Genomic DNA, 144179 nt, shown 5'->3' on the forward strand with positions numbered 1-144179 from the left:
CTTACGAGGGAATATCACCTATATGACTGGTGGAGGACCAAACACCCTCCCCACAAACAATATTCTTTATTCTCCGGGGGTCATCGGGTCCACTCTGGACTGGATTGATTTGTCTCAGCTCCATGGATAAAGAATATCGTCTACTCTGAAATCATTTCCTTGGTCTGATCACACGGCCACATCATTGGATTTTCTGGTTCCCGATATGTCTAGCCCAGTGGTCGGCAAGCCGCGGCTCGCGAGCCACATGCGGCTCTTTACACGCTTTAATGCGGCCCTTGTGTGCCGGGCGCCCGCTCCCCTCCCTCCTCTCGGGCGGCAGGGACTCTGCAGCGTGATCCAAAAAAAAAACAGCCAGGGCAGCGCGCTCAAATGCAATGATTGGCCAGTCTCGCTGCCACACACATCCTGATAGCCAGTGATTGGCTGTCAGGATGTGTGTAGGCGGGGCAGCGTGACGAACGTGAGGGGAGGGGAGCTAGGCTCCTCTCACAGTCCGCCCTGAAGACCGGAACGGCGCGGGAACACGGCGAGAGGAACGCGCGGAGCAAAGGTAAGTGAATTGACACAGGGAGGACTTGGCTTACTACTTGCTACTTACTTACTACTACTATATGAGGGATGAATTACTATAGGGGGGATGAATTACTATAGGGGGGATGAATTACTATATGGGGGATGAATTACTATATGGGGGATGAATTACTATATGGGGGATGAATTACTATATGGGGGTGAATTACTATATGGGGGATGAATTACTATGGGGGATGAATTACTATATGGGGGATGAATTACTATGGGGGATGAATTACTATGGGGGATGAATTACTATATGGGGGATGAATTACTATATGGGGGATGAATTACTATGGGGGATGAATTACTATATGGGGGATGAATTACTATGGGGGATGAATTACTATATGGGGGATGTATTACTATGGGGGATGAATTACTATGGGGGATGAATTACTATATGGGGGATGAATTACTATATGGGGGATGAATTACTATGGGGGATGAATTACTATAAAAACTTATTGAAACTAAAAACAGTGTACCATCCTATGTATTTTCAGTTTTAAAAATGTGGCGCTCAAAATAAATTTAAATCGTGGTTTTGGCGAGATTTGGCTCAGTTGAAAAAAAAGGTTGCCCACCACTGCTCTAGTAGAACATGTTATTGTCGGCTTATCGACATTTTACTTCAACACCCGGAAATCCAATATGACTTGTAGGCTTCTTTGGAGGAATGGTGTAGACTGAACACTGGTACTGTGGACAGGGTGGACACGCTGTGGGGGGCACATAAGATGTTCTTTAGGGGTCCATGTATTTCTGTTGGAGCCCATCTTAAATGGGATAATAACCATCAGAAGTTTACTCTCCAGCGTGAACTTTCTAAAGCAGAAACTCATTTATTCTGCCAGAATTTCTATGAGAGAAATGATATTTTATCTTCTCTCCAACTAGAATTGTATTACACTGAAGAGGCCCAAAAATCCAAAGTGACTTCCAGGTGTCAGTTCCAGCCGGATACAATCTACTTCCCAATAGTCAGTTACATTGTTTTTTTTTTTTTTTTTTGCAAACAAAGCTATTTTATGGAGCTCATCTAGAACAATGGATCTCCCCCCACATGAAGTCTAGGAGATTGTCCTCTGATTGTCATGTATATAGTATCTATTTCACAAGTACAGAATTGAGGAAAGCGAGGACACCTCAGTGCAGGAACAATGGGATTCTGTCCTATCTCCTGCACCCGGGGCAAATGAACAACATGTACCAGCCTTCCCAGCCCCATCAATGTACACTGTGGAGGCATCTTGTATGTAGACTCTGGATTCAACAAACCAGCAGCCTGGCCATTCAGGAACGTACCATTGTTCAGCTCTGGGGGGGGAACAAACATCTCTCATGGAAAGGAGCTCTGGGGAGTCAACAGACCAATCTTTCATCTATACATATGTTTCCATCTATCCACATCACTCCATTCTTTTTCTGGACAAAACCATTATAAATATCAGCCACAGATTTACAAATCTAGGATTTTACAATGAGAACACAATGTCACAAGGGATCTATAAAAGATTTTATCCGGACACAAGATCCCATTGTAAGAAAGGAATTCTGAATATGAACAGCGACTGTTATGTGGGATCCCATTATATTCAGTGCGGGGAAATGTATCTGACTGTAGAAATAGTGTGTGTGATGTCATATCTCCAACCAATCAGGAGTGATAGAAATAGTGTACGTGTGATGTCATATCTCCCACCAATCAGGAGTGATAGAAATAGTGTACGTGTGATGTCATATCTCCCACCAATCAGGAGTGATAGAAATAGTGTGCATGTGATGTCATATCTCCACCAATCAGGAGTGATAGAAATAGTGTGTGTGTGATGTCATATCTCCCACCAATCAGGAGTGATAGAAATAGTGTGCGTGTGATGTCATATCTCCTGCCAATCAGGAGTGATAGAAATAGTGCGTGTGATGTCATATCTCCCACCAATCAGGAGTGATAGAAATAGTGTGCGTGTGATGTCATATCTCCACCAATCAGGAGTGATAGAAATAGTGTGTGTGTGATGTCATATCTCCCACCAATCAGGAGTGATAGAAATAGTGTGCGTGTGATGTCATATCTCCTGCCAATCAGGAGTGATAGAAATAGTGCGTGTGATGTCATATCTCCTGCCAATCAGGAGTGATAGAAATAGTGTGTGTGTGATGTCATATCTCCCACCAATCAGGAGGGATAGAAATAGTGTGTGTGTGATGTCATATCTCCCACCAATCAGGAGTGATAGAAATAGTGTGTGTGTGATGTCCTATCTCCCACCAATCAGGAGGGATAGAAATAGTGTGCATGTGATGTCATATCTCCAACCAATAAGGAGTGATAGAAATAGTGTGCGTGTGATGTCATATCTCCTGCCAATCAGGAGTGATAGAAATAGTGCGTGTGATGTCATATCTCCTGCCAATCAGGAGTGATAGAAATAGTGTGCGTGTGATGTCATATCTCCCACCAATCGGGAGTGATAGAAATAGTGTGCGTGTGATGTCATATCTCCCACCAATCAGGAGCGATAGAAATAGTTTGCGTGTGATGTCATATCTCCACCAATCAGGAGCGATAGAAATAGTGTGTGTGTGATGTCATATCTCCCACCAATCAGCAGTGATAGAAATAGCGTGCGTGTGTGATGTCATATCTCCCACCAATCAGGAGTGATAGAAATTTTGTGTGTGTGATGTCATATCTCCCGCCAATCAGGAGTGATAGAAATAGTGTGTGTGTGTGTGTGATGTCATCTCTCCCGCCAATCAGGAGTGATAGAAATAGTGTGTGTGGCTGTCAATCACCGGATCCTGGCCAGTAATTACCCGCCGGCACCCAGTGATTACCGAGTATCTCCGATGGGGAGGAGGACTGTTTTGTTTACTAACAATCCTCCTCCCTGTCAGCTCGGGCACACTGCACAGCACAGCCATCCAGAACAGTGCGCTTACAATGATGCACCCCCCTACCCCCTAGTAAAACATTCCCGGCACACAGTTAACCCTTTGATCGCCCTTCATGTTAACCCCTTCCTGCCCAGTGCCATTAGTACAGGGTCAGTGCTTTTAACTGTATTGGTGTCACTGGTGATGTCAGTGACACCAAGTCAGCCCCCCCAGTGTCAGAATGTCTGCCACAGTCTCGCAGTCCCTTATTGTAAATAAATAATAATATATTTCATAACCCGTAGTCCATATGTCCACTGATCTAATCTGTGTTTTTAAAGGATTTTGGTTGGCTCTAAATTACTCAGAATTATTAAGTCAGATAAATTATTTTATAAATTATTATTATATTTGCTAGCACCTTTAGCTGACTTTATTTGCCCAGGCATTACCTGGCAAAACATATTATTTTTAGAGGCACTGCTGGATGAATTATTAATAATTCTTCAAAAGCACAACAACCCCCATGGTTCCTCTCTTAGTGACACCACATTGCCCCCCATGGTTCCTCTCTCCTCCTCTCTTAGTGACACCACATTGCCCCCCATGGTTCCTCTCTCCTCCCTGTTTAGTGACACCACATTGCCCCCATAGATCATGTCTCCTCACCTCTGAGTGATTCCACATTGCCCCACATGGTTCCCGTTTCCTCACCTCTGAGTGACTCCACATTGCCCCACATGGTTCCCGTCTCCTCACCTCTGAGTGACTCCACATTGCCCCCCATGGTTCCCGTCTCCTCACCTCTGAGTGACTCCACATTGCCTCACATGGTTCCTGTCTCCTCACCTCTGAGTGACTCCACATTCCCCACATGGTTCCCGTCTCCTCACCTCTGAGTGACTCCACATTGCCTCACAAGGTTCCTGTCTCCTCACCTCTGAGTGACACCACATTGCCCCCCATGGTTCCCGTCTCCTCACCTCTGAGTGACTCCACATTGCCCCCCATGGTTCCTGTTTCCTCACCTCTGAGTGATTCCACATTGCCCCACATGGTTCCTGTCTCCTCACCTCTGAGTGACTCCACATTGCCCCCCATGGTTCCTGTCTCCTCACCTCTGAGTGATTCCACATTGCCCCCATGGTTCTTGTCTCCTCACCTCTGAGTGACACCACATTGCCCCCATGGTTCCTCTCTCCTCACCTCTGAGTGACTCCACATTGCCCCCATGGTTCTTGTCTCCTCACCTCTGAGTGACTCCACATTGCCCCCATGGTTCTTGTCTCCTCACCTCTGAGTGACTCCACATTGCCCCACATGGTTCTTGTCTCTTCACCTCTGACTCCACATTGCCCCCCATGGTTCCTGTGTCCTCACCTCTGAGTGACTCCACATTGCCCCCATGGTTCCTGTGTCCTCACCTCTGAGTGACTCCACATTGCCCCACATGGTTCCTGTGTCCTCACCTCTGAGTGACTCCACATTGCCCCCCATGGTTCCTGTCTCCTCACCTCTGAGTGACTCCACATTGCCCCCCATGGTTCCTCTCTCCTCACCTCTGAGTGACTCCACATTGCCCCACATGGTTCCTCTCTCCTCATCTCTGAGTGACACCACATTGCCCCACATGGTTCCTGTCTCCTCACCTCTGAGTGACTCCACATTGCCCCCCATGGTTCCTCTCTCCTCACCTCTGAGTGACTCCACATTGCCCCCCATGGTTCTCCTCTCTCCCTTCAATAGCTGCTGTCACCCCAGTAGTCTCCCTCTATGGCTCCTCACATCCTGACCTGGCCAGACATTTCTCCTTTAGCTTCTTATCTTTCTCTGGCTGCAGCTCCATGTAAGGGGGGGGAGGGGGATCCTCAGTTCAGGAAAGGAGAGGGAGGGGGTGATATCAGTGGAAAGAGGGTCTTGAGTGGGGGAGGGGTGTCGACACTAGGGGATAGGAGTGTACTCAGAAGGGGAGGGGGAGGGGTGTACTCAGAAGGGGAGGAGGAGGGGTGTCTTCACAGGAGGAAAAGAGGGGAAGGGGTGTCTTTAGTGGGGGAGGGGTGTCCTCTGTGGAGGGGGTGTTCTTAGTGGAGGAGGGGAATGTTTTTTTGGGTAAATAACACCAAATCTAAATCCTCCTGAGAAGTTCCTAAAAAAACAATGGTCATTGGGGTGACATGGCAGAACTTTAGCTGAATCTTAGAAAGCACAGCCTATTCCAAGGGGCTAGGAGGTAAACTGACCCCAGCTTTGTTTGCCTACAGGGAGGGGTCCAGTGGTCTGTTTACACAAGTCCTAAACAAAAGCTCCATTGTTCTCCAGTTTCCTTTCTCCAGAAGGAAGAAGCTGCTCTGGCTGTACAGATCACACAGGTGGAGTCTACACTGCAGTCTGCATTGTCAGCCGAGCAGCTGAAGGAGTCCAACATCTAACCATCTACTAATCAGGCGTACTCTTGGAGCACCACCTACACAAGACTCACCTCGTCCATCTAGACTGCTCACTAGAGCTTCTTCTACAGCCTCTGACCCATCACTTCCCTCCTCTGCTGGAGGCACTTTATTAGGATCTATAGAGGGACAACACCGGCCTCGTATTGTCCATCAGAATCAAGGAAACAGCAGAGATCCGGCCACAGGGGAGGTAGGAAACATCAACGCTGCAACAAGGGATCTCCCACTCATCCAACCATCCCAACAGACGATTCATCATCAACAGAAATAGACGGAATTGTCACCTTCTCCTCAGCTGGACTGACATTGGGTAAGATGGACCTTCTGGGGAAAGGTTTGGGCTTTAGCCCTAAAGGTATCATGAAGAAGTTTTTGTTGGCACAGGACTTGTATAGATGTCTCAGGAATATTAGATTGAAGGGACATTATTCTTGGAGAGGTGATATTGAGGGATCATCTGTAGTCACACCACTGAGTAGGTCTGTCTGAGGTTGACAGACAAAATGGAAGTTTCCACCACCCACTACATATGCAGCAGCAGAAATGTTCCTTCATTTGGATGATAAAGATGGTAAAGTATGACAGTCTATAATCAGGAACTCTGGGGTCATATCCTAATAATGGGACCATTGAGGAGAAAGGTGCATTGCCATCATTAGCAGCAAGGGGAGATATAACATTGAAGCCAGCTGATAAGGGGGGATGGGTGATCATTATGGACACAGCATATGATGACAATGAGACACTGGAGAGTGCAAAGTCTGGTGCAGCTCTGCATGGGAACCAATCAGCTTCCAGGTTTATGGTCAAAGCTTAATTGAACAAGCTGAAGTCAGAACCTGATTGGCTCCCATGCACAGCTGCCCCAGATTTTGCACACTCCAGTTTTAGTAAATCAGCCCCATTGTGTCCATCTGAGATGGTCTGTGCCAGATCCCGGGTTGTGAGTTCCATTCAGTACAATGTCTTTGGGTTCTCTTGCTAGTTGACTGCCCCCTTGTTAGTTGAGGTGTTTGTAGTCATAGAGGTGTTGGGTCATGATGGAATGATGTTGTGTCAGGTGAATGGTAGGCTCTGACCTGGTTTTATCTGCCAGCTCTGTGTTGATTCGCTGAGTTTTCTATTGTTTGTTATGTCCATCCTTGGAATTAGGGAGGACAGTATGATGTTGGAGTGAGGACATTTTTGTTGTGCGGTCTCTGTTAGTTGTAATAGTTTATTCTCAGAGGCTTCCTTTTGTCCCTGGAGAATGTTTGGGTCGGTGTGTATGATGATATGTTTGGGTCTGTGTGTATGATGATATGTTTGGGTCGGTGTGTATGATGATATGTTTGGGTCGGTGTGTATGATGATATGTTTGGGTCGGTGTGTATGATGATATGTTTGGGTCGGTGTGTATGATGATACGTTTGGGTCGGTGTGTATGATGATATGTTTGGGTCGGTGTGTATGATGATACGTTTGGGTCGGTGTGTATGATGATATGTTTGGGTCTGTGTGTATGATGATACGTTTGGGTCTGTGTGTATGATGATATGTTCGGGTCGGTGTGTATGATGATATGTTGGGGTCGGTGTGTATGATGATATGTTTGGGTCGGTGTGTATGATGATATGTTTGGGTCGGTGTGTATGATGATATGTTTGGGTCGGTGTGTATGATGATATGTTTGGGTCGGTGTGTATGATGATATGTTTGGGTCGGTGTGTATGATGATATGTTTGGGTCGGTGTGTATGATGATATGTTTGGGTCGGTGTGTATGATGATATGTTTGGGTCGGTGTGTATGATGATATGTTTGGGTCGGTGTGTATGATGATACGTTTGGGTCGGTGTGTATGATGATACGTTTGGGTCGGTGTGTATGATGATATGTTTGGGTCGGTGTGTATGATGATACGTTTGGGTCGGTGTGTATGATGATACGTTTGGGTCGGTGTGTATGATGATACGTTTGGGTCGGTGTGTATGATGATATGTTTGGGTCGGTGTGTATGATGATATGTTTGGGTCGGTGTGTATGATGATATGTTTGGGTCGGTGTGTATGATGATATGTTTGGGTCGGTGTGTATGATGATATGTTTGGGTCGGTGTGTATGATGATATGTTTGGGTCGGTGTGTATGATGATACGTTTGGGTCTGTGTGTATGATGATATGTTTGGGTCGGTGTGTATGATGATATGTTTGGGTCGGTGTGTATGATGATACGTTTGGGTCGGTGTGTATGATGATATGTTTGGGTCGGTGTGTATGATGATATGTTTGGGTCGGTGTGTATGATGATATGTTTGGGTCGGTGTGTATGATGATACGTTTGGGTCGGTGTGTATGATGATATGTTTGGGTCGGTGTGTATGATGATACGTTTGGGTCGGTGTGTATGATGATATGTTTGGGTCGGTGTGTATGATGATATCTTTGGGGTTGGTGAAATACGGATCATTGATGACTCCTGTCGTTTGTTCAGTTGTTGGACTTGAATTTTGTTGTCTCTTGTTCCTGGGAAGAGCCGTTTGGTGTTTAGATATTTCCCATTTGAGTCTATTAATAACAAAAAGAATCCGGAGATTGTTGGCTGTTCTTGTGGTTTGATGATTGTTTGTAGGGATGGGCTTCATGTTCCAGTAACACCTAATTTGACTTGAACATGGGCCATTTGTGTGTTCGGTGAACACGCGAATAGTACAGGCATTCGGTGGGTTGTTTGCCAGCTGCGTCCCACAATGCACTGTGTCCTAACATTGCATTGTGATTGGTCAAAGCAATGCATCTAACCACAGGTCAGGTGCAATGCTTTGACCATTCACTGCACATGATGATGTCACAAGGGGGTGGGGTGATCTCTCACTCCCTTGTGACATCAGGACAGTATATAAGAACTGTCATCATGGGCGCAGCTGTCAGACAGCCGTGAGCCAGCTTCACAAGTGGAGTATTTTTTTCCCCCTTTTTTGGCAGTGGGCATCATGATTGATGTTGGATCTACTTCAGGGGACATTTTTTTAAATTTTCATTTTTAATAAAGGACTTGTCAAAGACTGTCTCCTGTCATTTATTAACTACACCTTTTTTTGTGAATGGGTAGCAGTACCATATACCGCCTACTCATTCACACAGTCAGGGGGGCCGGGATTTTGGGGCCCCCTTGTTAAAGCATGCTTCCAGATTCTGATAAGCCCCCCAGGCTTCAGACCTCCACAACCACAGGCCACGGTTGTGGGGAAGAGGCCCTTGTCCCTATAAATATCTGAACAAGGTGCTTTGGGGGCTCCTGGCCCAAAGCACCCCCCCTTGTTGAAGGCATGGTATGGATCAGGAGGGGGGCGCTCATCCCCCCTAATTGACCTGCCAGGCTGCATGCTCTGATAAGAGTCTGGTATGGAGGGTCCCCATCAAAATCCATACCAGTCTGAAGGGCTTGGTATGGATGGGAGGGGGGACCCCAAGCTGTTTTATTTTTAATTGTTGGGCAATGCTGACAATTCTTTTGACATTCAGCTGTCAGCAGGGAAGCCCACTGACACCAGGAACATGAATGAATGTCTCACTACTAAAATACACCGTGATTTCATCATAGAACTCATTTTAGTAACTGAGCGGGATCTTCATACTCAGATGCGGTAAGACACCTCTCAGTCCTTCGTGTTCGACATTCACTGTAGAACATTCTGTAGGTTCAGATGTTTGACCGCGACCTGAACAGGGGGGTGTTCGGCCATCACTATTTGTGGTCTCAGGATTAGTAGAGTTGTCTTGGCTATTGCTGGTCTTTGTCTTGTTACATTTCGGAAGCTGATTGGTCTCACCGGTCTGTTGTTCCTTGATGGGTACTTTGTATAAATCATCCTCTTTGATTCTCTTTCCTGATTGTTGAGCTCCATTTGTATCTTTGGTGTCATTATCTCTTCCCTCAGTTGAGGGTTTTCTTGGTGTAATTGTTACATTTTAGACTGAATTTCTAGGATAGATCTGGGGGGGTGTTTGTGTTTTTAGCTCTTCTCTCAGCTTCTCATTTACATTTTCTCACCTGTTTTTGAAGTTTTTCTTTTAATTGAACAAAGTCTCTCCCTAGCTGAGATTAAGCTTGTAATTTTTGGATCCTTAGATGTACTTTCTGAACGAACCTGCAAATCGAATCCAAGCATTCTGGTTATCAACTCATACTCCCACCAGGCATGGATTGAGCAGGTGAACCCCATAATAATACATGAAAACCTAACTTCTCCTAGGAGACTTATGGCTCTCTGGCAGAACTGGCTGGATACTCCGGTACTCACTCCCCATACTTCATTTGTCATAGCTTTTTATAGGTTTAACTTTTTTAGGTCCCTAAAAATGGACCCAGCCAATTGTACCCTACTAAATGGTGACTACATTGGAGGCCGATACTTGGTGTATGATCCTGTAGACACAGGCCTACTTGAACGGAGTCAGCTATCTATGTATGTACTGGAGAGAGTTACTTGCCATGTACAGGTGAATTGTTCTACGTTGCTTCTTATTTCTCTTTTCATTTGTTTATAGAAAGTAAAAGTGACACCAGAGACAAAGCAAGTTATTGTTCTGTATGATCTGTAACATTGCCACAACTGCTTATACATGAGAATGTATGACTCCATTGTCTGGGCTGAATGTTGGATATACTGTGTGCACTTAAAAACTTAAATAATACAATTTTGTTTAATTAAAAAAAATATTATATATATATATATATATATTGTGTTGCGCTCCCAGTGAAAATATCTGTGATATGAATAACTCTATTTACCCTTGGTAAACAAATATATAATCCGGTAATTGTGCAAGAAATATATGCAAAAAATAAAAAATATATATATTATTAAAAAATCATATATATTTTCCACTAATATATGTGGAAATAATATCCCCAGAAACAATAAGTGATAAAATAATGTGTACTATAACATATCTATAAATAAATCAATATGCATCATGATTGGTAAATATTCAAAAAAATATATAAATAACTTAAATCATATATATATATGATCTGCAAATTAATTAGTGATATAAATGTCCTTTAAATTCAGTGACTTTTGTGCTTGATTAAATCTTGATTTGGTGACTTATTGTGAATCCATGACTCTCTTTGAATCCTTAATTAGTGAAGATGTATGCTCACCTCCTTCTTAGCCTGCAATTAGGCTATACACACTTGTGGTTCACCTCCTATGGAACCTGCTTAGATGGAATTCCTCCTTTACAGATTGTGAAAACGTGGATATCCGTTATCCTCAATTAGCCCATATGCGTTTTTCCATATGTGGGGAAAAATTGGCAGACATAGTGTTTTATCCTTGTAAAAAGGTTTCTGCTTTATTGCTTTCCAACAGGTACACTCACATGAACAATATGCGGTATAGGATGAATTGCTCAGCTCAAGTAATCCGCCAGCCGTCTAGCCATGCACCCGCCGTCTGTCAAACACTCCGGCTCTCTCCGAGTGACACCGCAGCCCCACCCCTACGCGTTACGCCACTGGTCACGTGGCTTCATCAGGGGGTTGTGATAGGTAGTGTTTGCTATCACAACCCCCGATGAAGCCACGTGACCAGTGGCGTAACGCGTAGGGGTGGGGCTGCGGTGTCACTCGGAGAGAGCCGGAGTGTTTGACAGACGGCGGGTGCATGGCTAGACGGCTGGCGGATTACTTGAGCTGAGCAATTCATCCTATACCGCATATTGTTCATGTGAGTGTACCTGTTGGAAAGCAATAAAGCAGAAACCTTTTTACAAGGATAAAACACTATGTCTGCCAATTTTTCCCCACATATGGAAAAACGCATATGGGCTAATTGAGGATAACGGATATCCACGTTTTCACAATCTGTAAAGGAGGAATTCCATCTAAGCAGGTTCCATAGGAGGTGAACCACAAGTGTGTATAGCCTAATTGCAGGCTAAGAAGGAGGTGAGCATACATCTTCACTAATTAAGGATTCAAAGAGAGTCATGGATTCACAATAAGTCACCAAATCAAGATTTAATCAAGCACAAAAGTCACTGAATTTAAAGGACATTTATATCACTAATTAATTTGCAGATCATATATATATATGATTTAAGTTATTTATATATTTTTTTGAATATTTACCAATCATGATGCATATTGATTTATTTATAGATATGTTATAGTACACATTATTTTATCACTTATTGTTTCTGGGGATATTATTTCCACATATATTAGTGGAAAATATATATGATTTTTTAATAATATATATATTTTTTATTTTTTGCATATATTTCTTGCACAATTACCGGATTATATATTTGTTTACCAAGGGTAAATAGAGTTATTTATATCACAGATATTTTCACTGGGAGCGCAACACAATATGAATTATTAACTTTAGGGACACAGAGGTAGTAGTGTGTTAAGTGTTTGAGATCCTATCAACATTTGGGACAGTATGGCCCTGATTCACTATTGGGCGTGGGCGCATATTTATGGGCTTAAGCCCAATTTTCATGGGCGTCCGTCATTTTTTACCCTGCAACCTAATTCACTATTGAGCAGAGCCCATAAGCAGATGCCCAATCTAATTCACAAAGAGACACACGCCCGAAATCAGACTCACAAAACAGACTTGCTAAGAAGCAAGTCTAAAACCATGAAAAATCACTGCAGAGACATGTTCACTTAGAAATTTGCTTTGCCAAATATCAGGACTTCACTTTAAACAATATCTGCTATTTCCAAAAAAATTAAAAATGTGTTAAAAATCGTTTTTTTCAAGGAAATCGACACATTAAAAATCTAGAAGCCCGTGCAGTGTCTTTGGCAGATACAACTGAGCATGTGCAGAACACATTTTAGACTTCTGCCATGGGCGTTTGCTTTTTAGCCACTGACTAATAGTGAATCTGATTGTGGATTCCTCTGAGAGCCGGCACTCGCTCGCGACTATTGTGTTTAATAAACAGCACTCGGCATATCTTCATGTAATCTAACTAGATTTCCTTAGTTCTAGTGATTCTATTTTTGTTTCTTATCCTTTATAATTATTTCTGTAATGATTTTACTTATTTCAAAGGTCTAGATAATATATATTTTGACAGCTGAATGTAAAAATAAAGGTCCACAATAAAAAAAAAAAACAAAAAAACAGCGTGGGTCCCCCCTCTCATCCATACCAAGCCCTTCAGGTCTGGTATGGATATTAAGGGGGAACTCCACGCTGAAATTTAAAAAAAAAAACAGCGTGGGTCCCCCTCAATATCCATACCAGACCCTTATCCGAGCATGCAGCCCGGCAGGTCAGGAAAGGGGGGGGACGAGCGAGCGCCCCCCCCCTCCTGAACCATACCAGGCCACATGCCCTCAACATGGGGGGGTGCTTTGAGGCAGGGGGGCTCCCCCCCCAAAGCACCTTGTCCCCATGTTGATGAGGACAAGGGCCTCTTCCCCACAACCCTGGCCGGTGGTTGTGGGGGTCTGCGGGCGGGGGGCTTATCAGAATCTGGAAGCCCCCTTTAACAAGGGGGCCCCCAGATCCCGGCCCCCCCCCTACGTGAACGAGTCTGCGGTAGATGCTCCCGCAGACTCCTTCACAAAAAAAAAAAGTGTGGTGTAAAAAAAACACAGTACAGGGTCTTTGACAAGTCCTTTATTAAAACAATGTCCCCCGAAGTAGATCCAACGTCAATCACGGCGGCGGCAGGGACCCGAAAAAAGAAAAAAAAAAAAAGGTTCCGCTCCCGTCGGAGGCTCCCAGCCTTGTGAAGAAGAGGCTAGCTGACAGTTCTTATATAGGTATGGGGCGGGGCCAGCCGGGCACATCATCCCCGCCCCTTACCTATTTGAGAAATGTCACCCTGTCTCTCCGCTGAGGCTAACTAGCTGAATGCAGGAGACACTCTGACATTTCTTATATAGCTATGGGGCGGGGCCAGCCGGGAACATCATCCGAGTGACCCGCCCCATGTCACATGCTTGCTGTTCCCGGCTGGCCCCGCCCCATAGCTATATAAGAAATGTCAGACTGTCTCCTGCATTCAGCTAGTTAGCCTCAGCGGAGAGACAGGGTGACATTTCTCAAATAGGTAAGGGGCGGGGATGATGTGCCCGGCTGGCCCCGCCCCATACCTATATAAGAACTGTCAGCTAGCCTCTTCTTCACAAGGCTGGGAGCCTCCGACGGGAGCGGAACCTTTTTTTTTTTCTTTTTTCGGGTCCCTGCCGCCGCCGCCGCCGTGATTGACGTTGGATCTACTTCGGGGGACATTGTTTTAATAAAGGACTTGTCAAAGACCCTGTACTGTGTTTTTTTTACACCACACTTAGTTTTTTTGTGAAGGAGTCTGCGGGACCATGTACCGCAGACTCGTTCACGTAGGGGGGGGGGCCGGGATCTGGGGGCCCCCTTGTTAAAGGGGGCTTCCAGATTCTGATAAGCCCCCCGCCCGCAGACCCCCACAACCACCGGCCAGGGTTGTGGGGAAGAGGCCCTTGTCCTCATCAACATGGGGACAAGGTGCTTTGGGGGGGGAGCCCCCCCTGCCCCAAAGCACCCCCCCATGTTGAGGGCATGTGGCCTGGTATGGTTCAGGAGGGGGGGGGGGCGCTCGCTCGTCCCCCCCCTTTCCTGACCTGCCGGGCTGCATGCTCGGATAAGGGTCTGGTATGGATATTGAGGGGGACCCACGCTGTTTTTTTTTTAAATTTCAGCGTGGAGTTCCCCCTTAATATCCATACCAGACCTGAAGGGCTTGGTAAGGATGAGAGGGGGGACCCACGCTGTTTTTTTTATTATTTATTTAATTCACGGAAATAATTTAAAATTCAGCTGTCAGTGGGAAACCCCGATGACAGCTGAAACATTCCTTCTGTCCCTGCAGAGAGCTCCGCTATTATATTTGACATTAAAAAGTATAGAGACTGCAACATTGTATCCATTTGTATCCATTCCGGATATAGATGGTTTTATTCGGATACAAATAGATACAATATTGCAACCTTTATACTTTTTAATGTCAAATATAATAGCGCAGCTCTCTGCAGGGACAGAAGTAATTACTTCGCTATTATATTTGCAGGCCGTAGATGGGGCGAAAATCGAACAATTTTTTTGCCATTGGTGGTAACGTCGGCCCATTGAACAACCGATTTTTTTTTTTTAACACGGTCAGTTTTCGCCCCATCTAAGGCCTGCATTTTTCTTTTTCTTATTCTTTTTTTTTATTCTTTTTCTTGCAGGCCATGGCTCATGTGCAGATTATTTATCTGTTAAAAGATCAGCCAATTTGCCGATCATTGCAGCTAAAATCGGCCGATCTGCAAAATCGGCCAATTTTTTTCCAAATTTACCAATTAAAAAAAGTTGCAAAATCCCCAAAAATGGCTGACCAATTAACCCACTAATGGGCTGAAAATCAGCCGATTTTTTTTGCGGACGATTTTAGACCCATGTAAAGCAGGCCATAGATGGGTCTAAAATCGGCCGATTTTTCTGCCGAAAAGAAAATCGAACGATTTTCGGGCCGTTAGTGGGTTAATTGGTCAGCTGTTTTTCGGGATTTTGGCACATTTTTTTTATCAGTAAATTTGGAACAAAAAATTTTCAACTTTACTGGTAAACAAAATATGCTAAAATCCCAAAAAATGGCTGACCAATTATCCCAATAACGGAAGAGGCCCTTGTCCCCATTAACATGGGGACAAGGTGCTTTGGGGGGGAGCCCCCCTTCCCCAAAGCACCCCCCCATGTTGAGGGCAGGTGGCCTGGTATAGTTCAGGAGGGGGGGCGCTCGCTCGCCCCCCCCTTTCCTGACCTGCCGGGCTGCATGCTCGGATAAGGGTCTGGTATGGATTTTGGGGGGATCCCCAAGCTGTTTTTTTTTATTTCAGCGTGGAGTTCCCCCTTAATATCCATACCAGATCCGAAGGGCTTGGTATGGATGGGAGGGGGGACCCCACGCTTTTTTTTTTTTTTTTTACATTCAGCTGTCAGTGGGGAACCCCGCTGACAGTTGAAACATTAACACATGGCTGTCGCTCCTACAATCCCGCATGAGTTATGTTATCAACTCATGCAGCATTTTAGTAATGAAAACCAATGCAGCGCTCATGTTTCAGCTGTCGGCGGATTTCCCCACTGACAGTTGAATGTCAAAGTATTGCAGTGATTTATAAACAGTTCTTTAAATAACTGGCGTGGGGTCCCCCCTCCCATCCATACTAAGCCCTTCGGGTCTCGTATGGATGTTAAGGGGTAACTCCACGCTGAAATTAAATAAAAAACAGCATGGGGTACCCCCCAAAATCCATAACAGATACTTATCCGAGCATGCAGCCCGGCAGGTCAGGAAAGGGGGGGACGACGACGAGCGAGTGCCCCCCCCCTCCTGAACCATACCAGGCCACATGCCCATACCAAATTATTCAAACATTTGTAAACAGACCAATTAACTGAAATGGTTTGACATTTGTACCCCAAATATGACGTTCCCTGAGGCATTGGTAAACCGAGGTACGCCTGTATTAGTATTGCAATCCTTTGTATTGGGATACATAGAACCAACATACATCTGAATTGGCAACATAGCACAACATTTGTGTCACATTGGAGATATCTGGCTAGTTATACTGACCATGCCCAGGGACCTAGGATTGATTCACAGCACAGAAATACAGGCTGGGTTAGCAATGTAGCTCCGTGGATTAGTGGTTAGCACTGCTGCCTCACAACTCTAGGGTTGTCGGTTTGAATCCCAACCACGGCAAGGAAGTAGCATGATCTCCGTGTGTGGCTGTCTTCACATACATGTTCTGGCAACATCTTTGCTTTCTGTCTAAATGATCCCTAAAATGTGAATTAGAATGAGGCCTTGTCTGTTGAAACATCTTCAAAGCTGCACCTAATGTGAATGTCATACAATGGGGTAAGATAAGAGCCTGGAGCACTAATAGATTTGATAATGATGGTTTACACTCCACCCACTTTTGTGAAGGATTTGGCAAGCAAAGAGCTGACAGAGAGAGAGAAGAGCGAGCCAGTGAGACGAAGAAGAGTGAGCGAGAAAAACATACTGAAGAGTGATAAAGAGAGACATTCAGAAGAGTGAGCGAGAGAGAAAAGACTTGGTTGGTGAATCCACACATCAAACTTGTCACAAATACTGGTATGGATTTTTCCCCCAAATGCATAGCAGACCCTTATCCCAGCAGGCAGGTACCGCACGCCTTCAAAGATTTATTTCCTTTGTTGATTTTCCTGCTTCGCTCACACTATATGCAATTGAAAATTACTCTTTAAGTTGCCAATTTTACTGTGTTTTCTAGAGAATTACTAACTAGTTGTGTTTTCAATTGTGTGTAGCATTGCGATTTCTATTTGAGTCTAGATGTTAAATTGCTAATAAATGGCCACAATTCTCAAATACCTTTGAACTCTCGCTGCAACAAATGGCGTACGTTAATACACTCACATTCACAGTCATTATATCCAATATCAGGTACGATGTCAATGCACAAATCACACCTGAAATTGCACACCCTGGATACGACTTGTCATGTGATTGGCATGGCCAGCAGCTTGCTCTTTGCATGGCAAATTGCACCCAATGTTACTGGGGGCCAACACCACTGTCACATCTAATCCGATGCGGCAATTGTCCAACTTACAGTGAAGTTGCACGAGTTCACAATCCAATTGGATGTGAACAGAGCCTACAGTGGCCAATAGGATGCGACTTGGTCTATGATTTGCAAGTCGCCTGTCATGCCAATTGCATGGCAATCGCAAACAATGTTACTGGGGGCTACCCGGTCACATTAAAGCAGATTTCTAAGTGGTGTTATTGACACCACAGTCACATCATGTGACTTGCATAGAAGTTGCATGATTTCAAAGTCGGGGTACATGGTGATTTCAAGTGCAATTTGCAAGACATTCGACATCGATCTCTCAGCAAATTGCATGAAAAGTAGTGTATTCATTACTCTATTATTACTTGCGGCTCCGACCAAGTTTGAACCACAACAATATGAATGCTCCAATAGCGTGCTCATTGAGTGGGACTTGGCATGTGATTTGCACAACATGCAAGCTGTAAATCGTCTGCAAAGTCGCACCCTATTGTCTGCTATTAGAGTGACCACATGGGTGCGTTTCAAACACTGATTTCTATAGTAGTACATGTACTACTTTAGTGGCAATTTGCATAGAGATCTGTGTCAGATGTCTTGAAAATTGCATTGAAATGGTCAACTTTACTGTAAGTTGCATGATTTGTAAATCAGCTTTGCCCAGAGTGTAATGTTTGGTGATGTTTGATTTCTGGAGTGTTTTACCAATTGATGGGAAATTCACCATACTAGTCAAATTGATTTGTCATTTTCAGTATTGCATACAAGATGTGGTCATGTGACTGTCTTAACTCATGCGAGAATCTGGAGGGAATTGTGACCATAGTAGCAATAAAGGTTCCAATTGGGGTTCCCTTTCACATCCCTGCTCAATGTTCTGTTGTATGCTGCACACGTACATTTCACTGTATATATCTTTCTGATTTGTGGGGCCTGTATACCAAGGGTTAATGCAGGTAGGAAGGGGATTCATCAGGTGAAAACACTTTCACTGACAGTGGTGGGTGTGGCCTTCATTGGGGGTGGGGCCTGTATACCAAGGGTTAATGCAGGTAGGAAGCGGATTCATCAGGTGAAAACACTTTCACTGACCAAACTAAGGTCAGTGGTGGGTGTGGCTTCATTGGGTGTGGGGCCTTGTTTGGCACGCTCCAAATACAACCTAGTTTATATAAAGATGTGCAGTAGGGAGTGATTTGGCCTGTTACTAGGCCGGGTGGTTTGTGACTAAGTCCTTGCTTGTAGTGGTTTGGGGGAGGAAGAGATTTTGTGCTGAATTGCCCCAGACACCACTCAGGCTGTGTTTGGGGGGGGGGGGGGGAGATTTTGTGCTGAATTGCCCCAGACACCACCCAGGCTGTGTTTGGAAGTGGGCTGGAAATGTTTGCATATTTTTGGCCTTGTAAAGTGTGTTTGTGTGTTATTGCACAATGATTGTGTTTTTTCTCTTTGCATTGAAAGCCTCACACATGTCAATCGTTTTGTTTAAAATCTGCTCTTGTTTTAATTTTGTTTGCTTATTTAGACTCAAATGCATTTTTCTTACAAACCTGCTGACAAATGTATGTGTAGGGGATTTGTAGAGGTGGGAGGGGATTTGTAGAGGTGGGAGGGGTTTTTCACATATGTCTTGTTTTCTTTATATTTTGATGTGTAGACTTTTTTTGTGAATGGATCTTTATACTAAATGATTGTGTAAGTAAACCTTATGTGCACGAAAATGTTACTTGATTCATCTTCCCCTTTGTTTCCTGCTATAACCTGAGCACACACAGTTCACTAGAAGTATCTTTAGATTGTAAGCTCTTATGAGCAGGAGTGTTTTATTTTTGCCACATCAATGCTATTCTTTTTGTGACTCACCAAGATATTGACTGTACCTACTTGTTCCTGCTGACCAAATAAATTAAGATATATTTGATCAATAAATGTTTGACCGATGTTTTTGTGTTTATTTTATGTTCAATATATGAACAACCTTAATAGTTACTTTGTATACTTATATAATCTGCTCAAATGTAGCTTGTAAGAGCGTGAATATGCAAGTGGGTGCAAACTGGCTTTTTCCAAACCAAACAAAAAAATAAAAAACCTGCTTGCACCACAATATTATGTACTAATGAATATGTCACATTCACTGTGCAGCCAGCTCCAGGTTTTCTACAATTTGATTTACAGTAATAAAATAGTCCCCACTGTATGTTGATTTTTGGCCTTTGGCAACAAAGATATATTAGCCAAGGTTTAAAAAGAAAAAAAAATCACTAAAACACACATTCGCGAAAGCTATCATAGCCGTGCATAGAAATGAGCGATCGTGCATAGATATGCGCGATCGTGCACAAATAAACGCCAAACAGGTGTCCCCCATGGCGCACGAGCAGCTATCCTCCTGGAAGTCCGTCATCTGGTGCGCGCGCACCCGGAAGTGGTTGTGGGGAGTGTAAGTGGATGACAAGTGGTTGGAGGTTTTGTGTTGGTTGAAAATTTTGATAACTTTATTGGCATTTGGACATGGCGAGAGCACAGTTCTCAACTGAGGAGATGATCCTTATATGTAAAGTAACTGTGGCCATTGCAAATATGTTTATAACATGTGAGGGACAAGTAATTGTAATTTTGGGGGTGGGGCCTAGCAGAATCTCACTTGGTGCACATGCTACTTATCTGTACATTAGCTCCTGGGTATTGATGGGTCAATTATATTAACCACTTGCCTACTGGGTACTCCTACCCCCTTCCTGTCCTGGCCAATTTTCATCTTTCTGCACTGTTACCCTTTGAATGACAATTGTGCGGTCATGCCACATTGTACCCATCTTAAATTTGTATCAGTTTTTTCAGACAAATAGAGCTTTCTTTGGGTGGTATTGACTTGCTGCTGTGAGTTTTACTTTTTGCTCGATAAACCACAAAATAGCTCATAATGAATAAAAGTCTGTTTATATTATAACATTTGGTAAACTGGTAATTTAGCAACACTGATGTGCGTTGATGAGGCGGCACTGCTGGCCACAGGTGGGCGGAACTGTTGGGTGGCACTGGTGGGCACTGATCATCGGGGCCGACCCCTGCTTTGATAACTGCTGGTTCTCGGCAGTACTTTCCACACATTCTGACAGCGTGATGAAAGTGCAGCCAAGACCCGGCAAATGCATTTCCCAGTGATCAGCGTGTCATTGGACATGGCTGATCACACGGTAAAAAGCCGCTGTGATTGGTCTTTACCACATCACGTGATCAGCTGTGTCCTTAGGACACAGCAATCACGGAGAGCGCGTTCTGCCAGGATGTCATATGACGCCCTCCCAGAGCTGCCTGGATGCAGTGTAGCGTTATTCGGCTATCTGCGGTCGCCAAATAGGTAACCAGCTAGGCCTTCATGGCTAATCTTTGAATATCTGGACATGTATACTGCGTATAATGCATTACATTCTACAATGTGTTGGTGTACATGGTATTACAGTGTGCAATGCGTTGCTGGATTCTGCATGACAGTGGACAGCGTATCACAGTGTGCAATGCGTAGCTCCAGCCTGCATGACAGTGTACAGTGCATTACAGTCTACAATGTGTGGGTGTACACGGTATCACAGTGTGCAATGCGTTGCTCCATCCTGCATGACAGAGTACAGTGCATTACAGTCTACAATGTGTGGGTGTACACGGTATCACAGTGTGCAATGCGTAGCTCCAGCCTGCATGACAGTGTACAGTGCATTACAGTCTACAATGTGTGGGTGTACACGGTATCACAGTGTGCAATGCGTTGCTCCATCCTGCATGACAGAGTACAGTGCATTACAGTCTACAATGTGTGGGTGTACACGGTATTACTTTGTACAGAGTATTACAGTGTGCACTAAAGCATTTTACACGCATGCACTGTACACACTAACGCATTTGACATTTCTAGTGTGCAATGCGTTCGTGTGCAATGCCTTGGACAGTACAATGCATTTGCAGTATTGGTGTATGTTTATTAAGCACAGATAATTCCTCTGATTTTAGTTACAAGGAGAAGTCTTCTCTGTCCCCCTGTTTATGAGGTGGAGGACAATTGTTTTCCGAAGAGGAGAGGAGACATTTTTTCAAGGAGATCTGTATAGATTTCCAGAGATATGTGTAGATGGTTGAGGGGCTGCATGTGATCTCCGGAGATAATTGTGATTAACGATCACCTGAGTTAAACCAGTGAATGAAAAGTGTAAAAAAACATGGATTGAAAATAATCTGCACTGACCACTGTGCTTTGTCAAGCCACATATTGGCACATTCTGGTGTCACACAGATGCGATGTGAAATTTGCAGTGTTTTCTGTGCAAGCGCTGCACCGCATCACAACCGCAACCCCTTCATGCTACCTGCTGCGGCTTTCTAGGTGAAGTTACCAACACACCAATATTGGTACACAAAGCGTATTGCGATTTGCCAAATTGGATGGCATGCCTATTCACACCCATGTGCATACCCTGAAAAAGGGTCCTGCACATTTTTGGCCCGGATGCGGTGCAATTTGAGGTGTGCAAAATGTTTGTCTCTAATTGCAACGCACACAAATTGCATGTGATTTGCCCAGGAGTGCGGTGTTAGACCACAATGCATGTATGTGAAGCCAGAATAAAAGGATGTGGATTTTGTCTATTTTTACTTGCGCATGTTAACATTATGGAAGTGCGTTATTCTTTTGTTTAACATGCTATAGAAATGCAACATGCATTTGGATGGAGTGTTTTTGTATGTGCATTTTGGAAGTATTCTAAACACACATTGACCCTAGGGCCACACCATATCTTATGCAGGCCATAGATGGGTCGAAAATCGGCCGATTTTTCGGCCGAAAATAAAATCGGCCGATTTTCGGATCGTTAGTGGGCTATTTGTTCGGCCGTTTTTCGGTATTTTGGCAGATTTTTTTTTTTGGTAAAGTTGGAAAAAAACAGCCGAATTTGCCGATCGGCCGATTTTCGCGGCAATGATGGGCAAATCGGCCGATTTTTTTACTGATAAAAAATCTGCACATGAGCAGTGACCTGCAAGAGGAAGACAAAAAGAAGAAAAAGAAGAAGAGGATGATGATGATGAAGAAGAAGAAGAAGATGATGAAGAGGAAGAAGAGGATGATGATGAAGAAGAAGAGGAAGAAGAAGAGGAAGAAGAAGGATGAAAAATGAGAGGAATTCCAGTATGGCAAAAAGTGTCCCTGCAGAGAGCTCCGCTATTTCTTTGACAGTTCTTTGACATTTACAGCGGTTGCAACATTGTATCTATTTGTTTCCGAATAAAAATATCTGTATCCGAAATGGATACAAATACATTGTTGCAACCGCTATAAATGTCAAAGAACTGTCAAAGAAATAGCGGAGCTCTCTGCAGGGACACTTTTTGCCGGCTGTAGACGGGATGAAAATCGGCCGATTTTTTTTTTACGATTGCTGGTAACGTCGGCCGCTTGAACAACCGATTTTTCATTTTTTAAAAGAAAAATCGGCCGTTTTTCTCCCCGTCTATGGCCTGCATAAGCATTAGTGTGCCTGGGGGAGGGGGGGACCTTTGGCCTTTCCAAACACAGTAGATGCTCCAAGAATGTTTCCTTGAACTCTTGAAATGGTTAAAAAGGAAAGACACTCTAGATAGCCTGCACTGAGAATTGACTGTCATGATGACGTGTCAATGATTATTTGCTCTCATTTTTCAGGAGTGGTACTGCTTGCGGTTGAAGCTGGTAGAAATCCACCTTCACGTCCTCCACTCACCTTCACTCGTGGCCAGTGGATATTTTGTGGCCGCAGGCAAGAACTGGCATCGAGGACCTGCATAATGACCCTGGCATGCCAGAGGTGGTTTGGAAGCAGCACAGCAATTTGACCATCCCTTTCCTCTATGTTGGTTTTAGGGTGCAGAATTGCTTCTCGTTGGTGAACGGACTGTCGCCGGATATCAGAGTCCCCATATTTTCAAGATATGTTTTAGCCATGTTGGCTTATTTTTATGTTATTTTCCAAGTGTGTCGCACCTAACCGCACAATAGTGTGGTGCCATGCGTATTTGTGGCTGTGAATGGGGCTGTTTTTAATAGACGTGTGTAGGTGCAACAACGTTTTCATCATGGTACCTGCGCACATCTACATAGGGCATTGCATTTCTTTGCTGTGCTGGAAAATCTGTGTTCTTGCATGCGTTTCTGCACCACCAATGGTGTGAACAAGTCCTAAGGGCCAGTTCACACTATAGAAACAGTCTAGATGTGTTCCTGATGGGTTTTTTCATGCCCTTTTGGCATGCATGTTTAGTGTGTTCCAGTGCATTTTGGATGCGTTTTGGACATGTTTACATTGCATTTTTGTATCCCTTCCACCTATTTTTTTCTATTTTCTTTGTATTCAATGTAGTTAGGGACATGTGCGTTTTAGTACATTCAAGGACGTTTCAATGTGTTCCAGTACAGTTCTGTGCAGAAACAATGCAGCGCTGATGTGAACTATGACATTGACAACCATATAACCTTCTTTCTGTGCGTTTGTGATGCTGAAAAAGCAACTGAAACACATGTAGTGTGAACTGGCCCTAAAGGTTATTAGAGGTCAGGGAACAGGACTGACCAGGAATTGTGAATTCAATCAGACTAGTGGTGAGATACAATCAGCAATTGTATAATAATGTGAGATCTGAGCTGTAGCTGATAGAAAATGAGACACATTCACTTGATCAGTAAATAGATAGTTAAAGAGTGGGGCGGTGATCCATAGATTTGCATATGGGACAGGTGATGATGGGGTGGGGGAGGGGGTCAAGTTGTATAAGGAGACAGATTTAAAAGAGAAAAAAGTTACAATGAAATATACACGGCATGAAACTTGCACATGACCTAATTGGCAGAAGAACAGTACGCAAGTAACATTCATCCACTTTCTAGTCACTAGGCAAAATCATAATTGATTGATCAATATTCCTGCCACAACCCAGAAAATTGATCTCCATTTTTTTGGGATGTTGCCAAGACTGGGATTAGAACCCATGACCCAAGTGCTGTAAGTTCTGAGCTCTAACCACTAAACCACTGTGGGAAACACAGTTTGAGCTATAATGTAGAATAGTTACATTGTTTAAAAATGATAAAGCGAGCGCTGGTCAAATGATATAGACTAGTAAAATGGTATTACACAAGATAAATATAACCACGGACAGTAGTGCATGAACTCGTGAAAGGTCATCCACCCCTGTGACAGTGTACTACACTATTGAGCACCTTTCTGGCTCCTGTGGCTGAGCTAATTCCTCCCCAGGACCATTTGGGCACCCACCCTGATGGATGGATGGATGGAGCTGGATGACTAACCCATAGCTGCCAGCATACCGCTGCACCCCCAGATGTGTGATGTGTATAACCCATGCACATTAATACTTTTGTTCTGGTGAGTGTAGACCAGTCCCAAGGGTGGATTACCTTTCACGAGTTCATGCACTACTGTCCGTCACGGAGAGAACACACGTGCCATTCATAGGCACTCTCTGAGTTGGTACTCTCACACCAAGGACATTCCATTATTCAGGAATAATTATATGAACTTATTTTAGCACCATTTACCATTTTACATCATTATTGCAATTCTTTGCACTTTTTGGTTTTTACATGCGTTTATTATTGATCACATGCATTTATAGCGCTGCACTTGTCTTTAACATAGAATAGTTATGTGATTAAAGAGAATGAAGATATATAACTAAATTGGGAAATTAGAAGTATATAAATTATTTGAGATATAAGTGTGAAAATGTTTAACATTTGAAAATAAAATGTATGACATTCATTAGTAAATGCAATACTTTCCTGATCATTTTGGAGAAACAGCAAAAAAAAAAAAATAGCAAAAGAGAATTTTCAGAATGTAATAGTACAGCTGTATTAGAATTTTCTATCAGAAAAACGCCAATGTTAATAAAGCCCGTGCTTGTGCGCCATCTAGTGAATACATCCGGTATTGCACCTAAAAATGTGCCAGACGGGATACCACATTCACTAATGGCAAAGTAGTCAGTAGACGCTCGTTAATGAGCTTGCTAGACACTGGTCAGACGACTGATTGATTGACCGGAGTCTGCCTGAATGGTCAGTCTCTGCTAATACACTCACATCTTAGTGAATCAAGGCCTTGCAGTCACTGAAAAGAAAAAAAAGAGACAAAGTGGGAGGCTGCAAAGAACAGAGCAGCTGCCCCGTGTCCATCCCTGTGGTAAGGGAAACCCCAAGAGTCTCCAGGAAGTACTTTAGCTATAACCAAGAACATACTAGAGATGAGAAAAGGTTCTTTCAGGACTTTGAACACCAGTGCAAGCTGCTGGAAGTACCTCCCATGGACTGGACCTGTCATGTGGTAGGGCTGCTAGATGAAGGGGACATTAAGGCCCATCACATGATGGATCCCCTAAAGAAATGCAGCTATGAGTACATAAAAAGGGCAGGGATGGAAGCGGTATCACAGTCTTATTGGGCCCAGTTTCAGACTACCCCTCACCTCCCAGAGACCCCTTTCAAAATATTCTCGCATAAACTGTCTTTAGCGTTTCACTGATCACTGACAGGGGAGAAAGGGACCTCCCCTGAGGAAATTATTCACATGATCCAGAAGGAGAAGTTCTTGTTCATGTCCCCCTGAGCTCCAACAGTGGGTGTGTGAAAGGAAACCCATCACCCTAGAGGAAGCAACAGCCTTAGCAGATGAGGCCCTCATGATTAATCCTCAATGGAAGAAGACAGCTGCTGAGGTACTCCAAGTTGCCAGGATTCCCAGCCCCACATTTGTGCCCTCTATGCCTCCCCACTGCTGGATGACAATCCAGTTCCCCGTCAGCAGGCCCCCAGGCCTACTATATAGAGACTCTGCTTTGGCTGCCCTGCTAAGAAACCTCTCCCCAGTTGGTGCACTATGTGGATATGTACCAAGCTTCTGAGGAAATGCCACTCCTACCCCAGCCCTCTGGGTCACCCTTGGACCGCACACACTACAGATGTGAACAACCCAGGCATCTCCAGGCTAGATTCCCAAGGAACTTTCACCCTCCCCAGACTCAAAACACTTGCCCTGATCCCAGTGTAGCATTGGTGCCAGGAGGAGAGAGCCTTTCACCATCTCAAAGTGAATGGATGCCTCCAACAACAACCAGCACCCTTCTAGGAGTCTACGGAGTCCAGCCACTTACCCCAAGCTACCCTGAGATAAGACAGCAGCAGTTACAGGAGGTCTGCATAGATGGACGAAAAGTCATTGGTTTCCGTGATACAGGCACCTTACTGACCATCGTGGATCGCTGTCTGGTGAATCTGATTGGATGGATTTTTTATTGAACTAGTGGGGGAGGGTGCCATGAGACATCACCCAAAGGCCTTTTTTCTTCTGGATTATGAACTTTGTTCTGCTGGGGTTATGGCAGGACTTCCTGCCTACATTCTCCTAGGGAATGACCTGAGAGAACTTAATTGTCAGTTTCTAGGGAGTGTGACCCAGAGCCATTCTCTGGGAGTAGAGCAAAAATCTAAGACAGGCTTGATGCAAATTCATCAAGGATCTACCCCATTAACTATGTAAAGACTTGGGTCAATCCCACCAATGCCCCAAGGTTTAGAGGAGGATCTCTTGGTTTGCAAAACAGGTGGAGACATAAAGGAAGAGCACCCCATCCCAGATGCTGTAAATGGAGACAGCGGGGTCACAAACTAACTGTCCCAAGAGTTGTAGAGAGATTTCTGACTCCACAGCTGCAGTTTGGTGGAGTGGTAATGTAAGTAGATCAAACTATCCTCCCAGCACTTCAAATGTGTCCCTAAGCCAACCACTTCTATACCCCAATGTGATGTCCTGCTAGAATGAGTTTTAACAACCATGTGGCCCTCAGTTTAAAAGCTTAACTCCTTGTCTACCTGGATCCCTGCCCTGTGCTTGACTCAACCCACTTGTCTGCCCAGTTCCCTGTCCTGTGCTGGACTCAACCACTGGTCTGCCCGGATTCTGGCCCTGTCTGCTGGAGTTGACCCTTGCTACATCCTACCCTGGTCTGCCTGGATCCCTGCCTTATGTGCTGGACTTACACGCTGCTATGTTGTACTTTGGTCTGTCTGGATCCCTGCCGTGTGGGTTGGGTACATTCCCCTTGCCATACCATCTGGTGTAGTGGTTCTCCATTTTGCTTGGCTATCCTACTTGGACTATCTGTTTGGTATTACATTGTTACCAGGTAGACTATTTTTGGACAAGGGTGTGTGGCCCTATGCACCAATCATTAAAAATATAATATGTCACCTTTATTAGGATTTTTACAAAAAATGTATATACTGAACTATATTTCATTCAAAACCTTATAAACTGGAATGCACTGCGCTACAATCTAATAACTGAATTCATTACAATTATTAGCCAGTAGACCCATCCCTTGCATCCAAATGGGTGTCAGCACCAAGCCAAGTTAGATTACATAGTATTTTTGGATGACACTGTTGTGGCTAAAACAATTGTGGTTTGATGATATACCTATCAGGTAGAATGCATATACTCTCCAATAAAGAAATGATGTTCCCCCAGGAAAGAACTCAATAGGTTAGATGATCTATCTCGCTACAGATATGTAATACGGATACACTCCCATGTACCTCTCAATACCAGCCTCTAATGGACAAACCCCATACATCACCATATCCAGTCAAAAATACCTCAGTATCTTGAGGAATGCAAAGAATGCACAAACATGCACACTGCAGACCACTCCAAAAAAGGGGAGTAAGTACCATGTGCATTCAGAAAGTTCTCCCAAATGACCCACCAAAAAAGAAAGAATTCTGTTTCGCTCCAACTACAGAGCTTCGTCAGGAGTATGGAGAATTAAAATCAGATCAGGTAGTGGTAAGAAGCTGTGCTCAATATCACAGCAAGAAATGGCACCTATTGTTTGTTTTATCCCTATATATAGAAGTATTGGCCATCAAAATGGCTGCCACGTGCGTGACGTTATGACATCACAGCGTACATTTGTCATCACGCATGCGCGTTGTCACGGCTTCAAAACTTCCGTACATGCCCAGTTCTTCATAGGTCACCATCTTGAGGATGAAAAGCAACATTACAATAATCTGGGAGGCAATGTATTCTGCTGTTCCACTCCACAAATGTCCCATGGACACAGCATTAATACCTCACTATTTGAGAACGTTGTTTATAGTTCATACCATATATAGCATTTTATGGGGTCAATGCAAACAAAACACCAGAGTCCCTCATCAGTCCTAATAAAGGTTCCATTTTCTATGTATTATTGGCTGATTGGTGTGTAGGGACACGTACCCTCGCCCAGTATAGAGCTGTTGGTTGCCAAATATGATGATTTATAATTAAGGCTTAGTAAAATAACTGAACCCGGTGGACTATTTTGTTGTGCCGTGTCCTGTCCCCCGTACTGTGCCCTCACGTTCCCCAGTAATCCCCCGTATGTCGGGTTTTGTGTCCCCGCCTCCGTGTGCTCTCTCTGCACTCCTAGTTTATCACATATATGAATGATTATTTGTTGATCATTTATCATTGAGCTCTATATGGGGTTTCCCATTATGTGTGACTCAGGTCTGGTGTCTTAGATATATTTAGACTTTTCATTTATTTGCTGTTCTGCACAATTGAATGAATTGATTATTTGTTAAAGGGACAGCGCACCTAATCACGTAAAACATTTGCTGTTTGTGTATTTGAACCCTTCTTGGTGTGCAGCTTCTCATGTGATAGGATTCATATTTACCTTCTTCTTTATACACGAAGCGTGAGGTACAGACCTGTATTTGTGATGCCAAGGAAAGCAGATTCCTCCATAATCACACTGGAATAGGAGGATAGGGGCCCCTAGAGGTAGCAGTGATACCCTATAGGTGATCAGAGCCAGAGATCCAAAAAGAGACATTGACCCCACCTCTCTGCCCTCTAGTAAGCATAAGGCCTGTGGCCCCATATAGTGGGACTGATGACAGAGTGACCCTGGTCAGCTGAGGGGGCCCTGTGCACTGGTTACCCCAGGTGATCACCCACCCAGCCTGTCAGTGGTCACCTCTGCCCCCATCAGGAAGGAGTATGCATGTGTTGCCCCCAGGTACCTCTTGTGGCCAGCCATTGTGTCTACCAGTAGGAGCCATCCAGGCTGCAACCATGTACATCTGGGGTGTCTGTGAGGGAGAACACTGCCAGCTGCTTACAGCACTGAGACTCTCCATGAATACTCTGCATGTATTGCTGAGCCACCTGACATGGACACAGGCAGTGCCTCACTCCTGACGTCCACCCGCCACACTGCACATGCACAGACGAGGCTCAACACTTAGAGTGGGGGGGAGAGAAAGAACACTGACTCCTCCCAGTTGGTGCGAAAAGTCCCCTGGGCCACCCTGAGCACCACTTCCACTATATAGACCTCCAGCAGTCCAGGAGGCACCGAACAATGCAAGAGTGTAGCTCCATCTGCTGGCCATAATGTAGTAATAGTACCGCAGTGCCTCATTATTGCCACTAGATGGAGCTGATGATCATAGGAAATCACTGTATGAAATGAAATACGGCCAATATTCATCATGCCTATGTGTCATATTCATTTTACAATTACAAAAATAGACCTCCAATGATTGTGAAATCTCCCACCACAAAATGTACTCAGCCAATCACAGGGCAGGACTCCATTTTTATTCTACTGCTGCTATCAATTGCCAACCCGATCCCACACTTCATCCATGTCTTTGGGGACCTCTGATCTCCTTATGAACTGTTTCTTCTATGATGAAGATCAGCCATGGAGTATATCTGAGGTGTATATCAGGGTGTGCTTCTTCCCCACATGAGAGCTGGGATGTCCAGCAACATTCATCTAGAAGACATTTCCCACACTCAAGGCACTAATACACCTCCAGGGTTGTGTGGGACCCCTGATGTACAGGAAGACAGGACTTCAGTGAGGAACATTTCTCTCACTCAGGACAGGAACGTGGCTTCTCCCTCATGTGCAATCTCTGATGTTTGGAAAGGCTGCATTTCACTGAGAAACATTTCCCACACACAGAACAGGAATATGGCTTCTCCCCAGTGTGAGATCTCTGATGTTTGTCAAGACTGGACTTCTCCGAAAAACATTTCCCGCACTCAGGACAGGAATATGGTTTTTCCCCCGTGTGAGATCTCTGATGTGTGTAAAGATGAGACTTCTGTGAAAAACATTTCCCGCACTCAGGGCAGCAATAAGGCTTCTCCCCCGTGTGAGACCTCTGATGATTGACAATATCTGTTTTTGTTGCAAAACATTTTCCACACTCAGAACAGGAAAGTGGCTTCTCTCCCGTGTGAGATCTCTGATGCCTGTACAAACTAGACAACTGTGAAAAACATTTCCCACACTCAAGACAGGAAAGTGGCTTCTCCCCCATGTGTGATCTCTGATGTCTGTAAAAATTGGATGTCTGTGAAAAACATTTCCCGCACTCAGGACAGGAATATGGTTTTTCTCCCGTGTGAGATCTTTTATGCCTAGTTAGGTGGGATTTAAAATGGAAACGCTTCCCGCACTCAGTACAGGAAAAGATCTTCCTTGTTGGAAAGCAGACCCGGTCCCACACAGTCTGAGGTTCCTCAGGATACGAGGAATCTGATGGTCCATCTACACTGGGTGGTGCCGGATGGACATTGGAGGGAGCCGGGTTTTCTCCTGGACTATACTGTGTGATGTCCTCATCTTCTACTTTCCAGTCTGGAGACAAAGTGAGACAATCCTCGGAGGTTTTCCTCATCTCCCAGCCATGGACTAAAATACAAAGACAAAGAGGATTACTAGACAGGAGCTGATTGGTTCCCCCAAACCAGGACTCCGCCCTCATCAGGCAGCTTGGTCTCTGAGGAGCTTACAATTCCACCCTCAAGGGAACTAGGAAATGGCTCCTCTGATCTCCTACCAGGTCATTTCTTTATTCATGGACCTTAGTCAGAGAGTGAGGAAACAACCAGAACTGTCTTTTATAGGAGGGACAGTGATGAGGGGATTATAGGACGAGGGTCCCCACCCCCTCTATCACTCATTGCCATCTTCCCAACAGAAGAAGTACTGCACTTCCTTATTTAGTCCATGATTTAGTCATGAAGAACAGCGGGGCTGAGCCCCACCAGAGGTCAGAGAGTGAGGATGGGGGGAGAACAACCAAGATGAAGACTGGACTGATCCTGAAGTCAGGAGTATGTAATGTACAACATAGAGTATATAGTGCAGGGGTCAGGAGTATATAATGTACAATATAAATTATACAATGAAAGGGTCAGGACTCATAATATTGGTATTCAGTAATCAGTGGAAGCGTAAATGTTTGCTGTAGACAAGTTGCAGAGATCCCACACCACTGCCTCCCATCTCCTGAGACTGCACTCAGTGACTTGGGTCTGAGACACTACAGACATATCCCTCCACCCAGCACAGCCAGCAGACAACAGAGCAAGGAACCCTGGGAGAAATGTTCTGTCAGAGATCTTACTAGACCCGTACATGGGGAAGAATACCCAACTCACATGTCCCATGGGCCTAGGTAGAGCTACACCTATGGTGAAAATGAACATTTTTCTGCCAGTTGAACCCCAGAACCTCCATAAATCCAGTCTAGAGACATAAATTGTGTCTGCAGCACAGAGAAGGAAGATTATCCGAGAGAAATCCAGGAATACAGGACGGGGAACACAGCTCAGGAAAGTGACCAGGGGATTACAGGCTGATATCACCCAGTCCCCGCCCTACTCTGGACCAATCAGTGAGCAGTATGGGTGGAGGAATGGATTTAGTGTTCATGACCCACCTGTGCTGATCTCTGTAGGAGTGTCCTCCTCTATAAATGTCCCCGTTATTCCATCCTCCTCCATAGACTGCTGATCATCCCTCACATACGCCTCTTCTTCTTCTGCTTTCACCTCAAATTCTATATCGATTGGATCTCCACTCTAAATCAAGAAAATGAGAAATTTCACCAAAAATATATAAATATAAGCTCACATGAAAAATCCACATATTTTCTCCTCAAATTCATGTTCTAGATGCTCAGTCCAACCAACCTTGTAACATTGAGGGATGGTGTGAGCTTCCTGTGTGGAATCCCGGGAATACAGAGGACGGGGACATCTCTCTGGTGGGTTCCCATGACTGGATCCATCTGTAGGAAACACACACACTGACTGAATCCATTGTTTCTATGTGTTTATCAGATGATGGGGGATCTAGGTGGATCCTCCGTACTGCTCTCTCCTTTACAATAAAGTCTCCTCTTACCCGGTGATGTGAGGGGCGGCTGATTGTCCATCATGACGTCCTTGTAGAGATCCTTGTGTCCTTCTAAATACTCCCACTCCTCCATGGAGAAATAGACAGTGACACCCTGACACCTTATAGGAACCTGACACACACAATGATACAGTCACCATCCAGACACATCCCTTGTCTGTTACTGGAGAATGTCCCAGAATTCCCGGCACCGCTCACCTCTCCTGTCAGCAGCTCCATCATCTTCTTGGTGACTTCTAGAATCTTCTGCATGTTGTGTCTCTCAGGGTTTAGGGAGTCACATGGAGGCACTGTGATGGTCATATGATCACCTGACTTCAGAAGAGGAAATCTCTGTATTGAGGAACCAATAGGAATATCATGTTAGACTCCCAGAATCCTCCTCACCTCTCCGGTCAGGTCTGTGTGATGTCATGTGACCTCCCAGAATCCTCCTCACCTCTCCGGTCAGGTCTGTGTTTTATTAATAGAGATAAGAGTGATGTCATGTGACCTCCCAGAATCCTCCTCACCTCTCCGGTCAGGTCTGTGTTTTATTAATAGAGATAAGAGCGATGACATGTGACCTCCCAGAATCCTCCTCACCTCTCCTGTCAGGTCTGTGTTTTATTAATAGAGATAACAGCGATGTCATGTGACCTCCCAGATTCCTCCTCACCTCTCCGGTCAGGTCTGTGTTTTATTAATAGAGATAAGAGCGATGTCATGTGACCTCCCAGAATCCTCCTCACCTCTCTGGTCAGGTCTGTGTATTATTAATAGAGATAAGAGTGATGTCATGTGACCTCCCAGAATCCTCCTCACCTCTCCGGTCAGGTCTGCATTTTATTAATAGAGATAAAAGTGATGTCATGTGACCTCCCAGAATCCTCCTCACCTCTCCGGTCAGCAGGTAGATGATCTCCAGGGTGAGGTTTAGTATCTTCTCAGTCATGTGACTCCGGTCCTCCTCCATCCTCATTGGTGCCATCATGTGATCTATACAGGTCTCCTTGTAGACGGATAACTTTGGGAAATGAAAGTAAGAATGATTTGGATGGTATTGGTCACACAATAATAGGATGTGGATGTGAGGGGGGAATAGGAGGGTTGATGGACATTGAAGAATTACTCCCCCCATGGGAAGACATTTAGTCTGGACTGTTTAGGGTTTACAAAATCTTCAAGGTCCCGGGACCCTCTTGACCTGCTGCATCAGAAATCCCCTTTTCTCTGTTGGGTTTGTTTGGTCTCTGAACTGGTTTTGATGAGTATTAGATCTGCAGACAAGGAATGATAAATCTGATCCTTCCTATGACTTGTTTGCTCTGAGGCAGTGCTGTGAGGTCAATGTCGGCTCATCATGAGGTCCAGGAAGTGGAACCTGCTGGCCGGAATTGCTTTATAATCAGGATAATTGGCAGAACTCCAGCTGAAAGGCTCCAATCTCCAGCAGCCTGTTGACTGACAGGAGTGATGTCACTGTCACTCTCTGCAGTAAGAGAAGAGATTGGGTAGCAGGAGGATGGTGCTGGTGGAGTAGAGAGCTGTGGGGGAGGAGTCTGTTTTCATCTCTTCTATGTGTGGGTAGGAGGAGGACAGCAGGGGGAAGGGTTTGATCTCTTAGTTGCTAAGTATTCTGAAATTTCCAGGACATTGTACAGAGTGGCAGTGGCTTCTTCTGGCTCTGAATTCCAGCACCGGGAACTGCCAGATTCTGTGGTATGGGAAGGTATTGGACTGTCCGCCCATTAAGCATTAATACTATGCAAACAGACCTCCCCAAGGACCAAGTGTCCTTCTTTGTTCTTTTTTGTGTCTTGCAATTCTTGACCAGTGAGATGGTGAGGTGAAGACTCCCTACACGTGCTGGCAGGAGATCTTTAAGGAGGTCAGAAAAGTAAGTGAAGGTGGGGTGGGAGGACCATCAGAGACCCAGAGTTCCTATGAGCCCTAAAGCCCCCTCTTACCTCAGAGCCTTGCAGCCTGAATACCCCTCAGAGGCCCCACAACCTTTCAGCCCCACTAACCTCTCAGAGTTGTTCAGCCCTATTACTTCCTAACAGGATCCCAAAGTTCTTCAGCTACTCCTCCTCCTCAGAGGTCCCAGAGTCCTTCAGATGTAGGAAACCCTCAGAGGATCCAGAGTTCTTTAGTCCCACTACTTCCTCAGAGACCCCTCAGCTCCTCTACTTCCCTCAGACCCCTCAGTATTTCCCTCCCTCTGACACCAATGATGGAACATATTCTTCATGGCCGGCTGGGGAATGTTTTCTTCCTCCTGAGCAGCAATGTAAGGGGCTCTATGCTCCATACTCCTGACCCCGGCACTCCATCATTGTGTTGGCTGCATAGTGTAATGATTGCCCATTGGCTGCCTGTGTAGTGTCATCATTGCCCTTTGTAGGCCATGTATGGTCAGGATGGTCCTTGTCTTGTCTATTTATTGTCAGTGCTGTTTGTTTAGAGGACCATATTACTAGAATTTATCTCCACAATGAGGAGAATGTTCCGGCCCCGGAAGTGGGGGAATGTTCTGCCCCTGAAGGGGTTCATCTGGGTTCCCACATTATATATGTGTGTATCATCATCTGCTGGAGATAAAAGACGTCACAGTGACTATGGAGGAAGAGGACGGACATGACTATGGAAGAAGAGGACGGACGTGACTATGGAGGAAGAGGGCGGACGTGACTATGGAGGAAGAGGACGGACGTGACTATGGAGGAAGAGGACGGACGTGACTATTGAGGAAGAGGACGGACGTGACTATGGAGGAAGAGGACGGACGTGACTATGGAGGAAGAGGACGAACGTGATTATGGAGGAAGAGGACGGACGTGACTATGGAGGAAGAGGACGGACGTGACTATGGAGGCAGAGGACAGACATTACAGAGGGGTTACTGGGTGTAAATAGGAAATAATATCTTATTACCTCCTCTGCTGTCACTTCTGGTAACGTCTCTTCTCTACTTCAAAGCCACTTTGAACTTCCTGCCTGACATCACTTCCTGTCTGTACCTGACTACACTGCCTGTCTGTCTTCCATAGAGACTTCCTGTCTGGACAGAAGTGAGATCCCCACCTTGAGGAGCTCAGAGGAACTGCAGCCCAAGAAACATCTGTAAGGCTCTGTTCACACCTTGGCGGTTTTCTTTTTGTTCTTTTCGCAGTTCATTTTGCGTTTTTGTTGTGTTTTTGATATGTTTGTAAGGGAGAATGTCACCAGCACACCGAGGATCACCAATATGGGGCCAAAAGTTTTAATGAACAATCACATAGTTACGGCAAGGCAATGTTTTGGAGTCTCGCAGGACCCCTTCATCAGGCATGTGACAAAGGGTCCTGCGAGTCTCAAAAAACATTGCCTTGCTGTAACTATGTGATCCTTCAGTAAAACTTTTGGCCCCATATTGGTGATCCTCGGTGTGCTGGTGACATTCTCCCTCGCTGATTCTGTTCTGTTCCAGCCGACGGTCGCTGCAGCACCCACTTATACACACCGCCATTTGTAACGCAGGAACGTGTGCGTTTGGATTGTGCACTTGCATGTTGATACGTTTGTGATGCGTATTTACTGTGTTTTGCGTTTTGTTCAGCTCTTTTTTTTTTTCTTTTTCAAAGTGGAATTTTTTTTTGCTGGGCAGAAGAAAAATGCAAAAACACACTACCATACATTTCAGCCATTGAACTCTATTTTAGCAATAATGCTGCATTTTGCTTTTTAAAAAGTCCTGGGCCCTTTCCAAAAACACATCAGTTCAAAAAAGCCTAGATGTAAACGTGTCCCATAGGAAACCATGTTAAGTGGACTGTTGTGCGTTTCTGAAAACAGAAAGTACTAACATACACATTGGTGTGAATGGAGCCTGAATAATCATTCCTGTAAAATATCTGCCTTACACGGCTACCAGGGAAATTCATATATAACACAAGATAAGGAAGAACAAATCATTCTAGTTCTTATGGAACCAACACTTTAACAAAGATATTTTATTACATATAGAAAACAAATTAAAACAGATTCCCTCTGAAATCAAATCTTTTTGGTGAAGAAAATGTAAAAATATTCTTTAATGCATAAAAATAAATATCAATCCACTGATAATGAAGATGTTAGACATAAATGACAAGGATGTAATGGTCACAGAGGAATGGTGGTGGAGATCTCTCACAGTAAGAACACTTCCTTGAATGGTTCTATAAATAAAGAATGAATCCTGGAGGGAATAAAGCTGTAAAGCAATAAATAATATATAAACTGGGCCATCCACTTCATCCATAACGACATTGTGATTGAAGATCTTCTAGATCACATAGAAGGAGGACTCATCCATGATTTCATACATTTGTTTGGAAGGATAGAACAATCCTCAGAAGGGAACATGTAGGATGACAGGAAAGGCTCCTGACTGGTGAGATCCTCCAAACATAATGATGACATCCATGAACTGGAGCGAGCTCGTTGGGGTGATAAAGCCAATCTGGAAACACTGTGTAGACGTTCTCCAAGAACTCAGCACACTCCAGGTGTGGAGAAAGTCTCCAGGTGGGTTTAGCCTGTCATTTATCATAGATACAAACACACTGTAACCGGGATGGATCACTCTGCCATTTGCTCTCTTTTTTAGTCTGCTGGCATAGCTGTGTCCAAATTCGATAGATCTGTACCTATGATCCGCTGTGCTTTATTTCTCCTCCCGAGACCGACACTTCCTATTCTCCACCCTACAGCCATCATACTACACTGCAGTGTGGATGGGAAGAATACTCTCCATGGTGCAATGATAGAAACTGACCAGAATTCCTGGACACCAAAACACCAATCATATGAATGTGGAACTCTTTGTGCAATCCTCTTTGGACATACTGCAAAAAGTTCTGCAATGCCTTCTCTTCTCACCTTGGAACTCCTATCTGAAGATATGCACCTTGTAATGTCTTTTGGGGACTGTTTATTAAGAAAATGATATTATCCCAAAATTGGGAATCCCAGCTGACTGCTAGGGGTTAACATTCTAGAGTGAATTTCAAGAGATATTTCAAGAGGTTACCACACACACACAATGAGTGGAAGAGACTTGTTCAAGACACAATATTACTATTTGAATTTCTACAGGTGATCAAAGTACCAGAAAATGACAATGGTGGGATCTGATTCTGGTTATTCCAAGACCTTGCAGATGTGTGTCATCTAAACAAGCACCATTGTCTATGGGAAGCCGGGAGATACTTTAATTGCAGGAAACGCAATTATAGGGAGTCAAACACCACTATTTGGAGGTCTGTAGGTGAACATATACGAGGTCTGGAAGTGACAATAGGGGAACCAAACCTGATTGTCTGAGGGCTCACACAAAACCTTGGAAAGTGTGATGACAAACAAGACTTCTTGAAATGTGACAATATACTATTATCCACTCAAAATATAACTGGCTGTTTACCCTCATTCCCACACAATAAACAGGTAACCAGAGGGTATTTCCTCCTCATGGGAACGTCATTCCTTAAACAAGAAGGTGAAACTTAGGTCATCTAAAGCTAAAAACTTGATATATCTACCCACAGAGACATTATCAAAAGGCATATTACCAACACTTTTTATCAAGGGAAAATATCTTTGAGAAGGTTAGGTATTGCATCCCACTCAACTAAGTGTGAAATAATGAAAATAAAATGATTTGTGAATCGGGGTAAATTGTACATTTCCAAAAGAAATCAGCTATTCCAATACAGTTTAAACATCAGGAAAATGAGAAACCAAATGTATTTATATCTTTCCATGGTCCTTATCTAAGAGTTAGCAGTGAAATCAACTATACTTGAATAGGACATATATTTGATACATAAAGACATTTTGTTTCTATCAAAGTATGAGTCATCGTTAAGACCACCAATTTTCTTTTGATACCTGACTGTCCCCAGTGGACAGGTGAGGAATATCTCTAGGTACGCACACTTCTCGATCGGCCAATCAACAAGCCTGTTGGGAGGGTCCCTTGAAACAAAAGGTTGTATGGTATAAAAATGCCGTACACCTCAGAGAAAAGAACACTTCTGGACTTCTACACTTCTAAACTGCTACACTTCTTCTATGACACTTCTGATCTAGACTTCTGATTTACACTTCTGATCCAGACTTCTATCAACACGTCTATGACTATACTGAACTACTTCTTCTGATATACTTTACTTATATAATAGCTATACTCTACTCTAAACACTACAATCAAGACTGCTCTAACTTCCAAAATATATATCATCTATCCTATTGCTAACACCTACTGCACTATCCCTCACTTGCTACCTGCGGCCATTTTTCTGAAGGAGTTCCAGCTGCCATTTTGTCTTGAGGACCATTTGAAGGCCCAACTGCATCCCACTGGGGAAGCCTCAAACTCAAGATTCTGGGTGGTGAGACTGCTAGGTTATAATTTTCTTTGATATTTCCAATTTTCTAAAGGCTTATAACATTTATTGTGTGTTTAGGAATATTAAGGTCATACAGATATAATTATCACTAGTATTGTTTGATTTTGGTATCAAGATTGCATATCAACAGATTTGTAGTTTTGTGGTAGTGCAATTTATCAGAGAATACTTTCTTCTATTCCTATGGCCACGGAATATGAGAAATAATTTCTGAGGCACTATAAGACAACTTATACCTAAATTTAGTTTTTCCTATATTTACCGTTATCTGTAAACATCTATTGTTTGATCGTATAGAAGTTAGAATATCATATATTTGATTGTATGTACAAGTATACATTTATCACCAGTATTTTGCATTTGTATTAATATATATATAAATTTTGTACATAAATAAATTTATTTATCAAAAAGGCAATTTTTGTGTATATGGTACGAAATCATACTGGCTAAAAGGACTCAAGGTATATTATTAAGTGGTGATCAAATTATTAAGGTGTCCAAATTATTGGTTCATTAAATATTTGCCGTATTTTAACGGCTGGAGGCACTGCGATCTTTTGTTTAAGGGAAAGGACACCGCCCTACGTATTTAGAATAAATTCTTACATAAACCACCACAACCTGTAAACTTGTACACAAAGGGCATTTACTCTGTCAAAGATCTGCTGAACAACACTTACATAAGAACGTTTCAGGATCCCAGCCTCACTTATTTTCAGGACCAGAAAGACTTCTACAAATTCCTCAGAATTAGACATATGCTACCTCACCTGCACTGGTGTGAGAACACTCAGCCCATGGGCCTCATAACACTCTTCAACAGCTCTACACCTTCCAGCTCCCATCTCTCTACCTTCTACCACCTACTCCAAAAACAAACTCATACAACCAAACTCCCAACCATGGGATTCTGGAAATCAGAACTCTAATTCTCTATCTTTTGAAAAAAAAAAAATGTTCTCATTTCTGTTATAAAAAATATCCAATAAACTCAAATTTCATCATAAATTTAGGCCAACATGTATTTTGCTATAAGTCTTTGGTAAAAAAAAATCCCAATAATTGCATAATAATTGGTTTGTGTGAAAATTATATCATCTACAAACTATGGTATAGATAATGGAATTTACACAGCTTTTACTTTCTGACTGCCATCATATTTCTTGAGGTGCTAAAATACCAGGACAGTACAAACACCCCAATGCTGAGAGGCATGTTGAGTCCATGGAAGATTTTTTTTCTGCAAGTTTTTTTTTTTACACAAAATTGTCACTTAAATGACATATTGCTCACACAAGCCATGGGTATATGTGGAATTACACCCCAAAATACATTCTGCTACTTCTACCGAGTATGGGGGTACCACATGTGAGAGGCTTTTTGGGAGCCTAGCCACATACAGGAGCCTGAAATCCAATGACCACTTTGAAAGCCTGAAGGTGCGTGACTTCCTCATTTCACTTCCTCACTAACTATCACAGTTTTGAAGGCCCTGAAATACCAGAATAGCACCAAACCCCCTCAAATCACAGGTCTGATATATAGGTCTGACCCCATATCTGGCCAGCTTGCTGGAGAGAAATTGTTTGAATGCAAGGTGGCTGGGAAAATTAATGAGGGACTCATCAACACAGAATTTTTGCTGGGGAGTATAGACATCTGCAGATTTTTGCTTAAGGTGATGTACAAGGGGCTGAATTTTGTGGAGCCGGTCAAATTCAGGGTCACCCCGAGGGCAACAGAGTGTGTTGTCATTGAAATGCATAAAACACATTATACTCTCATATCTATGCCAGGCCATGGCAGCAGAGAACACGGCATATGATGAATCGGGTCTGTGGACCAATACAAATGCAATTCATTTTTTTTATTAATGCCCATGTTGAGGGTTAGGTGCAAAAAAACCTTAAATTCAGAAACCATAATAGGTTTCCATGCAAATAGTCTGGAAAGGTTTGAATTTGGGTTGGTGGTGATAAACTGTTGTGCATGTAAATTGCTTTGATCCACAATCAATGCATACAGATCTTCTGTGAAAAACAGCTCCAAAAATCAAGGGGAGGAGTTAAATTTGCTGTTTCCACCTGAATTCCAGGTTGGGCAGTGAATGGGGGAAGTACGGGTGCTGCGGAATTTATGGGCAGCCAATTTGGATTTGCAAGCACATATGAAAGGATACTAGGGACTCTACAGGCCTGTGTGCGAATTCTTGGTGGCTGAGGGACAATACTTGTGGTTGCTGGACAATACTTGTGCTCTCCACCACACTAGCTTGTACTGCACTTCTGGGACTCACCACATCACTAAGTGATACTGCAGTGATGGTATGTGAAAGACCAGGATGTACTAGGCTGCTGGTGGCATCGGGTCACCAGGCATGACAGCGGGCACTGGGTCATCAGGCATGGGATTGTCTGGCTCGACAGCGGGCATCGGGTCACCAGGTATGACAGCGGGCACTGGGTCACCAGGCATCAGGTCATTTGGCTCGCCAGCGGGCACCGCGTCATCTGGCAAGGCAGTGGGCACTGGGTCACCAGGCATCAGGTCATTTGGCTCGCCAGCGGGCACCGCGTCATCTGGCAAGGCAGTGGGCACCGAGTCACCAGGCACGACAGTAGGCTCCGAGTCAACTGGCATGACCGTGGGCACTGGGTCAGACATTGGATCGTCTGGCCCGACAGCAGGCATCGGGTCACCAGGCATGACAGCGGGCACTGGGTCATCAGGCATGGGATTGTCTGGCTCGACAGCGGGCATCGGTTCACCAGGTATGACAGCGGGCACTGGGTCACCAGGCATCAGGTCATTTGGCTCGCCGGCGGGCGAGCGTCATCTGGCAAGGCAGTGGGCACCGAGTCACCTGGCAAGACTGCGGGCACCGAGTCAACTGGCGGAACTGCGGGCACCGAGTCAACTGGCGGGACTGCGGGCACAGAGTCGTCTGGCAAGACTGCGGGCACCAAGTCAACTGGCGGAACAGCGGGCACCGAGTCGTCAGGCATAATAGGATCATCAGGCTGGATCAGTTCATCAGGCTGGGTAGAAACATCATGCTGGGTAGAGACATCAGGCTGGGTGGAGGCATCAGGCTGGGTGGAGGCATCAGGCTGAGTAGAGGCATCAGGCTGGGTAGAGGCATCAAGCTGAATTGTGGGCGCCGAGGCACCAGGCTGCACCACGGAAGGCAGGTTCTCAGATGGGAGGCTGACCGGTTTGGATACTGGCAGGATGGTATTGGTTGGAAAGAACTTTCGCCTTTTCCTGGTTTTAGTTACCGGAGTACTGTAAGTAAGCGCAGGTTTGTAAATGGATGGAGCAGCTGGAGACAGAGAAGAGCTGGAGGATGGAACAGGGGAGGGAGCAGTTGCTACAGAGGACTTCTTTACAGGGTTAAAGGCAGGATAGGTGCAGCGAGTGGGAACAGGGTACTGACATGCGGTAGATAGCAGGGTATACTGGGCTGTAACTGGAGGTGCTGTTGGGAAAGCAGGAATAGAGCTTTGAAGAAATAGATTAGAAGCAGGACTGGGTTTTTGCAAGTTGACTGAGGCTGGGTGCAACAAGTCTGTCCATGTCTGCAGTAGGGGTTGAACAAAGCTCAGCTTACACAAAGCCTGTCTGACCAAAGACTGCACTGCGTTTATACAATCCCTTAATACCTGTGGTGAACATGCAGCATAATGCTCCAAGAAGCAATCCACATCATCCTCTAATAACCATACCAGGGACTCTACCTGGTCTGCACTAAATGGCGGCAAAAATTCATCCCTGCATTCGGGGGTACCAGAAGAAACCAACTCTACACAAACCTGAATCAAAGGTTGCACCTCAGAGAATTCTGTGCCCTGATCTACTAGAACATGAGCGATCCGTATACATTCTAGCAGTTCATCCCGGGTATACTCCTTCAGAGTCTGATAAGCATATTCTCTGTCATCGAACACTAGCAGAGATAAATACGCAACCTCATCAAGATCCATCCTTCCCAGCAACAAGCCAAGATGGCTTCCCTGTGCAGCCACTTCTGGTCAGGATTGGCCTTGGTGTAATGTCAGGGCTCCAGGGTGTGACCAGAGGTATGTGACTGACGCAGGGAAACACAGGCTTCAGATATGTTATAAACAATAAGACAATTTATTAAAGACTAACAATACAAACATAAAAGCAGTGCAATACTAAAACATAACACAGTGCAAACAAACCAAACCACCCACAGATAACAATATATACAATGCAAACGTCGTCAGGCAGGCCGGGTCAATAACAATCGGGCAGGTAGGAACAGGGGGTCAGGCAGAGAATGGTCGGGGTCACAAGCCAGGGATGAAACAGGAGAAGTCAGCAGAGGTCCGGAATCAGGCAGGGTCAGCAACGAATCAGACAGAGACAGGAACAGGAATGCAGGAACAAGATACAGGGCCCAGGAAAAACACACACACCAAGGCCAAGACTGCAGGTCTGGCCATCACTTAAATACACCTGCATAAGCAGTTTCAGGTGTTTGGCTGGCTGCAGGGTTGAGTCTCTGATTGCTGGGAGCACCCGCTGGCCAGCCCTGGTACTGCAGCCCACAAGGCAGGTGAGTCCCACCATTACTGGCCAGTCCATTCCTGACAGGTCTGCTCTGAGGTTAGGAAGGAGAGGAGGAGGACAATCCAAAGGTCTGCTCTGAGGTTAGGAAGGAGAGGAGGAGGAGGACAATACAAAGGTCTGCTCTGAGGTTAGGAAGGAGAGTATAGATCTTTGAAAACCAGAAAAGGGAATTCCAAGAGAAAGAAACCAAAGAAATGAAGCAGTTACTTGTTTGCAACATTTTATAACAGAAACTAAGAAAACATTATTTTAGTTTTATTTTAATGTTTGGTCTTTTATAGCATAAAAATAAAATCCCAGAGAGGAATAAATTCCACCAAAAGAAAGCACAATTTGTGTGAAAAATGATACAAATGTCATATAGTACAATGTTACATTCCTGAGTAATTGTCATTGGAAGTGTGAGAGCACAGAAAGCTGAAAATTGTTCTGGACAGGAAGGGTTAAATGAAAATGACATTATGGCCACTAGATGGAGCCAATGATCATATGAAATAAGAACATGGCCAAAACTTGTCACAGCTGGATGAAGGCTCCTCACATTCCTTCAAATGATGTTTTTTTAAATAGACCTCCAAGTGTTTGTGAAATCTCCCACAACAAAATGTACTCATAGGTCAGGATTCGATTTTTATTCTTCTCCTGCCATCAATGGCCGACCCGATCCCACACTTCATCCATGTCTTTGGGGGCCTCTGATCTCCTTATGAACTGTTTCTTCCATGATGAAGATCAGCCATGGAGAATATCTGAGGTGTATATCAGGGTGTGCTTCTTGCCCACATGAGAGCTGGGATGTCCAGCAACATTCATCTAGAAGACATTTCCCACACTCAAGGCACTAATACACCTCCAGGGTTGTGTGGGATCCCTGATGTACAGGAAGACAGGACTCCAGTGAGGAACAATTCCCTCACTCAGGACAGGAAAGTGGCTTCTCCCCCATGTGAGATCTCTGATGTCTGGAAAGAATGCACTTCCATGAAAAACATTTCCCACACTCAGAACAGGAATACGGCTTCTCCCCTGTGTGAGATCTCTGATGTGTGTGAAGATGGGGCTTATTTGAAAAACATTTACCGCACTCAGGACAGGAAAATGGCTTCTCCCCTGTGTGAGATCTCTGATGTGTGTAAAGATTGGACTTCCGTGAAAAACATTTCCCGCACTCAGGACAGGAATACGGCTTCTCCCCCGTGTGAGATCTCTGATGTGCGTGAAGATGAGACTTATTTGAAAAACATTTCCCACAATCAGGACAGGAATACGGCTTCTCCCCCGTGTGAGTTCTCAGATGTGTGTAAAGATTGGACTTCTGTGAAAAACATTTCCCGCACACAGAACAGGAATTCGGCTTCTTCCCCATGTGAGATTTCTGATGCCTGCAAAGAACGGACTTATATGAAAAACATTTCCCGCACTCAGCACAGGAATACAGCTTCTCCCCTGTGTGAGATCGCTGATGTGTGTACAGACTGGATTTACTTGAAAAACATTTCTCGCACTCAGGACAGGAATATGGCTTCTCCCCCATGTGACATCTCTGATGTCTGTAAAGATTGGACTTCTGTGAAAAACATTTCCCGCACACAGAACAGGAATACGACTTCTTTCCCGTGTGAGCTTTCTGATGTCTGCAAAGAACAGACTTGTATGAAAAACATTTCCCACACTCAGGACAGGAATATGGCTTCTCCCCGGTGTGAGATCTATGATGTGTGAATAGACTGGACAAACTTGAAAAACATTTCCCGCACTCAGAACAGGAATACAGCTTTTTCCCCGTATGATATTTCTGATGTCTGCAAAGACTGGATTTAAGTGAAAAACATTTCCCGCACTCAGAACAGGAATTCAGCTTTTCCCCTGTGTGAGATTTCTGATATCTGCAAAGATCGGACTTCTCTGAAAAACATTTCCCACACTCAGGTTCCTCAGGATACGAGGAATCCGATGGTCCATCTACACTGGGTGGTGCCGGATGGACATTGGAGGGAGCTGGGTTTTCTCCTGGACTATACTGTGTGATGTCCTCATCTTCTACTTTCCAGTCTGGAGACAAAGTGAGACAATCCTCGGAGGTTTTCCTCATCTCCCAGCCATGGACTAAAATACAAAGAAAAAGAGGATTACTAGACAGGAGCTGATTGGTTCCCCCAAACTAAGACTCCGCCCACATCAGGCAGCTTGGTCTCTGAGGAGCTTACAATTCCACCCTCAAGGGAACTAGGAAATGGCTCCTCTGATCTCCTACCAGGTCATTTCTTTATTCATGGACCTTAGTCAGAGAGTGAGGAAACAACCAGAACTGTCTTTTATAGGAGGGACAGTGATGAGGGGATTACAGGACGAGGGTCCCCACCCCCTCTATCACTCATCGCCATCTTCCCAACACAAGAAGTACTGCACTTCCTTATTTAGTCCATGATTTAGTCATGAAGAACAGCGGGGCTGAGCCCCACCAGAGGTCAGAGAGTGAGGATGGGGGGAGAACAACCAAGATGAAGACTGGACTGATCCTGAAGACCACCATCATTGGGGTATTGACTCCTCCCTCATTATCACTTTCTGTTTAAGGGTCCAAAGTTGGAGGATGTTATCACATTATTATCACCATGTAAAAGTCTGTGCTCCAATCACATCATCCGATATAAAATGTCCAGCTGGGAGGAAATGGGTGTAACAAAAGAGAATCCATATTATGTGTATATATAGCAGTGGGGGGAGGGGGAGAGCAGAAGTCAGGACTATGGACTGTACAACATGGAGTATATAGTGCAGGGGTCAGGAGTATGTAATGTACAACATGGAGTATATAGTGCAGGGGTCAGGAGTATGTAATGTACAATATAGTGTATATAGTGCAGGGGTCAGGAGTATGTAATGTACAATATAGTGTATATAGTGCAGGGGTCAGGAGTATGTAATGTACAACATAGAGTATATAGTGCAGGGGTCAGGAGTATGTAATGTACAATATAGAGTATATAGTGCAGGGGTCAGGAGTATGTAATGTACAACATAGAGTATATAGTGCAGGGGTCAGGAGTATGTAATGTACAACAGAGTATATAGTGCAGGGGTCAGGAGTGTGTAATGTACAACATAGAGTATATAGTGCAGGGGTCAGGAGTGTGTAATGTACAACATAGAGTATATAGTGCAGGGGTCAGGAGGATGTAATGTACAGCATAGAGTATATAGTGCAGGGGTCAGGAGTATGGAATGTACAACATAGAGTATATAGTGCAGGGGTCAGGAGTATGTAATGTACAACAGAGTATATAGTGCAGGGGTCAGGAGTATGTAATGTACAACATAGAGTATATAGTGCAGGGGTCAGGAGTATGTAATGTACAACAGAGTATATAGTGCAGGGGTCAGGAGTATGTAATGTACAACATAGAGTATATAGTGCAGGGTTCAGGAGTATGCAATGTACAATGTAGAGTATATAGTGCTGAAGTCAGGAGGATGTAATGTACAACATAGAGTATATAGTGCAGGGGTCAGGAGGATGTAATGTACAACATAGAGTATATAGTGCGGGGGTCAGGAGGATGTAATGTACAACATAGAGTATATAGTGCGGGGGTCAGGAGTATGTAATGTACAACATAGAGTATATAGTGCGGGGGTCAGGAGTATGTAATGTACAACATAGAGTATATAGTGCAGGGGTCAGGAATGTGTAATGTACAACATAGAGTATATAGTGCAGGGGTCAGGTCTCATAATATTGGTGTTCAGTAATCAGTGGAAGCTTAATTGTTTACTGTAGACAAGTTGCAGAGATCCCACACCGCTGCCTCCCATCTCCTGAGACTGCACTCAGTGACTTGGGTCTGAGACACTACAGACATATCCCTCCACCCGGCACAGCCAGCAGATAACAGAGAAGGTCCCCTGGAAGAGTCAGGCACAAGGCAGGAGACCCCAGTCACAGTCCTGGGTGCCTACATTATGCAATGCTTATAGGAAAAATCATCATTTTGCTGCCAGCTGAACCCCAGAACCTCCATAAATCCAGTCTAGAGACATAAATTGTGTCTGCAGCACAGAGAAGGAAGATTATCCGAGAGAAATCCAGGAATACAGGACGGGGAACACAGCTCAGGAAAGTGACCAGGGGATTACAGGCTGATATCACCCAGTCCCCGCCCTACTCTGGACCAATCAGTGAGCAGTATGGGTGGAGGAATGGATTTAGTGTTCATGACCCACCTGTGCTGATCTCTGTAGGAGTGTCCTCCTCTATAAATGTCCCCGTTATTCCATCCTCCTCCATAGACTGCTGATCATCCCTCACATACGCCGCTTCTTCTTCTGCTTTCACCTCAAATTCTATATCGATTGGATCTCCACTCTAAATCAAGGAAATGAGAGAAAATATCATCTGTAAAATGTAAGATTTATGATTGTGACATCACACACAAAATCCACACATTGTCTCCCTTCACAGAAGCAGATCACATGTGATATGTCGGTACATTTCCCCTAAATACCGCATGCCATCCTGAAACTGTCCATTTCCTATCCCGTGTTGCGGTATTGACCACAAACACTGAACACGCTCAGTAAATACCGCATGAACAGGCGTTACATTCACAGAAGGAAATAAAGAATGAAATGCATGCGGTCATTAATTAGTGGTGGAGACATGCGGCATTCAGGAAATGTGTACTGCTTGGGAAAGAGTGGGCGGCCGCTGGCATTATTATTATTATACAGTATTTATAAAGCGCCAATAGTTTGCTCAGCGCTGTACATTACAAAGGGGGACAGAACATGTGACAGAACAATACCAATACAATGCAAAACATGAGGGGATTGAGGGCCCTGCTCTTTCCAGCTTACAATCTAGGAGGGAGGGGATGGTGGCACAGGAGGAGATCGCTGTGGGGGATGGAGTGGTAGGAAGAGTGGAGGAGGTTGGCAAGTTAGCAGGGGGTGGGGTAGGCTTCCCTGAAGAGATGAGTTTTCAGGGTGCACCTAAAGGAGAGGAAAGTAGGTGATATTCTGATGGGTTGGGGCAGGGAGTTCCAGAGGATGGGTGACACCCTGGAGAAGTCCTGGAGGCGGGCATGGGAGGAGGAGACCAGGGAACTAGAGAGAAGGAGGTCTTGTGAGGAACGGAGTGTACGTGTTGGGCGGTACTTGGATATTAGGTCAGTGATGTAGTTCGGGGCAGTATGGTGGACGGCTTTGTACGTCAGTGTTAGGATTTTGAATTTGATCCGTTGCGCAATCGGAAGCCAGTGGAGGGATTGGCAGAGGGGGGTGGAGGACACTGAGTGGAGGCCAGTGGAGGGATTGACAGAGGGGGGTGGCGGACACAGAGCGGTTGGAAAGGTGAATGAGTCTGGCAGCCGTATTCAGGATGGACTGAAGCGGGGATAGCCAGCGGCGAGGCAGGCCAGTGAGGAGGGAGTTGCAGTAGTCGAGTCGTGATATGATGAGGGAGTGGATGAGCTGTTTAGTGGTTTCTGGGGTTAGGAACGTGCAGATTTTGGCGATGTTGCGAAGGTGGAGTCTGCATGTTGCGGAGGCGGAGTCTGCATGTTGCGGAGGTGGAGTCTGCATGTTGCGGAGGTGGAGTCTGCACGAGTTTGTTAAAGATTGGACTTGGGGCTGGAAGGATAGGTTGGAGTCCAGAATGACACCAAGTACTCTGGCCTGCGGGGCGAGTTTGATGGTGGCGTTGTTGGACATGATGGAGAAGTCAATGGGGGGGTGGTGTCTGGGCTGGGAGGAAAACAAGAAATTCGGTTTTGGATAGGTTCAGTTTAAGGAAGTGGAGCGACATCCAGTCTGATATGTCGCTCAGTAGGTGGGTGATTCGGGCGGAGATCGAGGGGGTGAGGTGGGGGGTTGAGATATAGATTTGCGTGTCGTCGGCATAGAGGTGGTAGTTGAAGCCGTGAGAGTGTATGAGTTGGTCAAGGGAGGAGGTGTAGATGGAGAAGAGAAGGGGCCCGAGGACAGAGCCTTGAGGGACCCCAACAGAGAGGGGGAGTGAGGGGGAGGTGGTAGCATTATAGGTAACGCTGAAAGAGCGTTGTGACAGGTAGGATGAGAGCCAGGAGAGAGCAGAATCTCTGAGGCCGAGGGAGTGTAGTTTTTTCAGGAGGAGGGGGTGGTCAACTGTGTCAAAGGCCGCAGAGAGGTCAAGGAGTAGGAGCACTGAGTAGTGGCTATTAGCTTTGGCGGTTAGCAGGTCGTTGGAGAGTTTGAGTAAGGCGGTTTTGGTGGAGTGTAGGGGACGGAAGCCGGACTGTAGCGGATCGAGGAGGCATCCTTAACAACCAGTAAACAACATGGTTGTTAGGGAGCGAGCAGCCGCCGCCACGTCCTAACCAATAAATCTTAAAAAAATAATTACCGGCAATGAAATATTAAGAAAATGGCGTGGAGTCCCCCCCTCGGGTCTGGTATGGATTTTGAGGGGGACCCCATGCCAAAATGAAAGAAATACATATCAGACCCCTATCTGAGCATGTAGCCTGGAAGGTCAGGAAAAGGGGGGATGAGCAAGTGACCCCCCCTCCTGAAACATACCAGGCCACGTGCCCTTAACATGGAGTGGATGTTCTGGGGCAGGGGGGCTTTGCTCCCCCAGAGCACCTTGTCCATGTTGATGGAGACAAGGGACTCTTCCCCACAATCCAGGCTAGTTGCTGTGGGGGTTTGCAGGCAGAGGACTTAAGAAATTTAACAAGGGGGCCCTCAGATCCCTCACCCCATGTGAATGAGTATGGGGTACATGGTACCCCTAATTATTCACCCCAAAAAATATAAGACAGTTTTTGACAAATCCTTTTTTAAAAAAACAAAATAAAGCAAAATGTCCCCCCGGTGTAGATCCATCATCAATCACGATGCTCGCTGTCACCGCTGACTCGGAAAGAAAAGCTCCGCTCCCAATGAAGACTCCCCTCTGTCTGACAGCTCTGCTGCCTCCTGCCACTAAATATACTAAGGGGCGGTGCCACTCGGTGACATCACTGACCGGGGCATGTTGTATTGGTGACGTCACTGACTGGGGCATGTTGTATTGGTGACGTCACAAGAGGGCAAGGCCACCCAGTGATGTCACAGGGTGGTAGAACTCCTCAGTTTTTTCAGAAGTGGGAGGCGACGGAGCTGTCAGACAGCAGGAGGGGAGCTTTGTTTTTTCTTTGAGTCAGCGATGACAGCGAGTATTGTGATTGGATCATCGATGGATCTACATCAGGGGGATATTTTTCTTTATTTTTGTTTTGTCAAAAATTTATTCCAGTGTTTTTTTACCCTTTTTTGGTGAATGAATAGGGGTACTATGTACTCTATACTCATTCACATTGTGGGGGGGAAGGATCTGGGGGCCTCCATGTTAAAGGTGGCTTCCAGATTCCAATAAGCCCACCACCCAGAGCCCCCCACAACCAGTGCCCAGGGATGTGGGGAAGGGACCCTTTTCCCCATCGACATGGAAACAAGGTGCTTTTGAGGGGTGGCAGAGCCCTCCTGACCTGAAGCACCCACCCCATGTTGAGGGTATGTGGCCTGGTATGGTTCAGGAGGAAGGTGGGCACTCACTAAGGGTCTGGTATTGATTTTGAAGGGGAACCCACAACTTTTTTTATTATTTTGGCATCGGGGTTTCATTCAAAACCCATACCAGACCTGTCACAGCTGTCAGCGGGGAACTTGGTGACCGTCCGCTCCTTGTTTACTGGTTGTTGGGGACACTGACGGCTGCCCTCTCCTTAACAAGCTATTTACAAGTGTTGCTATTGACATTAGTGGTAAATTCCCCGCAGGCTTCACTACTAAGAAACAGAATGCAGCATCTTACTACATACTGGGATACGGGAAGATACCGCTTTGTGATTGGAGCCCATAGTCTCTACAAGTCCATGTTCTAGATTCTCCATCCCACCAACCTTGTAATAGTGAGGGATGGTGTGACCTTCCTGTGTGGAATCCCGGGAATACAGAGGACGGGGACAGCTCTCTGGTGGGTTCCTGGTATTAGGTGGCTCCATCATATACTTGTGTCCTTCTGAAAACTCCTCCATCACTCCATACTCCTCATCCTCCTCTTTATACTCTTCTTTAACATCAATATTATCATCCCCGAGGATTCCACTCTGAAAGATATAATAAAACATTCATTGTAACAAACATGCTGTGTATAAATCACAACTACCAATAATTGTCATCATCTACCTGATGATGGTGAGGGATGGTGTGACCTTCCTGTGTGGAATCCCGGGAATACAGAGGACGGGGACATCTCTCTGGTGGGTTCCTGTAGCTGGATGACTCCACCATGGTGTCCTGGTACAGATCTTTGTGTTCTTTTAGAAGCTCTGACTCCTCCATCCCCCCATCCTCATCCTCCTCCTCTTTTATCTCTTCTTTAACCTCAACTTTAGGATCTCTCAGGTTTCCACTCTGAATATATAATAAAAATGCCATCAATGGTAACAATGCAGATAATGTACAGATCCTAATGATACTATCAGTGATTGTTCCTCATCTACCTGATGATGGTGAGGGATGGTGTGACCTTCCTGTGTGGAATCCCGGGAATACAGAGGACGGGGACATCTCTCTGGTGGGTTCCCATGACTGGATCCATCTGTAGGAAACACACACACTGACTGAATCCATTGTTTCTATGTGTTTATCAGATGATGGGGGATCTAGGTGGATCCTCCGTACTGCTCTCTCCTTTACAATAAAGTCTCCTCTTACCCGGTGATGTGAGGGGCGGCTGATTGTCCATCATGACGTCCTTGTAGAGATCCTTGTGTCCTTCTAAATACTCCCACTCCTCCATGGAGAAATAGACAGTGACACCCTGACACCTTATAGGAACCTGACACACACAATGATACAGTCACCATCCAGACACATCCCTTGTCTGTTACTGGAGAATGTCCCAGAATTCCCGGCACCGCTCACCTCTCCTGTCAGCAGCTCAGTGATCTCTCTGGTGACTTCTAGAATCTTCTTCTTCTTTCTCTCTTCTATCAGGGAGGGAGGTGGAGGCAATGTGATGTCATATGATCTCCAGACTTCACAGGAGGAAAACTCTACATCTGAACACAAATAGTCACATCAAATGATATTCCCAGAATCCTCCTCACCTCTCCATTCAGGTCTCCATTTTATTAAAGCCCCACTTCAGGCTGAGGTATAATTCCCCCCCACAGGACCCCCACACTACGCAGGGTATAGGCTTGTTGCAGCATTCTGATGTCATTACATACAACGCAGGACCAACAGTCCCACTTTACATGTGAGGATACCAAGGGGCCCCCACATCCTAAGAGCATCAGAAAAATGCCAGATGGAGGGACATTGGGAGGAGGAGCTGTGAGGTCAGTGTGATGTCATAGGATTCTCTGACTCTGGATGGAGGGACATTGGGGGGAGGAGCTGTGAGGTCAGTGTGATGTCATAGGATTCTCTGACTCTGGATGGAGGGACATTGGGGGAGGAGCTGTGAGGTCAGTGTGATGTCATAGGATTCTCTGACTCTGGATGGAGGGACATTGGGAGGAGGAGCTGTGAGGTCAGTGTGATGTCATAGGATTCTCTGACTCTGGATGGAGGGACATTGGGAGGAGGAGCTGTGAGGTCAGTGTGATGTCATAGGATTCTTTGACTCTGGATGGAGGGACATTGGGAGGAGCTGTGAGGTCAGTGTGATGTCATAGGATTCTCTGACTCTGGATGGAGGGACATTGGGAGGAGGAGCGGTGAGGTCAGTGTGATGTCATAGGATTCTCTGACTCTGGATGGAGGGACATTGGGAGGAGGAGCTGTGAGGTCAGTGTGATGTCATAGGATTCTCTGACTCTGGATGGAGGGACATTGGGAGGAGGAGCTGTGAGGTCAGTGTGATGTCATAGGATTCTCTGACTCTGGATGGAGGGACATTGGGAGGAGGAGCTGTGAGGTCAGTGTGATGTCATAGGATTCTCTGACTCTGGATGGAGGGACATTGGGAGGAGGAGCTGTGAGGTCAGTGTGATGTCATAGGATTCTCTGACTCTGGATGGAGGGACATTGGGAGGAGGAGCTGTGAGGTCAGTGTGATGTCATAGGATTCTTTGACTCTGGATGGAGGGACATTGGGAGGAGCTGTGAGGTCAGTGTGATGTCATAGGATTCTTTGACTCTGGATGGAGGGACATTGGGAGGAGCTGTGAGGTCAGTGTGATGTCATAGGATTCTCTGACTCTGGATGGAGGGACATTGGGGGGAGGAGTTGTCAGGTCAGTGTGATGTTTTCACCCCCCAGGGTCACTGCAGGTGTGGAGAAAAGCTGTGTAAGAGGATATGGAGGAGAGATGAGGAGGAGATCCAGGAATCAGGAGAAAGGTCAGGGCAAGCAACAGACAAGCGCATCCAAGAGACCAAGCCGGGGTCACTACACAGAAAATCAATCCAAGGAAACAACAGGCAGGACGAGGAATAGCAAGAAGGAGCTGAGAGACAAATGAGAATATTGCTCAGCCAATGGGAGATGATCTCAGCATGACTTCCATCATGAAGGAGATGAGGGGGAGGGGAGGAAGTCACTGAAGGTGACCATAGATCCATGGAAATTCAGCTGGTTCAGCAGGGATCGCTCACATTTCCATCCATGTGTGGCCACTGCCGGATAAAAGCCACTCCCCCAGCGGCTGCAGCCAATAGCTTCAGTGCTGATCCGTGTATTCTGAGAGCGGAGGAGTCCCCCCATTGTCAGGATACAAGAGTGCAGCGGGGAGGATTCCCCCATCCACCTCCAATGTGTGGATGGGGGAATCACTTCAGTTTTTATGGTCATCCCGCTGGCTGAACAATAAAACTGAACCATGTAGGCCAGCTTTGGGAGCAAATATATTATCATCAACTCCTCCCCCTGAAGGGGTTCATCTACGTATTACCTCCTCTGCTGCCAGATCCAGGAATGTCTCCTCTCTACTTCCTCATTCATGGAACTTCCTGTCTGTACCTAACATCACTTCCTGCCTGTACCTGACATCACTTCCGGTCTTCCATAGAGACTTCCTGTCTGGGTAGAAGTGAGATCCCCACCTTGTGGAGCTCAGAGGAACTGCAGCCCTGAGAAGTGTCTGGTAGCCCCTTTGATTTTGCAGTAAATGTGATTGCATTAGTCCCGTTGATTTTCGTATTTCCATGTAATAAAAGGTGTCACATGATGTCGGGTTCCCCTTTCTCTCCTCCCTGAGTGTGTATTTAGAGGCGGAGCTCCTGCTGGAATGGCGGTCGAGGCAGAGTCTAGTTACACATAGCGCGGGTTTTATCCATTTATAGTGATGACATCATTGCTCAAATCTGGGGGTCACCAGCCATTTCCACCCTTTACTCCCAGCTGGGGGGCTTTGTATCCATATACCAGATGTTCTACAGGACTAAATCTGCAATCAATGTTACTGCAAAATCAAAGGAGCCAAAATCCCTCCCCCGAGCAGTCATATATTTCTGTCCCCCTTGGTGGGAGTGGAGGTGACCCCTCTATAAGGATCTACAGTCCATACACACCCAGCACAAGGCCGGGGTCACACTACCAGACGCTTCTCGGGGCTGCAGTTCCTCTGAGCTCCACAAGGTGGGGATCTCACTTCTACCCAGACAGGAAGTCTCTATGGAAGACAGGAAGTGATGTCAGGGACAGACAGGAAGTGATGTCAGGTACAGACAAGACTTTCAGTGTGGAAGCGAAGCTGAGAGGAGACGTTCCTGGAAGTGGCAGCAGAGGAGGTAATAAGATGTTATGTTCTATTTACACCCAGTAACCCCCCGTCATGTCCGTCCTCTTCCTCCATAGTCATGTCTGTCCTCTTCCTCCATAGTCACTGTGACGTCTTTTATCTCCAGCAGATGATGATACACACATATATAGTGTGGGAACCCAGATTATCCCCTTCAGGGGGAGGAGTTGATGATAATATATTTGCTCCCAAAGCTGGCCTACATGGTTCAGTTTTATCGTTCAGCCAGCGGGATGACCATAAAAACTGAAGTGATTCCCCCATCCACACATTGGAGGTGGAGGGGGGAATCCTCCCCGCTGCACTCTTGTATTCTGACAATGGGGGGACTCCTCCACTCTCAGAATACACAGATCAGCACTGAAGCTATTGGCTGCAGCCGCTGGGGGAGTGGCTTTTATCCGGCAGTGGCCACACATGGATGGAAATGTGAGCGATCCCTGCTGAACCAGCTGAATTTCCATGGATCTATGGTCACCTTCAGTGACTTCCTCCCCTCCCCCTCATCTCCTTCATGATGGAAGTCATGCTGAGATCATCTCCCATTGGCTGAGCAATATTCTCATTTGTCTCTCAGCTCCTTCTTGCTATTCCTCGTCCTGCCTGTTGTTTCCTTGGATTGATTTTCTGTGTAGTGACCCCGGCTTGGTCTCTTGGATGCGCTCGTCTGTTGCTTGCCCTGACCTTTCTCCTGATTCCTGGATCTCCTCCTCATCTCTCCTCCATATCCTCTTACACAGCTTTTCTCCACACCTGAAGTGACCCTGGGGGGAGGAAACTTGGCACCAGCACGCCGCCAAATCCATCCCCACCATTAGGGGCTCTGGAGACAATTGTCTGCTATTTACACTCCGTTCCTCCGCACGTCACCTGATCACATGACAGCTTACTTCCACAGATTCCGGACAGATTTCTGGATGGTAAAGGTCAAAGTTCACTCTTCAGTCTAGGAGAGGTAGGACGCACCCAGGAACTAGGATTTGGTTTGCATGAGAGCCTCATATAGAAGACCCATCAAGTCTCCCCATCCAAATGTCCCTCCATCTACAGTCTATATGTCCTATGACATCACACTGACCTCACTGCCCCTCCCCCAATGTCCCTCCATCCAGAGTCAGAGAATCCTATGACATCACACTGACCTCACAGCTCCTCCTCCCAATGTCCCTCCATCTGTTTTTTCTGATGTTCTTGGGATGTCAGCAGGTACTTATTATTCTCACTAGCACAGTGGGACTGTTTGTCCTGTCATATGTAATGACATCAGAATTGCTTACGCCAAGCTTTACCCTGAGTTAAATTTTGGATCCATTTTCGATTGAACTGAATGTATCTGATATTTATAGCAATTATTAGGGATTCTTTTTTGAGTGACCTCCATTGCTATTTTGTAAGAAATTTGGGCTTCAAAGACGTAAGTAATCTTCCTAGGAACATATTATGATATACTGCGTTTCCGTGATCCCTTTATAATTCTGTCATTTCTGTGATCCCTTTATAATTCTGTCAATTCTGTGATCCCTTTATAATTCTGTCATTTCCGTGATCCCTTTATAATTCTGTCATTTCCGTCATCCTTTTATAATTCTGTCATTTCCGTCATCCCTTTATAATTCTGTCATTTCCGTCATCCCTTTATAATTCTGTCATTTCCGTGATCCCTTTATAATTCTGTCATTTCCAGGAACCCTTTATAATTCTGTCATTTCCGTGATCCCTTTATAATTCTGTCATTTCCGTCATCCCTTTATAATTCTGTCATTTCCGTCATCCCTTTATAATTCTGTCATTTCCGTGAACCCTTTATAATTCTGTCATTTCCGTCATCCCTTTATAATTCTGTCATTTCCGTCATCCCTTTATAATTCTGTCATTTCCGTGATCCCTTTATAATTCTGTCATTTCTACAATCCCTTTATAATTCTGTCATTTCCGTCATCCCTTTATAATTCTGTCCTTTCCGTGAACTCTTTATATTTCTGTAAATTTCTTCAAGTTACTGTTTAAATACAGTGCCTATATTGTGGGAATCATTGCAGCTGTGTGTGCTACTTCCCCTACTGATGTAGTTCCCAGCCTTGCTATAACTTATGTCCATTTTGTAACCTTTATTATGATATTTATTTTGTTGATATCTCTGTATACTACGCTGTTGCAGCACATTGCTGTATGATTATCAATCTTTATATGTGTATGCATCCTGCTGCTGTTTCCCCTCCTGGCCTCTGGGGTCTGGACCCTCTATTGCTCCCTTGTTTTTTCACTGGGCTGATAAGCCGTTTGGTTGGGCCTGATGTGCGGCCGGGTGCCCGTGGTGTCTCTTGTGTATCCTTGTTAGGGTCCAAACGTCCGTGGCTTGGTAGGGACCTTCTGTCCCTCCCTGTGCAGGCCTGTGATGTAGCATGAATGGCCATAGCACGCCGGTGTCATCACTGATGGCCGGACGCAGTGACGTCACACATCACGACACAGACGTACCGCGCCTGGGGCACTACATAGGTCTCGGTTCACAGCCGCCCAGTGCCATTCTTTCAGGGCTGGTAATCCCTACAGGTTATCAGATTTATGATCCTTGTGGCACAATCCTTATTCTGTGCCCTTTTGCGGTTGTGGTCGTCTCCTCGCCGGACAAGTGCGTTTGTTCCATCAATTAAGCACCAATATAAACAGTTTTTGGTAAGATACCTTTTTGAAATTGTTGGGATGAATAAGATATTAGATTGTTTTATCTATATTTACCCCCTTAGACCTGCCTTCCAATGACTGGCTGGGCCTACTTTTTTGATACCCCCAAAGTATTTGACGGGCTGGCCCAGGTGTATTATCCTGTGGCTCTATGGTGACTGGGAGTCATCTCCTCATAGCTGGGATGTCGTTGTAGTTGATGCTATTATACAAGTGACTACTCTAGGGAGGTGTTGTGTTACTTTCTTCCCCTCCCCCCTCCCTTTTCTCCTTCTTTTTTTGGATAGTTGTCAGGAGTCAAAGATATACACAGTAATGTTATGGGGGGTAAGAAATATGTAAAAAACGTTTTTCGCTGCTACTAGAAAAGATGGGACTATTGGGACGCAGCGCACACCCAGCTATACCACTAGTAACAGACAACAGACAGAACATTGATGCTGCGCTAATCACAATAATGCCGCAGATATTCCAATACAAATCATGAGATGAGAAGACAACAGAGAATACGCCAGAACATCATCAGTAAATGAAGGAATATGGGAGAGAAGGGAAAGGTGAAATCATAAAAGTACAAAATGAGGACCACAGGGTGTAACAGACAATAAATTGTGACCGCGGGCAAAACGCATGGAAATGATCCGGGAGAAATAAAATATGAACTAAATCCCAGTAATAGTGGGACATAGGAGTCCGTCATAACATACATGACATAACGTGAATACAACTGATGAGAAAGTGGAGCAAAATGTGAAAAATACAAAATGAAGAGCTTAATATGAAAAGTGAACAAACCACTTATCACAGAAGAATGACAATAACAACGCACAGCGCGGCCAAACATTGTGACCGTGCGACTAAAGAGTCACCACAATGTGCAACAAAGGCCATGTGACATAAACCGACTAATAAGTGACCTTAGAAATACCATCAATAAATGTGGCAAACATATATAGAGTACGGCTAGTATAAAAGAGGAAATGGTGATATAAACGCACAGCAACACCAAATGAATGGATTACTGAGCACCGCAAATACAATAACACAATGAAGAAATAAATAACATGTGACTAAAAAAATTTGTAATAAAGTCCATGTGCAAAAATGTCCAACATAAACACATAAAAAAACAAACCACAACGTGGATAGGTAAATGATTGTTGAATCCCACACTGGCTACATTGCCTCCTCACCTCCGTGCCCAGACCCCAAGGGGCCAAAAGGCTTTCAGGACACTCCCTGCAGGGGCCCTTTAAGTGGAATCCCAAATGGCGATGTAGGGATGATATCCCCTCACTGGTGGACCATACTGCTCAGCGGTGGTAATAGATCTTTCACCTTTGGACACGGAAATCCACCAGCGCACAGAACTCCTGCCAGGGGATTGTTGGACCAGAAAGAACAGCCGGCTCACAGCACTCCCAGGGAGACAAGAACAAGTCCTTCCATAGTGTGATGTTATAAATGAATCATATTTATTGTGAAGACAAATGAGGACTTACATGGGAACAGATCAAACAACACACCAATCACATGTGCTGATATGGGTGTACTGGGTGTACCAATATGGCTATGGCCGTTCATGTCAGAAATGACGTCACCACATTCCGTTCTCCGACCTACGCGTTACGTCACTGTCATGTGACTTCATCAGGGACTTGCAATCAGCCACCCCTCACATCACCGGGTAAGAGGAGACTTTATTGTAAAGGAGAGAGCAGTACGGAGGATCCACCTAGATCCCCCATCATCTGATAAACACATAGAAACAATGGATTCAGTCAGTGTGTGTGTTTCCTACAGATGGATCCAGTCATGGGAACCCACCAGAGAGATGTCCCCGTCCTCTGTATTCCCGGGATTCCACACAGGAAGGTCACACCATCCCTCACCATCATCAGGTAGATGATGACAATTATTGGTAGTTGTGATTTATACACAGCATATTTGTTACAATGAATGTTTTATTATATCTTTCAGAGTGGAATCCTCGGGGATGATAATATTGATGTTAAAGAAGAGTATAAAGAGGAGGATGAGGAGTATGGAGTGATGGAGGAGTTTTCAGAAGGACACAAGGAGATGATGGAGCCACCTAATACCAGGAACCCACCAGAGAGATGTCCCCGTCCTCTGTATTCCCGGGATTCCACACAGGAAGGTCACACCATCCCTCACCATCATCAGGTAGATGAGGAACAATCACTGATAGTATCATTAGGATCTGTACATTATCTGCATTGTTACCATTGATGTCATTTTTATTATATATTCAGAGTGGAAACCTGAGAGATCCTAAAGTTGAGGTTAACAAAGAGATAAAAGAGGAGGAGGATGAGGATGGGGGGATGGAGGAGTCAGAGCTTCTAAGAGAACACAAAGATCTGTACCAGGACACCATGGTGGAGTCATCCAGCTACAGGAACCCACCAGAGAGATGTCCCCGTCCTCTGTATTCCCGGGATTCCACACAGGAAGGTCACACCATCCCTCCCCATCATCAGGTAGATGATGACAATTATTGGTAGTTGTGATTTATACACAGCATATTTGTTACAATGAATGTTTTATTATATCTTTCAGAGTGGAATCCTCGGGGATGAGAATATTGATGTTAAAGAAGAGTATAAAGAGGAGGATGAGGAGTATGGAGTGATGGAGGAGTTTTCAGAAGGACACAAGGATATGATGGAGCCACCTAATACCAGGAACCCACCAGAGAGATGTCCCCGTCCTCTGTATTCCCGGGATTCCACACAGGAAGGTCACACCATCCCTCAGTATTGCAAGGTCGGTGGGATGGAGTATCTAGAACTCGAACTGATGAAGACAATTTGTGGATTTTTTAATGTGAGTTTATAAATTACAGATGATATTTTCTCTCATTTCCTTGATTTAGAGTGGAGATCCAATCGATATAGAATTTGAGGTGAAAGCAGAAGAAGAAGAGGCGTATGTGAGGGATGATCAGCAGTCTATGGAGGAGGATGGAATAACGGGGACATTTATAGAGGAGGACACTCCTACAGAGATCAGCACAGGTGGGTCATGAACACTAAATCCATTCCTCCACCCATACTGCTCACTGATTGGTCCAGAGTAGGGCGGGGACTGGGTGATATCAGCCTGTAATCCCCTGGTCACTTTCCTGAGCTGTGTTCCCCGTCCTGTATTCCTGGATTTCTGTCGGATAATCTTCCTTCTCTGTGCTGCAGACACAATTTATGTATCTAGACTGGATTTATGGAGGTTCTGGGGTTCAGCTGGCAGAAAAATGTTGATTTTCACCATAGACGTTGCTTGACTTGGCATTTGGGTCTTGGACCTTCTTTCCCATGCCCTGGTCTTGCAAAATCTCTGACAGAGCAATTCTTCCAGTCTTTGGAGCCCAGACAACTGACCCTTGCCCTTATGTCCCTTTTTCTGTTGCAGATTTCCACACTAACACACGGACATCCCACCACTTAGGACCCACTGCTGCTGCAAACAGCATCCAGCCAGACTCCCTGCCCACGTTTCCTCCCATGGCACCCCCAAGGGGGCAAAAAGGCCAGGCTTCCAGGGGGAGCCATGGTGCCAGGTGGGACACTGGGCCACACCTTGGCCATGATGCCAGGGGAGCTACTGGGGCCCAGGGGTCCATTAGGGCTAGGGTGGACCAGAGGTCTGACGGTGGTGTGAAGGGGTCACAAACTGGTGGCAGAAGGGGCCAGTCTTCCTTCAGAAAAAAGGCGGAAGCTAAGTTGAGGACCTCACCTGGGGCTGCTGTATCCCCTTTGAGCCCAGGAGAAGGGACATCAAGGGGAGGCAGAAGGTCCCAGGCCCAGGCCCAATCCCAGCCCAATTTTCCACCCTTCTCCCATGATGAGATCTGGGCCATGGTGGTTGCTTATGTAGAACGGGCTGAATGCATCTCGGGGCCCAGGTCCTACCGCAGCGGTAAGGCAGCAAAGGACCGTCTGTGGAAAGAAATCACGGTGGCCGTAAATGCAGTGGGCAGGATGGTACGCCGGTACCCCAAGAATGTGAAGAAGCATATGCGTGATCTGAGGTGGAATTTAAAGGAGTAGCTGACTCTGTGGGCTCGGCAGGGACATGTTACAAGGCATGGGGTGGACCCTGACCATCTGCAGGAACTGTCTCAGGCAGAACGGGCACTTCTGCCAATCATTGGTCTCAACACGATTTTTGGGGTGACGGCTCATGAAGATACTGATGACTGGCAGAGTGGTAAGTACACCACACATGTCCATATTGTGTCTTCAAAGTTGTGTTATCTTTTTAACATTTACCATTTGTTGTTCATTTTGTCTTGTGTTGTAGCCAATCCCGAGGCAGGGGCAGCCCCAGCCAGCCCATCAGAGGACAAGCCAGATCACACATACGCTGATGAAGAGATGTTCCCTCCTGGTAAGCACTCATTGGAAATGCCCCCCGTAATGTTGAACAGGCTGCTAGAACATCAAACATCATCTCACATGTCAATGTCCTATTCACAGCACAACATCAGCAGCAGGAGGAGGAGGAGGAGGAGCGGCTCCCCCCACTGCAGCCAGGAATGGAGGAAGATCTGGGTATGTATTAATGTGCTTGTCTACAACAATCATAATCACTCAGGATCAGCCAATGAGCATCCTCTTAGGAATGCAGAAGAAACCAATGCTAAACTCTGTGTGAACACAAATATATCTCCACAACACGCTGCATTTCTTTGGGGTTCTTCACTGTATTGCACTCAAACCCCTAGAGAAATCAGTGTGACAAACTGTTACCACACAGAAATGTGTCTAATCCCTGCCAAATGTCCTGGGACCAGTTTCCCTGAACCATGAAAAGCGGGTAACCCCACCAAACCAAATGGGGGAACTAACTGATGAGAGCAATAAAGTTCCAAACATCACTAACTAGCTGACATGTCCCGAGCGTTCCAAATCAGACTCGTCCTCCCAACTTCACAACTTCTCCCAGACACAAAAACATTCCACGCATGTAAACACATACATGTAATCTGACCAACGTCAACATGCTCAACTCTGAAAGTCCCAGAATATCCAATGTGTTTGGTGTTTAGTGACATCATATATCATGCCTGCTCAATATACAGGAAATGATCCACTACAGGGACCCATCACCTCCCAATCGTGCCGCTCACCTTCAGGTTTGAGCCACACAAAGGGAAGGTCAAACACACTTTGGTCACCACTATGGGTGGCAGAACTGGCAACATTCCTCCACTTCACTTGGAATCAGTAAGTCTCATTTTAGGGTCTCCAGGCAAATCCTTGTTAAAATTAAAGCCCAGAAGAGCTCATGATTGTTTACATTTCCATTCAATGAGTTTATTGGCCCCTTAAGGATGCTGATTTCTGGAGTAGTGTTTAACCACTTGTCACCCGCACTGTAGCTGTCATTTGGCTACAGTCTGGGGAGGGCGTCATACGACATCCTCCCAGAACATGCCCTCCCACACGCCCCTGGGGGTGCACACCCAGCCATCTCAGGGGTCGCTGTGTCCTACGGACACAGCTGATCACATGATGTGGTAAAAGGCCAATCACAGCGATAACGGCAGATCACCGGTAAATGCAGTTGCCGGTTATCAGCTGCACTTTCCTCATGATGTCACAGTGGGAGGAAAGTACTGCAGATAACTGACAATTGGCAGAGAACAGATCAGCACCGATCATCAGGGCATTGATTATCAGAGCCCAGCAGTGCTGCCAGTCAGTGCCCATCATTGGTGCAGATCAGTGCTGCCTATCAGTGCCCATCAGTGCTGCCTATCCATGCCACCTCATCGACACACATCAGTGAAGGAGAAAAATTACCTGTTTGAAAAAGAGAAACAAAGACAAAAACGTTTTAATTTCAAATTTTTAGCTCTTTTTTTGTTTATAGCACAAAAAACAAACCACCCATCAGAGATTAAATACCACCAGAAGCAACCACTATTTGTGTGAATAAAATGATAAAAATGTCATATGGGTACAGTGTTGTATGACCACAATTGTCATTCAAAGTGTGACAGCGCTGAAAGGTGAAAATTGTCCGGGGCAGGAAGGGGGTCTAAGTGCCGGGTAGGCAAGTGGTTAAAAAAGCCGTGCTGACACTGCTGACAGTGATGTCTAGTGGGCCCCTCTCCTGACTTGTTTCATCATGTGATCTGGGACTTCAGCATAGGAAAACTTGAGGTCAACATCAAGAAATGTAGCTGCTCACCCAATTGTCAAGTTCCAAGTGACGGCGACCATTCTCCTATTGCTCCAAATGTAGAGGCCAAAACAAATACATACCAAGACTGAGTATTCTTGGGGCCATTTTCCCGAAGCCCAAAAACCCAACCAGATCCAAATAATATAACACAATTTAATTTTCCTGATTCCTGGAAAAGGGTCAAATCATTTTACAGTGCCCCTCCACCCCCCCAAAAAACTGGAAACTAACTAAAGATTTGGGCCTCTCATGTAAACTTGGGGCCAATAATTAGACTGCTTCATTTTGGCACATCACATGACTAGCAGGAAGATCTATTCCTTCGTCAGACTTATCCACCGAGAATCTCAGTATTGAAGTCACCTAAAGCCCAAAAGGCATCATAAAGACTAATCTATTGTTCATTGACAAATACATTATATTGCCAACACTGCTGGGATGCCTTCCTTTCCGCACACATGAACTTGAATGGCATCCCAGTCTTAGTCCGTAGGGTTCAATATTGAGTAGTCCCGCCCTTTGTAGCTCAGCTTCCAATCATCTGGAAAGGCTGTTTAATCTTTTCAGATACAAGATCAAGTAACTCTGAGACTGCCACATGAGTTCATTATTTTCTTTTTCACATTGAGTTTGCAGGAGACCTGCGGTTTAAAAGTGATTAAAGGAGTTTTGGATGCATTGCTCTTGGTCTCTTCAGATCAACAGTTATATCATCAATTCTTTTGGATGCATTTACATGCGTTTGGCTTTGGAAATATTTTGGGGAACATTTATATTTGATTCGACCCATTTTTCCCCCTGGGTGACCCTTCAATAACCTATTGAATCCTTTTTGGAATGTTGCCTTAATGACAAATGTTATATCTTTTGCTTTAATGTTTGAAGCCCATGGTCAAAATGGCTGCAGTAGCCTATGGGCATAATGGAGCCATCCTAACATCTGCCTCCTTGTTTGGCAGGAAAGGTGGCCCCTCATTCTTGTGGCCCCTGCTCCTGAGCCTTACCATGCCTCTTTCTACTCCCTATCAGTCTCCTGGGCTGTGGCTGCCAGTGTCCTATTTGTCTGGATAAACTGGAGTGAAGAACATACCAATGAGCAATCCCTCAAACCTTGGTCACAAATGTCACATCATACATACAGCCTGTGACGGAAGCGTAGGCGGGACAGAACACATGGAGGATGATAAACACACAATGTTTTATTGAAGTAAGAGAGACACTCAATCAGGGTAACAAGGGTAGTGGGTGGGTACTAAAAAAGGGGGGAGGAGTCCAAACAGTGATAATCCGGCCCACGATAGGGCAATTCAGGTAGCGATAATCCGAGCATTCAGTGGGGCAGGCCAGGTAGCTACAATAATCCAGGCACACAAGAGGGGCAGTTCAGGCAAGTATTAATCCGGGCACACAAGAGGGGCAGTTCAGGCAAGTATTAATCCGGGCACACAAGAGGGGCAGTTCAGGCAAGTATTAATCCCGGTGCACAAGAGGGGCAGTTCAGGCAAGTATTAATCTGGGTACACAAGAGGGGCAGTTCAGGCAAGTATTAATCCGGGTGCACAATAGGGGCAGTTCAGGCAAGTATTAATCCGGGTGCACAATAGGGGCAGTTCAGGCAAGTATTAATCCGGGTGCACAATAGGGGCAGTTCACACAAGTATTAATCCGGGTGCACAATAGGGGCAGTTCAGGCAAGTATTAATCCGGGTGCACAATAGGGGCAGTTCAGGCAAGTATTAATCCGGGCACACAAAAGGGGCAGTTCACACAAGTATTAATCCGGGCACACAAGAGGGGCAGTTCAGGCAAGTATTAATCCGGGTGCACAATAGGGGCAGTTCAGGCAAGTATTAATCCGGGCACACAAAAGGGGCAGTTCACACAAGTATTAATCCGGGCACACAAAAGGGGCAGTTCACACAAGTATTAATCCGGGCACACAAAAGGGGCAGTTCAGGCAAGTATTAATCCGGGTGCACAATAGGGGCAGTTCAGGCAAGTATTAATCCGGGCACACAAAAGGGGCAGTTCAGGCAAGTATTAATCCGGGTACACAAAAGGGGCAGTTCAGGCAAGTATTAATCCGGGTACACAATAGGGGCAGTTCAGGCAAGTATTAATCCGGGTACACAATAGGGGCAGTTCACACAAGTATTAATCCGGGCACACAAAAGGGGCAGTTCAGGCAAGTATTAATCCGGGTGCACAATAGGGGCAGTTCAGGCAAGTATTAATCCGGGCACACAAAAGGGGCAGTTCAGGCAAGTATTAATCCGGGTACACAAAAGGGGCAGTTCAGGCAAGTATTAATCCGGGTACACAATAGGGGCAGTTCAGGCAAGTATTAATCCGGGTACACAATAGGGGCAGTTCACACAAGTATTAATCCGGGCACACAAAAGGGGCAGTTCAGGCAAGTATTAATCCGGGCACACAAAAGGGGCAGTTCAGGCAAGTATTAATCCGGGTACACAATAGGGGCAGTGCACACAAGTATTAATCCGGGTGCACAATAGGGGCAGTTCAGGCAAGTATTAATCCGGGTGCACAGCGGGGCAGTTCAGGCAAGTATTAATCCGGGTGCACAATAGGGGCAGTTCACACAAGTATTAATCCGGATACACAATAGGGGCCATTCAAGCAAGCAATAGTTCAGGTATTCAATGGGGCAGTCCAGGCAAGGGGCATAGGGGTGTTTCACTGGGCAGTCTGGGCAAGGATAATATGGGAATTCAATGGGGTAGTCCAGGCAAGGGAAATATGGGCATACAATGGGGCAGTCCAGGCAAGGGAAATATGGGCATACAATGGGGCAGTCCAGGCAAGGGAAATATGGGCGTACAATGGGGCAGTCCAGGCAAGGGAAATATGGGAATACAATGGGGCAGTCCAGGCAAGGGAAATATGGGCATACAACGGGGCAGTCCAGGCAAGGGAAATATGGGCGTACAATGGGGCAGTCCAGACAGGGGTGATATGGGTACACCATAAGACAGTCTGGGCAAGGGCAAAGGGGTGCACAATAAGGATAGTTCCACACTCTGCCACATACGGCTTGTAGGGGCACTCATGGCAGGTAGTTTTCAGGGGCATCCAGCAAACAATGTGCAGGAACACTCACGGTTCAGGGACCCTAACAGTGGTCAGCTTTCCAGGGACAGCAGCGATCAGTAGACAGGGACCCTCACAGCAATCAGCAGCAGGGTCAGCTTTCCAGGGACAACCAGTGATCAGCAGACAGGGTCAGCTTTCCAGGATCAACAGCGAGGGTCTTGGCTGTGGGGTCTGGCCTCAGCTCAGACCTCACACAGCACTTCTCTCAAGAGCAGGGGACCAACAGCTCATGGGTCTTCAGAGGGTTGTGTGTCTTGGCCGCAGCTTCAAGACTACACAGGCAATATAGGACCACAAGTCCCAGCAGTGCACAAAGCAAAGCACAGTTCAATGCATCTCCTAGTTAGGGCTCGGCCAAGTGGGGCTCTGACATCCTCTCTCTAGCTCTCTCCTTTTTCAAGAGATCGCATGGCCCTTTCAATTGTCCAAGCCCCAAACTCCCAGTGAGAACTGGTCGGGCCTTTCACAACCACAAAAGACCATGCTGTCTGCACTCCCTGCTGAGATCAATCCCATTTCCCACCTCCTGCGGGGCACAAGAACTCCAAATTGTAGACAAACAGACAAGCTAACTGTTTGGCCACAAACAAAACACAAAAATAAAAGAATATTTCTGCTGTCCGTCACACAGCCTAACTAAAATCTGTTACTAATCATTATCTTGAACTATATTTGCAGATCATCTTTTGCCCCTGGAGACCCCAGCTGTTGGAGTGGGAGAAGAATCTGCCTCTGATGTTGGGGTACGGGAACTGCTGTAATGGGGTGGGGATGTACAAATGCATGTTACATGTGTATTTGGGAAATGTCATGCATTGTTTTTTTGTTTTGTGGTGCAGGGAAGTTCAGGCACTCCAAACTTGCGTGAAATGCCGTCACCTCCACCTGAGTTGCCTGAACGTCCGGTAAGAGATGCTAAAGATGTTCTCCCTAATGAGTCACCCATTTAGAGTATAACTCCGTTCCTGGCTGGGCAGGACTTGGCAACGTGATGTGTAACTTACTTTTTTTGGATCATTGCTTAGTCAGGAGCTGGAGGGAGTGATGTGCATGTGACAAATCAGCAGGAAGGTATCAGTCTGGGTAAAGATGCCAAACCATTCATTTCGGTCAAATGTTCATCCAGTGTAATGTGTCAGGGAAAGGCATTCACCAATACCTGGTCCTAGGGGTGGGACAAGAACATGATCTAGTGTTTGGTGCAGGGGCGGACTGAAACTCATGGGGCCCCGGGTCAATAGGGGATCATGGGGCCCCTGTGTGCTCGCTCACCCTCAAACCACACCCAAAAAAGCCTATGAAAGGTACAGTTGTGGCCAAAATTATTCAACCCCCACTGAAATTGAGTGTTTTGGCCAGTTTGACATTGCTTTTGATCATTCAGTCATCTTGCTTACATTTACATTAAAGAGGCACTTGTAGGTCAGACAAATATAACATAACAGTTATAATGAAATAACCACAAATGTCTTTTCTGTGCTCACAGCATTATCAGTTTTATTCAACCCCCAAGTGACATTCAATCTTAGTACTTAGTACAGCATCCTTTTACAGTTATAACAGCTTTTAAACGTGAAGCATAGCTTGACACAAGTGTCTTGCAGCGATCTACGGGTATCTTCGCCCATTCTTCATGGGCAAAGGCCTCCAGTTCAGTCACATTCTTAGGCTTGCGCACTGCAACTGCTTTCTTTAAGTCCCACCAGAGGTTCTCAATCGGATTTAAGTCTGGTGACTGCGATGGCCACTCCAAAATGTTCCAGCCTTTCCTCTGCAACCATGCTCTAGTGGACTTGGAGGTATGCTTGGGATCATTGTCCTGTTGAAAGGTCCAACGTCTCCCAAGCCTCAGGTGTGTGACGGACTGCATCACGTTTCCATCCAATATCTCCTGGTACTGAAGAGAATTCATGGTACCTTGCACACGCTGAAGCTTCCCTGTACCTGCAGAAGCAAAACAGCCCCAAAGCATGATTGACCCTCCACCATGCTTCACAGTAGGCAAGGTGTTCTTTTCATCATAGGCCTTGTTCTTCCTCCTCCAAACATAGCGTTGATCCATGGGCCCAAACAGTTCTAATTTTGTTTCATCAGTCCACAGAACACTATCCCACAACTTTTGTGGTTTGTCCACATGGCTTTTGGCATACTGCAGTCGACTCTTCTTATTCTTTGGAGACAGCAAGGGGGTACGCCTGGGAGTTCTGGCACGGAGGCCTTCATTACGCAGTGTGCGTCTTATTGTCTGGGCTGAAACTTCTGTACCCACATCTGACAAATCTTTTCTCAGTTCCTCAGCAGTCACACGGGGACTTCTCTCCACTCTACGCTTCAGGTAGCGCACAGCAGTCGAAGTCAGCATCTTCTTTCTGCCACGACCAGGTAGCGTTTCAACAGTGCCCTTTGCCTTGAATTTGCGAATGATGCTTCCTAAGGTGTCTCTTGGTATGTTTAACATCTTTGCAATCTTCTTATAGCCATTGCCCTTCCTGTGAAGAGAAATCACCTCTTCTCTTGTCTTCCTGGACCATTCTCTTGCCTTCACCATGTTTGTAACCACACCAGTAAATGTCTAGAAGGAGCTGAGTATCACAGTCATTTTAAAGCTGCCTAATTGGTGCTTATTATGCTTGATTGCTGCTCGGTGACATCCACAGGTGTTTTCAATACCTGATGGAAAGCACCTGTATGAACCTCTGTTCTTCAGAGTGGTAGTCTTTAAGGGGTTGAATAATTGTGGCAATGAAGAAACCACATAAGAACCATTTACTACTGTATTACATAAACAATTGATGTCATTTTAGTTGCATTTGGGTAGTTACAACGTCCTTGTAGGATTTGATTCTGAATACAATTCCAAATGTACACTATAGTCCCTAAACCCCTTTACAGCATTGGGGGTTGAATAATTTTGGTCACAACTGTACCAGGGACATTTCATGGGGCCCCCTACTGACCCTGGCAGTGCCCAAGTTCCCCAATGGTCAGTCCGCCCCTGGTTTGGTGTCAAACGAGCCCCCTGTCATGCTGTGTGTTAAACACGCTTTCTTTTTTTTGTTTGTTTCTCCTTGCAGCCAACATTGGATCCAGCTGGTTCAGCACCCCGTCCACCTGGACCCAGCCCCCTTCGCAAGCTTGGGGAAAGGCTGTCGTTCAACATGGAGAGATTATGGGAGCAAAGGAGGCTTTCTAATGCATCCAGTAATATAGAAAGGTTACTGGGGCTCCAACATGAAGCCCTGCTTGGACTTGTCACCGCGGTCAGGGATCAGACTACAGCATTGCAGGACCTTAGTCATGATATCCGGGCCTTATGTCAAGCAGGGGCTGAACAAAATGCACCTTCAGCCAGAGGCTCCCAACCCCTGTGCAGTAGTAGTTTGGGGCCAATGCCAAGGTTGCCACAGAGTTCCCCTGTAGAAAGTGCCGGGGAATCAGCAGGGGAACAAGCATTGGAGGTGCCGAATCTGGAACTACCCACTCTGGAGCAGCCCCCTCAAGAAACCCCACCCGAAGACCAGTATGACTCCTTCCCCATGGATCCCTCTTCTACACCTTCCTCACACTCCACTTTGCCCCTTGACCACACCCCCACTTTCACACCCCCTCCCCTTGTTTCTACATGCTCCTCCTCTCCATCCCGTTTCCACCCTTACCTTCCACGTCCTCAGCCCTCAAATGCCCCTCCCCACATTCTCCCTGTCTTCCATTCCCCCCATTCAACCTCTCCCCCAGCACTCCCACCCCACCACTCTTTCCCAGCCCCTCCACACACTGTACCCCCCCAACCCTCACACCCACCCCCTCTGCAGCAGCAGCCTCCTCCTCCCCATTAATTTTGTATTTTTTTTGTAATAAACATTATTTGGAAAGTAGCAGAACGTGTCTTTCAAATTGTCAGAAATGCATTTGGGGTAATAATGGTGGCTTGGTCATGTCGGGAATCCAACACAGGTGCTTTTCTGAGTATGGCTACCAATAATTCCAAATAGCGAACACTAAAAAAGCAGCACTTCAGAAAGAAAACTAAAAGGTGACCCTTCCAGAGGCATTGGTGGTTAGACTCTTTGGCCTTTCTGCTGCTTTCACCTGGTGGTCTGTCCTGCAAATAGTTTTAGCTGTTCCCCATCACACAAGTTCTCTGGCACATGTAGCGGTTGGCCATTATCTGCTAACCATTTGGCTGCCCCAAGGGACCTTAGAATTCTCAGTGGACTCTGTGGGCAAGGCTAACGTTCCCCAATATGGGAACACACAATATTGCAGCTTGTTCTCTAAGTGTCGGCTAGCTTTTGTCTTTTTGGGGTGCTGATTTTGGCCAAGACTCCTGCATGGAACACTCACCTCCCCAGAGACTGACACTGCTGTCCAAATATGTTCCCTGTGCTACTTCATTGACACACACTATACAAGAAGTGTGTAATATCCAGGACACCAGGCGTGACACCAGGACACAACTTACACACAGTAAGCCTGCCAAGGAATGCTAGAGACACAGAAAAGTTGGGAGATAAGAAGAAGGCCTTCTGTTGTTTGGACTATCATTATGCTGGACTAACTGGACCCAGACTAAGTTTGCTTTACACCCCGTGTAACATCTTGCCCTGAGATTGGTTGGGGGGCATAGGATCTTTAGCTGCCTGATTCTAGACGTGTGTGCCTATGGAATTTATGTGCCCAGTGGACACTTGTTCCTCACTTCATTCCCTCCCCACCTCTTGTTGCCAAAACACTGATATGTGAATGAGCAACAAGTTGGATCCAAGTGGTATGTGTGGAGCAGATAGACAATTTGCCCATTAGGGCCCCTTCTTTTCTGGGGGACATTGCATGTAACTGGTCTCATCCATAACTGATAGTCCTTCCAAGAGCAGCTTTCAAGTCATGTGACTTCTGTGTAATGCCAATCCCAACTAGAGATGAGGTGATGGGAGACATCTTGACAGAGTTGGGCCACAGGATCCCCCACACATTGTCTACTTGGCTGCACCCCCTTTTGGCAGTCTGCACAACTCCACTCCACCAAGCTATGTAGAAGTCCCTGGATGGAATGAAGAGCTACTCCAAACGTGAACAATGTAACGTGAATGGAGTGTTCTGTGTAAACTGTTGCAGCATTTCACAAGAGGAAGCAAACCAAGATTGGGAGTAGCTGCAGACAGCAAGCAGACAACTTCAATCTTTATGTATCCCAGCTTAGGATGGAAGGAGCTGGTTTACCTCTCGGAAACATGCAATCCTATCTGCTACAGTCCTAAAGCTGGACTTGCCAGAAAACACTTCGTTTGGACATTACCAGAAATTCCAGGTAAGCAAGATTGTCCAGTGCAGCTGGAGCTAGCAGAGTCCTGCAATGCTTTAGGGACATGCAGATCAGCTCCAACTGCAATGAAGAAGATTGCCGACCTGCAAAGGCTGAAGAAGACACAACACAGGGCACTGTCCAAGATAAATAGAACATTTATTACCAACAATCAATAGAAAACTATAAAAAATCATAAAAAATTGTAACTAAAATTGCTGCCTGAAATAGGCTCCAAGGGTGGGCTGGTCCTCGTCTGGTTCCACCTCCAGGGCTTGCTCCAGGACCTGGATCCAGCGGCACATCCAGCCCAGGAGGCCACGAATGTCTGGATCGGGGAACAATGTAGAAAAAGCCAAACAAAATGTATTATCTGTAATAAAAAAGGAGACAGACTTGCTTCACACAACAACAGCATGCAATGCTTGTCTACCTTTGTCCATTATCCTGAAAGCACTCTATGCTGTTGTCACCTCATAATTGGAACACAGAACTTACATTTCTTGCCTGGATGATATCATGGCCCAAGGAGTGAGCTTGGAATCCTTAGTCCTAGATTACCCGCTTCCCACCCGCAATGTACTGTGGCCAGGCGGCAGCTACAGGCAAAGCAATGTACTTGTACGTCACTCTGGCTGTACTAACACAGGAGGCACACCACACACCCGACCCAGCACACAGCGCTCCCCTCCCCCGACTGCTGTGTCTGGTGGATACAGCGGAATGAAGATCCCAGTGATTGTGACCCGGTGATCATGTGATCTCTAGGTGATCCCAATGTAAGCAGTTATTATGAATCAATCTCATTCATAACAGCTCTGCTTCTCCTCCTAGTGAGCTGTGATTGGCCCACAGCTGTCACATGATACATGGGGCCAAACACAGCATCCTGTACTATGTGAGCAGCTCCAACCAATCACACATCACTATCTTGAGCTATCAAAAAGCGAACTCACTGATGACAGTTGATGAATGAGTTCGGTTCTGACAGTAAGCTTTGCATTGCAGGAGAAATGACCATTATTTCTACAGCAAAGAAAAGTGTAAAAAAAAAATCCCTGATCTCCCCCCTCCCCCCACAGTAGTACAATGGTTACTATGGTAACATCCTACTATTCTGATACAAGTATTTAAAAAAAAAAAGTTAAATACCAGATTGAGAATTTTGTTTTAAAATTTTTGGGCGAGCAGCAGCTCTTGGCAAAGTGGCATAATCTGCATCACTTCCTGTTTTGGGGTGTCAATGCGCCTGCGCCCCCCACTGCCCCCCACAGCCGGTCCAGGGAGAGAAGAGAGAACACGGCACCGAGTAAAAGCACCACTACATTGTACACACACGTTAGATTCGCACATTTAACCCTTTGATGGCCCCGTCACCCAGCCAGTGCCATTAGTACAGTGTCAGTATATAGAATGTATCACTGATCTCTGTATTCCTGCCACTAGTGACATCACATAGTGTCAGGGTCAGTAAGCCCCTCCCAGCCAGGGTCAGCTGGCATTAGATTGGCCGCACACTGTCGCACTCACGCTATAGGTCGCTGATCACCGCCATTACTAGTATAGTGTTTGTACGGATCAATATATTGATCATGAACAGAACTATACTAGTGCCGGCCTTGTATAGTGTCCCCAATACTCAGTGTTAGCCGGATCGGCCCGGTCACTGCCAGCACTAGTGTTCAGCCCCTCCACTGTTCTTCACAGAAGATTTGTACCAATTGTGGGCCAAGGCAATTTATACACCACAATACATGGCCGCCCCCCAAATTCAGCTCTTGTCACACAATTCACATGGAACTCTATCACCGTTTATGAAATTAAAACTTTTTTGGGATGAACCCTCAACATGGACATTACAGAAAAGAATGAATTGCAGTCATATTGGTCCGCAGACCCGATTCATGGTATGTCCGTGTTCTCTGCTGGTACATATATGTCCAACATGGACCAGCAATGTACTGGAACGTCGCTGGACTTGGAGTGGTTATACCGGGAGGATGCTTGCAGCTACAGGCATCATTCTAGTGCTGGTTTATTAGCTGGAGGTCGGCTTTCATGTAAAAGCAATCCTAGTGGCCAATTAGCTGCAGAATTGTTTTTACAAGCAGTGAGATGGGACATTATTATAAATGATTTCCTATAGCAGCAGATCTGATGAGATGAATGAAGTGGGTGTAAAGTGGAAGCAGTGGATCTGCAGGGAGCAGCATCTTGAGCACAAAGCACTTTATGTTGTGGATGGATTTGCACACGGTTCAGTTTCCTTCATTTATTGATAAACCCCATAAGACCAATGAAGTGGGTGTAAAGTGGAAGCAGTGGATGTGCAGAGAATAGGATTTGGAGCCCCGAGCTCTTTATCTCTGAATGTCTCCACATATTTGTAGTGTATTTGTGATGATTTCTGTGCACACACAATAGGACAGCGCTGTGACACATAATGCTCTTCTAGATGACAGGGAATCCTTCCCTTTGTTACAGCAGCAGTCCGCTAGAAGGTTTTTGTAGGTTTGGAGTTGTTACACATAGCGCGGGTTTTATCCATTTATAGTGATGACATCATTGCCCAAATCTGGGGGTCACCAGCCATTTCCACCCTTTACTCCCAGCTGGGGGGCTTTGTATCCATATACCAGATGTTCTACAGGACTAAATCTGCAATCAATGTTACTGCAAAATCAAAGGGGCCAAAACCCCTCCCCCGAGCAGTCATATATTTCTGTCCCCCTTGGTGGGAGTGGAGGTGACCCCTCTATAAGGATCTACAGTCCATACACACCCAGCACAAGGCCGGGGTCACACTACCAGACGCTTCTCGGGGCTGCAGTTCCTCTGAGCTCCACAATGTGGGGATCTCACTTCTACCCAGACAGGAAGTCTCTATGGAAGACAGACAGGAAGTGATGTCAGGTACAGACAGGAAGTGATGTCAGATACACTCAGGACGTACTAGGGAGAGGTGAATCAGGAGGAAGCAGAGAGGAGACATTCCTGGATCTGGCAGCAGAGGAGGTAATACGCAGATTAACCCCTTCAGGGGGAGGAGTTGATGATAATATATTTGCTCCCAAAGCTGGCCTACATGGTTCAGTTTTATCGTTCAGCCAGCGGGATGACCAGAAAAACTGAAGCGATTCCCCCATCCACACATTGGAGGTGGATGGGGGAATCCTCCCCGCTGCACTCTTGTATTCTGACAATGGGGGGACTCCTCCGCTCTCAGAATACACGGATCAGCACTGAAGCTATTGGTTGCAGCCGCTGGGGGAGTGGCTTTTATCCGGCAGTGGCCACACATGGATGGAAATGTGAGCGATCCCTGCTGAACCAGCTGAATTTCCATGGATCTATGGTCACCTTCAGTGACTTCCTCCCCTCCCCCTCATCTTCTTTATGATGGAAGTCAGAGAATCCTATGACATCACACTGACCTCACAGCTCCTCCTCCCAAAGTCCCTCCATCCAGAGAATCCTATGACATCACAGTGACCTCACAGCTCCTCCTCCCAAAGTCCCTCCATCCAGAGTCAGAGAATCCTATGACATCACACTGACCTCACAGCTCCTCCCCCCAATGTCCCTCCATCCAGTCAGGGAATCCTATGACATCACACTGACCTCACAGCTCCTCCTCCCAATGTCCCTCCATCTGACATTTCTCTGATGCTCTTAGGATGTGGGGCCCCTTGGTATCCTCACATGTAAAGTGGGACTGTTGGTCCTGCGTTGTATGTAATGACATCAGAATGCTGCAACAAGCCTATACCCTGCGTAGTGTGGGGGTCCTGTGGGGGGGAATTATACCTCAGCCTGAAGTGGGGCTTTAATAAAATGGAGACCTGAATGGAGAGGTGAGGAGGATTCTGGGAATATCATTTGATGTGACTATTTGTGTTCAGATGTAGAGTTTTCCTCCTGTGAAGTCTGGAGATCATATGACATCACATTGCCTCCACCTCCCTCCCTGATAGAAGAGAGAAAGAAGAAGAAGATTCTAGAAGTCACCAGAGAGATCACTGAGCTGCTGACAGGAGAGGTGAGCGGTGCCGGGAATTCTGGGACATTCTCCAGTAACAGACAAGGGATGTGTCTGGATGGTGACTGTATCATTGTGTGTGTCAGGTTCCTATAAGGTGTCAGGGTGTCACTGTCTATTTCTCCATGGAGGAGTGGGAGTATTTAGAAGGACACAAGGATCTCTACAAGGACGTCATGATGGACAATCAGCCGCCCCTCACATCACCGGGTAAGAGGAGACTTTATTGTAAAGGAGAGAGCAGTACGGAGGATCCACCTAGATCCCCCATCATCTGATAAACACATAGAAACAATGGATTCAGTCAGTGTGTGTGTTTCCTACAGATGGATCCAGTCATGGGAACCCACCAGAGAGATGTCCCCATCCTCTGTATTCCCGGGATTCCACACAGGAAGGTCACACCATCCCTCACTATTGCAAGGTTGGTGGGATGGAGCATCTAGAACATGGACTCATGGAGACAATGTGTGGATGTTTATGTGACCTTACATTTTACAGATGATATTTTCTCTCATTTTCTTGATTTAGAGTGGAGATCCAATCGATATAGAATTTGAGGTGAAAGCAGAAGAAGAAGAGGCGTATGTGAGGGATGATCAGCAGTCTATGGAGGAGGATGGAATAACGGGGACATTTATAGAGGAGGACACTCCTACAGAGATCAGCACAGGTGGGTCATGAACACTAAATCCATTCCTCCACCCATACTGCTCACTGATTGGTCCAGAGTAGGGCGGGGACTGGGTGATATCAGCCTGTAATCCCCTGGTCACTTTCCTGAGCTGTGTTCCCCGTCCTGTATTCCTGGATTTCTCTCGGATAATCTTCCTTCTCTGTGCTGCAGACACAATTTATGTCTCTAGACTGGATTTATGGAGGTTCTGGGGTTCAGCTGGCTTAAAAATGTTGATTTTTACTATAAGCATTGCATAATGTAGCACCCAGGACATGTGACTGGGGTCTCCTGCCTTGTGCCTGACTCCTCCAGGGGACCTTCTCTGTTATCTGCTGGCTGTGCCGGGTGGAGGGATATGTCTGTAGTGTCTCAGACCCAAGTCACTGAGTGCAGTCTCAGGAGATGGGAGGCAGCGGTGTGGGACCTACATAGTCCCATAGTTAGTCTGGCTGAAAAAAGACATTCCATCTAGTTGTACCATTAAAAATAAAAGTTATAATCCGACACCCACAGCTGATCCACCAGAAGGCAAAAACCCAGCAAAGCGCGATCCAATCTGCTCCTGCAGGAGAAATAATTCCTTCCTGACCCCCCGAGAGGCAATCGGATATTCCCTGGATCAACTTCCCCTATAAATGTTATATCCAGTTATATTCTGTGTATCCAAGAAAGAATCCAGGACTTTCCTACAGCAATCCCCCCCTCATGTATTATACATGGAGATCATATCCCCCCTTATGTATTATACATAGAGATCATATCCCCCCCCCTTATGTATTATACATGGAGATCATATCCCCCCTTATGTATTATACATGGAGATCATATCCCCCCTTATGTATTATACATGGAGATCATATCCCCCTTATGTATTATACATGGAGATCATATCCCCCTTATGTATTATACATGGAGATCATATCCCCCTTATGTATTATACATGGAGATCATACCCCCCCTTATGTATTATACATGGAGATCATATCCCCCCTTATGTATTATACATGGTGATCATATCCCCCCTTATGTATTATACATGGAGATCATATCCCCCCTTATGTGTTATACATGGAGATCATATCTCCCCTTATGTATTATACATGGTGATCATATCCCCCCCTTATGTATTATACATGGAGATCATATCCCCCCCTTATGTATTATACATGGAGATCATATCCCCCTTATGTATTATACATGGTGAACATATCCCCTCTTATGTATTATACATGGAGATCATATCCCACCTTATGTACTATACATGGAGATCATATCCCCCCCTTATATATTATACATGGTGATCATATCCCCCCTTATGTATTATAAGTGGAGATCATATCCCCCCCCCCCTTATGTATTATACATGGAGATCATATCCCCCTTATGTATTATACATGGAGATCATATCCCCCCTTATGTATTATACATGGAGATCATATCCCCCCTTATGTGTTATACATGGAGATCATATCCCCCCCTTATGTATTATACATGGTGATCATATCCCCCCCTTATGTATTATACATGGAGATCATATCTCCTCCTTATGTATTATACATGGAGATCATATCCCCCTTATGTATTATACATGGAGATCATATCCCCCCTTATGTATTATACATGGTGAACATATCCCCCCCCTTATGTATTATACATGGAGATCATATCCCCCTTATGTATTATACATGGATATCATATCCCCCTCTTATGTATTATACATGGAGATCATATCCCCCCTTATGTACTATACATGGAGATCATATCCTCCCTTATGTATTATACATGGAGATCATTTCCCCCCTTATGAATTATACATGGAGATCATATCCCCCCTTATGTATTATACATGGAGATCATATCCCCCCTTATGTATTATACATGGAGATCATATCCCCCCTTATGTATTATACATGGAGATCATATCCCCCCCTTATGTATTATACATGGAGATCATATCCCCCCTTATGTATTATACATGGAGATCATATCCCCCTTATGTATTATACATGGAGATCATATCCCCCCTTATGTATTATACATGGAGATCATATCCCCCCTTATGTATTATACATGGTGATCATATCCCCCCCTTATGTATTATACATGGAGATCATATCCCCCTTATGTATTATACATGGAGATCATACCCCCCCTTATGTATTATACATGGAGATCATATCCCCCCTTATGTATTATACATGGTGATCATATCCCCCCTTATGTATTATACATGGAGATCATATCCCCCCTTATGTGTTATACATGGAGATCATATCTCCCCTTATGTATTATACATGGTGATCATATCCCCCCCTTATGTATTATACATGGAGATCATATCCCCCCCTTATGTATTATACATGGAGATCATATCCCCCTTATGTATTATACATGGTGAACATATCCCCTCTTATGTATTATACATGGAGATCATATCCCACCTTATGTACTATACATGGAGATCATATCCCCCCCTTATATATTATACATGGTGATCATATCCCCCCTTATGTATTATAAGTGGAGATCATATCCCCCCCCCCCTTATGTATTATACATGGAGATCATATCCCCCTTATGTATTATACATGGAGATCATATCCCCCCTTATGTATTATACATGGAGATCATATCCCCCCTTATGTGTTATACATGGAGATCATATCCCCCCCTTATGTATTATACATGGTGATCATATCCCCCCCTTATGTATTATACATGGAGATCATATCTCCTCCTTATGTATTATACATGGAGATCATATCCCCCTTATGTATTATACATGGAGATCATATCCCCCCTTATGTATTATACATGGTGAACATATCCCCCCCCTTATGTATTATACATGGAGATCATATCCCCCTTATGTATTATACATGGATATCATATCCCCCTCTTATGTATTATACATGGAGATCATATCCCCCCTTATGTACTATACATGGAGATCATATCCTCCCTTATGTATTATACATGGAGATCATTTCCCCCCTTATGAATTATACATGGAGATCATATCCCCCCTTATGTATTATACATGGAGATCATATCCCCCCTTATGTATTATACATGGAGATCATATCCCCCCTTATGTATTATACATGGAGATCATATCCCCCCCTTATGTATTATACATGGAGATCATATCCCCCCTTATGTATTATACATGGAGATCATATCCCCCTTATGTATTATACATGGAGATCATATCCCCCCTTATGTATTATACATGGAGATCATATCCCCCCTTATGTATTATACATGGTGATCATATCCCCCCCTTATGTATTATACATGGAGATCATATCCCCCCCTTATGTATTATACATGGAGATCATATCCCCCCTTATGTATTATACATGGAGATCATATCCCCCCCTTATGTATTATACATGGAGATAATATCCCCCTTATGTATTATACATGAAGATCATATCCCCCCTTATGTATTATACATGGAGATCATATCCCCCCCTTATGTATTATACATGGAGATCATATCCCCCCCTTATGTATTATACATGGAGATCATATCCCCCTTATGTATTATACATGGTGATCATATCCCCCCCTTATGTATTATACATGGAGATCATATCCCCCCTTATGTATTATACATGGAGATCATATCCCCCCTTATGTATTATACATGGAGATCATATCCCCCTTATGTATTATACATGGAGATCATATCCTCCCCCTTATGTATTATACATGGAGATCATATCCCCCTTATGTATTATACATGGAGATCATATCCCCCCTTATGTATTATACATGGAGATCATATCCCCCTTATGTATTATACATGGAGATCATATCCTCCCCCTTATGTATTATACATGGAGATCATATCCCCCCTTATGTATTATACATGGAGACCATATCCCCCTTATGTATTATACATGGAGATCATATCCCCCTTATGTATTATACATGGAGATCATATCCCCCTTATGTATTATACATGGAGATCATATCCCCCTTATGTATTATACATGGAGATCATATCCCCCCTTATGTATTATACATGGAGACCATATCCCCCTTATGTATTATACATGGAGATCATATCCCCCTTATGTATTATACATGGAGATCATATCCCCCTTATGTATTATACATGGAGATCATATCCCCCCTTATGTATTATACATGGAGATCATATCACCCCCTTATGTATTATACATGGAGATCATATCCCCCTTATGTATTATACATGGAGATCATATCCCCCTTATGTATTATACATGGAGATCATATCCCCCCTTATGTATTATACATGGAGATCATATCCCCCCTTATGTATTATACATGGTGATCATATCCCCCCTTATGTATTATACATGGAGATCATATCCCCCCCTTATGTATTATACATGGAGATCATATCCCCCCTTATGTATTATACATGGAGATCATATCCCCCCCTTATGTATTATACATGGAGATAATATCCCCCTTATGTATTATACATGAAGATCATATCCCCCCTTATGTATTATACATGGAGATCATATCCCCCCCTTATGTATTATACATGGAGATCATATCCCCCCCTTATGTATTATACATGGAGATCATATCCCCCTTATGTATTATACATGGTGATCATATCCCCCCCTTATGTATTATACATGGAGATCATATCCCCCCTTATGTATTATACATGGAGATCATATCCCCCCTTATGTATTATACATGGAGATCATATCCCCCTTATGTATTATACATGGAGATCATATCCCCCTTATGTATTATACATGGAGATCATATCCCCCTTATGTATTATACATGGAGATCATATCCCCCCTTATGTATTATACATGGAGACCATATCCCCCTTATGTATTATACATGGAGATCATATCCCCCCTTATGTATTATACATGGAGACCATATCCCCCTTATGTATTATACATGGAGATCATATCCCCCTTATGTATTATACATGGAGATCATATCCCCCTTATGTATTATACATGGAGATCATATCCCCCCTTATGTATTATACATGGAGATCATATCACCCCCTTATGTATTATACATGGAGATCATATCCCCCTTATGTATTATACATGGAGATCATATCCCCCTTATGTATTATACATGGAGATCATATCCCCCCTTATGTATTATACATGGAGATCATATCCCCCCTTATGTATTATACATGGAGATCATATCCCCCTTATGTATTATACATGGAGATCATATCCCCCCTTATGTATTATACATGGAGATCATATCCCCCTTATGTATTATACATGGAGATCATATCCCCCTTATGTATTATACATGGAGATCATATCCCCCCTTATGTATTATACATGGAGATCATATCCCCCTTATGTATTATACATGGAGATCATATCCCCCCTTATGTATTATACATGGTGATCATATCCCCCCTTATGTATTATACATGGTGATCATACCCCCCTTATGTATTATACATGGAGATCATATCCCCCCTTATGTATTATACATGGAGATCATATCCCCCCTTATGTATTATACATGGAGATCATATCCCCCCTTATGTATTATACATGGAGATCATATCCCCCTTATGTATTATACATGGTGATCATATCCCCCCTTATGTATTATACATGGAGATCATATCCCCCCTTATGTATTATACATGGGGATCATATCCCCCCCTTATGTATTATACATGGGGATCATATCCCCCTTATGTATTATACATGGGGATCATATCCCCCTTATGTATTATACATGGAGATCATATCCCCCCTTATGTATTATACATGGTGATCATATCCCCCCTTATGTATTATACATGGGGATCATATCCCCCTTATGTTTTATACATGGAGATCATATCCCCCCTTATGTAATATACATGGAGATCATATCCCCCTTATGTATTATACATGGAGATCATATCCCCCTTATGTATTATACATGGAGATCATATCCCCCTTATGTATTATACATGGAGATCATATCCCCCCTTATGTATTATACATGGTGATCATATCCCCCCTTATGTATTATATCCCCCCTTATGTATTATACATGGAGATCATATCCTCCCTTATGTATTATACATGGAGATCATATCCCCCCTTATGTATTATACATGGAGATCATATCCCCCCTTATGTATTATACATGGAGATCATATCCCCCCTTATGTATTATACATGGAGATCATATCCCCCCTTGTGTATTATACATGGTGATCATATCCCCCCTTGTGTATTATACATGGAGATCATATCCCCCCTTATGTATTATACATGGTGATCATATCCCCCCTTGTGTATTATACATGGAGATCATTTCCCCCCTTGTGTATTATACATGGAGATCATATCCCCCCTTATGTATTATACATGGAGATCATATCCCCCCTTATGTATTATACATGGAGATCATATCCCCCCTTATGTATTATACATGGAGATCATATCCCCCTTATGTATTATACATGGAGATCATATCCCCCCTTATGTATTATACATGGAGATCATATCCCCCCTTATGTATTATACATGGAGATCATATCCCCCTTATGTATTATACATGGAGATCATATCCCCCTTATGTATTATACATGGAGATCATATCCCCCCTTATGTATTATGCTGTGGTGGTTTATGTAAGGATATATATTATTTATAAAGGGCGTGTCCCTTTCCCTTAGATGAAATATTACAGTGCCTCCAGCCGTTAAAATACGGCAAATATTTAGTAAACCAATAATTTGGACACCTTGATAATTTGATCACCACTTATTATTATACCTTGAATTCTTTTAGCCAATATGATTTCGTACCATACACACAAAATTTGCCTTATAATAGATAAATATAAAAATTTATTTATGTACAAAAATTATATGTATATTAATACAAAACGCAAAAGACTGGTGATAAATGAATATTGGTACACACAATCAAGAATATATCCTACCAATGTAAGACACAATAATAAAGTTTCTAACTAATTACATCAATCACAAATTTTAAATGATATGATTATTTATTAAATTTATTAATAATTAATAATTTCGAATATCTCAAAGGTTATATTCTCACAAGCCGTGGCCATAGGATTGCAAGAAGCAAGCCCTTGATATATGATACTCTGGTTATTAATATTCAATAAATTATGAAATATGAAAAAATTTATAATATGGCAATAAACAATTTTTAACAGTAAAACAGGATCTTTCTACATATATCTAACTACCCAATATTGTTGTGATACACTAAGGTAATTCTATGATTCCACACAACAGAGAAAATAGGTGATACAAAATCAAATAAACATCTCACCACACCCGGAATTCAGACTAGGCAACTCTCCCGTGGATTTAGCTGGCAGTGGAACGCCTTTAGACTGATATATAGGGCAAGTGATAGATATTCAGTAGGGGAGAATGTAGGAAGTTATAAGATTAGAGGTTTAGGAATTTAGTTAAAGTTTTAGGAAGTTTTAAAAGATGGAAGAGTAGTTATTCAGCAGAGATCTTCTTCAGATGTCAGGTCTTTCCATGAGGTTTTTATGAGCTTTTTTTTTTGATCTTAAAGCACAAGGGCTTTTATATCCACTAGTCCATTGTTCTAAGATACCTTCCCACCAGGCTTCCTGATTGGCTAGTTGAGAAATGTGTGTACATAAGCTATTTCTCACCTGCCCGCCAGGTGGCGGTCATGTATCACAGAACAATGTGAGTATTTGAGATGACTCATACCTTGGGTGGAATCTTCAGGTAATTTCAGGAATTAAATATACGGCTCTTTCCAGATATAGCAGTGATCATACCTATATTATTCTAAATAGGGACCATGGAATATAGGTGTATATTCAGTTATTCCTCCTTGAAGTACCATCCTGTTTGTTTCCTGATAAGACATGTAACTAATGCTAGTCTATAATACATCTTACTTCCCATCATCTCAATACTCAAGTTAGTGATATATAGTTCCCATTGCTGAGTATTTAGTGGTGTTTAAAGTCTATAACATCTTATTTATATGTTTTTGTAGTATATTTTTGTAATTATATACAGTGAACTTTTAGACTTAAATGTCCTGAATTTCACCTCTTTGTTTCAGAATCAACATTTTCTCTGTGTAGGAAAAAAAACTCTCTGTTTGCCTGGCCCTCGTATTGGACTCATGGTAAACAACTGTTAATGCTTTCACCCTTGGTGAACAATAGTATATGGTAATAGTTTCAGAGGTCTGTTGGTTCATCACACTCTGCAGGTTTTGGTTAAGCTTTCAACCAGTTGAGTTCCCGTCTCATTATTGTTAAAATGTTTGAAAGTCGACGTCCTATCTGGCTATGTGTTTGACTTTCTGTATATGCATTCTTCTCAACCTCAATATACAAATAGTCCTTGTTGACAGTTCAAACAGTCTTATTGTCTTGGAAAAGTTTTACTCCCCCCATTCTCTTCATTTCTTTAACTAGAATCCTTGATGGTTCAACCAAGACAAAATTAACTCTTAGCATCCGGCTATGCTGAGCTGTTTGCCATATAATATTATGTCTTGATAAAAGTCATATTTTTGAGACATGATTCAAAAGCCCACAACAAACTGAAGTGACCCCATCAGCCCCGTTCTGAGCAACACCAACCTCACATTTGTTTCAGCCTGCTGGGGACAGAAATGATCATCAACAATGACATCTTTGCCCCCATTTCTCAGTTTAAATGCATGTCCAAAAACCTCCTAAATTCCATAGTAAGGAGCTGAGCGCCCTTGTGTGAGGGATGCAGACCATCTCTATTGTACAGCTCAATGTCAGACCACCTGATGGCATCATGACTAACAGAACCAAAACCTTCAGCTTTGCACCAATCCTTTCACCAAACATTGGACTCTGTTATACCAAGTACTTCCTCTTGTTGTCCATTATGGACAGGTAAGACCTCTTTGTATCACACAGAACTGTACAGGAGTCATGAAGAAATCTACCAACAATGACACAAGAAGACCTCATCGTATGACCACAAGATCCTCGAGAATCCAGAATCCCATCACCATCCCCCCACCTCCATCCCTGATCCCTACAAGACAGAAGACACAGAAGATTCTAGAAGTCACCAAGAAGATGATGGAGCTGCTGACAGGAGAGGTGAGCGGTGCCGGGAATTCTGGGACATTCTCCAGTAACAGACAAGGGATGTGTCTGGATGGTGACTGTATCATTGTGTGTGTCAGGTTCCTATAAGGTGTCAGGGTGTCACTGTCTATTTCTCCATGGAGGAGTGGGAGTATTTAGAAGGACACAAGGATCTCTACAAGGACGTCATGATGGACAATCAGCCGCCCCTCACATCACCGGGTAAGAGGAGACTTTATTGTAAAGGAGAGAGCAGTACGGAGGATCCACCTAGATCCCCCATCATCTGATAAACACATAGAAACAATGGATTCAGTCAGTGTGTGTGTTTCCTACAGATGGATCCAGTCATGGGAACCCACCAGAGAGATGTCCCCGTCCTCTGTATTCCCGGGATTCCACACAGGAAGGTCACACCATCCCTCACCATCATCAGGTAGATGATGACAATTATTGGTAGTTGTGATTTATACACAGCATGTTTGTTACAATGAATGTTTTATTATATCTTTCAGAGTGGAATCCTCGGGGATGATAATATTGATGGTAAAGAAGAGTATAAAGAGGAGGATGAGGAGTATGGAGTGATGGAGGAGTTTTCAGAAGGACACAAGGATATGATGGAGCCACCTAATACCAGGAACCCACCAGAGAGATGTCCCCGTCCTCTGTATTCCTGGGGTTCCACACAGGAAGGTCACACCATCCCTCACCATCATCAGGTAGATGAGGAGCAATCACTGATAGTATCATTAGGATCTGTACGTTAGAATAAAATGTACAAAGTGAGTGCTATCCAGTCAGCAGCTAAGCACTGAATGTAATCAACATAAACCTTACAATAGAATAAATAAAATAGTGCAGCGCTAAAATAATGATTCAGATGAAAGGGAGGTAAAAATAAACAATAAATAATAAAATTTTATGTAAACAAACAATATATGTGAACACACATATGGAGACTAGTTATCAGATTAGCACAAAGGTAACTAGATAAAACCTTTAAATGAACATAAAGTATATAAGTGCAGAGCTCACACTAAATAAATAAATATGACATATAGTTTGTATCAGTGACTGAAAATATATAACTATAGGTATATGGGGCAAATAATTTGTGTCAGTGACTAGATAGTTCCCATATAGTCCCAAAAGATTCAATTGGTGCTTGTGCTCGTGGAAACAGAAGAAATGCGCACTCACCAGATGCGCAATATTAGTGCGTGTTATATCTTATATCCTGGTGTCATCAAGGTAGTCATCTGAACCAGTTGTGGAAAAAGGCTTCCTCTCAAGGTGGATGGGTCCTGGGACTTTAAATGTTGATGATCCAGGGGTGTCCAGAGTTCCCCTTAAGGGATAGGTGGGTGCAGCTCACAAGGGTTAACTGGAGGTTCCTTCTCTGGAGGTAATGAACTGGTACTGGGTGTCGTCCCCAAATAAAGATGGCCACCGGAGCTCCATGATGCTCCGATGGCGTGACATCACGGCGTGACTTGGCTCCTCCTTACACGTTACGTGCGCACGCACATCATCAGAGGAAGAAACCATTGGCACCATGACGTGACATAAGGCTTTAAATAGGCAGAATGGCGCATGCGTATCAAGCCGGCGACATTTTGCTGAAGTCTAAAGAGATTGCTTACTCTCGTGCGCTGATGCGCCATTTTACTAGAGGTTTTTATATAGATAATAAGAGTATGTACATTTGTTCTTTTATGCGGTATATTACCTTAAATTCTAAATGTCAAAAGAGTATAATATATTAAAAACTCCTAATATATTGAAATATATTGGTGATGCAGGTGTGGTAATGCTTTATATGATTAGATAAACCATTTCAGATGTCAAAAGTATAGCACTTATATGAGTGTTGGAAGTGATTGCTGTTCATTAAATATTATTGATCAACTGTTGTATATTAATATCGATAAAGAATATTAATAATTAATAAGTAAAAGAAGAAAAAAAGCAGTACGGAGGATCCACCTAGATCCCCCATCATCTGATAAACACATAGAAACAATGGATTCAGACTCAGGAGATGGGAGGCAGCGGTGTGGGACCTCTGCAACTTGTCTCATGTGGACATCTAGGCCACCACTGATTGCTGAATACCAAGATTATAAGTCCTGACCCTTACACTGTATAATTTATATTGTACGTTATATTTTCTCCTGACCCCTGCACTATATACTCTATGTTGTACATTCCATACTCCTGACCCCTGCACTATATACTCTATGTTGTACATTACATACTCCTGACCCCTGCACTATATACTCTATGTTGTACATTGCATACTCCTGACTTCTGCTCTCCCCCCTCCCCCCACTGCTGTATATACACATAATATGGATTCTCTTTTGTTCCCCCCATTTCCTCCCAGCTGGACATTTTATATCGGATGATGTGATTGGAGCACAGACTTTTACATGGTGATAATAATGTGATAACATCCTCCAACTTTGGACCCTTAAACAGAAAGTGATAATGAGGGAGGAGTCAATACCCCAATGATGGTGGTCTTCAGGATCAGTCCAGTCTTCATCTTGGTTGTACTCCCCCCATCCTCACTCTCTGACCTCTGGTTGGGCTCAGCCCAGCTGTTCTTCATGACTAAGTCATGGACTAAATAAGGAAGTGCAGTACTTCTTGTGTTGGAAAGATGGCGATGAGTGATAGAGGGGGTGGGGACCCTCGTACTATAATCCCCTCATCACTGTTCCTCCTATAAAAGACAGTTCTGGTTGTCTCCTCACTCTCTGACTAAGGTCCATGAATAAAGAAATGACCTGGTAGGAGATCAGAGGAGCCATTTCCTAGTTCCCTTGAGGGTGGAATTGTAAGCTCCTCAGAGACCAAGCTGCCTGATGTGGGTGGAGCCCTGGTTTGGGGGAACCAATCAGCTCCTGTCTAGTAATCCTCTTTATCTTTGTATTTTAGTCCATGGCCGGGAGATGAGGAAAACCTCTGAGGATTGTCTCACTTTGTCTCCAGACTGGAAAGCAGAAGAAGATGAGGACATCACACAGTATAGTCCAGGAGAAAACCCGGCTCCCTCCAATGTCCATCCGGCACCACCCAGTGTAGATGGACCATCGGATTCCTCGTATCCTGAGGAACCTCAGACTGTGCGGGACCGGGCCGGCCTTCCAACAGGGAAGAGCTTCTCCTGTACTGAGTGCAGGAAGGGTTTCTGTTATAAATCCCAGCTTAATGTGCATAAAAGATTTCACACGGGGGAGAAGACATATTCCTGTCCTGAGTGCGGGAAATGTTTTTCAGTGAAGTCCAGTCTTTACAGACATCAGAGATCTCACACAGGGGAGAAGCCGTATTCCTGTCCTGAGTGCGGGAAATGTTTTTCACAGAAGTCCAATCTTTACACACATCAGAGATCTCACACAGGGGAGAAGCCATATTCCTGTCCTGAGTGCGGGAAATGTTTTTCACAGAAGTCAATTCTTTACACACATCAGAGATTGCACAAAGGGGAGAAGCTGTATTCCTGTTCTGAGTGTGGGAAATGTTTTTCACAGAAGTCCCATCTTTACAGACATCAGAGATGTCACATGGCAGAGAAGTCGTTTTCCTGTCTAAAGTTCAGGAAATGTTTTTCACAGAAGTCCCATCTTTACACAGATCAGAGATCTCACACAGGCGGAAAGCCGTACTCCTGTCCAGAGTGCGGAAAATGTTTTTCACAGAAGTCCAGTCTTCACATACATCAGAGATCTCACACGGGGGAGAAGCCTTATTCTGTCCTGAGTGCGAGAAATGTTTTTTTGATAAGTCCGGTCTTTACAAACATCAGAGATCTCACACAGGAGAGAAGCCTTATTCCTGTCCAGAGTGTGGAAAATGTTTTTCACTGAAGTCCAGTCTTCACATACATCAGAGATCTCACACAGGGGAGAAGCCGTATTCCTGTTCTGAGTGCGAGAAATGTTTTTTTGATAAGTCCGGTCTTTACAAACATCAGAGATCTCACACAGGAGAGAAACCGTATTCCTGTCCTGAGTGTGGGAAATGTTTTTCAGACAAGTCCAGTCTTCACACACATCAGAGATCTCACACAGGGGAGAAGCCGTATTCTTGTTTTTGGTGCGGGAAATGTTTTTCAGACAAGTCCAGTCTTCACATACATCAGAGATCTCACACAGGGGAGCAGCCGTATTCTTGTTCTGAGTGCGGGAAATGTTTTTCAGTGAAGTCCAGACTGCACACACATCAGAGATCTCACACTGGGGAGAAGCCATATTCCTGTCCAGAGTGCAGAACTTGTTTTTCACAGAAGTCCGGACTTTACAAACATCAGAAATCTCACATAGGAGAAAAGCTGTTTTCCTGTCCAGAGTGCAGGAAATGTTTTTCAGACAAGTCCAGTCTTCACACACATCAGAGATCTCACACGGGGTTGAAGCCGTATTCCTGTCCTGAGTGCGGGAAATGTTTTTTAGTGAAGTCCAGTCTTCACACACATCAGAGAACTCACACAGGGGAGAAGCCGTATTCCTGTCCTGAGTGTGGGAAATGTTTTTCACAAAAGTCTGGTCTTTCCAAACATCAGAGATCTCACACGGGGGAGAAGTTGTATTCCTGTCCTGAGAGGAAAATGTTCCTCACTGAAGTCCTGTCTTCTTGTACACCAGGGGTCCCACACAACCCTTGAGGTGTATTAGTGCCTGGAGTGCGGGAAATGTCTTCTAGATGAATGTTGCTGGACATCCCAGCTCTCATGTGGGGAAGAAGCACACCCTGATATACACCTCAGATATACTCCATGGCTGATCTTCATCATGGAAGGAACAGTTCATAAGGAGATGAGAGGCCCCCAAAGACATGGATGAAGTGCAGTAAATGTCGGGGTGCAGAGTGGTCAGTAGATCCTGGAAATGAAGGACACAACTTCAGCCCTTCTTGGGTGTCGGAGTTGCGTTTCCTGATAATGATATAGCGGGTTACAGAGCTAGAAGCCGGGAGAGCCCAGATCTCGTTATCGGGGAACTTTACACAGACAACAAGAACTTCTGAAGTTGATGTCCTTCATTTCAAGGCTCTACAGAACAGTGGTGACCCCGAAGCGTCTCTCTGTCTTCAGTCCATCCTTCTCCCATCCCCCAACAGGAGGGAAGGAGAACTCCGCCCCAAACTAGGAGGGACCTTTCCTCTCATTATTTCCCTTTGCTTCTGTGTGGGTTTGGGTGGTTGGAGGAGTGCGGCACGAGAGGGAACACAGCTTGTTGTTCTATGTCTACATATGGGGTCTGGGTAGAGGGGATCCACTAGAAAATATTTCTACTCTTTGATTTTGTGCAAATCGTTTCTGTTTTCACTTTGAAGGGCGATATTATGTGTGGTTTGTAAAAGGGATTGGCCCAATAGATACCACCCCACTTAGAGGATAGATGAACTAATATGACCAGCATTAATTCTGCCATGTCACATGTTGGTGTTTTTATACAGGGATTTCCTATGATCATTGGCTCCATCTAGTGGCCATAATGCGGTATTGAAGTTTTTTTCCTGATTGAGGCATTTTGAAACCAATACCTCATTATGGCCACTAGTTGGAGCTGACGATTATAGGAAGTCACTGAGTTTATTAAATATGGCAGGAATTTGTCACGGCTGAACACATGCTTGTCACCTCCCCCAACATATTATTAGTGTACTATGTGAGGGGCGGTGTCATACAAATACCGGAGATCACCCCCCCAACATATTATTAGTGTGCTATGTGAGGGGCGGTGTCATACAAATACCGGAGATCACACCCCCCAACATATTATTAGTGTGCTATGTGAGGGGCGGTGTCATACAAATACCGGAGATCCCATCCCCCAATATATTATCAGTGTACTATGTGAGGGGGGGTGTCATACAAATACCGGAGATCACCCCCCACCAACATATTATTAGTGTACTATGTGAGGGGTGGTGTCATACAAATACAGGAGATCACACCCCCAACATATTATTAGTATACTATGTAAGGGGCGGTGTCATACAAATACCGGAGATCACACCCCCCAACATATTATTAGTGTACTATGTGAGGGGCGGTGTCATACAAATACCGGAGATCACACCCCCAACATATTATTAGTGTACTATGTGAGGGGCGGTGTCATACAAATACCGGAGATCACCCCCCCAACATATTATTAGTGTACTATGTGAGGGGCGGTGTCATACAAATACCGGAGATCACACCCCCAACATATTATTAGTGTACTATGTGAGGGGCGGTGTCATACATATACCGGAGATCACACCCCCCAACATATTATTAGTGTACTATGTGAGGGGCGGTGTCATACAAATACCGGAGATCACACCCCCCAACATATTATTAGTGTACTATGTGAGGGGCGGTGTCATACAAATACCGGAGATCACCCCCCAACATATTATTAGTGTACTATGTGAGGGGCGGTGTCATACAAATACCGGAGATCACCCCCCAACATATTATTAGTGTACTATGTGAGGGGCGGTGTCATACAAATACCGGAGATCACACTCCCAACATATTATTAGTGTACTATGTGAGGGGCGGTGTCATACAAATACCGGAGATCACACCCCCAACATATTATTAGTGTACTATGTGAGGGGCGGTGTCATACAAATACCGGAGATCACCCCCCCAACATATTATTAGTGTACTATGTGAGGGGCGGTGTCATACAAATACCGGAGATCACCCCCCCAACATATTATTAGTGTACTATGTGAGGGGCGGTGTCATACAAATACCGGAGATCACACCCCCCAACATATTATTAGTGTACTATGTGAGGGGCGGTGTCATACAAATACCGGAGATCACACCCCCAACATATTATTAGTGTACTATGTGAGGGGCGGTGTCATACAAATACCGGAGATCACACCCCCAACATATTATTAGTGTACTATGTGAGGGGCGGTGTCATACAAATACCGGAGATCACACCCCCCAACATATTATTAGTGTACTATGTGAGGGGCGGTGTCATACATATACCGGAGATCACACTCCCCAACATATTATTAGTGTGCTATGTGAGGGGCGGTGTCATACAAATACCGGAGATCACACCCCCAACATATTATTAGTGTACTATGTGAGGGGCGGTGTCATACAAATACCGGAGATCACACTCCCAACATATTATTAGTGTACTATGTGAGGGGCGGTGTCATACAATTACCGGAGATCACACCCCTCCAACATATTATTAGTGTGCTATGTGAGGGGCGGTGTCATACAAATACCGGAGATCACACCCCCCAACATATTATTAGTGTACTATGTGAGGGGCGGTGTCATACAAATACCGGAGATCACACCCCCCAACATATTATTAGTGTACTATGTGAGGGGCGGTGTCATACAAATACCGGAGATCACACCCCCCCAACATATTATTAGTGTACTATGTGAGGGGCGGTGTCATACAAATACCGGAGATCACACCCCCCAACATATTATTAGTGTGCTATGTGAGGGGGGGTGTCATACAAATACCGGAGATCACTCCCCCAACATATTATTAGTGTGCTATGTGAGGGGCGGTGTCATACAAATACCGGAGATCACTCCCCCAACATATCATTAGTGTGCTATGTGAGGGGCGGTGTCATACAAATACCGGAGATCACTCCCCCAACATATTATTAGTGTACTATGTGAGGGGCGGTGTCATACAAATACCGGAGATCACACCCCCAACATATTATTAGTGTACTATGTGAGGGGCGGTGTCATACAAATACCGGAGATCACACCCCCCAACATATTATTAGTGTGCTATGTGAGGGGCGGTGTCATACAAATACCGGAGATCACACCTCCCAACATATTATTAGTGTGCTATGTGAGGGGCGGTGTCATACAAATACCGGAGATCACACCCCCCCAACATATTATTAGTGTACTATGTGAGGGGCGGTGTCATACAAATACCGGAGATCACACTCATACATTTATGAGCACAGCAGACGTTGATGGACATAAATAAAACCTTAGGATTAATCCAACCATTGATTTAAAACTGAAAAACCCATTCAGCCTTTAGATGGCGCTAAGTATCATAGTAATCAGCGCCACCTAGTGTACAAGGGCAACATGTTTCATTTTAAATCAATGAGAAATATTCATCCAGCTCAGCAAATAGACTCCTAACATTCACCATTCCCCATTCACACAGGAGGAATGGACATGCACTTTCACCAGGTGAATGGTTCTACACATTCTATGAATAGACCCCCAAATGTCAGGAGATGTTTCTATAAAGACGGGAAGTATGGAGCAGAGAAATGAAGAGACCTCCCAGCAATGTTATTACCAGGCTGCAGCTAGGGGGAGCTCTAATGTCACCCCAGCAGAGGGATCCCATCTAGCCCACATTAACCCTCTCACTGCCAGAGCTGTTTCTGCATGATTTTGCACACATGGGAAAATGCAGATTTTGGTCCTGAAGATGAGATAAACCCCCAAACATCTATTCTGTGACATCAGAGGCCCTGGAGAATAAAATGGTGGTGATTGTTAAGGTGTTCCCCGTACACAGATTCCCCTTCATATCCGCCTTTATTTCCTCCTTTCCCCCATTTTCTATGTTGGGATCTTTTCTACAATACTTTGTTATAATAATGGAACACGTTGTGTATTGTATTGTACACCAATAATAATGACTCCGCCCCCACATTCCAGACAAGGGATCTTCCTGACCAATCAGATTCCTTCCTTTATTTCCTGATTCTATGATTACAAGCTTGTTAAAAATATAATTACAATAAAAAGTTTATTGAATGAAAAAACAAAATTGTGTTGTGAGTGACAAACGTCTTCATCATAAATGGTTCATAGATGACACTTTGAGAGCCTTCCCAGGTCATCAGCCTAGAGTGCAGTGGTCAGGAGTATGTCCTATACAGCCCAGTGTATAGAGTGCAGTGGTCAGGAGTATGTCATATACAGCCCTGTGTATAGAGTGCAGTGGTCAGGAGTATGTCATATACAGCCCTGTGTATAGAGTGCAGTGGTCAGGAGTATGTCATATACAGCCCTGTGTATAGAGTGCAGTGGTCAGGAATATGTCATATACAGCCCTGTGTATAGAGTGCAGTGGTCAGGAGTATGTCATATACAGCCCTGTGTATAGAGTGCAGTGGTCAGGAGTATGCCCTATACAGCCCTGTGTATAGAGTGCAGTGGTCAGGAGTATGCCCTATACAGCCCTGTGTATAGAGTGCAGTGGTCAGGAGTATGTCCTATACAGTCCTGTGTATAGAGTGCAGTGGTCAGGAGTATGTCATATACAGCCCTGTGTATAGAGTGCAGTGGTCAGGAGTATGTCCTATACAGCCCTGTGTATAGAGTGCAGTGGTCAGGAGTATGTCCTATACAGCCCTGTGTATAGAGTGCAGTGGTAAGGAGTATATCATATACAGCCCTGTGTATAGAGTGCAGTGGTCAGGAGTGTGTCCTATACAGCCCTGTGTATAGAGTGCAGTGGTCAGGAACATGTCCTGTGCAGCCCTGTGTATACAATGCAGTGGTCAGGAGTATGTCATATACAGCCCTGTGTATAGAGTGCAGTGGTCAGGAGTATGTCATATACAGCCCGTTGTATAGAGTGCAGTGGTCAGGAGTATGTCATATACAGCCCTGTGTATAGAGTGCAGTGGTCAGGAGTGTGTCCTATACAGCCCTGTGTATAGAGTGCAGTGATCAGGAGTATGTCAGATACAGCCCTGTGTATAGAGTGCAGTGGTCAGGAATATGTCATATACAGCCCTGTGTATAGAGTGCAATGGTCAGGAATATGTCATATACAGCCCTGTGTATAGAGTGCAGTGGTCAGGAGTATGTCATATACAGCCCTGTGTATAGAGTGCAGTGGTCAGGAGTATGTCCTATACAGCCCTGTGTATAGAGTGCAGTGGTTAGGAGTATGTCAGATACAGCCCTGTGTATAGAGTGCAGGGGTCAGGAATATGTCATATACAGACCTGTGTATAGAGTGCAGTGGTCAGGAACATGTCACATACAGCCCTGTGTATAGAGTGCAGTGGTCAGGAGTATGTCCTATAGAGCCCTGAGTACAGAGTTCAGTGGTCAGGAATAGAGATGAGCGAATCGAACCAGGCGAAGTGGAATTCGATTCGAATTTCAGGAAAAATTCGATTCGCGTCAAATCCGAATATTAGCCTACTTCGGGTGCGCGAATCGGATTTTTCCCGATCAGCCGGCAAAAGTGTCCCTGCAGAGAGCTCCGCTATTTCTGACAGTTCTCTGACAGTTCCTTCACATGTACAGCGGTTGAAACATTGTATCTATTTGTTTCCATTTAGGATACAGATGTTTTTATTCGGAAACAGATACAATGTTTCAACCGCTGTAAATGTGAAGGAACTGTCAGAGAACTGTCAGAAATAGAGGAGCTCTGCAGATACACTTTTTGCCGGTTTGGAATTCTTATTTTCATCCTACTTCTTCTTCTTCCTCTTCATCCTCATCCTCTTCTTCTTCTTCTGAGGATGAGAATGAGGATGAAGAAGAAGAAGTAGGATGAAAATAAGAAGAATTCCAAGCCGGCAAAAAGTGTATCTGCAGAGCTCCTCTAAGTGTATCTGCAGAATAGAGGAGCTCTGCAGATACACTTTTTGCCGGCTTGGAATTCTTCTTATTTTCATCCTACTTCTTCTTCTTCTTCTTCCTCTTCATCCTCTTCTTCTTCTTCTGAGGATGAAGAAGAAGAAGAAGAAGACGTAGGATGAAAATAAGAAGAATTCCAAGCCGGCAAAAAGTGTATCTGCAGAGCTCCTCTATTCTGCAGATACACTTAGAGGAGCTCTGCAGATACACTTTTTGCCGGCTTGGAATTCTTCTTATTTTCATCCTACTTCTTCTTCTTCATCCTCATCCTCAGAAGAAGAGGATGAGGATGAAGAAGAAGTAGGATGAAAATAAGAATTCCAAGCCGGCAAAAAGTGTATCTGCAGAGCTCCGCTAAGTGTATCTGCAGAGCTCCGCTATTTCTGACAGTTCTCTGACATTCACTCCATACAGCGGTTGAAACATTGTATCTATTTGTTTCCATAAATGGAGTGAATGTCAGAGAACTGTCAGGAATAGCGGAGCTCTGCAGATACACTTAGCGGAGCTCTGCAGATACACTTTTTGCCGGCTTGGAATTCTTCTTATTTTCATCCTACTTCTTCTTCTTCTTCTTCTTCTTCATCCTCATCCTCAAAAGAAGAAGAAGAGGATGAGGATGAAGAAGAAGAAGAAGAAGTAGGATGAAAATAAGAAGAATTCCAAGCCGGCAAAAAGTGTATCTGCAGAGCTCCGCTAAGTGTATCTGCAGAGCTCCGCTAAGAAATAGCGGAGCTCTGCAGATACACTTTTTTCCGGCTTGGAATTCTCCTTCTTCTCATCCTTCTTCTTCTTCTCATCCTTCTTCTTCTTCTCATCCTTCTCCTTCTTCTCATCCTTCTCCTTCTTCTCATCCTTCTTCTTCTTCTCATCCTTCTCCTTCTTCTCATCCTTCTTCTTCTCATCCTTCTCCTTCTTCTCATCCTTCTCCTTCTTCTCATCCTTCTCCTTCTTCTCATCCTTCTCCTTCTTCTCATCCTTCTCCTTCTTCTCATCCTTCTCCTTCTTCTCATCCTTCTCCTTCTTCTCATCCTTCTCCTTCTCCTTCTTCTCATCCTTCTCCTTCTTCTCATCCTTCTCCTTCTCCTTCTTCTCATCCTTCTCCTTCTCCATCTTCTCATCCTTCTCCTTCTTCTCATCCTTCTCCTTCTTCTCATCCTTCTTCTTCTTCTCATCCTTCTTCTTCTCATCCTTCTCCTTCTTCTCATTCTTCTCCTTCTTCTCATCCTTCTTCTCATCCTTCTCCTTCTTCTCATCCTTCTCCTTCTTCTTCTCATCCTTCTCCTTCTTCTCATCCTTCTCCTTCTTCTCATCCTTCTCCTTCTTCTCCTTCTTCTCATCCTTCTCCTTCTCCTTCTCCTTCTTCTCATCCTTCTCCTTCTCCATCTTCTCATCCTTCTCCTTCTTCTCATCCTTCTCCTTCTCCTTCTCCTCATCCTTCTCCTTCTTCTCATCCTTCTCCTTCTCCTTCTTCTCATCCTTCTCCTTCTTCTCATCCTTCTCCTTCTCATCCTTCTCCTTCTTCTCATCCTTCTTCTCATCCTTCTCCTTCTTCTCATCCTTCTCCTTCTTCTCATCCTTCTCCTTCTCCTTCTTCTCATCCTTCTCCTTCTCCTTCTTCTCATCCTTCTCCTTCTTCTCATCCTTCTCCTTCTTCTTCTCATCCTTCTCCTTCTTCTCATCCTTCTCCTTCTCATCCTTCTTCTCATCCTTCTCCTTCTTCTCATCCTTCTTCTCATCCTTCTCCTTCTTCTCATCCTTCTTCTTCTTCTCATCCTTCTTCTTCTCATCCTTCTCCTTCTTCTCATCCTTCTCCTTCTTCTCATCCTTCTCCTTCTCCTTCTTCTCCTTCTTCTCATCCTTCTCCTTCTTCTCATCCTTCTCCTTCTCCTCATCCTTCTCCTTCTTCTCATCCTTCTCCTTCTCCTTCTTCTCATCCTTCTCCTTCTTCTCATCCTTCTCCTTCTCCTTCTTCTCATCCTTCTCCTTCTTCTCATCCTTCTCCTTCTCCTTCCTCATCTCCATGGGCATTTAAATTAAAGGTACAGTGTTCTGCACTAATTTAAAGGCTCTCTGAAGCCTAGAAACCCTTTTTATAAGTTAACTTCGTAGCGAATAAATTCGCATCGAATCGAATTTCTTCCTGAAATTCGGCGAATCAGCCGAATCGAATTTTTGAATAATTCGCTCATCTCTAGTCAGGAACATGTCATATACATGCCCTGTGTATAGAATGCAGTGGTCAGGAGTATATCATATACAGCCTTGTGTATAGAGTGCAGTGGTCAGGAACATGTCATATACAGTGGCGATCGAAAGTTTGGGCACCCCAGCTAAAAATTTGTATTAATGTGCATAAAGAAGCCAAGGAAAGATGGAAAAATCTCCAAAAGGCATCAAATTACAGATTAGACATTCTTATAATATGTCAACAAAAGTTAGATTTTATTTCCATCATTTACACTTTCAAAATAACAGAAAACAAGAAAATGGCGTCTGCAAAAGTTTGGGCACCCTGCAGAGTTAATATCTTGTACTGCCCCCTTTGGCAAGTATCACAGCTTGTAAACGCTTTTTGTAGCCAGCCAAGAGTCTTTCAATTCTTGTTTGAGGTATCTTTGCCCATTCTTCCTTACAAAAGTCTTCCAGTTCTTTGAGATTTCTGGGCTGTCTGTCACGCACTGCTCTTTTAAGGTCTATCCATAGATTTTCAATGATGTTGAGGTCAGGAGATTGTGAAGGCCATGGCAAAACCTTCAGTTTACGCCTCTTGATGTAATCCCCCCGTGGATTTCGAGGTGTGTTTAGGATCATTATCCATTTGTAGAAGCCATCCTCTCTTTAACTTCAGCTTTTTCACAGATGGCATCAAGTTACCATCCAAAATTTGCTGAAATTTTATTGAATTCATTTTTCCTTCTACTCGTGAGATGTTCCCTGTGCCACTGGCCGCAACACAACCCCAAAGCATGATTGATCCAACCCCATGCTTAACAGTTGGACAGAGGTTCTTTTCATTAAATTATGTGCCCCTTCTTCTCCAAACATACCTTTGCTCATTCCGGCCAAAAAGTTCAATTTTAACCTCATCGGTCCACAGAACTTGTTTCCAAAATGCATCAGGCTTGTCTAGATGTTCATTTGCAAAGTTCAAACGATGATTTTTGTGGTGAGGACGTAGAAGAGGTTTTCTTCTGATGACTCTTCCATGAAGACCATATTTGTACAAGTATCTCTTTATAGTGGAATAGTGACCACAACTCCAGTGTCTGTCAGATCTTTCTGGAGGGATCGTGCAGTCAAACGTGGGTTTTGAATTGTTTTTCTCACAATCCTGTGAGCTGTTCTGTCTGATATTTTTCTTGGTCTTCCAGATCTTGCTTTAACTTCCACTGTTCCTGATGACTGCCATTTCTTAATGACATTCCGAACAGAGGATATTGACATCTGAAAACGCTTTGCTATCTTCTTATAGCCTTCTCCAGCTTTGTGAGCGTCAACTATATTCAGTTTCAGTTTTCTAGACAACTGCTTAGAAGAACCCATGGTGCTGATTGTTGGGGCAAGGTCAGATGAGTCTGGGCATTTAAAACCTTTGAGATTGACATCACCTGGTCTTCCCAGATGATGATTGAGAACAATCCATGACACTGGCAGATCTCAGCTTGGCAAAGGGGGCAGTGCATGCTATAAATTCTGCAGGGGGCCCAAACTTTTTCAGACGCCATTTTTTTGTTTTCTGTTATTTTGAAAGTGTAAATGATGGAAATAAAATCTAACTTTTGTTGACATATTATAAGAATGTCTAATCTGTAATTTGATGCCTTTTGGAGATTTTTCAATCTTTCCTTGGCTTCTTTATGCACATTAATACAAACTTTCGATCCCCACTGTACATGCCCTCTGTACAGAGTGCAGTGGTCAGGAGTATATTGTAGGCCTGTATGTCGAGTGCAGTGGTCAGGAGTATATCATTTACCGCCCTGTGTTCAGAACGCAGTGGTAAGGAACATGTCATATACAGCCCTGTGTACAGAGTGCAGTGGTCAGGAACATATCATATTTAACCCTGTGTATAGAGTCTAGTGGTCAGGATTACATCATATACAGCCCTGTATACAGAGCACAGTGGTCAGGATTATATCTTAGGCCTGTGTACAGAGTGCAGTGGTCAGGAGTATATCTTAGGCCTGTGTACAGAGTGCAGTGGTCAGGAGTATGTCATATACAGCCCTGTGTACAGAGCACAGTAGTCAGGATTATATCTTAGGCCTGTGTATAGAGTGCAGTGGTCAGGAGTATGTCATATACAGCCCTGTGTACAGAGCACAGTAGTCAGGATTATATCTTAGGCCTGTGTATAGAGTGCAGTGGTCAGGAGTATATCATATACAGCCCTGTATATAGAGTGCAGTGGTCAGGATTATATCTTAGGCCTGTGTACAGAGTGTAGTGGTCAGAAGTATATCTTAGGCCTGTGTACAGAGCGCAGTGGTCAGGAGTATGTCATATACTGCCCAGCATGCATAGTACAATGGTCAGGATGTTGTGGTATACAGCCCGGTATACAGAGTACACTGGTGAAGAATATAAACCCTTGTAAGGAATGCAGGTATCCAGCGACAGCAGGGAGGACCAGATCGGTGGGCTATACCTAAGAAATGTGGAATAAGACGGAGTAGGAGGAGTGTGATTACAGGGGGTGTAAAGTCAGGAGGTTTGTTACCTCCATGCATTCTATATATGAAGGTAAATACCCTTCTCTGTGCAGCAGCCCCCCAATACTCACCTGAGCCCCATCCTGATCCAACAATGTGCACAAGATCCTCAGCAGTCTGGGGACTCTCCTTACTCATTGGCTGAGACAGGAGCAGAGGTCATTGGCTCCTGCTGCTGTCAATCACAGCCAGTGAGCTGATGAGGAGGGAGAGAGAGCTCTGTGGACACACAGAGCAGTGGCTAACTCCCAAGCCTGCTTGGATGCCCCCATAACAAGCTGCTTGCTGTGGGGGCACTCAACAGGAGGGAGGGGCCAGGAGCGCCTTTGGGGGACCCGAGAAGAGGAGGATCCGGGCTGTTTTGTACAAACCATCACACACAGCAGTAAGTATGACATGTTTGTTTTAAAAGAAAAACAAATGTTGCCTTTACAATCGCTTTAAGTCTTGTTTACTAATGGACACGACACCCTCCGACACCCACAGACCATAAACAAAGCAAAAGTGACAAATAAATGTGACAGCAAATAACCAACCCAACAACCTGACTATAATACACTGTGTACAATGGAGGGAAGCTGACATACACCGGGCAGACCCAGGACTGGGACTGGGAATCGGGAGCAGAGATGGGGGAACAAGATGCAGGAAATCAGAATCAGGGGAAAGTATACAAGATACAGGACGCAGGATCCAGCAGGGAAGCGGCTCACAGGCAGAACACTGAGGCAGTGATGAAAACTACGGGGGGATTATATACCTTCCCAGCAGCCAGCATCAGGTGGAGCCTCATTACTGACATCTTCTGTCTGCTGGGAGACACAGCAATGTCTTCTCTCTACTTCCTCCTGAATCACCTCTCACCCAGAGCTTCCTGTCTGTACCTGACATCACTTCCTGTCTGTAACTGACCTCACTTCCTGTTTGTACCGGACACCACTTCCAGTCTGTACCTGACATCACTTCCCATCTGTTCCTGATATCACTTCCTGTCTGTATCTGACATCACTTCCTATTGATACCTGACATCACTTCCCATCTGTACCTGACATCACTTCCTGTCTGGGTAGAAGGGCGCTCACCACATGGTGGAATTCAGAGGAACTGCAGCTCTAAGAAATGTCTCGTTTGAATCTTATTGTTTCCAAGTGTTCTCCAATGATCATGTCCATGTCTGGCAGGTTCCAGGACTTTTCAGAGTGGCAGTGAGATGATGACTACGGAACACTCTCTGGGTTCCATCACCAGACACTGCAATTATACCCGACTGCTGGAAGCCGGCATCTCCTTTCCTACAGTGAAAGTATAATTTTGACATCAGCAGATAGTGGGAGGGTGGGATCAGGTAAGTACCACCACTGACCACCAATGCTGGGCTGGGGGTACACTTTATTCTCACTGACACCAACAATGGGGCTTATTTTATCTCACTGACACCAACAATGGAGCTTATTTTATCTCACTGACACCAACAATGTTTTTTTTTATCTCACTGACACCAACAATTGGACCTATTTTATCTCACTGACACCAATAATGGGGCTTATTTTATCTCACTGACACCAACAATGGGGCTTATTTTATCTCACTGACACCAACAATGGGGCTTATTTTATCTCACTGACACCAATGATGAATGTCAAGGAAATCATGCCTACGGTGACTGGCTAACTGGAGTGAGATCCTTGATTGGTGGAGAAGGAATGAGGGTGGAGCTTTCTCTGAATTCTCTAGAATTCTCATCTGCTGACAATTGATGGATTGATCTGAATTCTGTGTGAAATATATCTGGTTGTTAATGATTGGCTGGAAATCAGGCGGTCACACCCCTAACCAATGACTCCTCAGCTGTCGGCAGGTTTCCCCACTGACAGCTGAATGTCCACAAAAGAATTGTCAGCAATTACAAATTGTGGAAAACCCCTCAGAATGTCTCTGAGAAGAAATGATATTTTATCTTCTCTCCAACTCAGACTATATTTGTCTTAGACGTAAGAGGCCCAAAATCCCGAGTCCCTGTCAGGTCTGAGCTCTAGCCGGATACAATCACCTTCTCCACTCACATAGTTTGCTTTTGTAAATGAAGTGAGTACAGAATTGAGGAAAGCGAGGACACCCGGCAACAATGGGATTCTGTCCTATCTCCTGCACCCGGAGCAAATGAACAACATGTACCAGCCTTCCCAGCCCCATCAATGTACACTGTGGAGGCATCTTGGATGTAGACTCTGGATTCAACAAACCAGCAGCCTGGCCATTCAGGAACGTACCATTGTTCAGCTCTGGGGGGGAACAAACATCTCTCATGGAAAGGAGCTCTGGGGAGTCAACAGACCAATCTTTCATCTATACATATGTTTCCATCTATCCACATCACTCCATTCTTTTTCTGGACAAAACCATTATAAATATCAGCGACAGATTTACAAATCTAGGATTTTACAATGAGAACACAATGTCACAAGGGATCTATAAAAGATTTTATCCGGACACAAGATCCCATTGTAAGAAAGGAATTCTGAATATGAACAGCGACTGTTATGTGGGATCCCATTATATTCAGTGCGGGGAAATGTATCTTTTATATTTTACTGAAACCTTAGATAATAAATGACATTTATGTCCCAGAAATTAACTTTACTGTATTTGTAACTGAAATTGTACCTTTCATAAATCATTGCACTAATATTGTGTAAAATAATAAAACTCATAAAACATCAGAACTAGAGATGAGCGAATCGAACATGACGAAGTGGAATTTGTTTCGAAGATTTGGAAAAATTTGATTCGCGACGAATCCGAAGATTAGCAAACTTCGGATGCACGAATCGCATTTTCCCAAAAATGGCGGCGACATGTGTGGCGACGGAGCGGGGATCTCTGGGAAGGCGAGCAGACAAGGCGCGCTGACCCATAATGCATTCATTCATGACATGTGATCGCATTAGCCAATCAGCAGCCAGCCAGCCAGCACTGTGTAATGGTGGAGCTATAAATCGCGGCCATCTTAGAATTCTCCATTAGCCTCCGGTCATTCAAGAGAGACAGACCTGTGTGTAGTAAGGGACAGAGTTAGGGCCACAGAGACTTTAGGGCCACAGAATCGTTACTCAGGGACACAGAATCGTTACTCAGGGACACAGAAACGTTACTAAGGGACACAGAATCGTTACTCAGGGACACAGAATCGTTACTCAGGGCCACAGCTATCAAAGAATTGAAAATTTAAAGTGACATACACCCTTTTTTTTTTTGGTGGCTGTCGTGCACAGTTGGTGCTGCAGTTTGCCGATTGTGCAAAATAAACTGACTTTCTGCTTCACAACCACTATTGTACGTTCAAAGAGTTAAATCCATTTACACGCCGGGTGGCGGTAATATTTTTTGGGTGATTAGTGCATTCCAGTGACAGAAACGTACAGTTTCCAGCCAACGGCAAGCTGCAATTGACCGATTGTGTACAATAAACTGACTTTCTGCTTCACAACCACTATTGTACGTTCAAAGAGTTAATCCATTTACATGCCGGCTGGCGGTAATATTTTTTGGGTGATTAGTGCATTCCAGTGACATAAACGTACAGTTTCCAGCCAACGGCAAGCTGCAATTGACCGATTGTGCTAAATAAACTGACTTTCTGCTTCACAACCACTATTGTACGTTCAAAGAGTTAAATCCAGTTTTATTTTTTGGGTGCTTATTGAATTAAAGAGTATGTCAGACAACACGCAGAGGAGTGGCAGAGGAGGCAATGTTTCAGGAGCGAGCAGACGTGGCAGCAGAGGAAGGGGTCGAGGCAGCACTAGTCGCAGCCAGAGGCCAGTGCTCCCGGTGTCATCCAGCGGTCGTGTCTCCACCGACAACCCTGCCGTCATCGATTGGTTGACTCGGTCGTCTTCCTCTTCCCAGGTCACCTCTGACACCTACAGCCAACGGTCGGTGGGTACGTCAGACACAACCGTTAGTTGGCATGGCCCGGGAGCAAGCCCACTGAAATCACGTGTCCTCGACCTGCCCCTGTCCTTTGGTGTTCCCTCACCAAGCGAAGTATCGCATGCTGTGGGCTCAGCCCCACTGTACAGTGAGGAAGAGCTAACAGAGGGCAGTCAGGAACGGGGGGAGACATCCGCCTCTTCAGCAGCCAGGCGAAGAAGTACTGGCGAGGAGAGTGGCTCGGTAGCCGGTCTAGAGACAGGTCTGTCTCCTGACCCACACGCAGCCGAGGGGGCTAGTAGTGACGCGGAGACCCTAATTGATGATGATGAGGCTGATCGCACTTGGCAGCCTCGTCGTCATCAGGCTATTGCTTCCGCATCATCAGGAGAAGAGGGTGCCAGCTTGGCAGCGAGCAAAACAGTCGGTGGGTTGCCCAGGAGGCAGCAGGGTCGCAGCAGTGTCAGTGGAGGCAAACGGCCACGGAGTAGAGCACCAGCTCCACTGCAGCCTACCACCACGGCCAGTAGTGGTGCCGGTGTGCACGGAGGAAGTAGCAGTCAGCCAGTGAGGAGTAGCGGGGGCAAAGTTTCCTACTCGGCGGTGTGGCAATTTTTCCTCAAGCCGCCCGAGGAAGTAAACGTAGCCGTATGTCGACTATGTGGCCAGAAAGTCAAGCGTGGCCAGGGGGCCCATGTTGGGACTACAGCGTTGCGTCAGCATATGCAGCGTCGCCATTCGGTGGCCTGGGAAAACCGTGATAAAGATACGGCGGTTCTGCCTGCCCCAGCCCCCGCTCCATCACCCGCTCCGTTACTTGCTCCGTCACCCGACGTCAATCGCCCTCTATCAGCCAGTCAAGGCTCCAACACCTCTGCTGAGGGGAATTGTCACTCGTTGGCATCTTCCGCTCGTTCAGATGCTCCTTCTCCTGCTACTCCTCTTCACGGATTCCGTCAGCAGTCTTTCTTGGAATCCGTTTCCAAGAGACAACAGTTTGCGAGCACGCACCTGACGGTGCAGAAGCTGAACGTCCTCCTGTCCAAGTTGCTGGTGCTGCAGTCCCTTCCTTTCCAAGTGGTGGACTCAGCACCTTTCCGAGAAATGATGGCTTGTGCCGAGCTGTGGTGGAGAGTGCCAAGCCGGCATTTCTTCGCCAAAAAGGCAGTGCCAGCCCTGCATTCACATGTAGAAGAGATGGTGGGCCAGTCTTTGAGCATGTCGGTCTCTGCCAAAGTGCACGGCAGCGCCGACGTGTGGAGCTATAACTACGGTCAGGGACAGTACATGTCATTTACGGCCCACTGGGTGAATGTGGTGCCGGCACAGCCGCACCAGCAACTTGGACAGGTCACGCCGCTTTTGCCTCCACGTTTGCACGTCCTTGGTCCAGCAAAGATGTCCGCCTCTACCACCTCTTCTTCCGCCGTGTCCTCAGCCGCCACCCCCGTGCCAAGTCCCATTACCCGACCGGCATATCACATGTGCAGGGCGCAACGGTGTCACGCTGTGCTGCACCTGGTATGCCTTGGCGAACGTAGTCACACAGGGGAGGAACTTCTGAGTGTAATGAACAGAGAAATCGACAGATGGCTGTCTCCGCGCAAACTGAAAATCGGAACCATGTTGACCGACAACGGAAAGAACATGGTGTCTGCTCTGCGTCAAGGAAGGTTGTGCCATGCGCCATGCATGGCTCACGTGTTCAATCTGGTTGTCAAGCGGTTCCTAAAATCCACCATCCCACTGCAAGACATCCTTAAAATGTCACGTAAACTTTGCATGCATTTCAGCCATTCCTACACCGCAAAGCACACCCTCCTTGAGCTGCAGCGGCAGAACGGAATTCCACAGCATCGCCTGATCTGCGACGTTGCAACAAGGTGGAATTCAACCCTACATATGTTAGACCGCCTTTACGAGCAGCGAAAGGCCATCACCGATTTCCTGATGTTACAAGCGGATAAAGGTACTCCCCTGTGTAACTTCGATGTCAGCCATTGGCAGCTCATGCGTGACACCTGCCGCTTGCTCAGGCCCTTTGAGGAGGCCACGCTATTCGTGAGTCGGCAGGACTATGGGATGAACGACGTCATTCCTCTGTTGCACGTCCTGGAACAAATGCTGTTAACAATGGCTGGTCAGGGTGCGGTAGACATGGCGCACAGATCTCAACGCCACATGACCCCTGTGGGGCCAGGACAGGAAGAAGAGGAGGAGGTAGAGGAGGACATTGGTGCTCAGGAATTATTGAGTGAAATGGGTGGTTTTTCCACTCAGCGGACAGGAGTGGAGGAGCAGGAGCATCTGGTAGAGGAGGAGGAGGAGACAGAGGACCCAGACGCACCATGGCAGTATGCTGTGGAGATGGAGGCAAGGAGTCCCTCGCATTCCTTGGCACAAATGGCCCATAGCATGCTCGGTTGCTTGCGTAGCGACAGCCGAATAATAACCATCAGACAGAGGGATGACTTTTGGCTGTCCACCTTGTTGGACCCTCGCTACCGTTCAAAAATGGTGGCCTTTTTCACACCTGCTGAGAGGGAGGCCAAAATAAAGTACTATAAAAACCACCTATGTAGTCAATTGGTCTCTGCCTTTCTGCACCAACGTCCATCCTCAGACACTGTGGGCCCTGTGCGCTCGCGTTCCGCTGCCATGGCAGCAGGGGAGGGGTGGGGTGGTAGGAGCAGTGGCAGCTCCACCAGCAGCGGCTGCCTCAGTCTGCAGTCGATGATGAGTAGCTTTCTTCACCAGCGCAGTGAGGAAACTACTAACCAGCCGCAGCAGCAGCAGCATCAGGTGGACCTGGAGCAGGACCTCAAACAACAGGCTTGGGCCTACTTGGACAGCACCCTGCCAACCGAGGTAGACAATCCCCTTGACTACTGGGCAACGAAACTTGACCTTTGGCCCCAACTAGCTGAATTTGCCCTTGAAAGGCTGTCATGCCCGGCCAGTAGCGTGGCATCGGAGCGCGTGTTTAGTGCGGCAGGAGGTATTGTAACTCCGCGGAGGACACGACTGTCCACCCAAAGTGTGGAGAGACTCACGTTTGTGAAAATGAATCAGGCGTGGATTAGTCTGGATTTCAAACCACCAGTTCCTGACACAACTGACTAAATCCGCCATGAATCATGCCCCAAACATGTTATTATTTTTAACATAGGCCTCTGTATGGCCTTCAATTTAAGCTGCTTACGCTTCGCCACTCTGCCATGGGCCCCTGTACCGCCTCCTCTTGCTGCTGCCAGGTCCAGAGTGTGTCATGGGTCCCTGTACGGCCTCCCATTGCTGCTGACTTCATCGCCAGACTCTGCCATGTGCCTCTTTCAGGTCTCCTTACACTGTTGGTGGGTTCCATTTTGTGATAGGGTGCTGTATGGCCTTCCATTGCTGCTGCCTCCACCGCCACCCTGCGCCATGTGCCTCTGTCGTCTGCTCACGCTGCTGACGGCTTCCGCTTTTTAACCGAGGCCTGTGTTTGGCTTCCGAATACTGCTGCATCCACCGCCACCCTGCGCCATGTGTCTCTGTCGTCTGCTCATGCTGCTGACGGCTTCCGCTTTTTAACCTAGGCCTGTGTATGGCTTCCGAATACTGCTGCCTCCACCGCCACCCTGCGCCATGTGCCTCTGTCGTCTGCTCACGCTGCTGACGGCTTCCGCTTTTTAACCGAGGCCTGTGTTTGGCTTCCGAATACTGCTGCATCCACCGCCACCCTGCGCCATGTGCCTCTGTCGTCTGCTCACGCTGCTGACGGCTTCCGCTTTTTAACCTAGGCCTGTGTATGGCTTCCGAATACTGCTGCCTCCACCGCCACCCTGCGCCATGTGCCTCTGTCGTCTGCTCACGCTGCTGACGGCTTCCGCTTTTTAACCTAGTCCTCTGTATGGCTTCCGAATACTGCTGCCTCCACCGCCACCCTGCGCCATGTGCCACTTTCAGGTCTCCTTACACTGTTGGTGGGTTCCATTTTGTGATAGGGTGCTGTAAGGCCTTCCATTGCTGCTGCCTCCACCGCCACCCTGCGCCATGTGCCTCTGTCGTCTGCTCACGCTGCTGACGGCTTCCGCTTTTTAACCGAGGCCTGTGTTTGGCTTCCGAATACTGCTGCATCCACTGCCACCCTGCGCCATGTGTCTCTGTCGTCTGCTCACGCTGCTGGCGGCTTCCGCTTTTTAACCTAGGCCTGTGTATGGCCTTCAATTGAAGCTGCTTCTGCTCCGCCACTCTGCCATTGGACTCTTGATAGTCGTCTCCCCACGCTGCTGCTGGGGGGACTTTTTAACATAGGCCTCTGTATGGCCTTCAATTTTAGCTGCTTACGCTCCGCCACTCTGCCATGGGCCCCTGTACCGCCTCCTCATGCTGCTGCCAGGTCCAGAGTGTGTCATGGGTCCCTGTACGGCCTCCCATTGCTGCTGTCTCCATCGCCACACTCTGCCATGTGCCACTTTCAGGTCTCCTCACACTCCTGCTGGGTTCCATTTTGTCATAGGGTGCTGTATGGCCTCCCATTGCTGCTGCCTCCACCGCCACACTGTGGCTCCACACTCTGGTTTTGGCCCCGTGACTGCCCAAATGAGTGAAGTGTGCGGTGATTCTAAGATCGACGGCACTCATCTGCATGTCATACTGACTGACAGTATTATTTCTCTTCCCCAGCAGACTCCAAGGGCATTTAAATTAAAGGTACAGTGTTCTGCACTAATATAAAGGCTCTCTGAAGCCTAGAAACACCCTTTTTATAAGTTAAATTTGCAGCGAATATATTCGCCTCGAATCGAATTTATTCCGCGAATTCGGCAAATCAGCCGAATCGAATTTTTGAATAATTCGCTCATCTCTAATCAGAACTACTAACAATTTATCCTCTAGTGTGTCTGCTGTTGTGAAGAAATATATATAATATTTGGGGGTTTTCAGTAATTTTAAGGTATAAATGGTTTTTAAAACATGTAAACCAAAAAATTAAAAATGTCTCCAGGACTCCATGGACCCCTTCATTCCACACAGTCTCCAGGAACCGGGAAACCACAGAGAAACCAAGTGTCCCCGACTTCCTCCCCAGGCTGGGATGTCCCCCTGGTTGGGTGCCCCCTACAGTAGAAGAAGCAGACTGCACCGGACTACATCTTCTTTATGCTTTGTCTGATCAGGATGGCGGTCATTTCTCCCTGAACATGGAGCTCCCTAAACACGAGGTAAACGTGATGCAGCATTGAGCCCCGTCCAGCTGTAGTGTAGACTTTGACAGGCTGCAGGCAGCGGGGCTGGACGCTGTACCTGTGCCTACCAGGTGTATTATAATGCCAGCATTGCACCCACAGGGGCTGGACCCCCCATGTACAAGGGGCCTAAGAGATACCATCAGCTGGTGTCCCATTCCACCAGACCCCTATAACTGGAAGAGGACATTTTTGGGGGGATGTGTTGTAGAAGAACCCAGACCACGGTATTGTGCGATGAAATTATAATTCAACTTTATTAAATGTGACACTTTAACAACAGAAGAAAAGAGATAAATTGTTGATCTATTTACACCATTTATATAATCTATTCTAAAAAACTGACTAACATATGACACACCCCTCATTAACACAAGCCACGCCCACTTTTGTAACACTCTAAACATCCAAATCCCTGTAAATTCCCAGAAGACACTTTCATCTTTCATCCACAACAAGCTGATTGGGTACAAGAGAACCCCGAGCCCCTCCTGCTCATTCCCACACAACAAGACCATGTCACCATGTACAAGGTGAGAGGACCTGAAGGAGAACAAGACCATGACCACCAGGACCATCGCCTGACTGAAATGGTGTCCTACAGGTGTGCAGAGGTCATCTTCTTTATGTTCCCTGATGGTATGTCTGTGCAAATTCATCCTTGTTTGCAACTTCCCCAACCCCCCATCATCAGAAATAAAGTAATCAGTAGGAAACTTCCTTCTGATGATGATGTCACAAATAATGAAAGCAAACCCTGCAATAAGAAACGCTGCAAACTGTGCAACCAAATCAATCCATCAAAAAGTGTCAGACACTCAAAAGGGATCTTCAATATCTCCGGATCATACAGCTGCACCTCCAGTCATGTTGTGTACCTTATCCAGTGCAGAAAATGCAGCAAAGGATCCTATGTTGGTGAAACAGGACAGGAGGTGCAAACACGGATGAATTTGCAGAAATACCATCAAAGAACATAAAGAAGATGACCTCTGCACACCTGTAGGACACCATTTCACCCAACCAGACCACACAATGGGAGACCTCAATGTTTTAGTACTTAAAGGAAATTTCAAATCCATCCCGGAAAGAAAAACTTTTGAACTAAGAATGATAATTCTATTTGACACCAGAGATAAGGGCCTTAACTTGGACATGGGATTCCTCACTCATTATCCAACAGCTTTATGACTATTAGCTGTAGCTTGACCCCCTCTGTGTGAGTGTAGTATCCCCCCCTCCCCCCTCGCTTTGACTGCATCTTATCTCTAGCCTCCTTTTTTTTTTCTTTCATCTCTTCTAACATTCTGCTAACTTTGTGAGTAGTACTGCTTAGACCTTGAAGAAGGAGACATTCCCCGAAAGCTTGTCCTCAAAATTGTATGTTAGTGCAAATAAATAAATAAGTATCACAGACAGTACTCAATTGTTTCTATTGAGAAACCATGAAATGTTACTGGCCTGTGATTGGCTCTCCTATTGTTAGTGAAGTAAGTGAGACTCCCCTTGTCGGTGTCATTAATGGAATTTCAGAAACCATGTGAAATGTTTCTTCCAAATCCAAAAAGGTGATCCCCTTGGGTAAGTACCCATCCTAATATTCCTGATATGAGTTTGTAGTCCCTGCTATACAGGAAACATGTGGGCAATCATTTACACCTTTTACAGCAGGACAGTAAATATCAGAACACAATTCAAACAGAAGACCAACAGCAGGAAGTCTGCTAACTGAATGTGTAATGCAATCTGTCATTAGCATTCCCAGAGTTCCCTCTGCAACATAGTTGTATCAGCTGTTGGTCCTGTCTGTAGATCTGTTATTTCCCACCTTCTGTAACAGGGTGACAACCCTGATCAGTCTGCAGGAACATTACACAGCAGCGTTGTCACCCTGTACAGGGAAGTCTTAGATAGATTAGAAGTAAGACACACAACAAGTAAAGTCCAACTTCAGCTAACGCTTCTGCAGCAGTTACAGCAACAGGATTTCTATAAGGTTCAACCCCCCATATGAATGGAAGATGACAGTTGTAAGCACCCCCAGCAGTGTTATATGGTGTTTCCCCAATAAGAGGAATTTCAGTCTCCCAGAAGAAGTGGTAGGAATATGACCGCACACTTAGCACTTTGTAAGTTCAGATCTCTTGCAGTTGTACCGTGTGAATAGTTTATGGAGATGAGCAATAGCTGGACAGAAAAAAAAAGATAATAAGGACATCCAATCTTCACCTGATAGAATCCCTTTTGAGAAAACCAGATGAAACATAAGTGGCCAGCTGGGATTAGGTGATACTGTTGAATACATCCCCTAAAACAGCATTAACTCCGTGTTGGAAGGCCTCCAGCAGCTTAAGAAGTTACTCTCTAACCAAACAGAGACCTCTATCTGGCTGGTATCTCAGCTACAGACCTGCCTGGAAAGATGTCATCCATGAGAGGAGATGGAACATGGAAAGGAGGCATTGATCATGGGAGAGGAGGTGGAACATGTAATAGGAGGTGGGGACAAGGTGGGCTTAGCTGGAGCCCTCAAGCCTAGTTATGATGTATCAATTCTCAAAAGAACCTGGAATGGACTCTCCTAATGAGGTTTCAGAGGCTTGGCAAGAAGCCATTGGACCCCATCCTAGACTCTGGTACTGAGGCAATGTTGCTCATGTATTGGTTGGTCAGATTCTGGCAATGAAGAAAACACGTGGGAACATAGCTCAGTTAGTGAATGATGAAAATGCATTACATGTTCAGTCAATGCTCCATAAAAAAGGATGAAGATGAGAATGATGAGGAATACAGTTCAGTCATTGCTGCTTGTCTGAAGAAATGTCCAAAGGTAAAATATTCACAGGCCTTCTAGGTGTGTTTCTGATTGACATAATCACTAAACCCAATGAATCCGATCATTAGAGTCCTGTTTGTTCAAAGTTTTTTTTTTAAGTAGCATCATGTCTTCCTTAGTTTGTGTGAAGACATTGGGCCTGTGAGCCTAATGGGACAACTGTGACTTCTTTAATATTGCCCCTTCTTCTGGAGTTTCCTTTATGCAGCTCAAGCTTGTGAATCCTCTGGTGATAGATTAGCCCGGCATTACCTGTAAAAGCTTTGTCACATTCTGAACATTGATATGGCTTCTCTCCAGTGTGGACCCTCTGGTGTGCTATGAGAACTGACTTCTGTGTAAAAGTTTTATCACATTCAGAACACTGATGTGGTTTCTCTCCAGTGTGGATCCTCTGGTGTATGATAAGATATGACTTCCATGTAAAAGCTTTGTCACATTCAGAACACTGATATGGCTTCTCTCCAGTGTGAATCCTCTGGTGTGTGATAAGATATGACTTCCATGTAAAAGCTTTGTCACATTCAGAACACTGATATGACTTCTCCCCAGTGTGAACCCTCTGGTGTATGATAAGCTCTTTCTTGGTTAAAAAAGCTTTGTCACATTCAGAACACTGATATGACTTCTCTCCAGTGTGCATCCTCTGGTGTCTGATAAGATCTGACTTATGTGTAAAAGCTTTGTCACATTCAGAACACTGATATGACTTCTCTCCAGTGTGAACCCTCTGGTGCATGATAAGCTCTTTCTTGGTTAAAAAAGCTTTGTCACATTCAGAACATTGATATGGCTTCTCTCCAGTGTGCATCCTCTGGTGCCTGATAACATCTGACTTATGTGCAAAAGCTTTGTCACATTCAGAACACTGATATGACTTCTCTCCAGTGTGAATCCTCTGGTGTGTGTTAAGACTTGACTTCTGTGTAAATGTTTTGTCACATTCAGAACACTGATATGACTTCTCTCCAGTGTGCCTCCTCTGGTGTCTGATAAGATCTGACTTGTGTGTAAAAGCTTTGTCACACTCAGAACACTGATATGGCTTCTCTCCAGTGTGAATCCTCTGGTGTGTGATAAGATGTGACTTCCGTGTAAAAGCTTTGTCACATTCAGAACACTGATATGACTTCTCTCCAGTGTGAATCCTCTGGTGTCTGATAAGATGTGACTTCCGTGTAAAAGCTTTGTCACATTCAGAACACTGATATGACTTCTCTCCAGTGTGAATCCTCTGGTGTATGATAAGATGTGACTTCCATGTAAAAGCTTTGTCACATTCAGAACACTGATATGGCTTCTCTCCAGTGTGAACCTTCTGGTGTGTGATATGTTTTGCCTCCATTGGAAAATCTTTGTCACGTTCCAAACAAGAAATAGCTTGAAATGACTCCTCTTATGTATACATGGGTTGGACTTTACTGTAAAGCAATTGTCACTTCCAGAACACTGAAATGACTTTTCTCATGTTGTCCTCTGAGGTTGGATCAGTGTTGAAGAGGACCCAAAGCACTTATGACACTTAGAACACGGATATGACTTGTGTCCTGTGTGACTCCTCCAGTGAACTGCAATAAAAACTTTCAGTCAATTACAACACCCAGATGTTTGGTTTCCCATGTGACTGAGTTGTATTCACGAAGACCAGCATGACCAAAAACGTGGCTCATCAATCCACCTGTACAAAAAAAATAAAAAACAGAATTCTATATAAAAGGGCTAAAGTTGGTTTTTATTTTTAATGATCATTATTAAATATATCTTATATATCATCGCAGGCTGTGTCAGTATTATGGTTGTCCTCAAAGGACCAGTTGTAACTGTAAGACTAGATCTCCAGAGCACCTCACCCTCCCATTACATCAGATGCCAAGAACCCCACACCCATCCTAACATCACCGTGCACCTCCTTTGGAGGCAGAGCGGGAAAGCAGAAAGTGCAGGGTCTGGAGGAGGACCAGAGGAGAAGTTGAGTCAATTACCAGAGTCTGCTGAATGCTGAGACTAAGGGAGGTGAGGATGAGGGGATGATGCAGCTGCACTGAGAAGTGCAGGATTTGGCAGAGGAGTTCCATTCTCTTCTCTGCTGCCGACTGCTGAGACAAGGTGGGGGAGGAGACAAGGGGGTACCTGCAGGAGAGGTGCAAGGGCTACATGGAATAACTTAGAGGGCAGGATCTGGATACAGGTGTTTGACACCTGTGTTATATATATAGAAAGCATATGTGCATCATCATTTGTATATACACTGTATATATATATATATATACACATATAATATATTTTTTTAATTAAACTAAATTGTATTATTTAAGTTTTTAAGTGCACACAGTATATCCAACATCCAGCCCAGACAATGGAGTCATACATTCTCATGTATAAGCAGTTGAGGCAATGTTACAGATCATACAGAACAATAACTTGCTTTGTCTCTGGTGTCACTTTTACTTTCTATAAACAAATGAAAAGAGAAATAAGAAGCAACGTAGAACAATTCACCTGTACATGGCAAGTAACTCTCTCCAGTACAGACATAGAGAGCTGACACCGTTCAAGTAGGCCTGTGTCTACAGGATCATACACCAAGTATCGGCCTCCAATGTAGTCACCATTTAGTAGGGTACAGTTGGCCGGGTCCATTTTTAGGGGCCTAAAAAAGTTAAACCTATAAAAACCTATGACAAATGAAGTATGGGGAGTGAGTACCGGAGTATCCAGCCAGTTCTCCCAGAGAGCCATAAGTCTCCTAGGAGAAGTTAGGTTTTCATGTATTATTATGGAGTTCACCTGCTCAATCCATGCCTGGTGGGAGTATGAGTTGATAACCAGAATGCTTGGATTCGATTTGCAGGTTCGTTCAGAAAGTACATCTAAGGATCCAAACATTACAAGCTTAATCTCTACTAGGGAGAGACTTTGTTCAATTAAAAGAAAAACTTCAAAAACAAGTGAGAAAATGTAAATGAGAAGCTGAGAGAAGAGCTAAAAACACTAAAAATACCCCCACAGATCTATCCTAGAAATTCAGTCTAAAATGTAACAATTACACCAAGAAAACCCTCAACTGAGGGAAGAGATAATGACACCAAAGATACAAATGGAGCTCAACAATCAGGAAAGAGAATCAAAGAGGATGATTTATACAAAGTACCCATCAAGGAACAACAGACCGGTGAGACCAATCAGCTTCCGAAATGTAACAAGACAAAGACCAGCAATAGCCAAGACAACTCTACTAATCCTGAGACCACAAATAGTGATGGCCGAACACCCCCCTGTTCAGGTCGCGGTCAAACATCCGAACCTACAGAATGTTCTACAGTGAATGTCAAACACGAAGAACTGAGAGATGTCTTACCACATCTGAGTATGAAGATACCGCTCAGTTACTAATATCCGGCATGAGTTATATGATGAAGTCACGCGGTATTTTAGTAGTGAGACATTCATTCATGTTCCTGGTGTCAATGGGGTTTCCTGCTGACAGCTGAATGTCAAAAGAATTGTCAGCATTTCCCAACAATTAAAAAAAAAAACAAGCCCATCGAGACTGGTATGGATTTTGAGAGGAACCTTCCATGACAATTTTTTACCGGGCACTTTTACCCCCTTCCTGCCCAGGCCAATTTTCAGGTCTCAGCGCTCTCACACTTTGAATGACAATTGCGCGGTCATACAACATTGTACCCAAACTAAAACGTTATCATTTTTTTCACACAACTAGAGCTTTCTTCTGGTGGTATTTAATCACTGCTGCGGTTTTTATTTTTTTGCTAAATTAACGAAAAACAACCGAACATTTTGAAATAACACATTTTTCTTTGTTTCTGTTATAAAAGTTTGCAAATAAATAATTGTTCTTCATAAATTTAGGCCGAGATGTATTCTGCTACATGTCTTTGGTGACAATAACCCAAATTAGGATGTATTATTTAGTTTGTAGGAAAGTTATAGAGTTCACAAACTATGGGAGATATCTGAATATTGATCAATCCTGAAGTACTGACAGCCAATCTAATTTCTTGAGGACCAAGAATGTCAGAACAGTACAGATATCCCCCAAATGTCAGGACGGTACAGATATCCCCCAAATGTCAGGACAGTACAGATATCCCCCAAATGTCAGGACAGTACAGATATCCCCCAAATGTCAGAACAGTACAGATATCCCCCAAATGTCAGGACAGTACAGATATCCCCCAAATGTCAGGACAGTACAGATAACCCCTCAAATGTCAGGACAGTACAGATATCCCCCAAATGTCAGAACAGTACAGATATCCCCCAAATGTCAGGACAGGACAGATATCTCCCAAATGTCAGGACAGTACAGATATCCCCCAAATGTCAGGACGGTACAGATATCCCCCAAATGTCAGGACGGTACAGATATCCCCCAAATGTCAGGACAGTACAGATATCCCCCAAATGTCAGGACAGGACAGATATCCCCCAAATGTCAGGACAGGACAGATATCCCCCAAATGTCAGGACAGGACAGATATCCCCCAAATGTCAGGACGGTACAGATATCCCCCAAATGTAAGGACAGTACAGATATCCTCCAAATATCAGGACGGTACAGATATCCCCCAAATGTAAGGACAGTACAGATATCCCCCAAATGTCAGGACAGTACAGATATCCCCCAAATGTCAGGACAGTACAGATATCCCCCCAAATGTCAGGACGGTACAGATATCCCCCAAATGTCAGGACAGTACAGATATCCCCCAAATGTCAGGACTGTACAGATATCCCCCAAATGTAAGGACATTTTTTTTAATATTTTTTTTATATTTCACTATGTCCATAGTAGTATAATGTTACCATAGTAACATTGTACTACTTTGGGGAAGTGATCAATATTTTTTTTTGTTACACAATTTTCTTATAGCAAAGAATTACTTTGCTATAAGCAAGCATTTTCCTGAATGACATCGATTCATTTAGGGGTTTTTTTTGTGCTTAGCTGTGATTTGGCCACAGATAATCACATGACATGTGCATGTGATCGCTGTGACCATTCACAGCTAGACACACTAGTATACAATGGATGGCATGAATGAAGCCATCCATTGTATACAACTGTCATGAGACATGCTGTGATTGGTCACAGCAGGTCACATGGTACCAGCAACGGGGGCTGGTACACAGATCTGTCATCGGCCATGTTCGAGGTACACGGCCGGTGACAGATCACGCTGCTGCGCGCTCTGCAAGTGCGAAAACTGTGCGTGTGGGAGGACGCCATATGGCTTTCACCCGGAAATCTACAGCCTTTTCCTGGCCACCAAATGGCTATTGGCCGGATGGCTATTGGTTAAAAATGGCATGGGGGCCCCCCAAAATCCATACCAGACCCTTATCTGAGTATGCAGCCCGGCAGGTCAGGAAAGGGGTGGTGAGTGCCCCCCTTCCTGAACCATACCAGGACACATGCCCTCAACATGGGGGGTGCTTGGGTCTGAAGCCCACCAAAGCACCTTGTCCACATATTGATGGGGACAAGGGCCTCTTTCCCACAACTGTGTCCTGTGGTTGTGGGGGTCTGCAGCCTGGGGGCTTATTGGAATCTGAAAGCCCCTTTTAACAAGGGGACCCCAAGATCCCAGCCCCCCGCCTATGTGAATGAGTTGGCGGTATATGATACTGCTACCCATTCACAAAAAAAAGTGTAGTGTAAAAAGTGATAGGACAAAGTTTTTGATAAGTCCTTTATTAAAAATAAACATTTAAAAAAAATGTGCCCCAAAGTAGATGCAACATCAATCACGATGCCGCCACCACCGCTACCCAAAAAAGGGAGAAAAAAGCTCCGCTTGCGACACTGGCTCCCGGATGTCTGACAGTTTTTATATACCCCGCCCCCTTGTGACATCACCACACACTGTGATTGGTCAAAGTATTACACCTGACTTGTGGTTAGGTGTATTGCTTTGTCCAATCACAATGCACTGTCAGGGCGCATTGCATTGTGGGGCATGGTGAGCAAACACCCCACTGAATGACCGTACTATTTGTGTTTGCTGAACACATGAACGGCCCATGTTCAAATCAAACTTAGGTTCAACTCGAACATGAAGCCCATCCCTACAAACAAACAATCATCAAACCACAAGAACAGCCAACAAACTCCTGATTCTTTTTGTAATAATAGACTCAAATGGGAAATATCTAAACACCAAACGGCTCTTCCCAGGAACAAGACAACAAAATTCAAGTCTAACAACTGAACAAGCGACAGGAGTCATCAATGATCCGTATTTCACCAACCCCAAACATATCATCATACACACCGACCCAAACATATCATCATACACACCGACCCAAACATATCATCATACACACCGACCCAAACATATCATCATACACACCGACCCAAACGTATCATCATACACACCGACCCAAACATATCATCATACACACCGACCCAAACATATCATCATACACACCGACCCAAACGTATCATCATACACACCGACCCAAACGTATCATCATACACACAGACCCAAACATATCATCATACACACCGACCCAAACATATCATCATACACACCGACCCAAACGTATCATCATACACACCGACCCAAACGTATCATCATACACACCGACCCAAACATATCATCATACACACCGACCCAAACATATCATCATACACACCGACCCAAACATATCATCATACACACCGACCCAAACATATCATCATACACACCGACCCAAACATCCTCCAGGGACAAAAGGAAGCCTCTGAGAATAAACTATTACAACTAACAGAGACCGCACAACAAAAATGTCCTCACTCCAACATCATACTGTCCTCCCTAATTCCAAGGATGGACATAACAAACAATAGAAAACTCAGCGAATCAACACAGAGCTGGCAGATAAAACCAGGTCAGAGCCAACCATTCACCTGACACAACATCATTCCATCATGACCCAACACCTCTATGACTACAAACACCTCAACTAACAAGGGGGCAGTCAACTAGCAAGAGAACCCAAAGACATTGTACTGAATGGAACTCACAACCCGGGATCTGGCACAAACCATCTCAGATGGACACAATGGGGCTGATTTACTAACACTGGAGTGTGCAAAATCTGGGGCAGCTGTGCATGGGAGCCAATCAGGTTCTGACTTCAGCTTGTTCAATTAAGGTTAAGATAAAGGTTAAGATAAAGCCTATGACTATTGATTGCTGTAGATCTGAATGAAACCCGACTGATCCGGGTGAATAAGCATAGAGATAACCCTAGTCAGTCTGGTCACCAGTACTTCAGTAATAATTATGAGGTCTGAGGTCAATAGCGATATGGGCCAGTAGGATTCTGCTAAGGTTGGGTCCCTCCCCGGCTTCAAAAGTACGACTATTATTGCCTCATACATGGGGAGGGAGTTCTGTTCCAATGCCACCTGGAGTATTTTAAGTAGTTCAGGTAGAAGTATTCCCCCAAAAGATTTGTAAATTTCCATCAGCAGCCCATCTCCGCCGGGAGCCTTGGAATTGGGGTATGAAGCTCCAGCCATCTGCAAGTCTTCAGGAGTGAGTGGTGTATTAAGCTTTTGCCTTTGTTGGATAGTAAGTTGAGGAAGTGTTAAAAACTCCCGCATGGTAGAGTCATCCGAAGGCACTTAGAGTGTTTCATGAAAAGATCTAAAGCCTTGTAAGATGGAGGGGGTATCTGTGACCAATTGAGTCGAGGACAGTTTAAAGAAGAGATATGAGAAGATGGTCACTGAGCTTTTGCAATGATTGTGAGAATATGACCCGTCTTTTCCCCCTCCTCAAGGTTTGAGAAGAAAAAATGTTTGTTTTCAGCATGCTGAAGTTGGACAGTGCGCAGAAACTGTTGTGCCGCAAGCACCCCCTCTCTGTATCAGGGTTGGTATTGCTAAGATAGGCTTGTTCTGCCTTAGTTACAGATTGGCCGGCCTCAACCTCCCATTGTCTGGAGTTCGTCTTCATTCTGGAAATGTCTTTGATACACGTGCCTCTAATATATGCTTTCAAAGCATCCCAAACAATCATAGGAGATGTTGAATGTCTGTATCCAAGTAGAAAGCCCTGTAATTGTTTATGTATTAAGTCAGTGAAGAGAGTTATCCAGAATGGGTTGAGCTTCCACAATGTAAATGTAGAAGACCTTTTCAGGGACAAGGATACATGCATTGGGGAATGATCAGATAGGCTCCTGGCTAAAGAGGTCACCTGAGGTGTATATGGTAGAATCAGATCGGAACCCAATGCCAAATCTATACGGGATAGAGAGGAGTGGGAGCTTGAGTGACATGAAAATTGAGCATCTAGTGGGTGGAGGGATCGCCATAAGTCCCGGAGTCCAATTTCCTTCATGTGGTGGACAAAAGGAGTGATTTGTCTAGGGCCAAGTGGGGAGAATTTTTTTTAAGAGATCTAAGGAAGTATCCAAAACTGTGTTAATGTCCCCCATTACCAATAATGGTGTTTGTGGATGGGTGGCTATAAATTGAAACAGACCTCATATGAAATGGTGGAGGTACATACATATTTGCAAGAACACATAAATGAGAGTCCCAACTGTATAACAGAAATATATAACAACCCAACGGATCTATTTTGGATGAGATAACCATGAAAGGTACTCCTCTGACAACCATGATACTCATGCCCCTAGAGTACTGAGAGTGTGCAGCATGGAACTGAAGGGGGAACTCAGAGCGTTTCAAAAGACGAAGAGTATCCAAAGTCATGTGAGTCTCCTGAAGGCATACAATGGAAGGGTTTTGATGGCTGAGGAATGTTTAGACAGCCATTCTCTTCTTTGGGTCATGCAGGCCACGGACATTCCAAGAAAGGACAATATCCTTTTGATTAATCATAGGTATGAAGGAGGTTATGAAGACTAGGAGTGTGATTCCTCCGGGGTAGTGTTCCATGTCCCAAGGAAGTGTTTGGTGGGATATCGTCAGCACGATATATACAATTATAGGGAACACCCAGAGACGATGGATCTCCTCTCACACTCCAGTAGGCGATAATTGGTGTAGGATGTTTTCCAGTCCAGAGACAGCATAGCAAGTGAAAAAAATATAAAAAAATACCAACTTAGGCAAAAACATGGGCAAACCTGAGTCAACTCAAAAACGCCCCGCAGGGTAGCAGAAGGGGAAAGCAAAGGGACTATATGTGACATTCCAAAGGGTGTAGCCATGAGAGTCATCTGTTATTAAAGCAAAACAGGCAATCTACTCATCCCTGAACTCCGCTTTCATACTAAGGGAGAGACAAGGAGAAATTTGAGTTGGGAGCTGGACATAAGCACCTTTCATTCCTATCCAGCCAGGTAGCTGCTGCTGCAGGGGAGTCATAGAATTGTATGGAGCCATCTGTTATGACTCGTAGCTTCCCAGGATAAAGCATGGAGTAAGACACTTGGATCACACATAGGCGGCATTTAACATCAGTAGATCTGGCTCACTTACGCTGGATTTCAGCTGAGAAATCTGGAAATACAGATATTTTTGCACCTTGTATTTCCATGGCAGGTGGTTGTCTAGCAAGATGGAGGATGACATCTCTATCCTTGTAATGTAAAAGTTTCAGTAGACAAGGTCTGTCAGGGGCCCCCGGTGGAGGGGGACGGGGTGGGACCCTATGGGCTCTTTCCACTGAGCAAAAAGGTGTTAGGTCATCTTTGCCGAATGTATTCAGTAACCAAGTCTCAATAAATCCCACAGGATTCTTTCCCTCAGCTTTCTCAGGCAAGCCTACCAGGCGAAGGTTGCTCCTACGTAGGTGATTCTCCATGTCCTCTGATCTGGCCAGGTGCTCAGATGTTCTCATGGTGTTAGAATGTACATGTTGTTACAATGGAGGGAGTTCATCCTCCAATGTGCTCACCCTGCCTTCAATGGTGGTCGCCCTCTCTCATCTTGTGCATATCATGGCGGATAAATAAAATGTCCTCTTTCATGCGTTTATATTCCACAGTAAGCTGTGTGAGCGATGTGCCATGAGTGTGGACTGCTGTTAATGTCTCTTTCAGCGATGGTTCTGGGGGTTCAGGAACCTCTGCATGGCTCTCAGAGTGGGGAATAGGAGAACAGGTACTCACTGTGCCGGAGGACGGAGAAGGCTTTGCAGAGGCCTGAGGGAGCTGCCACCCCCTCTATCACTCATCGCCATCTGCCCAACACAAGAAGTACTGCACTTCCTTATTACTCCATGATTTAATCATAAAGAACACCGGGGCTGAGCCCCACCAGAGGTCAGAGAGTGAGGAAACAACCAGAACTGTCTTTTATAGGAGGGACAGTGATGAGGGGATTATAGGACGAGGGTCCCACCCCCTCTATCACTCATCGCCATCTTCCCAACACAAGAAGTACTGCACTTCCTTATTTAGTCCATGATTTAGTCATGAAGAACAGCGGGGCTGAGCCCCACCAGAGGTATTGTAGCCCCACCTGGCAAGTATTGTTTTTAATCTTTATCCCTGCTGTGGGCAAGCTGCAGGGCTCTCCTTTCAGGTGCCAGCCTCTGCCACCCCGTGTGTGTGAACCTCCCCTGTACCTACTATGCTTCCCTGACTCTGCTTGCCCATTTGTGGACCCGGTTCAGTGGGTCCCGGAGGGTAGAGGAGACGGATGAGATGTTCACTCCCTTCTTGTACTGACCCAGAAGTGACATTATGACAGATTTCCCGACCATCGAGGACGGCAAAGAATGTAATGCGATGCGATGTGCACTACATTACATCCAATGGAGTACAGGGGAGACATTGGGGTCTTTTAGACCCTGGATGTCTCAATAAAGAGAACCTCTCATCAAATGTCATCACATAGATGACTTTCTCCCCTTAAGTAAAATGTTTTTCTTTAATTGTAAAGAATTAAAGTTACACCCAAGTACATAACTCCTCCCCTTGAAAAGTTTTAAGGCACCCACCCCTACATATATGCATGGCAAAAGGTATCCAACATGTCAACTTAAGGTTTGACATGTTGGATATCTATTTACTCGCTGCAACCTCGGCTTTTATATTTTTACACATAAATTGGTCATTTATTGCTTTTTTGTGCCCTGAAATTAACTTAAGTGTATCCTCCTTCGCACTCACACAATACACGCAATCCTCCACCCACATTGATGGGAACACCCTGGTCCTCGTCTTCTCCCACCTCTGTACCCTCAACCAGTTCACTAACACCCCCTTCCCTCTCTCCGACCACCACCTCCTCATGTTCTCCGTCTCCCCTTCCCCCAACTCCCCCCCAAAAGCGGCAAACCATCACCAGCCGCAACCTCTGCAACCTGAACCCGGCCCCCCTCCACTTTGCTGCCGATCGCCTACACGACAGCATCCTTCCACTGTCATGTCCTGACCTAGCCACCACTATATACAATGACTCTCTGTCAGCTACCCTAGACTCTCTGGCACCCCTAACCACACGCAACATCAAACCCAGACTGCTCCAACCATGGCAGAACGACAGCACTAAATGCCTCAAACATCGCCGTCACGCGCTGGAGAGACTATGGCGCAAAACCAGGTCCCCTCATGCATTCTCCCTCTACAAATCTGCCTTCCTCACTTACACCTCCTCCCTCCACGCCGCCAAGCAGGCCTACTTTGTTAACCTGATCAACACCCTCTCCTCCTGCCCTCGCCGACTCTTCTCCACCTTCAACTCCCTACTCTCTCCCCCCCCTCCTCCACTCAGTACCTCACTCACCGCCCACGAGATTGCCACCCATTTCCACAACAAGATTGACGCAATCCGTAAGGACATAGTCAACTCGCAATCTACCTCCCCACCTAACCTCCCCCCATCACCCCCCCATCTCTCCCCTCCTCTGACCTCACAACCACACTGCCCCCCTCCACACCCAAGACCCCGCTTACCGTAACCCCCCCAGCTCTGCACTCCTTCAGCCCCGCTACCACTGAGGAAGTCACCAGGGTCTTCTCAGAAGCCCGCCTCACTACCTGCCCCCTGGACCCTATCCCCTCTCGACTCCTCCATTCACCCCCCTCTTCCCTCATCTGCTCCCTCACCCATATCTTCAATCTCTCCCTCTCTACTGGCGTATTCCCCTCCCCCCTAAAACATGCGCACATCACCCCCATACTCAAAAAGCCCTCCCTGGACCCCAGTGACCCAAACAACCTCAGACCCATCTCCCTGCTGCCACTCACTTCCAAGCTCCTTGAGTGCCTGGTCTACGACCGCTTAAGCACCCACCTAACTGACAACAACCTCCTTGACCCACTACAGTCCGGCTTCCGTCCCCTACACTCCACCGAAACCGCCCTCCTCAAAATCACCAACGACCTACTAACCGCCAAAGCCAACTACTCTGTCCTCCTTCTCCTGGACCTCTCTGCGGCCTTCGACACAGTTGACCACCCCCTCCTCCTTAATAAACTACTCTCCCTTGGCATCAGAGACACCGCTCTCTCCTGGTTCTCCTCTTACCTATCCCGACGCTCCTTCAGCGTTTCCTACAATGGTGCCACCTCCCCCTCCCTCCCCCTCTCTGTTGGGGTCCCTCAAGGCTCTGTCCTTGGACCCCTTCTCTTCTCCATCTACACCTCCTCCCTTGGCAAACTCATACACTCTCACGGCTTCAACTATCACCTCTACGCTGATGACACTCAAATTTACCTCTCCACCCCTCACCTCACCCCCACATTCTCTGCCCGCATCACTCACCTCCTAAACGACATCTCTGACTGGATGTCGCTCCATTTCCTCAAGCTCAACCTCTCCAAAACCGAGCTTCTTGTCTTCCCCCCCAGCCCGCGCACCCCCCCCATCCTATCCATCACCACCAACAACACCACTATCAATCCCACCCCGCAAGCCAAAGTCCTTGGCGTCATTCTGGACTCTAACCTTTCCTTCCAACCGCATGTCAAATCACTTACAAACACATGCAGGCTCCACCGCCGCAACATCGCCAAAATACGCTCCTTCCTCACCCCAGACACCACCAAACTACTCGTACACTCCCTCATCATCTCACGCCTGGACTACTGCAACTCCCTCCTCACCGGCCTACCCCAGTGCAGGCTCTCCCCGCTTCAGACCATTCTGAACTCAGCTCCACCTCACCAACCGCTCCACCTCTGCCACCCCCCTCTGCCTCTCCCTCCACTGGCTCCCGATTGCCCAACGCATCAAATTCAAACTACTCACTCTGACCTACAAAGCCATTCACAACAATGCCCCTGACTACCTCACCGACCTGATTTCCAGGTACCGCCCTACCCGTACCCTTCGCTGCTCACAGGACCTCCTTCTGTCCTGCTCCCTGGTCTCCTCCTCCCACACACGTCTGCAGGACTTCTCCAGGTCCTCCCCCATCCTCTGGAACTCACTACCCCAATCCATCAGACTGTCACCTTCCCTCCTCACCTTCAGGCGCTCCCTGAAAACCCATCTCTTCAGGGAAGCCTATCCCACCTTCACCTAACAGCCGATCTCCTTCATTCCTCCTACCACTCCATCCCCCACAGCCACTTCCTCCTGTACCACTACCCCCTCCCTCCTAGATTGTAAGCTCCTAAGAGTAGGGCCCTCTAACCCCTCGTGTGCTGTTTGTAGTTGCTGTAATGTTTCATGTATTGTCCCCCCTCTATTGTACAGCGCTGAGCAAACCCTTTGGCGCTATATAAACTCCATGTAATAATAATAATAATGTTTTACTGAAATTTGGCATTTCCTAGATCTTTGTGATAATATTTTGTGACATAAAAATTGGAACTGCCGCTATTTTATTCTCTAAAGTCTCTACTTTCAGAAAATCGATATTTTGGGGGTTTTGTGTCATCTTCAGGATAAAATGATTTTTTAAACGTGCAAAAAATGCAAAAACGGCTCTGAGAGTGAAAGGAAGAAAGGATAAGCCGGACACTCCCCTTTCCTGAGGAGCAGCCAATCGGTACTCATTACACTGCAAGGTCTCTCCCCTCCCTGCTAGTCCCCGGGTGCAGTGCTGGAGACAGGCGGGGGAGGGGGAGATAAACAGAACAATGTTACACATATTACACATTTAAGTTGCTATAAAGCCCCTTTCATTTTTTAAACCCCCCAACATTCCTAAAAGAGCCTCAGATTTATATACATTTGTTGTAAATAGGAAATTACATCTTATTACCTCCTCTGCTGCCACTTCCACCAACGTCTCCTCTATACTTCTTCCCGCCTCACCTCTCAGCTGGAACTTCCTGTCTGTGCCTGACATCACTTCCTGTCTGTACCTGACATCACTTCCTGTCTGTACCTGACATCACTTCCTGTCTGCATTCCATAGAGACTTCCTGTGTGAGTATAGGTGAGATCCCCACCTTGTGGAGTTCAGAGGAACTGCAGCCCCGAGATCCATCCCATAATCCCCCTTCCTGTATAATATGTACCTTACAGGGATACTACGGGAGATGAAACATTACTGAATAAAGGAAGAAGAAATAAATGTAACTCTTATGTAACCAACTGTTCAACAAACATCTCTTATTACATATAGAAAAGTCTTACAAACACAGAACACAAAATACAAATGTATAGCTAATGAGAGCGATCCCGCCAAACCTGATCCTTCTGGGGGGGACAATGCAAAAATATATATCAATCCACTCATAATGACATCATCTCCTGGGAGTGTCTGCACATCCATCCATTTCATACACATTTCATTGTCTCAGCAGATCTCCTGCAGCCTATTAGCTCCCATTTCCCTCTCTATGTCTCAGCGGATCTCCTGCAGCCTATTAGCACCCATTTCCCTCTCTATGTGTCAGCGGATCTCCTGCAGCCTATTAGCTCCCATTTCCCTCTCTATGTCTCAGCAGATCTCCTGCAGCCTATTAGCACCCATTTCCCTCTCTATGTCGCAGCAGATCTCCTGCAGCCTATTAGCTCCCATTTCCCTCTCTATGTCTCGGCAGATCTCCTGCAGCCTATTAGCTCCCATTTCCCTCTCTATGTCTCAGCAGATCTCCTGCAGCCTATTAGCACCCATTTCCCTCTCTATATCTCAGCGGATCTCCTGCAGCCTATTAGCACCCATTTCCCTCTCTATGTCGCAGCAGATCTCCTGCAGCCTATTAGCTCCCATTTCCATCTCTATGTCTCAGCAGATCTCCCGCAGCCTGTTAGCTCCCATTTCCCTCTCTACGTCTCAGCGGATCTCCCGCAGCCTATTAGCACCCATTTCCCTCTCTATGTCTCAGCGGATCTCCTGCAGCCTATTAGCACCCATTTCCCTCTCTATGTGTCAGCGGATCTCCTGCAGCCTATTAGCTCCCATTTCCCTCTCTACGTCTCAGCGGATCTCCTGCAGCCTATTAGCTCCCATTTCCCTCTCTATGTCTCAGCAGATCTCCTGCAGCCTATTAGCACCCATTTCCCTCTCTATGTCTCAGCGGATCTCCTGCAGCCTATTAGCACCCATTTCCATTTCTATGTCTCGGCACATCTTCTGCAGCCTATTAGCACCCATTTCCCTTCCTATGTCTCGGCAGATCTCCTGCAGCCTATTAGCACCCATTTCCCTCTCTATGTCTCGGCAGATCTCCTGCAGCCTATTAGCACCCATTTCCCTCTCTATGTCTCAGCGGATCTCCTGCAGCCTATTAGTGCCCATTTCCCTTTCTATGTCTCGGCAGATCTCCTGCAGCCTATTAGCACCCATTTCCCTCTCTATGTCTCAGCGGATCTCCCGCAGCCTGTTAGCTCCCATTTCCCTCTCTACATCTCAGCAGATCTCCTGCAGCCTATTAGCTCCCATTTCCCTTTCTATGTCTCAGCAGATCTCCTGCAGCCTATTAGCTCCCATTTCCCTCTCTATGTCTCAGCAGATCTCCTGCAGCCTATTAGCTCCCATTTCCCTCTCTATGTCTCAGCGGATCTCCTGCAGCCTATTAGCACCCATTTCCCTCTCTATGTGTCAGCGGATCTCCTGCAGCCTATTAGCTCCCATTTCCCTCTCTATGTCTCAGCAGATCTCCTGCAGCCTATTAGCACCCATTTCCCTCTCTATGTCGCAGCAGATCTCCTGCAGCCTATTAGCTCCCATTTCCCTCTCTATGTCTCAGCAGATCTCCTGCAGCCTATTAGCTCCCATTTCCCTCTCTATGTCTCAGCAGATCTCCTGCAGCCTATTAGCTCCCATTTCCCTCTCTATGTCTCGGCAGATCTCCTGCAGCCTATTAGCTCCCATTTCCCTCTCTATGTCTCAGCGGATCTCCTGCAGCCTATTAGCACCCATTTCCATCTCTATGTCTCAGCAGATCTCCCGCAGCCTGTTAGCTCCCATTTCCCTCTCTACGTCTCAGCGGATCTCCCGCAGCCTATTAGCACCCATTTCCCTCTCTACGTCTCAGCAGATCTCCCGCAGCCTTTTAGCACCCATTTCTCTCTCTATGTCTCAGCAGATCTCCCGCAGCCTATTAGCACCCATTTCCCTCTCTATGTCTCAGCGATTCTCCCGCAGCCTGTTAGCTCCCATTTCCCTCTCTATGTCTCAGCGGATCTCCTGCAGCCTATTAGCTCCCATTTCCCTCTCTATGTCTCAGCAGATCTCCTGCAGCCTATTAGCTCCCATTTCCTTCTCTATGTCTCAGCAGATCTCCTGCAGCCTATTAGCACCCATTTCTCTCTCTATGTCTCAGCGGATCTCCTGCAGCCTATTAGCTCCCATTTCCCTTTATATGTCTCAGCAGATCTCCTGCAGCCTATTAGCTCCCATTTCCCTCTCTATGTCTCAGCGGATCTCCTGCAGCCTATTAGCGCCCATTTCACTCTCTATGTCTCGGCTGATCTCCTGCAGCCTATTAGCTCCCATTTCCCTCTCGACGTCTCAGCGGATCTCCTGCAGCCTATTAGCTCCTATTTCCCTTTATATGTCTCAGCAGATCTCCTGCAGCCTATTAGCACCCATTTCCCTTTCTATGTCTCAGCGGATCTCCTGCAGCCTATTAGCTCCCATTTCCCTTTATATGTCTCAGCAGATCTCCTGCAGCCTATTAGCTCCCATTTCCCTCTCTATGTCTCAGCGGATCTCCTGCAGCCTATTAGTGCCCATTTCCCTTTCTATGTCTCGGCAGATCTCCTGCAGCCTATTAGCACCCATTTCCCTCTCTATGTCTCAGGTGATCTCCTGCAGCCTATTAGCTCCCATTTCTCTCTCTATGTCTCAGCGGATCCCCTGCTGCCTGTTAGCACCCATTTCTCTCTCTACGTCTCAGCGGATCTCCTGCAGCCTATTAGCACCCATTTCTCTTTATATGTCTCAGCAGATCTCCTGCAGCCTATTAGCTCCCATTTCCCTTCCTATGTCTCGGCAGATCTCCTGCAGCCTATTAGCACGCATTTCCCTCTCTATGTCTCAGCAGATCTCCTGCAGCCTATTAGCACCCATTTCCCTCTCTATGTCGCAGCAGATCTCCTGCAGCCTATTAGCTCCCATTTCCCTCTCTATGTCTCGGCAGATCTCCTGCAGCCTATTAGCTCCCATTTCCCTCTCTATGTCTCAGCATATCTCCTGCAGCCTATTAGCTCCCATTTCCCTCTCTATGTCTCAGCGGATCTCCTGCAGCCTATTAGCACCCATTTCCCTCTCTACGTCTCAGCGGATCTCCTGCAGCCTATTAGCACCCATTTCCCTTCCTATGTCTCGGCAGATCTCCTGCAGCCTATTAGCACCCATTTCCCTCTCTATGTCGCAGCAGATCTCCTGCAGCCTATTAGCTCCCATTTCCCTCTCTATGTCTCGGCAGATCTCCTGCAGCCTATTAGCTCCCATTTCCCTCTCTATGTCTCAGCATATCTCCTGCAGCCTATTAGCACCCATTTCCCTCTCTATATCTCAGCGGATCTCCTGCAGCCTATTAGCACCCATTTCCCTTCCTATGTCTCGGCAGATCTCCTGCAGCCTATTAGCTCCCATTTCCCTCTCTATGTCTCAGCAGATCTCCCGCAGCCTGTTAGCTCCCATTTCCCTCTCTACGTCTCAGCGGATCTCCCGCAGCCTATTAGCACCCATTTCCCTCTCTACGTCTCAGCAGATCTCCCGCAGCCTTTTAGCACCCATTTCTCTCTCTATGTCTCAGCAGATCTCCCGCAGCCTATTAGCTCCCATTTCCCTCTCTACGTCTCAGCGGATCTCCTGCAGCCTATTAGCTCCCATTTCCCTCTCTATGTCTCAGCGGATCTCCTGCAGCCTATTAGCTCCCATTTCCCTCTCTATGTCTCAGCAGATCTCCTGCAGCCTATTAGCGCCCATTTCCCTTTCTATGTCTCAGCAGATCTCCTGCAGCCTATTAGCACCCATTTCCCTCTCTATATCTCAGCAGATCTCCTGCAGCCTATTAGCTTCCATTTCCCTCTCTATGTCTCAGCGGATCTCCTGCAGCCTATTAGCACCCATTTCCCTTTCTATGTCTCGGCAGATCTCCCGCAGCCTGTTAGCTCCCATTTCCCTCTCGACGTCTCAGCGGATCTCCTGCAGCCTATTAGCTCCTATTTCCCTTTATATGTCTCAGCAGATCTCCTGCAGCCTATTAGCTCCCATTTCCCTTTCTATGTCTCAGCAGATCTCCTGCAGCCTATTAGCTCCCATTTCCCTCTCTATGTCTCAGCGGATCTCCTGCAGCCTATTAGCTCCCATTTCCCTCTCTATGTCTCAGCGGATCTCCTGCAGCCTATTAGCTCCCATTTCCCTCTCTATGTCTCAGCAGATCTCCTGCAGCCTATTAGCACCCATTTCCCTTTATATGTCTCAGCAGATCTCCTGCAGCCTATTAGCTCCCATTTCCCTTTCTATGTCTCAGCAGATCTCCTGCAGCCTATTAGCTCCCATTTCCCTCTCTATGTCTCAGCAGATCTACTGCAGCCTATTAGCTCCCATTTCCCTTTCTATGTCTCAGCGGATCTCCTGCAGCCTATTAGCTCCCATTTCCCTCTCTATGTCTCAGCAGATCTCCTGCAGCCTATTAGCTCCCATTTCCTTCTCTATGTCTCAGCAGATCTCCTGCAGCCTATTAGCACCCATTTCTCTCTCTATGTCTCAGCGGATCTCCTGCAGCCTATTAGCTCCCATTTCCCTTTATATGTCTCAGCAGATCTCCTGCAGCCTATTAGCTCCCATTTCCCTCTCTATGTCTCAGCGGATCTCCTGCAGCCTATTAGCTCCAATTTCTCTCTCTATGTCTCAGCGGATCCCCTGCTGCCTGTTAGCTCCCATTTCTCTCTCTATGTCTCAGCGGATCTCCTGCAGCCTATTAGCGCCCATTTCCCTTTCTATGTCTCGGCAGATCTCCTGCAGCCTATTAGCACCCATTTCCCTCTCTATGTCTCAGCGGATCTCCTGCAGCCTATTAGCACCCATTTCCCTCTCTATGTCTCAGCGGATCTCCTGCAGCCTATTAGCACCCATTTCCCTCTCTATGTCTCAGCGGATCTCCCGCAGCCTGTTAGCTCCCATTTCCCTCTCTACGTCTCAGCGGATCTCCTGCAGCCTATTAGCACCCATTTCCCTTTATATGTCTCAGCGGATCTCCTGCAGCCTATTAGCGCCCATTTCCCTCTCTACGTCTCAGCAGATCTCCTGCAGCCTATTAGCTCCCATTTCCCTCTCTATGTCTCAGCGGATCTCCTGCAGCCTATTAGCTCCCATTTCCCTCTCTATGTCTCAGCAGATCTCCTGCAGCCTATTAGCTCCCATTTCCCTCTCTATGTCTCAGCAGATCTCCTGCAGCCTATTAGCACCCATTTCTCTCTCTATGTCTCAGCGGATCTCCCGCAGCCTATTAGCACCCATTTCCCTCTCTATGTCTCAGCGGATCTACCGCAGCCTGTTAGCTCCCATTTCCCTCTCTACGTCTCAGCGGATCTCCTGCAGCCTATTAGCTCCCATTTCCCTCTCTATGTCTCAGCGGATCTCCTGCAGCCTATTAGCTCCCATTTCCCTCTCTATGTCTCAGCGGATCTCCTGCAGCCTATTAGCGCCCATTTCCCTCTCTATGTCTCAGCGGATCTCCTGCAGCCTATTAGCTCCCATTTCCCTCTCTATGTCTCAGCGGATCTCCTGCAGCCTATTAGCTCCCATTTCCCTCTCTATTTCTCAGCAGATCTCCTTCAGCCTATTAGCTCCCATTTCCCTCTCTATGTCTCAGCAGATCTCCTGCAGCCTGACTGCCCGGGGGAGGGATTTTGGCCCCTCTGATTTTGCAGTAAATGTGATTGCATTAGTCCCGTTGATTTTCGTATTTCCATGTAATAAAAGGTGTCACATGATGTCGGGTTCCCCTTTCTCTCCTCCATGAGTGTGTATTTAGAGGCGGAGCTCCTGCTGGAATGGCAGTCGGAGGCGGAGTCTAGGAGGGAGACTGACAGAACCCGCAGCAGACTTGCAGGAGTGAGCGAGGAGGATCCGGTTCCTTTACCATCGGAGATGAGGAGAGTGTGAAGGATGTTTGTGACTCTGGGAGCTGAAAAGCTGGGAGTCCTATTGGTGTGGTGAGGGGGAAGCACTACTAGGGGGCGCCCTCACCATCCCGTGTACAAGAGGTGGAAGAAGGTGTGGCTACACTACAGCCGCCATGTTTGGAGGGCGGAGCACCTTCACACCTTATCAACTTTTCACTGATTGGTGGACTTTTGGAGTAAAATAAGTGGATTGAAGTAGATGCAAAGTGGAAGCGGTGGACTTGCAGAGAACACTATACTGAGCACACAATATTGTCTGTCTCCATGGATTTGAGATGATTTTCTATAGCAGCAAATCTGATGAGAGGAATGAAGTGGGTGTAAAGTGGAAGCAGTGGATCTGCAGGGAGCAGCATCTTGAGCACACAATATTGTCTGTCTCCATGGATTTACACAGGATTTGAGATGACTTCCTATAGCAGCAAATCTGATGAGATGAATGAAGTGGGTGTAAAGTGGAAGCAGTGGATCTGCAGGGAGCAGCATCTTGAGCACAAAGCACTTTATGTTGTGGATGATTTGCACACGGTTCAGTTTCCTTCATTTATTGATAAACCCCATAAGACCAATGAAGTGGGTGTAAAGTGGAAGCAGTGGATGTGCAGAGAATAGGATTTGGAGCCCCGAGCTCTTTATCTCTGAATGTCTCCACATATTTGTAGTGTATTTGTGATGATTTCTGTGCACACACAATAGGACAGCGCTGTGACACATAATGCTCTTCTAGATGACAGGGAATCCTTCCCTTTGTTACAGCAGCAGTCCGCTAGAAGGTTTTTGTAGGTTTGGAGTTGTTACACATAGCGCGGGTTTTATCCATTTATAGTGATGACATCATTGCCCAAATCTGGGGGTCACCAGCCATTTCCACCCTTTACTCCCAGCTGGGGGGCTTTGTATCCATATACCAGATGTTCTACAGGACTAAATCTGCAATCAATGTTACTGCAAAATCAAAGGGGCCAAAACCCCTCCCCCGAGCAGTCATATATTTCTGTCCCCCTTGGTGGGAGTGGAGGTGACCCCTCTATAAGGATCTACAGTCCATACACACCCAGCACAAGGCCGGGGTCACACTACCAGACGCTTCTCGGGGCTGCAGTTCCTCTGAGCTCCACAAGGTGGTGATCTCACTTCTACCCAGACAGGAAGTCTCTATGGAAAACAGGAAGTGATGTCAGGTACAGACAGGAAGTGATGTCAGGTACAGACAGGAAGTGATGTCAAGTACAGACAGGAAGTGATGTCAGGTACAGACAGGAAGTGATGTCAGATACAGACAGGACATTTTAGGGGAGAGGTAAATCAGGAGGAAGCAGAGAGTTGACATTCCTGGATGTGGCGGCAGAGGAGGTAATATATAGATGAACCCCTTCAGGGGGAGGAGTTGACAATATATCTTACTCACAAAGCTGGCCTACATTATTATTATTATTATTATTATTATACAGTATTTATAAAGCGCCAATAGTTGGCTCAGCGCTGTACATTACAAAGGGGGACAGAACATGTGACAGAACAATACCAATACAATGCAAAACATGAGGGGATCGAGGGCCCTACTCCTTGGAGCTTACAATCTAGGAGGGAGGGGATGGTGGCACAGGAGGAGATAGCTGTGGGGGATGGAGTGGTAGGAAGAGTGGAGGAGGTCGGCAAGTTAGCAGGGGGTGGGGTAGGCTTCCCTGAAGAGATGGGTTTTCAGGGTGCGCCTAAAGGAGAGGAGAGTAGGTGATAATCTGATGGGTTGGGGCAGGGAGTTCCAGAGGATGGGTGACACCCTGGAGAAGTCCTGGAGGCGGGCATGGGAGGAGGAGACCAGGGAACTAGAGAGAAGGAGGACTTGTGAGGAGCGGAGTGTGCGTGTTGGGTGGTACTTGGATATTAGGTCAGAGATGTAGTTTGGGGCAGTATGGTGGACGGCTTTGTACGTCAGTGTTAGGATTTTGAATTTGATCCGTTGCGCAATCGGAAGCCAGTGGAGGGATTGGCAGAGGGGGGTGGAGGACACTGAATGGAGGCCAGTGGAGGGATTGGCAGAGGGGGATGGAGGACACTGAGCGTAGGCCAGTGGAGGGATTGGCAGAGGGGGGTGGAGGACACTGAGTGGAGGCCAGTGGAGGGATTGGCAGAGGGGGGGTGGCAGAAATGGAGCGGTTGGAAAGGTGAATGAGTCTGGCAGCCGTATTCAGGATGGACTGAAGCGGGGATAGCCAGCGGCGAGGCAGGCCAGTGAGGAGGGAGTTGCAGTAGTCGAGTCGTGATATGATGAGGGAGTGGATGAGCTGTTTAGTGGTTTCTGGGGTTAGGAACGTGCGGATTTTGGCGATGTTGCGGAGGTGGAGTCTGCATGTTGCGGAGGTGGAGTCTGCATGTTGCGGAGGTGGAGTCTGCACGAGTTTGTTAAAGATTGGACTTGGGGCTGGAAGGATAGGTTGGAGTCCAGAATGACACCAAGTACTCTGGCCTGTGGGGCGGGTTTGATGGTGGCGTTGTTGGATGTGATGGAGAAGTCGATGGGGGTGGGGTCCAGGCTGGGGGGAAGACAAGAAACTCGGTTTTGGAGAGGTTCAGTGTAAGGAAGTGGAGTGACATCCAGTCTGATATGTCGCTCAGTAGGTGTGTGATTCGGGCGGAGACCGAGGGGGTGAGGTGAGGGATTGATAGATTTGTGTGTCGTCGGCATAGAGGTGGTAGTTGAAGCCGTGAGAGTGTATCAGTTGGCCAAGGGAGGAAGTGTAGATGGAGAAGAGAAGGGGCCCGAGGACAGAGCCTTGAGGGACCCCAACAGAGAGGGGGAGTGAGGGGGAGGTGGTAGCATTATAGGTAACGCTGAAAGAGCGTTGTGACAGGTAGGATGAGAGCCAGGAGAGAGCAGAATCTCTGAGGCCGAGGGAGTGTAGTTTTTTGAGGAGGAGGGGGTGGTCGACTGTGTGGAAGGCCGCAGAGAGGTCAAGGAGTAGGAGCACTGAATAGTGGCCATTAGCTTTGGCGGTTAGAAGGTCGTTGGAGAGTGTGAGTAAGGCAGTTTCGGTGGAGTGTAGGGGACGGAAGCCGGACTGTAGGGAATCGAGGAGGTTGTTGTCGTTGAGGTGAGAGCATAGGCGGGTGTAGACTAGGCGCTCGAGGAGTTTAGATGTAAGTGGGAGCAGGGAGATGGGTCTGAGGTTGTTCAGGTCATTGGGGTCCAGGGAGGGCTTTTTAAGTATGGGGGTGATGTGTGCATGTTTCAGAGGGGAGGGGAAAGTGCCGGAGGAGAGGGAGAGATTAAAGATGTGGGTGAGGGAGCGTAGGATGGAGGGGGAGGGAGGTCGTAGGAGTTGTGAGGGGATAGGGTCGAGGGGGCAGGTGGTGAGGTGGGCATCAGAGAGGATCTTGGAGACTTCCTCGATGGTAGTAAGGTCAAAGGTGCAGAGTGTTGGGGGAGCTTCAGTATGAGGAATGTAGGGTGGGGTGGGAGTGGAGGTCAGAGCAGTGGTGGGGCCGTGGGAGAGGGGTGATGAGGGGGTAGCTGAGTGAGGGGGAACGGGGTTGGAGGGAGTTTGAGCAGTGACGAAGTCCCTGCGGGTAATGTCGAGGGGGAGGGGGGATGAGGGGATATCTGTGTGAGAGGGGACGGGTTGAGAGGGCGTGTGAGTTGCGGCGATGTCCTTGCGAATTGTGTCAATCTTGTTTTTGAAGTGATTGGCAATCTCAAGGGCAGTGAGTGAGGTGCTGGGTGGAGGTGGGGGTGGAGAGAGTAGAGAGTTGAAGGTGGAGAAGAGTCAGCAAGGATTGGAGGAGAGGGCCTTGATGAGGGTCAGGAGGTAGGCTTGTTTGGCTGCGTGGAGGGAGGAGGTGTAGGTGTGGAAGGCAGATTTGTAGCAGGTGAAGGCTTGTTGGGATTTGGTTTTGCGCCATAGTCGCTCCAGGGCACGACTGCGTCGTTTGAGGGTTTTGGTGTGATCAGTCTGCCAGGGCTGGAGCGGTCGGGGTCTGATGTTGCGTGTGGTTAAAGGCGCTAGTGAATCAAGGGCTGCTGACAGCGCGTTGTTGTAGGCAGTCATAGCCAAGTTGGGGCAGGACAGGGGGAGGATGCTGTCGTGGAGTTGATCAGCTGCGCAGTGGAGGGGGGCAGGGTTAAGGTTGCTGAGGTTACGGCTGGTAGTAGTGTGACATTTGGAGGGGTAGGCGTTGGAGGACGAGGAGACAGAGAAGGTGATCAGGTTGCATCATAGAGCTGAGTTTATGTAAAGGGGTTTAGACCCACTTTGAGGGCGCCATGTAAGTGTTTCCTCTGCTCTTGGGGTTATTCACGGTTGGAATCCCCTGAAAGCAGCCTGAGTGTAAAAGTGAGTTATATTGCTTCCGGTCTCAGGATTTGCTGTTCTCTGGATTCACCGAACGTATACCTGTTGTTCATGTTTATTACTTCCCATAGAGGTCTTACAGTAAAGCTGATCTCTGTGTTTATTATACCGTGTGTGCTTTTCATTGGTCCTTGTACTTCACTATTGTCAGGGGTGTCAGTTGGGGCTGAGACAGTTCTTGGGGTTGGGAGGCAGAGTGGTGGAGTGAACAAACTTACCCCCTTTGGGGGGATCGCTACACTTATAGAGGGGTCACCTCCACTCCCACCAAGGGGGACAGAAATATATGACTGCCTAGTCCAGCCTTTCTCAGTCAGGGGTTCCTCCAAAGGTTTCTCGGGGTTCCTTCAGCAATGAACAATCCCTGTGTGAATCTGTCAGATTACAAGTCCCCATTATCTGGGTAAGGGGGTGTCAATCATCGCACGTCGCTGACATTTACAGATCTAGAGAAGAGTTTTAAATTGCCAACAAATTACATTTCCCTCCCAGATTCCTTTTTACACTCAGCCGATGCGGGGCCGCTGCATTTTTCAAAGCCCTGCTTGTCACATTTTTAGTGCAGGTTTGGCGTGGTAAAAAAAAAGCCACACAAAAAATGCACCTCCCCATTGAAATCAATGGAAAACATGGCAAACCACATCAAAAATGCACCTGCCTTGTGTTTTTGGTGCAGTTTGTGAGTCACATGCATTGAGTGCACTTGTTGGGGTCAAAGAACAGCCTCATTCACTTCAATGGGTCACATTCAGCAGGAGCTACACCCATCAAAAGTGACATCTTGGGAAAATTCCTGCTGTGACTGCGAAGACAACCATCACTACTGGGATATGTGTAGACACTGCCCACTGCCTCTGCAGATATAGGGGGCAGTAAAAGTTCAGCTCAACTGTGAGGGCTAACAATATAAAGGAAAACTCTGCTTCAAAACTAAACAAGTGTGGGGTTCCCCTTTAATATCCATACCAGACCCTCATCCAACATTAGGAGAAGTATGAAGATGAAGGGGAACTCCACTTAAAAATGAACTAATGATAACACGGTGTTATCTTATTGACAAATGGTGGGTCCCCCATATACCCCAGTAATGGTTGGCTCCCCCGAACTCCATTGTAATGGTGGGTTCCCCCACACACCCCAGCAATGGTGCCCCCCCGCGCACACACCCTGGTAATGGTGAGCCCTCCCGCACACACCCAGGTTATGGTGGATTCCTCAATACATATAAGTAATAGTAGATCCCCCTACATAGCCCAGCAATGGGGTTTTTCCCCACACACCCTGGTAAAGGTAGGTCCCCCCACACACCCCTGCCATGGGCCCATTAGCACACCTAGGATTGACACAGGGGGTGATGCCAGTTAGAGGGGTGGGATTTCCACTTCCCATGGTGAACATTCACTCCTGGATTTCTCCCTCCTGGAGTGAGCATTCATTCATGGATCTCCCCTTCCTTTAGTGAATGTTCGCTCCTGGATACCCCTTCCTTCAGTGAACATTGACTGGTGGATATCAGAGGATGGGGAGATGTCAGAGGTCCATCAGCTTCATCAGATGACAGGAGAGACATCAGAAGTCCATCAGCTTTATCTGAGAATGGGGAGACATCAAAATGTCCATCAGCTTCATTGTAGAACAAGGGAGTCATCAGAGGTCCATCAGCTTCATCAGAGGATAGGCACACATCAGAGGTCCATTAGCCTCATTGGAGATGGGAGACATCAGAGGTCCATTAGCTTCATCAGAGGACAGAGGAGAAATCAAAGGTCTATCAGCTTCATCAGAGGACAGGGGAGACATCAGAGGTCCATCAGCCTCATTGGAGACAGGGGAGACATCAGAGTTCCATCAGCTTCATCAGAGTAGAGGAGAAATCAGAGGTCTATCAGCTTCATCAGAGGACAGGGGAGACATCAGAGGTCCATCAGCTTCATCAGAGGACAGGGGAGACATCAGAGGTCCATCAGCTTCATCGTAGCACAAGGGAGACATCAGAGTTCCATTAGCTTTATCAGAGGACAGAGGAGAAATCAGAGGTCTATCAGCTTCATCAGAGAACAGGGGAGACATCAGAGGTCCATCAGCTTCATCGTAGGACAAGGGAGACATCAGAGTTCCATCAGCTTTACTGGAGGACAGGGGAGTCATCAGAGGTCCATCAACTTCATCAGAGGATAGGGGAGACATCAGAGGTCCATCAACTTCATCAGAAGACAGGGGAGACATCAGAGGTCCATCAGCTTCATCGTAGGACAAGGAAGACATCTGAGGTCCATCAGCTTTATTGGATGACAGAGGAGTCATCAGAGGTTGTCACAGATCCCACCCACATGCACACACCCACAGCCACTAGCTAACAGAGGCGTGCATGTCTGGCCATGACTTGGTGTAAAGAGGGAATGAGGGGGACTTATTTTGTCACAGCCCGCACTACCTCTCCTCTCATATTAGGACACATGCAGTCTAAGACCCTGATGTTTTGGTATCGGACCCCTGAGGTTCTCCATGATCATAACCTGAATGTTTCTTCTGTTTGCTGGTGTTGTGGGACGGAAACTGACACTCTTTTCCACATTTTTTGGGATTGCCGGTCCATTGCGCCCTTTTGGAGGAGGTCCTTACCCCATTGTGGTTACTTCTGCGGGCTCCTGTTCCTTTTGAGCCCATTTACTTTCTGTTGGGTCTACTTTTTTCAGGTCTCTCTAAATGTGCGAGGAAACTTTCCACCTACATGAGGGCAGCCAGGAGAACCATTCCCATGCATTGGCTGTCTTCTATGTCCCCCATGTTACCGGCACTGATGAAGGTCAGAGCAGAAATGAGAAAGTTGGAGTACCTACCTGCTTTACACCCTGCTACTGTCCCTGCGCTGGAGGCAGTTCAGGACCCACGGGACACCTATGACACCGATCTGTCTGCTCCGATCGTTTGTGATTGATGGCCATGTCACTGTTTTGTATTGACATTGTATGTTCTTATGTACCTCTCATCGATGAGCTGCTTTATCAGCCTTCTCTCCCTCTCTGCTTTTATTTTACATTTACCTTTGTGACTGCTTGTTGTAATATGTGACATAGAGATGGAAATGGGTGCTAATAGGCTGCAGGAGATCTGCTGAGACATAGAGAGGGAAATGGGAGCTAATAGGCTGCAGGAGATCTGCTGAGACATAGAGAGGGAAATGGGAGCTAATAGGCTGCAGGAGATCTGCTGAGACATAGAGATGGAAATGGGTGCTAATAGGCTGCAGGAGATCCGCTGAGACATAGAAAGGGAAATGGGAGCTAATAGGCTGCAGGAGATCTGCCGAGACATAGAGAGGGAAATGGGTGCTAATAGGCTGCAGGAGATCTGCCGAGACATAGAAAGGGAAATGGGTGCTAATAGGCTGCCGGAAATCTGCCGAGACATAGAGAGGGAAATGGGAGCTAATAGGCTGCAGGAGATCCGCTGAGACATAGAGAGGGAAATGGGTGCTAACAGGCTGCAGGAGATCTGCTGAGACATAGAAAGGGAAATGGGAGCTAATAGGCTGCAGGAGATCTGCTGAGACATAGAGAGGGAAATGGGTGCTAATAGGCTGCAGGAGATCCGCTGAGACAATGAAATGTGTATGAAATGGATGGATGTGCAGACACTCCCAGAAGATGATGTCATTATGAGTGGATATATATTTTTGCATTGTCCCCCCCAGAATGATCAGGTTTGGCGGGATCGCTCTCATTAGCTATACATTTGTATTTTGTGTTCTGTGTTTGTAAGACTTTTCTATATGTAATAAGAGATGTTTGTTGAACAGTTGGTTACATAAGAGTTACATTTATTTCTTCTTCCTTTATTCAGTAATGTTTCATCTCCCGTAGTATCCCTGTAAGGTACATATTATACAGGAAGGGGGATTATGGGATGGATCTCGGGGCTGCAGTTCCTCTGAACTCCACAAGGTGGGGATCTCACCTATACTCACACAGGAAGTCTCTATGGAATACAGACAGGAAGTGATGTCAGGTACAGACAGGAAGTGATGTCAGGCACAGACAGGAAGTTCCAGATGAGAGGTGAGGCAGGAAGAAGTATAGAGGAGACGTTGGTGGAAGTGGCAGCAGAGGAGGTAATAAGATGTAATTTCCTATTTACAACAAATGTATATAAATCTGAGGCTCTTTTAGGAATGTTTGTGGCTTTAAAAAAATTAAAGGGGTTTTATAGCAACTTAAATGTGTAATATGTGTAACATTGCGCTGTTTATCTCCTCCTCCCCTCCCCCGCCTGTCTCCAGCACCGCACCCGGGGACTAGCAGGGAGGGGAGAGACCTTGCAGTGTAATGAGAACCGATTGGCTGCTCCTCAGGAAAGGGGAGTGTCTGGCTTATCCTTCTGTTCACTCCCAGAGCCGTTTTTGCATTTTTTGCACACGTTTAAAAAATCATTTTAGGCCTGAAGATGACATAAAACCCCCAAAATATCGATTTTCTGAAAGTAGAGACTTTAGAGAATAAAATAGTGGCAGTTCTAATTTTTATGTCACAAAATATTATCACAAAGTCTAGGAAATGCCAAATTTCATTAAAAAATTCACTTAAGCTGATTTCAGGGCACAAAAAAGCAATAAATGACTCATTTATGTGTAACAATATAAAAGCCGAGGTTGCAGCGAGTAAATAGATATCCAACATGTCAAACCTTAAGTTGTGTGTGCTGAAATGGTGACAACCTTTAGTCCCCGGTATTATCTATAGGGGACACATTTATAGCCCCTTCTAGGTCATCAGTATAGAGTACGGAGGAGGTCTGCTCCTAGAATTATCCTCTCATTCTGGTGTGACCGGCGATATGTAACGTGTATCGCAATCAATGTTATCACGTGTAGGCGCTCCAGCGTGTGCTCTTACATTTGGGTGCGCATATATGTGGGGGTGGGGAGCCTAAAAATTTTTTAAGGGGAGGAGTTATGTACTTGGGTGTAACTTTATTTGTTTACAATTAAAAAAAAGCATTTTTACTTAAAGGGACAATGTCCTCTATGAGATGACTTTTGATGACAGGTTCTCTTTATTGAGACATCCAGGGTCTAAAAGACCCCCAATGTCTCCCCTGTACTCCATTGGATGTAATGTAGTGCACATCGCACCGCATTACATTCTTTGCCGTCCTCGATGGTCGGGAAATCTGTCATAACGTCACTTCTGGGT

At 45.6% G+C, this 144179-nt stretch overlaps 2 protein-coding genes across 3 annotated transcripts; one reads left to right on the forward strand and one right to left on the reverse strand.

Moving 5' to 3' along the window:
• Positions 1–44108: 44108 nt before the first annotated feature.
• LOC149461961 (uncharacterized) lies at positions 44109–115504 on the reverse strand. The gene is made up of 2 exons (XM_089677685.1): positions 114412–115504; positions 44109–45769 (listed from the first exon to the last, which is right to left on the reverse strand). Exons 1-2 carry the CDS (start codon positions 115502–115504, stop codon positions 44778–44780), a joined length of 2085 nt encoding a protein of 694 aa, XP_089533811.1. The 3' UTR covers positions 44109–44777.
• Positions 61233–71528, forward strand: LOC149461962 (uncharacterized). Of its 2 annotated transcripts, XM_089677679.1 has the most exons (7): positions 61233–61367; positions 61759–62556; positions 62650–62736; positions 62826–62900; positions 68332–68396; positions 68493–68558; positions 70728–71528. In XM_089677679.1, the coding sequence occupies exons 3-7, from the start codon at positions 62724–62726 to the stop codon at positions 71487–71489; spliced, it is 981 nt and encodes a 326-aa protein (XP_089533805.1). In that variant the 5' UTR covers positions 61233–61367; positions 61759–62556; positions 62650–62723; the 3' UTR covers positions 71490–71528. The 2 variants fall into 2 exon arrangements, with proteins under 2 accessions (XP_089533805.1, XP_089533806.1); XM_089677680.1 differs by lacking the exon at positions 68493–68558.
• Positions 115505–144179: the final 28675 nt, after the last annotated feature.

The sequence above is a fragment of the Staurois parvus genome, unplaced genomic scaffold, assembly GCF_062004578.1.
Source record: "Staurois parvus isolate SC_StPar_1 unplaced genomic scaffold, SC_StPar_1.0 ptg000191l, whole genome shotgun sequence".
NCBI lineage: Eukaryota > Metazoa > Chordata > Amphibia > Anura > Ranidae > Staurois > Staurois parvus.

Excerpts from the sequence above, each read along its gene's own strand:
- LOC149461962 (XM_089677679.1), top strand. Across the intron at positions 68,397-68,492 it reads AATCTGCCTCTGATGTTGGG|GGAAGTTCAGGCACTCCAAA; the intron begins GTACGGGAACTG and ends TTTGTGGTGCAG. Across the intron at positions 68,559-70,727 it reads CTGAGTTGCCTGAACGTCCG|CCAACATTGGATCCAGCTGG; the intron begins GTAAGAGATGCT and ends TTCTCCTTGCAG.
- LOC149461961 (XM_089677685.1), bottom strand. The coding sequence starts at position 115,504 with ATGGAGGCAAAACATATCACACACCAGAAGGTTCACACTGGAGAGAAG. Across the intron at positions 45,770-114,411 it reads ATGTGACAAAGCTTTTACAG|AGAAGTCCGATCTTTGCAGA; the intron begins GTAATGCCGGGC and ends AATGTTTTTCAG.